General features: G+C 41.2%; 5 protein-coding genes across 7 annotated transcripts; 2 read left to right on the forward strand and 3 right to left on the reverse strand.

The window, feature by feature from the left end:
- Nucleotides 1-14,100: 14,100 nt before the first annotated feature.
- znfx1 (zinc finger, NFX1-type containing 1) lies at nt 14,101-28,497 on the reverse strand (the record flags this gene model as incomplete). The annotated part of the gene is made up of 17 exons (XM_058631184.1): nt 14,101-17,819; nt 17,966-18,061; nt 18,208-18,318; nt 20,215-20,382; nt 20,518-20,650; nt 21,036-21,175; nt 21,941-22,179; nt 22,742-22,859; nt 22,953-23,099; nt 23,293-23,441; nt 23,703-23,834; nt 23,955-24,193; nt 25,237-25,343; nt 26,297-26,476; nt 26,562-26,917; nt 27,038-27,272; nt 27,601-28,497. Coding segments are annotated over 17 exons (5,877 nt in total), but the record flags the coding sequence as incomplete, so codon positions are not given.
- A 3,165-nt stretch (nt 28,498-31,662) lies between these two features.
- On the forward strand, nt 31,663-39,873 carry tbc1d20 (TBC1 domain family, member 20). Of its 2 annotated transcripts, none has more exons than XM_058631573.1 (8): nt 31,663-32,079; nt 32,296-32,481; nt 33,562-33,642; nt 34,836-35,022; nt 35,201-35,302; nt 35,470-35,611; nt 37,258-37,361; nt 37,570-39,873. In XM_058631573.1, the coding sequence occupies exons 1-8, from the start codon at nt 32,028-32,030 to the stop codon at nt 37,832-37,834; spliced, it is 1,119 nt and encodes a 372-aa protein (XP_058487556.1). In that variant the 5' UTR covers nt 31,663-32,027; the 3' UTR covers nt 37,835-39,873. The 2 variants fall into 2 exon arrangements, with proteins under 2 accessions (XP_058487556.1, XP_058487555.1); XM_058631572.1 differs by having other exon boundaries at nt 31,667-32,079; nt 37,183-37,361.
- Nucleotides 39,874-40,480: 607 nt separating this feature from the next.
- rbck1 (RanBP-type and C3HC4-type zinc finger containing 1) lies at nt 40,481-48,378 on the reverse strand. The gene is made up of 13 exons (XM_058630550.1): nt 48,281-48,378; nt 47,966-48,013; nt 46,772-46,916; nt 46,413-46,509; nt 46,030-46,228; nt 45,788-45,924; nt 45,489-45,662; nt 44,750-44,910; nt 44,342-44,438; nt 44,044-44,223; nt 43,858-43,956; nt 41,850-41,993; nt 40,481-41,433 (listed from the first exon to the last, which is right to left on the reverse strand). Exons 2-13 carry the CDS (start codon nt 48,003-48,005, stop codon nt 41,353-41,355), a joined length of 1,554 nt encoding a protein of 517 aa, XP_058486533.1. The 5' UTR covers nt 48,006-48,013; nt 48,281-48,378; the 3' UTR covers nt 40,481-41,352.
- Nucleotides 48,379-49,786: 1,408 nt separating this feature from the next.
- necab3 (N-terminal EF-hand calcium binding protein 3) lies at nt 49,787-79,088 on the forward strand. 2 transcript variants are annotated; one of them, XM_058632825.1, is made up of 13 exons: nt 49,791-50,081; nt 54,347-54,371; nt 61,004-61,112; nt 62,205-62,230; nt 64,448-64,545; nt 66,218-66,354; nt 68,074-68,195; nt 70,157-70,236; nt 72,548-72,601; nt 73,029-73,141; nt 73,700-73,777; nt 74,707-74,798; nt 77,739-79,088. In XM_058632825.1, the coding sequence occupies exons 1-13, from the start codon at nt 49,953-49,955 to the stop codon at nt 77,765-77,767; spliced, it is 1,092 nt and encodes a 363-aa protein (XP_058488808.1). In that variant the 5' UTR covers nt 49,791-49,952; the 3' UTR covers nt 77,768-79,088. The 2 variants fall into 2 exon arrangements, with proteins under 2 accessions (XP_058488809.1, XP_058488808.1); XM_058632826.1 differs by lacking the exon at nt 73,700-73,777 and having other exon boundaries at nt 49,787-50,081.
- A 15,534-nt stretch (nt 79,089-94,622) lies between these two features.
- cbfa2t2 (CBFA2/RUNX1 partner transcriptional co-repressor 2) lies at nt 94,623-114,621 on the reverse strand. Its single transcript, XM_058632094.1, has 11 exons — nt 114,128-114,621; nt 103,351-103,512; nt 102,868-103,109; nt 102,635-102,724; nt 100,458-100,642; nt 100,111-100,364; nt 98,150-98,235; nt 97,701-97,893; nt 96,625-96,693; nt 96,214-96,404; nt 94,623-95,463 (listed from the first exon to the last, which is right to left on the reverse strand). Exons 2-11 carry the CDS (start codon nt 103,484-103,486, stop codon nt 95,101-95,103), a joined length of 1,809 nt encoding a protein of 602 aa, XP_058488077.1. The 5' UTR covers nt 103,487-103,512; nt 114,128-114,621; the 3' UTR covers nt 94,623-95,100.
- Nucleotides 114,622-134,981: the final 20,360 nt, after the last annotated feature.

Genomic DNA, 134,981 nt, shown 5'->3' on the forward strand with positions numbered 1-134,981 from the left:
TTCGTTCAGAAAACCTTAGATCAAATATCTAAGATATTAAGCCATACAACACAGTCACTGCGGACTACAAAGATCAGGACTCAGAAACAGAAACCCACACAAGAGAACAAGACTGGATGCCAAAACAGATTCTCACATGCCAGTTTTGGTTGTTCTGGCAGAGTTATCAAGGAGTGGGCAATAGATTGTAAAGGCAGGGTGTTACATCTGCACTCTGTGTTTACATGCCACATTCATCCATGATCCATTTCTGGCTGAAGAAAGGTGTTTTCATCAAACAGTATACTGTAAATCCAGTAATCTGTTTTCCATTATCTGTCAAACAAGAGAACGAAAACATCAACCTTGACCTTTCTGATTTTGCCAGCACCTTTTTGATGAATGTGTGCAACCTTTTGAAATAACCAAGGCTTTTTGAGAGACACACATGACTGGTCAAAAAAACTCATTGGTTATTTATTGTATACTGTACTTTGTACATTATTCATATCACTCTGTTATTGCAGGCATTTCCCAGATATATGAGATACTTTTGTGTCGGCCAGGCCGGAGCTGTGATTTCCAACACAAGCTCGTTGATCACACAACAGACTGTTTGTCCACAGGTGACAGTGAAGCGCTGCAGTGCACGGATTACGAATGTCTACATCATAGATGTTGTGTTTGACTGTGGGTGTGTTTTCTGCTCAGAATGATACACTCTTCTATTCAAAGTTAATATCAGTTGGCATTGAAGTCAGCCTTGAAAATAGTGACCAGTGTGCACTAAAAAGTAACATTTGTTTACATCACATGTTAACTTTTCAACCAAGGTGTTCAATTTGTTCTATTTCCATATTTTACGGCCGTATTTTTCAGCAAAGATGCTGAGCACAAGGGGTCGTGCAAAATGATCTGCTGTGGTGACCCCTAAAGGGAGAAGCCGAAAGAAGAAGGAGATTTTTCAACAAAGAAGCTACTGGGCCTGTTTATAAAAGCCATATTAATCCAAATGTCTTGCTGAAGAGTTACTGCGTTGAGGAAAAATATACTTTATGAGAATCTACCTCACCCCACCCTTTTTATACATTTAAATAATAAATGATCCCTCCGTCCTGAACCTCTCTCATGAGACAAGGGCTGATGTATGGGAGCCCAGGGGGGACATATAGGATGTATTAGCTTGGCTCATGTCTGCACAAATGGGAAGTGAGTGATGGTGCAGAATGTTGACATCATTTGACAACAAGGCATTGGCATTTCAGCCATCGTCATCTGCAGTTACAGTTTCTACAGGGGAGGAACATAGATGATAATACCCACTGTGAGATAATGTCTTGCTAAACTTTGAGCAGTAAGTGGACTGTTTTTGTAATCACTCATCAGCCCTCCTTGCTATTGAATTCCTGTTACACTTAGCCTGCTTTGCATAGTGCAGGGCAATTAATCCAACTTGGCTGCTTCTCCTTTGACTGCTAATGCGATTAATGGGATTGTGGCTAAAGCTAGTTGAATGTGGGTGACCATAGCCTTGCCAGAGAATAATAGACAGACATAAAGAAATGCTTATTTCAAAACCCAAAGAAATGAAGCCATTTTTAAAGCTACACTGACGAAACGTCTTTTTTTTGCAGTTGAAATCTCCACCTTTTTCATGTGATACCTTTCAACGGATTATTTCAACAGTAGCTGTTAAATTAAATATAATTATACTTCATTTAAACTATGAAAAATGTGTTGAGACATTTGCATAATTAGTTCCTCTACCTCTTTATTTCCTGTAATTTGAGTGCAAGTTCGTGAGTTGTTTGTAAAATGTGTTGAACACTGTTGAGCTCAAGGAACTTCATCCCATTTAAAACACAAGCCATTTTCGGGCATTAAAGGTTCATGAGTGACGAAAGCAGGTGGAGATTGTCTGTATTAGAGGCCTCCTGTTCCGGCAGGATTTCTCTCCCTCGGTCTCAAAGTTTCAATAAACGTGTCTGTGATGCTGGCATGAGAAGTTCCAAAACATGTAGGAGCATAATTCACATTGTGTCCTCACATACAGCCTCCCCGGTCAATTTTAGGAGATTGAACTTCATTGCGTGGCTGGAAGAAGCTAAGTAAGTGAACTTTTACAACAAACAAATGGAAAAGGGCCTGATTCTGTGTGGCCAGCAGAGCTTCAAAGCATAGCAGTCAGTAAACTCCATCCCACTGAGGCCACTGCCCTCAGAACTGCAAAGCAGCTCAAAGTGTTTGACAAATCCAGAGACAAAAGGCAAGCAAGAGTGAGCAATTTAGTGCTAACTGCTTTATGAAGGGCCTGCAGCCCACGCAGCACCATTGAGGGGACTAAAACACAGGCAAGGATTACGCTTATCAAGCATCAACTGTTTGGTCACACAGTCAAAGGCTTATTGCTTTGGGACAACATTAATGACCGGCGGTTGAATGCAAAGAGTGCCCCGTATAACAGAGGACGAGGGTGAGTTGGCACAAAGAGAGGGAGGACCACAGCCGCACAATCACATGACAAAGATTGAAGGGGCGTACAGTTGGGGTTTGTTGAGTGGTATTATCTCCTTTGAACACTATGAAAAGGAAGCGGCACATAAACTCTAGTGCTGTGTGAGTGTGTACGAGAGAGAGACACAGAGAGAGACAGAGAGGGAGAGAGGCCAAACAATGGCGACCCTTCATTGTCCACAGATCCATGTGAGCTTCTACGGCTAATAATAGCTTTAGATGAAAATCCCGCAGGAGGCTTGGTACAGACGGCTAAAAAACACTGTCAGTAACACACTGTCATAAAAGCTGGAGCAGGTCTTATCAAAATCATTCAAATTCTATTTCCTATATACAGTTTTGGTACCTACAGTTCAAAACATCGAAACAAACCCATTTATAAAAGAAGTCTGCAGGGGACAATGAGCTGGGTTGGGTGTGAAGCGACCTAGAAAGTCAGTGTTTGAATAGAGAGGCAGTAGATTTGTCGATTTATATCACAATATGTATAATTTCAATGCTTACACTAAATTGGAGATATGCACCTGGATCAGCAAATCATATTATTCGATTATAAACAGTGATTTTCACCAGAAAAATGTGGTTTAATTACATTTTAAAATCAAAATTTGTTTCTAAAGGATCATTACTGTGTGAAGGATGCATGCTTGTTTAAACACAAACCTTGTCCTAGAAGGCCTCAAGGCTTCCCCACAAAATTCAGGTTTAGTTTAGGTGTTGATGTCAATCAGAATGTGCTTTAAAAAAAAGGCCCGACAATATTCATGTCATACACTGTCAACTGTCATTTTCTGCCTGTGCGGCTTTCAGTCTACAACCTCTTTCAGGCCACTTTACTTTTGAAGTGGGAAAGGAAACCATGTTTCCGGTTCAGTGGATTCTCACTCACTCACTCACACACTCACTTTCTACCGCTTTATCCTCCACGTGAGGGTCGCTGGTGCCAATCCCAGCTGGCATCGGGTGAAAAGTGGGGTACACCCTGGACAGGTCATCAGTCCATCGCAGGGTTACATAGAGACAAACAACCATCCACTCTCACACTCACCCTTACGGTCAATTTAAAGTGTCCAATCCCCAAATCTGCATGTTTTTGGACTGTGGGAAGAAAACCCACACTCATGCAGGCCCTTGTTCTATGCTTTTAAATTGAAAGTACTTTTATCCTGGTCTCAACATTTTACAAATCTTTTCCCGTAAATCCATTTGAAAACTACAATATGAATCATGTTCTTTTTATTTATATAATCTTCAACACACTATCTCTCTTCTGTCCTTCTCCAAAGCTATTTTCTTGTTCCTTGTTTCCCACACCCTCACTCACCTCCTCATCATGCCCTTCTAATCCTAAAAATGGCTGTTCTCAGACCTACAGCTACTCAAGGACAATATGTAAACAGGAATAAGTGCTTTGGCATCTCTCACTGCAATATGTTTCCTTCCCACTTCTGCTCCTTTAGTGTGGCTTGTCTAATTAAAAGGCATACGAGACATTACGGGATGACTTTGGGACTTGCTTATCTTGTTGTTGATCTACAGAAAAGGGTCAATAAAATAATGCAGGGAAATCAAACCCACCTTTAGCTGCTTTGCACCATCTACGCTACTGCAGACTGCACACACACACACATGCAGAGAGTGATGTCATAAATTTCCGGCTGTTTTTTTCTTAGAAGGGCATGAATTGCTGAATTTGCTCTATTGTTGTAAAGCACAATTATTGTCAAAGAGGTGTGTCAGAATTAATCTTACGCGCTGACAAAATGACAGACTAACTAACCACACGGGGACAATGTATAATCACCCAATAGCTTACGGAACAACAAGATGTGTGATGTGTTTTAATTCTTTGCGACGACGTGCCACAAAACCGGAGCATCCTCTGCCGTCTCGAGAAAACCAGACCATAACTCTGCCTATTGATATTCCACGTGAGTTCGCATTCTACACCTTCCCGCATCTCAGTTCTTTGCACTGATGTGCCGATCTTTGCTTGCATAACAAAAAGATAGAACAACAGAGCACAACACAGCACTTCCATAAACATGCAGTCAAAGGGAAAGGAAGGATGTGCAGCCATTCACCATTTATGCTTGTTCTCAAAGCCTCAGACTTTCCGGTGGAGTCTGAAGCCGTTGAATACTAAAGAGAAAGCCAGGCTGTGATGTGGAGAAGGCACACAAGTCTCAATCACCTCCCCAGAGACACCAGGTGCCTCTGCGAACAAGGGGAGAAAAGGAAAATTGGACTTTATTCATTGATACCACCCACTGAGCTAAAGAGTTTCAAATGGGTGGAATTACAGGATCAATAGTGTGATTAGTGAAGGCCTTGTAACTATAGAGTGCTGTTGGCAATCCATTGCATTAAGCTAAACCCAGGGGAAAGGTGGGCTGCTTCTTCCAAGCACGCAGACAGAGGCATGAGTTCTAACCCAGGCCAGATATAAAAAGCCTTTAAATAGATAGGAGATTTTTCTTTTCTTTCATTTTTTACCAAGAACATGTCCTCATTCCACATCTCCATGGATGATTGTACACATTTGAAAGAAAGAAAGAGAACAACTGTTCATTTTAATCATTTATATGTGGCGCAGCTTGTATGTACATGACACTTAAATATTATCTCAATAAGGTCCAATTAAAATAAATGTTACTGCTCCTGCATATCAAACTGTTCTGTGAAACACTCACAGATTTTCCATTCAAGATTATTATGCCACAAGGGATTATTTGTGGATCACTGTATTTATCCAATAAGAAAAGGTTTTGTGTATGTAAATAACTAACAATTTAGAATGTTCCCATAAAAGGGAGACTCATTTTTCTACTCTTGCATTTTTGGACTTGTATTTCAAGACAACATAGCAGTACTTGGATGAACATGAGTGCCTTAATTCAGTAACTATGCTTGGAACATGCATACTGCCACTGCTGTGTATGTTCCTGTCATAACCAGCAGTTAAAGGACATTGATCCAATGCAAACATACACTATTTGAAGCTTCTCCAATAATTTCATTTCATTTTGATTAGACTTCCACCATCAGTATTCAGTTTGATTAGTGTTTCACCCTTGGCAGTTCCGACGTTTATCAAATTCCAAAAAGGATAAAAAGGAAAATGTTGCATATCTTTTGGGATAAAGCAAAGAAAATAATTACTGTGCCGCATAACCTCCAGCGACAAACGTGTCCTTTGAGTGGTTACAGTTTTTTTTGTGACTGCAAAAGAGAAATCCCTCACAGTTTTCACTAAAACACAAGTTCATGACATAGTATATTACAAAAAAAAAACATCCTTGCGTAGAAATACAAGTAGTTTTCCCTTTTAGGAGAATGTGAGCCTCTGTGAGGCACAATTTATTTCGAGAGGGTAACACGTGAATGTTAACCTCCAAGTGGTACACCACTAGAAACTCTACCCCCTGCCTTTGGTGCATGCTTCTACAGTACCAACAGTTTCCCCTGAGTTCAGACAGACCTTTATGCATTTTGAGCTGCTGGCTTTAACATGCTCACTGACTTTCATTACAGCATGCTATAACATGAGCTTGCTGATGGGCTGGCCTCAGGATAAGAGGGCCAATCAATACTTTAGTGTCTGCCCCCTCTAATCTCTGTCGCCTATGTTAGCCCTGCTATCTGTAATAGATCTTGTGGATTAGCAGGATACTCCTCAGGACACTTCTCTTTGCTGAGAACTGGTTGGCCATCAGGACCCATGAGGCCAGACCCAGTCATGCTGATCCGGTGTGAGCCACAGGAGGCGTGCCGGTGGTGGTGGTGGTGGCAAGAGCAATGCATCCACAAAAACAGAGGAGAAGCACAGGGAAACACAAATATGAGCTTGTGAGACAGAGAAAATGTGAAGGTGCCACAAGGGAGCAAGCCAAGGCAAGAAGGCAACAGAGCAGTTATGACATATGAGAGATTGATAGAGACGGGCAAAGAGAGGAAGGGACGGGGCGAAGGAGCAAAGATGGTGGGTAAATGGAGAGAGCGAGGGGAAGAAGGTAAGAAGGAGAGAGAGTGAGAGAGATAAGCAGAGAGGAGGATAAGCACCGGGCCAGGAAAGGCGAGAGCCCATGTAATTTCTCTAATCCTCCTGGCATTTATACTTTCGCCAGACAGATAATGAAAATGAAAAATAAAATGGAAAACTTCCCCACTCTCGGACGCCGCACAGGATTTTTTCTTTTTTAATCTGTTGCACTGCTCAACTTTTTTTTTTTTCTCTCTCTCTCTTACTCAGTGCCTCAGTGGGTGTGTGCTGAGTCGACAGAATTGCTTCTGTGTTATTACTTAATGTCATGGTAGATGATGTGATCCACTAAGGCTTTGTTCTTTGTCCACAAAGGACGCCGGACGCCAAAGAAGGGCATGATTAATGGGCAGGCGGACAGACAGACAGAGAGACAGATGGATAGACAGACAGACAGACAGACAGACATTGATGTCTCTCACTTGTGAGCAAGCTGGAGAGCAGGAGCCATGTCCAATTGTTTATTATGTGCATGGTATGAGAAAGCAGCGTCATTACACTTGTAAATCAGGACAGAGAGCAGTGAGCCAGTTAGAGAGACGTCATTGTCCATAGTCTATAAACCACGTTTGTGTTTCCTGTGCTTGTTGGGATGGTGGGACTGCGGCCAGTGAGCCGGCCATTCACTGTCATTCATTTAACAACATTTTTGGAACACTGGAAGTGTGTTGTTTACATTTCCAACGAATGGATAATCTTTACCTTTAAGTGTGCTGAGACTTTATCGTCATGAATACTACTCCTTATATTAAACACTCTTTTAAATGTTGTCAAAGTAGCAGGGAGCTGTACTATGAAATATACTTTTAGTGCTTTCTAAGTGCTTCACAAAGCACTTCCTTCTTGTTTGAAAAAAAAGAAAAAAGGATTTCTTATTTCTTTTTTACCACATCACAATTAACCTCTCAAGTACAGGCAGGTCAGAACAAAGTCATTTCAGTCATTTTCATTTATTTCTACAACTCTGTTGATGCCACTGCCCCAATTCAAGCAGAAAACTCACTCTGTGATTGGCCAATCCAAGAAACAGATTAATGCCTTTATAAAGCCCAAGGCAAGTGGGTGAAATTGCATAAAAGGCGGTGTACAAAAGCCAGCTGTGCTAACCGCCACTTCATCTCGGCACAATGATCCTTCCAAAGGGTGTGCGTGATCAAGAAAACTTTTGGTTGGTTGGCTGCAGCCTTGACGTGTGTTTGTTATAGTTTGTTATAAGTCCTTGAAAGTCCTTCAAGGCTTTAGTATCAGTGGTGCATGTTTATGGTAGTTTCAAAGGCAGTTTAATTAATTTTCGAAATAATAAACTGTTCAAAAAATTCCTGGCAAAAAACAACTTTGAATTTTGAAGTTTGCATGTTCTCCTCGTGTGTGTGGGTTCTCTATTGGCCCTTTTCCACTATGGTCCCAGCTCGCCTCGCCACGGCACGGTTTAGTTTGGTTTTCCACTACAAAAATAGTACCCTACTCAACGTGGGCGGAGTCCACACTGCACGGCTGCATGAAACTGCGGTGACTTCGTTTTACACGCGTCACACACAAATGAGTGACTTGTAAAGCATGAAATATTTGTTCAGTACTTCCTCCATGACCGGAGCACAGATTCCGTCTGACACAGTCACTGGACTGAAATACAGCGGCAGGGTTTGTGATGCCGCTCGTGATGAGCGGTGCTGTCGCTAAATACACCAGACTCCTTGGTTTAATATTGAAATTTTAGACATTTCCCTGATAACTGTTGGAGATGAACCCGTGTTTTTAGGATTGTTAAGTCTTTTTAACTGATCTACAGTTCGGCATTGTTCAGCTTGATTTTTGTGCCGGATGTCTCTTCCTGTGACGGCACTCTGACCAATCAGTGGCCCGGGAGTCTGGCGACGTCACACATTGTACCTCGCAAGAGCACGTACTAAAAAAAGTACCTTTGTACCAGGGTACTATGTTAGTGGCAACGCAACTTAAAGGTGACATCGAATGCTGGTATAGCACATATATGTTAGTTATGGAGATCTACTTACATATATTAACTTGTTTTCATGGTTAAAAACCTCCCAGTCGTTGCAAATGAGCCGATCAAAATATCTCCTCACTGACGCTCTCGTCAGCCGTGCTGTTTCAGACCAAAATCACACCCCCAGAACGTGGACTGTGTTGTGATTGGCCAGCCAACGAGAGCTTTCCCACTGTCCTGTGATTGGCCAGGTACCTGGAAGTGACGTAATTGGTAGGCCAGCTCTTTGATACACAGCTCCCCCTCTGGCACGGTGGAGGCTCTGCATCTCAGCAGCTACAACGAGAGTAGTTCTTCTTCTGCGGTTGAATGTACGCAACCGGATGGGCCCGGACTAGTGCCCGCACCAGGAGGCGCTACGGTGGTGAGAGGAGTGGTAAGGATTTCTGATGACATCATCAGCATAGGGAAGTGCCGATCCGCTTCGCAGAGCCCAGGAAAACAATAAAACCCTATTTTCTCAGCAGTGGCTGAACTGTTTGTTCTGAAACTTTAGGGTTTCATAAATGAGGTAATGACGCAGATACACACACAAACGCAGCGTTAATTGGAGCTTCTGATCTATGTCGCCTTTAATCGTGCCGTGCCAAAAGTATCCCTGTGATGGACTGGCGACCTGTCCAGGGCATACTCCGCCCTTCGCCCCAGTGACCCTCATGTGGACAAAGTGGGGGGTTCGAGTCAAAAATTGTCCCATGGTGGAGCTACACTCAAGCAAGCTATTGTCACTGGGCCTTGTCGAGGGTTTCCAACTAGGGTGCCATTACAGTCTCCACATAATTGCATTGCAGACTCCTAATCATAACATTTCAGAATTGCTGTTGCTGATTCAATGAGACATTTTTGGGTGTGTCCCTCTCAGCAATCTGCAGTAACTGCAGTAACTGTAGATTCCCTGTTGCAGTATCCCTGGTCATTAGCATGACGCTCCTGGAAGCAGCACTCCCTCATTCTGCGCCTCCACACAACAGTACCTCTGTGTCATATTTTGAACACATCACAGTGACATAATACCGCTGTGGTCTGTACAAGACTACCACTTGTTACGAGTTTTGTTGACCCCCACAAATGGCCCCCGTGAGGAGGAGAAAGCTAATGTTATTTACACCCCCCGCCGCCTTTTGCGCAGACATGATGTGAGACGAACAACGCTGAGAGTGGCAGAGCAGCTGATGACTGAACAGATGTTGAAACAACATATGTGCTAACAGTTGTGCACCGGGGAACCATTCATCACATTTATTGTGCCAACTGCACAATAAATTTGATACCCCGTTATTGTAGTGTTTTAAAACGTGCCCCTCGTCTCTTCTGTAAACATCAATTTAGCGAGACAGACTTTCATTCCTTTATTTTTTAGGAAGCGAGGAAAAATAACATTTTCATGACATCACATTTATACCATCAGTTAAGAATTGGAGTCTGGGAGAGCAGCACTTGGCACAAACAGGAGTAAACATCCAATCTTGGTTTAAAAAATGGAAGAAAAAACATCATTGTTTAAAAGTTGTGAACAAGTGCGAATGCAGGAAACCTAATGAGTGCATCTTTCATTTATTCATTATCTCTTTATCTGCTCATGTAATGGGTACTGGATGCTACCTAAGCATAATCAGATGGTGCTGCAGTGGTGATCAGGTGAGAGAGTGCTCTCTGCCAGCGACAGTGCGGTTCTGTCACTAAAGGGACTGACAGAGGGCTTTTGAATGGCTTTTCCCCCAGATCCTGTTTTGCTGTCTTGGCACAATGTAACTATCTGTGCCTTCCCAGCTGTCCAAATTCATTTTCTCTACTCACACAGTGCTTAAAGTGCAGAACATCTCCACTCGGTTAAGAAAATGATCATAGCAAGATGTTCAAATGTCGGTTGATGAAGTTCCACACTAGAACCATTGGCAGACAAGAATTGACTTTTGTATATTTTGTCTATTTAAATAAATATATTCTAGTCTTGATGACGTCTAAAACGCTAACTATAGTTTTGCCATTCACCATTTCATACACACACATTTATATGGGCACATGGTGCAACATTCTATCACATTTACATTACAGCACAGCAGGGGCTGCATGTTTGTTCAAACAGCTTGTTCACAGCATAACTGTCACCACGTTTTTCCTACTTCTATGCATGTTCAGTGTAAAAACGACGACCCAAACACACGCATGAAATGAAAATATTTATGGGGCTACATATAGAGTCAGGCTGTCTCAGCCAATGTGGCCCGACAATTTCTAAAATAATATGTTCGAAACCTAGTGCAACCTGGTGGATTCAAGTCTCGGAGACACATCCAGTGTCCTCCTAGTGCCCGTCCCAAGCAAACAAACCTCCAGGGTTTGTGTCAAGAAGGACATCTGTCGTAAAATATCTGCCAAATCAGGGAGGGAGAAGCTGAAAGGAAAACGTGTAAAAACCTTAAGGGTGTACTTAAACTTGAAAGTTTTAGACTTAGACAGCCATTCATCATTTCTCAACACTTCTTGTCTTCCCCGTGATAGAGTTGATCTAAGGTGCTGACCTTTTACTCGCACAATTTTATCAAATATCCCAGCTTACAAAACACGCCCGGTAAATAAAATAAGGGGAAAGGGCAAGGACAAGAGATAGGAGAACATTCTTAAAAACAACAAGAGCAAGTGCATCACGGAATAAAGTCCACAAACCTCTAAGAATGCTACATAAAACAGGAGGTCAAGGGCAAACGTTGCTTTCGCAGGAAGCCGTTCCACATGTGAGGAGCTGCATCTGCTTAAGGTAAAACATAAACAGAAAAATTCTCATTTTAGTTGGCATATAGGACATGCTGTGGCTTTAAACTGCTCTTTCCAGCCACACATATTGCATCACACTCTCTGCTTACTTCATAAACACTGCATTTAGAAGGACGGTGGTGGTGAGAAGTGACGATGCTGCCTCCATGTGACAGTTTAAGAAGATGGTTGAGTAAAAGCTGAAAAATGAGCAGGATGGAGATAGCATTTAATGTCTAATAATAATAATAGAAATATTAGTTATTTTAATACTAGTAATAAAATAAAAATTAGTAGGCATACGTAGTATGCTCATAGAGCAAAACAATTTAAAAATCAGCCATTTTGAACTTTGTGATCATTTTAAGTCTTGGTTTTGGGTTGGAGGATTTTTCCCACCAACTTCAAATTCTGCATTATTCATCACAAATGCAAAGTGGATTTAGCCAATTAATATGTAATATGTCTACTCGTGTGAAAAACACATATTCCTTCTCCCTATGTGTGTTGCAAAGTTGGAGCAAATGCATGTTTGACTGGGTGGCTGAGAAAAATGATGTATAATGAAGCTATTCAGTTAGCTTTTCCCTGTGTAATAGTTGTTGGTATTTATACTATACTAATTGTTCTTAACTTTCTTTTAGAAATTATTTATTATATTGTGTTTTGTATGCATTTATCTTACAATTTGCATGCAAAACCTTTTTTTTAATTATTAGAGCTGCAACTAACGATTATTTTCATAAGCGATGAATCTGTTGATTATTTTCATGATTCATCGAGTAATCAGTGTTTGTCAAACCTGGAAATGATGATGTTCTCGGATGTCTTGTTTTGTCCACAAACCAAACAGATTCAGTTTTTAATGATTCTTCTTAAAATGAATCAAAGAAACAAAGAAAATATTCACATTTAAGACGCTGAAACAATCCGAAATCTTGTTTTAATACTGAAAAAAAGCTTCAAACCGATTAATTGATTATCAAAACAGTTGACGATTAATTTAGTAATTCGATTAATTAAGTAATTGTTTCAGCTCTTATGTAAACACATGTAAAGTACGACATACGTAAATGCCTGAATATCTGATTTAAATAACTGATTTAAAAAAGTGCTGTATACAGTACATTAACATTGACTGACTGAAGTTTTTATTAGTAAGACATGGTGCATGTGACAACTCTATCATTTTAGATGATTATGATTTCATAAACAATGACTCTTTTAACACTTTACTCTACCTTCAATCCCTCTTGCAGTCTTTACCCCAGTCCGAGTGAAATCATCATCTTCTGCTGATTTACCAGCTTCAAAGGGCAGTGACAAATGTGTGCTCACCAAAAGTCTCTCTGTATTTGTTAAAAGGATTATTTGACGGTGCACAAATGATGCAGTAACGTGAGTTACGTGCACAATAAACACACACAGCGGCAAGGACAGCGTGTGTTCTGCTCTCTGCTAAAACAAATACCCACTCAACCCCTCGGGGCAGATTCAGGTGTGCTGCAGTGGCACCAGGGGGAGCTGCATCTTTGCCTAATGTTTTCATTCAATGGAGCACAAACGTAGTTTGTTTTAGACCTGTCATGGCCTGTTGGGGCTCTGCTTGATGGTGAGATGCCCTAATACATATTGATAATCATACACTGATGGTAATGGTAATAAACCACGTTTGTCACAGTGCACAGGCACGGGAGAGTAGAATGGATTAGCCCAGGTATTATATTCCCTTGCTTGGCCATATTTCAGTGCTGCTCTGTGAAACTCCAAGCTGAGCTCATTGCATATTCTGCAAAGCACATGGCATAAGGTGTTGTATTAAAAATTGCAGGTAAATCCAGAATTATGAAGCAGTTGAAGCAACACTTTGGGGCTCATTGCGGCAAAATAACTTAATGTCAGTCACCAATCTAGTTGCAGGTGTTCAGATGAGTAGAGCTCAATTAAACCAAATTGGCTTTCACACAGTTATTCAAATTAGTTTATAATCAAGCACTCACAAAGTAAATATGCTTACCTGGGCAGAATCGCTCCTTTTCCCTTCAATTCCCACCCTGCCCCTGTATCAAGACACTGTCAAGATGGGAGGAACTGAAATAAAATGAATTTACATTTAAATCAGCCTGGAAGCTGAACCAAAATGTGATCAGGGCCTGTGATTTTCCCCCTGCCTTAATCAAAGTTTTGATGTGATGACATGTACATGTCCTGTGAGCAGTTGGCTGGTATCTCATGAGAGGACCATGGTAATAACTTATCAATGCACTGCCCACACTGCAATTAGGCACCAATTAAAACCACAGGTTGTGTGGCTGACATATTACCCAACTCAGAACCTATTAAAAGTTACCGTGGCTCAGGCTCATGTATAATTGGAGTGGGCAAGGCTCCTACTGCCCCATCATATCTGCTCACTATATCCCAGAATTAATTTAAAAAAGAAACATATTTTAAATAGTGAATATTGAATCAAGATAAATCAGAATTGGTAAAACTGTCAGTTTCTTTGTGTGTGGCTTTCTGCTTTCTAGTTGGAACAGTTAAATCCAGTAGGATATGAAAATGATATTAACTGAGCCCAAATAATCAGTGACCAGGAAAAGAGGAGAGATGCCAACACAAGGTAGAAATGTGTCATATTTGAAAGTAGACAAGTCAGCGTGGCAGGTGAGATAAAAGAGAGAAGTGACATTCAATCAAAGTGTGATGGCAAACAATTAAAACTAAGTTTGTGTTAAAGTCTTATGCAGAGTTCAAAGATGACTCAGAAGTGGGTCAATAACACAACACAAAATCCGAATGAGACTGAATGGACTTCAAAATTATTATATTTTTATTAGGGGTAGATACACAATAAAGAGCAATTACATGGCACATCAAAATACTTTTTTTTCTCAGAGGTGTGCAGTGAAATGTCTGGATAATTACATCCCAGTATTTCTAAGACGCAGGAAATAGCTGGCATGCTGAAATATGTTGCAATTATGCTGTGCACTAGTAAAAGTTAAAAGCAAAATCTCCGTAGCACAACTATGTACACAAACAGATTAACTCTGAAACAAACCTTTAATTTATTATTTATCCAAGACACATGGTTTTCATTGAACGCGAGGAGGCTCAAAGGTAACACGTTAACTACCATAAATATTTTGGTTACTCTAAGCGGCAGGGTTATCTTGTGTTTATGACATTGCATCACACAGTTTCTGTATCTTAAGAGTATCCGGTGTTATGAAAAGAGGCTGGACCTAAACAAACTTTGCTGATGAAACACTTCCAAGAGAACATTAATAAGCAAGTTTCTGATCATTTCAAATCATTTTCCTTGCAGCCAACACAATACCAACATAAGACAAATGTAGAGACCTCTATAAGACACTAACTTTAAGACCAAATTACTATAGCATTTGGTTTATTCAACTCTACAAATGGAAGGTTTAAATTACACCTGGGCACACACGTTTCTCATTATGCTTACATTATTATTCAAAGTATCTGCAAAACTACTCAAGCCTTTATGTTTGACAGGTTTTGCACCCAATGGTGGGGATTGAAAAGATGGCAGCTTGGCCTGCAAAGCAAAACTATTGTGGCAGAGAGATGTCTCCTCTCTTGGTAATTAAGTCCGTCACCCCAGCTCTTTTCCACCAATTGCCACCAGAGGGCACATTGCCCTTGATCTCTCTCTCGCACTTGGATGACGCTCCTCCACTTCCTGCCTCTCTATTCCACTGGGGTCCTCCTGGTCTACAGGATTAGTGAGACGAGCACTGTGCTTCCATCAGAGGTGAACCAACAATGCCTGACGCAGGGGCTGCGCTAAGCTTGATTTGTTTATGATGAATAGATTTCCAGTTCCATTTTTGTTTATTTCCATAGCTTGTTTGGCACTTTATGGTTTGATTAGTTCCAACTTCTGTTTGGAACATACTTTGATTAGCAAATAAGTAAATTTTCTTTTTTGTTCGTGCACATGCATATATATTAGTCATTAGTCTTCATTATCCTGGAACCACGCTCTGTCCCAAGGTGGCATTGTTTCCTCCTTATTCTTGAGCTTTCTTTCTTTCAGAGGAAAGAACTTGTACTCTTTCAGAGTTCAAAATTAAGAAGGTTGTTGGCCTCAGACCAAGCAGGATGCAGTGCGCCATCCATTTCTGAAGCCACTTGGTTGCCATCTGCCAATCTATGACTGGCCCCACCAATAGTAGCATTACAATCAGGGCACTGTCGACTCTCCATAGCCCCTCCACACTCTGTTATAAGATAGACATGACCATTAGGGCATTTGTACCAGTGTCCAGCACGTACTTTCATGGCTGAGATGATCATCTTTCTCTCCTCATCACAAATTCCCAAGCCTGAGAGTGGAAGCTTCTTCTTCAGCTTTTTCATGGTTTCCTTCACTCTTCCTTCATCTTGCTCAGTGAATTGGCCAAGCTGTTGTAGAACTTTTCTCATTGTTTGCACCTCAAGCTGTATCGTTCTACCTTGTCCTCTCTTCTCTGCTTCATGACAACAGACGTTGAGTTCAGCAAGAAACGTGAGCCTCTGTAATTGTCTCTCCAAATCAAAGACCTGCTGTTCTGTAAAATGTTGGTTGTGGTAATACAGCCAGTTCACAAACTGTTCAGCATCCGTTGTAAAAAAGGAACTTTCGTTCTTTGACATGTTTTCCTTTTTCTCAATGAGCTCCGTAACTCTTGTTAAGAAAGCCATCTTATGTTCTAGCACCCACAGATCTTTTGCTGTGAGACGAGGCTTTTCCAACATGTCACTGATGTCCTTGTATTGCTGAAGACTTTTACAGGTGGCAAGTCTTTCCTCCCACTGTTCATTAAGAGCCTCCCTGTGCTTTTCAGTATCTTCAGCATTTCCATTTATCTTCATCTTTACCAACTCAATCTCAGCCAGACTGTGGTTGATGTAAGCTCCATATCGAAGGTTTTTGCGGACTGGAGTCCGACACTTGGGGCATTCCTTTAGTTTAATGGCCACCTCTTCCTCAGTAGCCAGCTTGTTGTCATCCATTCCCATGAACTTGTCCATGGCTGTGTATTCAAAGATGTGTCCACAGTCCTCTAGTTGAATAAAGTGAGCCTCAGGGTCATCCTCAGTCCCAAAGAGAATCTCTGTGACCTCATCATGGTTACAGATGCGGCATTTGCTGGGACATTTGTCTCCACACAGGCCTATGCATGGATGGCCACACTTCAGGGTTTTGCCACAGGGTTGGATGCAAGGTGGACGATCACATGGCTCACTGCATAGCCTACTGCATCTATGATGAGGGCAATGCCAGGAACAGGGCTCAGTGCATGGAGTACAGGACTGCCCACAACTCTTCTTACACTTACTGTGGACGCAACAATTCTCACATGGTCTCTGACAAGGGGAACCCTCTTGAAAGCAGGGCTGCTTGGAGTTGTGAGAGCACACCAGGAGACGCTCACACATGTGAAGACATGGAATATGGAAACGTCCCTGATAACACTTCACACAGCTACCGTGACAGAAATGGCCACATTTTAGCTGATGCTCACATCGGGTCCTACAGACAGGCTCCTCTATCAGTGTTTTGTAAAAACAAGCATCCTGCTGGCTGTGGCCACACTTGAGTACAAGGGAGACCTTTGCCATACACATACTAGTGCATGGCTCCCCACAGCTGGATTTACATGGATGTCCACAACTGAGCATTTTCTGACAAGGCTCCTTGCATTTAAATGTTTCTGGATCCTGGTGGCAAGGAACCATCTGAGGGTGTTGACACTGGGGTATGATCTTCTGAACCTTCACTGGACATTGCTTTGGGCATTCTTTGTAACACACAAGTGGGCACTTGTGACTGAGATCACATAAAGTCTTCTGACACTTTTTGGCACACTTGTACTTCTTGTGCTCAGGGTCATAGGGGTGGCAGACACTTGCACAAACATGGCCACAATCCAAACGGAATTGGCAAGGCTGAGTGCAGCCACCCTCTGGTGCTTGTTTGAAGTCCTCAACACAAGTAGCCTTTATCTGCCGATCTGGATGATTCTGACAGACCAGGGTCAGAGCCTCACCGATCTGGTTTTTCTCTCGCAAAGTATGAAAGATGTTGGTCCACAGTTTGACACGGGAAAGTGTTGCACTGTTACCAATACAGTAGAGACCTTTCTTGGCACGGGACAAGGCTACACAGACGCGATTAGGGATGCTCAAAAAGCCAACTTTACCATGGTGGTTGCTTCGGACCAGAGACAACAAGATAATATCATTCTCTTCCCCCTGGTACTTGTCTACTACATGCACTCTGACACCTAAGAACTGGTTAGCAGGCATAAGTTTGCGCAGACAGTGGAACTGGCTAGTATAGGTTGTAAGGATGGTAATTTGCTCTGGTTTGTAGTCTTGGAGGAGAAGATAGCGGCACAGAGCGACCACAAACATGGCCTCATGTTGGTTCTGGTGGCTTTTCCCATCTTTCATTTCTTCGAGATGGTTGTGCTCCACAAAGAATAGATTGGTATTAAGCCCCTGAAAGACAACATATTCTGGGTAACTCTGATAATTACAATATTTAATATTCTTATTTTTGTATACCGAGTCCAAGTTTTTTCTTTCCATGCAAGTAAACAGATATACACTATGAAAAACAGGCAAGTAGAAGATGAAATACACACCTTAATGTCATCATAGTCCAACACAGAGGAATGGTTTTCCAGTGTTGGGTAGATGTGGGGGGTCAGAAGACGAGCAATATCTGGCCTCATACGATGCTGTCAAACAAAATAAATGAAAAAAGAAAAACGGAATCTCATTATATACACGTACAGGTGTAATGAATTTAACTTGTCTTTAATTGCTTGTCAAGTGACAGATCTTGCAATAGATAATGGAACAATTTTTTAAACAGAACACATACCTGGTAGTTGAGCCTGACATAAGGAATTCCCATATTCACCATTCTTTCAAACATGGAGATTTCCAGGTTGAAGTTCTTAGCAAGATCATACACTGTTGCACTGGGGTGTAGCTAAAGGGAGAAATCACAGTTTTGTCACTTATTATTTTTGAGGAATATTTTGTGTGGTATAATGGAGGAGGTTTTGGAACTGGAAATATCTTTTTTATGATTAATATGGCAGTTTAGATAACGTTTAATTGAAAATTGAAATGATCCATTTCTGACCTGAAACAAGCTGATTTACTGCTTTTTGCCTTCTCCCACCCAGTGGTGATCAAATTAACCTTCTGAGTTTACTGAAGTGAATCTTGCTTGATTGTGTTAATGAATGAATAATGCATCACCATGTAAGAGAAGTAGTATTAAAGTGATGACTGTCATGGTCATGCGCTTAGAGTCATCACCCCAACTGCAGTTCTGCAAATGCTAGTGAACACCTACACAGAGGAAAGAACTTTTGATAGAGTAGCATGTCTAGACAGGATAAACAATATATTGCAATGTGTTTCTGTTTTGGGGTTATTGGATGGGAATAAAGAATGTATGCAAATGCACTCTAACTTTCTGTTGTTGTCCTGTTACGTTTTTGGCTGATTTGCGTGTGTGTGTGTGCAAGTGCATGTGTACAAGCCTGTCTGTGCTCAAGTGTGTGCGTGTCTGTGTGCATGTGTGTGTGTATACACACCTAATTTAGCCACAGGATAGAACAGTGTGATTGTGAGTGTATGTGGGAGGGGTGTGGGGGAGGAAAGGCAAATTATATTATTAATGAGGAGCATTGTGTTCTGCTCGTTTCAACACCAAACCTTGGATTAATGAACGGCACAAAATGCCAAAGCTTATTTTACTCAAAGTGTTATCAAACCACCTCCATTACATGTACATACTAAACTTGGGTTCCACAAGAACAAAGCTCTGAACGGGTGTTCATAACGTCTAAATAACTACTCAAATGGTTTGAAACTCATAATAAACAGAGTAATCCATAATTTTGTATTCAGAATAATTCATCTTGTTAAATACTCCAGAAGTTCAATAAATCAGAGATACCACAATATTGATTGCATTATTTTCCAGCTGTAGTCTTCATGTACTGGTACATTAAACTGGACCCACCTGAGGTAGTCATGAATAACTTTCATATTTATCTAATTTATCTGTATAACATGGCCATTGATTTCTAAGCCAAAGTTACAAAAAAGGCAATTTTCAAGTCAAACTCTATTTTATATTCCATTCTCAGTCGTGCTGAACCTTCAGGACGAATAAAGAAGTCAGATTTTGTTTTTATAGTCAAACACATGCATAAATCCATGAATAAACACAGTGCAATGAGTAAATATTAGGAGAAGAGCAGACATAAGTTATACAACCAGGAGAGACCAGGTCGGAATACTGAGATGTGTGATAGAACTGTGTGTAGTTGTGATTGCATCCTGCAGATTGCTAGACAGGCTGCCTGGCCATATGTCCTTGGCAGGCACTGACAAGTTCCTGTAATAGTCTACTGATTTCCAGCATACAACTCCTCACTGTTCTCTTATTATGTCTGGCGTGGGGTGTTTTATTTTACTTGTCCGGCATCTATTTCCCTCACAGCAACACACACAAACCTATAAAATACTGACATCACATGAATGTACAAAACCCTTTAACTCTTTATGACATGAAATTGACATCCATCCATCCATCTTCTAGTGCTGGGGGTGCTGTTCCAATCTCAGCTGAGATAAGGGCGATAGGCGGAGTACACCCTGGACAGATCGCCAGTCCATCACAGGGCCACATATAGAGACAAACAACCATTCACACTCACATTCACACCTACGGTGAATTTAGAATGTCCAATTTACCTAATCGCCATATTGGACTGACCAAATCCACTGGCATACACATGCTATACCTGCAACACAGTTTAATGACATTTCGTGGGACATTAAGCTATCTGACTGTGTAAGCTCTTACCTGCTGGTGGTCTCCAATGAGGATGAGATGTTGACACGCTTGGCTCAGTGTGGTGATAGTGTGGGCCTCGAAAACCTGTGCAGCCTCCTCTACAATGACCAGACGTGGACGCACTTGCTGTAGAACTGAACGATATTTGGCTGCCCCTGTTGTTGTCATGCCAATTACCTATGAACAAGAGGCAGTATATGTTTATCTTCCTCGCGTGAACCTGTTCTGAACATGAATTGACCTCATGTTTGGAGATAAAAGTGCTATATAAATAACTTATGTAGTATATCCATTCTTTCAATTATACAGTACCGTGGCTTTCCTGAGGAGAAAGAGGTCCTCATGTTGTCGTACTTCGGCCAGTCTTTCCACTGCATTCTGATAGGCCTCTTCAGTCTCTACCGCTTTGGTGTTAAGGTCTTTTCTGTAGCGTGCCACCCACAAACTGCAGACAAAATGTAAATAATAGTGAAACACTGTGAAACCTATCTCATTATGTGTCTGTGTCTGTGTATTTTCTAAATTTATCAAAAGTAATAGATAGATTTTTTGTGATAAAAATTCAGTTTTGGCTCTCTGAGGTCAGAAGATCCTCTGGGATACATTTTAATGATGATAAGTGGATGCAAATATACACACTGGGAATAGACTACTTATACCAGGCCAACGGTTGTTTGGGGGGGTGAGAAGAACAGAGCAAGAAAAATCCAAATGTTGACATGTAAAAAGCTATGTGATGGAAAGGTAATCCTGAAAAAAGGATCATATATAGTAGATAGAGAAAGAAGGAAAGAAAAGTGACACACAGAAAAACACAGAAACAAACCTACCGATAGAGTCTCCATCTGTCTGGCAGAGTAAGGGCCCAAACATCAAAGACCATATCTGCCTCCTTGTCAGTCATGGCTGAGCTTTGCTGTAGCTCTTTTTTGATTTTGCGCATCAGATTTTTCTTCTGTTTCCGTTGCATCTGCATAGATCAGGTTAATGCATTTAGTTATTTTGTTTGTTGCTCTACAATTGATTATGGATGGTCCAATCTCTTAGTGTATTCCAGGTCAAAAATAACATCATATGATAAGTAATCATTAAATTTGTAGTTTGAAGTGAGAGATGAGATGACAGGAAAAATAGTGTGTGTACCTATGACAGGGAGTCATGCGGTGCAAAGGGATTTATAGTGTAGAAGTGGTTTTAGTTTTTTGAAGAAATTCTCGGATTCACAAAGTATTCCAGAAACACAACAAACTGTACTTATATTATGATATTAGTAATACTTGTTGTAGTGCTATTAAATTAAGTTCCATGTTTGTCCTATTTTCAGCATACCTGGTGGTAGAGACATACAGGAATTAGGCATTATATGCATGTGCTTAAGGCCACTAATTAACTTATAGAGCTATGTGTTTTTGGATGAAGGCCCCACATGCTGAGTGGCGATATGAGACACAGTCCGGGCAATGGTTTTGGGCAAATCCCTCAACAGTTGGTGGCAATAACGTGTCGAGAAATGAACACACAAGACTTGGTTTTTCAGAATATTTGTGTGTGAGGACACATTTGTTACACCTCAGGGATACACAAAAAAATTAATATGTATCTGTAACCTATGAAGATCTGGTTGGTTCCCACTCCTCTCATACTTTAAAGTGTTCCAAATCGTTTTTTACTGCTGAAACATTAAACTCATGAAACTCTTTACATTCTCCACATGACATGATCTTTGTAATTTTACCTCCCATTCATCCTCACGCTGCTCAGTCTGTATTTCATCTTTCTCCAGGTTCATAGCCAGCATCAATTCTTCTACTTCTCTGACAGCTGACTTCATGTTTCCCTTCTTCCCATGATCTCTATCACCTCTGGGACTAATGTTGTCGTCAATTATCCGCTCTGATTGAATCAGATCTGCCTCCTCTGTGATTTCAATGAGTTCCCCTTTTTCCAGTTCCATCTCTTCCTCAGCTGCTGAATCTAATATGTAGCAAAAGACAGAGTTCATTCACTCAGACAGAATTATACTTATAGTAACTTGAGCTAGACTGGGGTCTGACTGTCATTATTTTCTTCCAAATAAAATCTAGCTACATATCCACATTTCTTTTAAATAAAGTATTATTAAAATACTTTATTTTAATAAAGTATTTTATTAAACTGATGCAATATTTTCTCTGTCTTTTACAGTATATCAGTATGTAATAGTGTTAAATGTCTGCTATTTTGAGTTCTCTCTCTCCTTTGATAATATAACACTTTAACCTGGTCATCTTCAAGTGCATCTCAGTTAGGGCGTAGTAAAACAACCCTAGATGTTCTATTATAATTGCTGTAGTATGAATATTTAAATCATCCTAAACCTACTTTCATTTGACTGTGGAGAAAAGTTTAAAGTTTAAAGTCAAAAAACTTTGTATTGATAAAAAGAAAGAAAGAAAGAAAAACATTTTAATGCAGATCAAATTTTCAAATGCTGTTCACACAATGAAAAGAAAGCAACTATGAGATCCTCCTTTAGTGGAGCGCTTCAAAGCCTTACCCTCATTTTCATTTGCATTCTCTGTCTCCCTCTGCAGGAAGACACTGGAGCCCACACCCAACCACTCCATGATCGGACTGAACCTCTGATTAATGGCCTCACAAACTTTTTGCGCCATCTAGTAAATTCATACACATAACATGATGAGTCAGTGCTATGTTCTCATTTTCTAGAACATACAAATGAAATGTTTTGAATCACTGTGACTCACATAATTTGGTCTATGCAGACCAGCCCAGTGTCTGTTTGACATGAATTCCTGTAGGACGTTTTCATGCAGGATGCCTTTCCAGGAACACTCCAGCTTTGCACAGTCATTCTCGATCTTCCACTCCTCTTCATGAAGCTGCTTAAAAATCTGTTGAACAGGTCATAGGTATTAATTGATTTGTGGGAGAAATGTGTGTTATATAAAATATGCAGTAATAGGCACAATTAATAGAGGCTGTTTAAGCTTTTTGTATCCTTCCATACATAATTAAGACTTTGCTATGCATGAGAAAAAGATGTGTCAATCAACTTGAATGAACTTGAATTCAGCATGAGTTCACCTCTTTAAATGCCATACGCAGGTGAGGCGGCAGTGAACGTTTGAAGATATCAGAGCGACTGATCTCCCTCAGATTGAATTGCTTCAGGATCTCACTGTTGCTCCGACCTCCTACTCTCACGATGCCCTTTTTCAGGAATTTGTGTATACCTTTTAGAGGCCGAGAACAAACAAATACTCATCATATCCCTTGAAATAGACAAATAGTCCTTTACACTACACAGAGCAAGACACATAACTAAAACATGAAAAAAAGGCTTCTGTGGCACAGTAAAACAAACCTGCCAAGAGTTATTTGTCTTGTGAACAGATGCACACCTTTTGGTGACAAGAGTCCTGGGTGACGTCATTTACCAAACCATTCAAACAAAATATACAATACGTCTGATATAAATGGACATCATTGCTTACCTTCAAGAAACTGATCCAGAGCATGGTTAGTATAACACACTACCAGTACTGTACTGTTTCCATTTTCATCCCTCCAAAGATCCTGATTGGTCAACAGAGCTTGAGCAATCTTAAGACCAACGTGTGTTTTTCCTGAGAAAATCAAGTAAGGACGTTTTAACATCACAAGACCTTGTATTTTGTCATTGTACAAATATGCATCATACATAGTTCATATATTAATTGAGGTTTTTCCAAGAATGGCTTTCTAACCAGTGCCAGGAGGTCCCTGAATGATGGCCAGTTCCTGTGTGAGGGCCAGCTTTAGAGCTTTCATCTGAGACTCATCAAGCCCCAACTTCTCCATTTCCGGCCAGTGTTCTGCCTTCAGGCTGTGAAAGGGCTGCATGCTTTTCTGATATTTAGGTTCAGCAATCGACGACAGGTCATACATATCTCTTCTTTGTAGATAAGCTGGGGGTCGCACATCGGTCCTGCACTCCACAATGTTCCTGAAGTTATGCAATAAAATTCATCAGTCAAAAACATTTTTCCCCCAAATTAAGTGTTCAGGTGATAAAGAGCTCGTGCTAACACCAATGGCAAGAAACATGCCATATGTTTATCATTTTATATGTCATAAAAATAATATATAATAAATAATATATAATACATAAATACAATCTATATAACCTCTGTCCGCTGTGCATAGAAAACAAGAAAATAAACGTACTGTATTGATGAAACGAGTGATAATGACAATAACACAGCAATATCTGTCCAGTTTTAGCTAATATTACTTAACATCATAAGCAACTGGTCATATAAAACCATGCAGGGCTTAAAGAGTAAAACCCCAGAGAATCAATTACCTGGAGCCGTTAAATTCATCGTCAAATACAGGAAAAGAAAAACCAGAACAATGACAAACGTTTTTTTAGGTGTTTATGTTATTCATTTAGGTAGATGTAATTGTTTGGGATGCAACAGTTAATTAATTATTCAATTATGATTACTGACTACTTAAGATATCAGCAATTATTTTACTCACTTTTTACTTGTCATGACATTTGAGGACTTCATTTTGAGGTGTTTTTTTTGTAAACACTAATCAATATTCTTTTCCATTTTCTAACTAAAAAAATGATTAGTTGATCAAAACATACCAACAGATTAACTAATCATGAAAATAATGATAAGAATTAGTTTGTCAACTAGTTGCTGTGAAGAAAACAATGTCTTGTGTTGTTTCCGTTTGTAAGTGACAAGAGTCTGATAGACATATTGAGCACTGCATTACTTTGTGATTTCTGTGAATACACATAATCACAGAAACATTAAACTCATCCATGCACAAAAGCTTTTTGAGAATACCATGGCGTCATAATTAATTTATGCCAATTAAAAGTGCAATTACTGAACTTGCTTTGTACAATGCCTCCTCCTGCTGCCCTTTCAAAAATCCATGTGAACTTGTTCTGTGGGTATACATCATCCCCTGTGGCCTTGACAGTGAAATCTTAAACTCCTCAACAGAACACAGGCATGCACATACCTCTGGAAAGGCAGCTCGTCCTCCCGCTGCTCCTGAAGGCCCTCCAAAACGTACCTATAGGCCTCAAAGTAGGCTGTGCTCTCGACCATAAGGAACACTTGATTGTCCTGTTAAACAGAGTTAGTTTAACTTTACTTATGTGTAATGTTACTGGTCCCTAAAGATAAAAACAAATCTAATTAAAAAAATAAATAAAAAGGTGTAGCTTGGCAGTTAGGAAGATTTCTCTGGTACCTCACAGTAAGAAAGTTCTTGCTTTGATCGGGACCCTACTATACAATTATGTGCATGTTTGCATGTTCTCCCTATGTCTGTGTGTTGTTTACGTTTGTATATACAGTATGTGGACTGCTGAAATGTACCCAGCATCAGCTGAAATTGGCTCCTGCTCCTGTGGTGGAAATTGCCTGATTGTCCGATGGAGAGGAGTAATAAAGAATCTCTGAAAAGAAGTTGTCTTTGTGTCATTTATTGCTGCAGCAAGGAGCCAGTTTAGCAGAGTCTATAGAGATGTCTGCAAAAGTAGCCCAAAGTAAGTGAGTTGTGTTGAGTTATATAGAGGATGAGGAGGAGTTAGAGAGGAAGTCAATGGTAAGGGAAATGAGGAAGATAATTAAGAGGAAAGGTAAGAGAGGAAGACGATGGTGAAAGTAATGAGGAAGACGGTAAGAGGAGCTAGCAAAGCTGTAGACCGAAGAGATAAGGAACAAAGGAAAAAAGGGAGTTGTGTGCAGCTGATGGTGTGCGTGTGTCCAAGAATCTGTGCATGTGGTTATCTTGTGAAGATGCGGGAGAAAATGAGTGTGGGAACAGGTGCTTCTTATGCAGACATTGCATAGGCATTGCATAGGCAAAGGGTACTAATATTAGTACCCTTTGCATAGGCATCAGGTTAATAGTCATTTTAAAGCTTGCAGGTTGTGCTGCTCCAGACTTGTGAGAAGTAACAATGATGGACAGCTATATTGTTTTGTCCACCCCATTAATACAAGTGAGAGAAGTACAAACTATCAATTTTTTCATTAAAAAAAACACTGTGGCACAAAATGTACTGCCCCACCTCGAGTCCAGCCAGCTGGAATCTGCTTCTTTCGGTAAAAGTAACCAGGACCCGTCCTTTTTGCAGTTGTTTGGGGTCACGCTCTGAAACTGTGGCAAACAGTAGACTCTGAAAGTTATCACAGGACAAGCAGATCAAGGAACCATAGATGAGCCTCTTGGAATTCTCCCAGCGCACAAACTGTACAAAAGATGAAAGAAATAAAATTAGAGTTATACGAGTACATAATATTGGGACAAGCATTTAAATCAATCCAGAGACTGACCTTAAGTGGCTTAATATCAAACTGGATCGTGTAGGCAAGGCCTGTGTGTGTGCATTTGCGCTCCAACAACTGTGCATTGAAGTATACAAGGATATCATCATGGCGCTTTGCTTTCAAAGCTTCATCAGTGTATCCTTGATCCGTTTTTAGCCAGACTAATTGCTGGACTGCATCTCTGAGTGGCTTAACAAAGTCCTCTCTCAGTAGCCGAAAGTGGGTGTCAAGGTAGATGTGGGTGTGTTTGTAGGACCGAGAGACGAAATTGGGTCTCAGGAAGGGCCTGAAGTCCTGCCGAAACTCTTCGGGATTTGGGTAGATGGGTATGGTGCGGAAATCTTGCTGCGTCTCTTCTTCATCTGAGTATGAAGAAAAAGTGTGTGTCAATTACTCATAATTACTCATCATAGTACTTGTTTTTGTTTTTCTTCACCTTGCTGACTTTAGGAAACAACAAACTGTTCAAAACAAATATTTACCTGCATTATCTTGACCATTACTTAGGAGGGAATAGGTGTCCCTGTCTGAACGGAGAGTTCCCTCCCTCGATTTCTCCTGGAGGTGAAGGACCAGACTCTGAAGATCCTTCACAGTTTCCTCTATTTGAGGCTGAATGTCCACTCCCGATGCACTCAGGTTGTTCATGGAGGCTTGGAGCAGCGTCAGTAGCAAACTCACTGCCCGAACTGAGCTGGAAGGGAAGGTGCTAAGTACCTAACAAACATATGTTCAATACAGTTAGTTTAAGTAATACTCTACTAATTACAGAAAGGTCAACAACTAGTTTATGAGTTGGTAATAGAAAGAGAATCAATATTTCTATTTATCTTAAGAAGCGGTTGGAAAAGCTTATTTCTGTATTTGTGTTTTGATCTTTAAAACACAAAGGATCAAGATTGTGGTCTTAGATTAGATAGAACACCAGTGGCATAGAAAAAGGTGATCACAAGGTGGTCACAAATTCTGAGAATTAAATATTTCATATTTGTCATGTTTTCCTTCATTAGTTATCTGGTTTCCATACATGCGTTCTTCATTTTACCTGATGGAGAAGAGTGAGGATGTTTTCTAGATGCTGAGGGTACTTTTCCCTGCGGAGAGGGTTGCACTCTGACACCATGCCAACCAGATAGTGGGGCAGAGTGGTGCGGAAGAACCCAGAATCCTTTATGAGGCTAGCCAGGTGCTGCAGGGTCCCTCTCTCTGCTCGTGATTTGAAGGCTTTGCTCATCACCAGGCAGAGGAGTTCGACAAGGTCCTGTCTCATTTCTGTTGCACACAGGTGATCTTGCAGAGCAGGGGATGATGAGAGAGTGATGGCCACCACAGATGGGTCTTCTCCAGAGAGTTCTTCTAGTGTTTTGTAGCCCAGATGACTGCCCCTTGGTGCCCTAACACCACTAGTAGATTGTGATCTCCCCCCATTACTTATCTGTCTATCTCTCGAACCAGTTCTTCTGTGACCTCCTCGTCCTCTTCTCCCATCCACACTCTGCCCTCTCTCTGCACCCCATGCTCCACCTCTCTGTTGCTCTGCACCACCCACTCCACCTCTCTGTCGCTCTGCACCACCCACTCCAACTCTCTGTCTCTCTGCACCACCCACTCCACCTCTCTCTCGCTCTGCACCACCCACTCCACCTCTCTGTCGCTCTGCACCACCCACTCCACCTCTCTGTCTCTCCGCACCACCCAATCCACCTCTATGTCGCTCTGCACCACCCACTCCACCTCTCCGTCTCTCTGCACCACCCACTCCACCTCTCTGTCGCTCTGCACCACCCACTCCACCTCTCTCTGCACCCCCCGCTCCACCTCTCTGTCTCTCTAGACCACCCACTCCACCTCTCTGTCGCTCTGCACCACCCACTCCACCTCTATGTCTCTCTGCACCCCCCACTCCATCTCTCTGTCGCTCTGCACCACCCACTCCACCTCTATGTCTCTCTGCACCACCCACTCCACCTCTCTGTTGCTCTGCACCACCCACTCCACCTCTCTGTCTCTCTGCACCACCCACTCCACCTCTCTGTCGCTCTGCACCCCCCGCTCCACCTACATTTGCTCCCCCCTTAATCGCTCCTCCTGCATACCTGTCTCCTCTTCTCCCGAATTCTAAACTTCCTCCTCTTCCCCTGTCTCCCCAAAATATTCCTTCACGCCCCTCCTCCATTCCTAGCCCTGCACTTCTTCTGCCCTCTTGCTCTCTGGCAGTGACTGCCCATGACTCCGTGAATTTTCTCATATATTTTGTTTTTACTTATATTATATTGTCACCAGTATTAGGTCCTCTTCTCTGGTTTGGGAAAGTCAGTTTTTCCACTGGCTTGCAATTTGGCAGTTGTTGAAAATTGGGCAAGTTTTCTGGTTTCTGCAAGTGGCAAGAAATTAGACAATGAAAGTGAAAATAGCACACAAGCACACACAGTTTGATTTATTCACTGTGTCCTATCAGTTGATTAGCAAGGTCACAGGAGTGTTGGAGTACGATAAAAAGGGATGACCTCAGTCATTACATTGAAGCTTCTGCAAAAATCAAAGAAATCACTCTGCTCACCTGAATTCTCGTCAACAGTAAAATGTTATTTCTTGTCAAATGTACTTTAGGGCCCATAGTGTTGGGTTCATTCTTCTTCAAAAGTGCAGTGTGTATAATTTAGGAATTTAGGATTTATTGGTGAAGTTGTATGTTTCATTTAAATATCCATCACCTCTCTCTTCCCTTCCAAGTGTGTTGGAGAAACTATGTAGCCTTCAGTTAGCATCACAAGTAAAAAACATGTTCAGTTTGTCAATTGTGGTAAAAACATGGTGGTCCAAAATTGCCAATTGTTTTGGTTGTGCTTATTTAGCTCATGGTAGACTGTTTCCACATCAGACGTGATCACAGGGGCATAATTAATGTGATTGGTAACATCTGCGTTTACCTGTGTTATTATTTCATGTTAAAATGGCTGCTGTGACAAGTACAGGAGCCATTTTGGCATGTTTTGGCAGGTGCTACTGATCACATTGCCAGTGACCCTGTTCCGTTCATATACTGTCAGTCAGGACACCCTTTCACGGCCAAAGCAAAGCTATACATGGATAAAAAAAAATGTGACTGCAATAAAGCAATTGAATATAGAATAAGCTAAGCCGTTTTGGCTTATAAGTACATATTTACAACTTACCACATACGTTCTCAGTTTCAAAGGGAACTTTCCACAATTAACTCTCACTGTTGGGTCTGTGACTTGATATTATTTCAGATGACCACATACTTTTTCGTCGTGGGACACTGATAATTGTTTATTGTAAACTATAAATTATCTATATAGTGAAACTATATAATGTAATGCTTCGCCACTGTCTGGTCATCAGTCTTTGGCTGAAAAACACACTAACTACTGTGTACTTATTACTGTCATGCTGAGGAAGTGCCACGGAAAACCGTTGATTTTGATCTCTTATCACTACTAATCAGAGAGGGCGCCTTCCCTCAAAAAACACGCCTCCATTTTATTATCTCAGTACTTTTTCAGACAGGCTCAATTACCATTGCCGATAAAAAAAAAACTGGTTCATTTTTGTACCCAAATGTTTAAATGCACTTAAGTCGCTTTGGATAAAAGCGTCTGCCAAATGACATGCAATGTAATGTAATGTAACTAGAAGCGTATTTCCAGGAATACACGAAACAAGTCGACTAATCAACTGGATCTTATTCAAACCACATTTCCACTTAAAGTATATAGTGTAATATCTTATCGATAAGTGATATGTCCTGTACAAGAAGTACATTTAGAATTTTAATCTCACTACGTGTTTACCTGAAACCTCAGATGTCCCAGCTTTTCGCCAGCACTTAAACGCAGCATGAGCTGGAAACAGAAACACAGCTCATCGAATCGCGTCCTGCGATTCGTGCACATACATTTGACTGTTAATAAATCCAACCTAATGCCACACGCAGTTAAGACCTTTATGTATACGTTTGTATATATTTTCGTGGAATTTAGTGCAAATTGTGCATATAAACGGATCAGATGTGAGCAAACATCTTGCCTGTTCAAAAATCCTTGTCATATTATAATATCAATATCAAATATATCATGAAGACATTTGTAACCATTTGAGTGTAATTCATCAACAGTACGCCCTCTACAGGAGACACACAGTACCTACAGAGTACTGTAGGTTTCTTTTCACTCGAAAGGACTTAGACCACAAAACGTCTTTTACCAGGAATATAACAACAACAATAATCATAATATGCACAATAATATGTATATTCTTGCAATGTATATATATGTATATATGTATATATATATATAGCATATTATATATCAATACATATATTACATATTATATATATGTGTATATATGTATATATATATATATATACATATATACATATATATATATACATATATATATATATATATATATATATAATATGCAATAAGCTTCCATGTCGTTTAATTCTCAGTGACAATCTTTTTTTTAAATCTAGGATATACATAATATTATCTTTATTGTTATACCAACACACACAATTGTACAGTGAAACAAGATGAGGTTGGACAAAGTAGATAAATAAATAAGAATTAAGATTTATTTATACACATACACACATATATACATACATATATAAGAAAATAAATAAATAAACGTTACCTGGACAGAATAGTTCCACTTGAAATCATTGATGCAGGAAGCAGATTTGCCAGCAGTGTGATGAGAGCTTGAGCTTCCATGCACTGACCGTCTAGAACAGGAAACGGCACTTTTAAAGGTCTCTTGTCAGTTTCGTTTTCGTTTCCGACCAAATACCTACCTGTCATCAGCAAGCATACACCCAATCCTGACTAAGAGATGCATGAGTCAACAACATGCATTCTTATTGAGTACTGCGTGGAATAACACATGCACGTGACACACAAAAAAAATACGTTTTATAAAAATGAAGGACTATAATTTAGTTTCATAATCTGAGTAGTTATTGGTTGTACTGTCCAGACACCTCCTGCTCTCCTCTTTGTGGCGGTGACCTCCCATCATCTTGACCTCCTGATGAGTCAGTCAGTGCAGGAAGGAAGAAGGAACACGTATACCTTTGGTCGCTTCCGCTAATCGTGTCCTAGTGTAAACATGTAGCTGCTTTGCCAGTTTGAGTCATGTTGCCTTCCTGTTCTGCTTTTTAGCGGTTTTTGTCAGTTTTGTCATAAATCTGCACGACCATGGCAGTATTGCAAATAATATTTGTATCGGGACCAGGGCAGCGTAGTAGCGTTAGCTTGGTGACTAGCTGTCCAGCTAACTAACGTTGTCCTGTTTGTACGAGGCTGGCCTTGCTAACTACAGGGCTAGCCTCAATCCGACTGCAGCAGTAGCAGCAGCAGCAGCAGCAGCGAAGGGCTTCACTAGACAACATATGACAAGAATGGACGTTATTTAAAAAGAACAACACACGAAGTGGACAGCAAAATGAAGACATGCAGAAGTGTTGGTGCCTCGTCCCAAATGAATGGGCAACACGGTAACGACAAGAACCATGTCGCTTTTAGTTGGTCCAGTTCATGTTGTCTTACTGTCTACTGGGGACAAGACGTAAAGCTATAGCTGTAGTCTCTAATTGTACTTCTTGTGAAGCACACACATGCAGCTAAGCTAATCTTGTCCCGCTATCAGTTAGCGTGCTAACAGGCTTACGCTAACGATGTAACCAGTGTGTGTGTGTGCGTGTGTGTCTTAGACTGGGACAGCAGGCGAAAGAGGAAAATAGCGGACATCACTCAGGCCCTCAGCGTGAGTCCGGTGGATGTGGCAGCACTAAGGAGAATGGCTATAAGTGAAGGAGGACTGCTGACTGATGAGATCCGCTGTCAAGTGTGGCCTCGCCTACTCAACGTCCCCTCTCAGGTCCTGGATCAGGAGCCAGGTCAGTGGCGGATCTAGAACATTTTACATGGGGTGGCAAAGGAGTGGCAACAGGTTTAGGCAGGGTGGCATAACAAAGAAATCGCTAAAAGTGAATCATCAAACAAGTTATTTTGAGAACATCATAATTTCCAGGTTTGACAAACACCGGACATTTTTAAGGTTTTCTGATATATTATGGACCAAACAATTAATCGATGGATTAAGTAAATAATCGACAGATTAATCAATTATGAAAATAATCGTTAGTTGCAGCTCTAATATCAAGGCTAACGTTAAACAAAAGTTTCTCAAAATAGGTACAGAAAACACTCAAATGACAGTGTATGACTTATAACTGTAATTGCAAGTATCGACATTTGGAAAAATCTCAGGGTTATAATCCTTATTACACAGTACCATAAGAAACCTATAACAATATTAAACCATAAAGTATTCATCACATGCACACAAGTCACACAACCAGTTATATTTAGACTACTCACCATTTGGTATTTTCTCAGTTTGACAGTAAGGATGTAACATGGTTTAATTGTGCGATTTGATCACACAGCACTGTCACTGAAACAGCAACCCTCTGGATTCAAACATTTGTTTTAACGCTAAATGCTTCATCATAAACTGCTCTTGTGTTTACTATTAACAGAACTAACTAAATAGGGAAATATGCTCCAATGAATCACACATGAGTGAGTCACTTTTGGCGTGCGGTTATTGAACTTATTGAAATTTGACCAATCATCGCCTTTAACATACATTTCATTCATTACAAATTTAATTTGATTTTAACTTTGTGTTAAAACGGCATCTAGGGAAACAAATTGTTTTCGGTGAATTCATCTTTTGTTTCAATGCTATTACAAGCTGTAGATAAGCCAGGTACTTATGTTAGCTACATGTTCACACAGAATATTGCAGGTTACATCTATCATGTGTAAGGTATATGTCCCAGCACTCATAACCTTTACTATTCCTAGTACATGATAGATATTAAATCATGCAGAGTGTTAGTAGGTGCATGCTCACTTCTCGCTGTTTATTTAAAATCAAAGCCGTGCTAATGGTGACATGTATTGTCTAGAGACGGTGGAGCGAGAGAATAACAAGGATTACAACCAGGTCCTGCTGGACGTCCAGCGTTCATTGCGGAGGTTTCCACCAGGTAAGCACTGACAAACCACACAATTCTATTCAATTCATGTGTATTGGTGTGTTGTCAGTTAGGAGTGATTCGCCTCAAGAGAAACATGCTTAACTTAGCTGTGCCCTGGAGTCCTGAGCATCACAGCTGGAGATTTTGACTTACAAACCTATTGTCAAATATACTATACCTGTTAGGCTCGCATTTTCTTTTACATAGAGTTTTCAGCTGGTAGTAACCTGCCTCCATAATAAATGTCTGTAGGTTTAGGGTTCATGACTTACGACTGTAACAGTGCAACAGTCTGGCACATGCTGGTGAAAACAGGAAATGGTTTTGTTTTCTCCGCTGTGGTTTGCATGGTATCAGAGAGTATTACAAACAGGAAACTACAATGGTGAACAGAACAGGGATTTGTTTTTCAGAAATTGAAAGTTAAGTGTTAGCCAAGTGTTTCACTCACAGCTTATAGTGTAGCTGCTGCTGATAAGACCCGATCGGTAATTAAATCCGGGCGTCTGCATCATCGTTTCCAAAGGTCTCTGCCTATCCCAGTCCATAAAACGCAACAAGTAGCTTTTTAATGTGTCCACTTTGGGGGCTCTAAAACGCCAGGATAGTGTGGATTGAATGTATTTTTGAAAGAAATCAGAGTGGTATGCATGTGTTCTTAAGTGTCTGGATTTGTAAATCCAAATACTACTACTGTGAGGATGATGGCTGTGCTACTTGACACACTTGTGGCAACACTGTCTACTCTTTCCTGGAATAATAACAATAGCTGCCAGTCCATCTCAGAATTGCAGATATAAGAAACAGTCAATTGTTACTTAGTCAATATAAATATATATATATATATATATATATATTTGAAGATGTCCTTTCATTGAAATCAATGTATGTATTTGGTATTACCCAGAAGTTTAGAACACATCAGTGTTTTTAACATAAGGTTTTACATTGACGTTATGAAATCACATCATAAATTCACTTACTTTTAATTCATTGATTCAGGGATTATTGACCTAGGTTAACCAGCAATGTGTGTTTCCATTTAAGCTTTTTAATTATTATTCAGATTATTCTTTATTGTGGTGTAAGACACAAAAAGTGTTATTCAACAGAACAAATTACAGTGGAATTGCATTGGAAAAACGTTAATATTGTTTTTGTTGGGTCCCACCTAAAGGTTGAGATAACTTTTTTCTGTACAGGTATGCCAGATGAACAAAGAGAGGGTCTCCAAGAAGAACTAATTGACATCATCCTCAGAGTTCTGAAACGTAATCCCCAGCTGCACTATTATCAGGGCTACCATGACATTGTTGTCACCTTCTTATTGGTCCTGGGAGAGCGTCTTGCAACTGCTCTAGTGGAAAAGCTCTCCACACATCACCTCAGGTACACAATTTTCATAGATCTTGATAAACATATTACTGTATGCATGTACATGTACAGTATGTTCCTGTAGCTGTCTTCTTTTTTCAGTCCTTGGTGTCTACATGTTGAGTTGAATATATCGTTTCTCTTTCCTTTTTTGTTTCACAATGGCCTCTCTCTCTTTCATCCCCTTGCTCAGGGACTTCATGGATCCCACAATGGACAACACAAAACATATTCTGAACTATTTGATGCCCATCATTGAGAGGGTTAACCCAGAGGTCCATGACTTCATGCAACAGTAAGGTTCTCTGTTATTTTTGTGACCAAAGGAAACAAAGGAGTTGCAAACTGTTAAAGGCCCAAGCTCTATTATTTTCAATGTAGGATCAATGTCTAGAGTATTAAAAAAGTAAGGATAAGAACAAGATTACACTAAGACAATCTTTGCCATTTTCTGACTCCTAGGGCTGAAGTGGGTACAGTCTTTGCTCTCAGTTGGCTGATCACCTGGTTTGGCCACGTCCTGTCAGACTTTCGCCACGTCGTCCGGTTGTATGACTTCTTCTTGGCCTGCCATCCTCTGATGCCTATCTACTTTGCTGCTGTGGTGAGTTTCCTGTTATCGCTGTAACGTTTAAGGCCACCTTAATCGAGCAAGGGCAATTATATGAGCTTTATTTATTGATTTACTGATGTAAGCCAGAGGCCATTTACTGTAAGCCTCTGCTCAACTTTTTTGTCACTGTACAGAGGCTTGTTAATTCAGGATAGTGATATACTGAATCATTTGTCAATTATGAGGGCTGCAGTTAGACGCTATTATATGTCTGTATATTTTGGTATTATTGAGCAATTATTCCATAATAACCTTTCAGAATAATGTAAGACAATTGATTTATACAGCCTAGAGGAAATATGACCCTTGATAAGAGATTTAATATGTTCACAGAGCTGTTCAATGAGAGGATAGGTTGCTCATCTAATGCTAATCCCTAAACAACCCTGGGATGACACCCAACAATCAATAATTTTTATTTTTAAAGCTTCCTATTCCAGCTTTAATGGCTAATAGTGATACGTGATGATAATTTCATTACTGTTATCATTCTTAAACAAGGGTGATGGGCAGAACTACAGTAACTACAGCAGTATACATTTGATCGGCCACACCATCATGAATATAGATAGGAAAGAGTTGTTGAAGCTTGGTTAAGTAAAGAAGTGAAGATCAGTGAGCAGCAGCAGTTTGGGTTCATGCCAAGAAAGAGTAGCACAGATATGCCGTTTGCTTTGAGGGTGCTGATGGAGAAGTATAGAGAAGGCCAGAAGGAGTTGCAGTGTCTTTGTGGATCTAGAGAAAGCTCATGATTGGGCGCCAAGAGAGGAACTGTACTGTATGAGGACGTTGGGAGTGCCAGAGAAGTATGTGAGGGTGGTGCAGGACATGTATGAGGACAATACAGTGGCGAGTGACCAGGATGGACAGGATTAGAAATTATGTTTGGAAGTGAGAGAATCTGTGCAGTGGAGGCAGAGTTATTATTATATCTAACAATTGATGTTGAAAATGGAGCTGCCAGGCAGGAAGAAAAAGGGAAGACTACAGAGACGGTTGATGGAAGTTGTGAAGGAGGACATGAGGACGGTTGGTGAACAGAAGAGGACACAAATGATAGAGAGATGGAGTCTTGACCCCTAAAATATTATCTGGTCTCTATCTCTCCTCTAGCTTCTCCTCTCTCAGATACTGATTCCTCTTTCCTTCTACCTCTCCTTCACTACCCCCCTCCTCTCTCTCCTCTGTCCTACGTCAAGCGGTCAAAGCTGTACAATTGGAGTCTTGGTTCTGCCAGAGATTTCTTATTGTTAAAAGGGATTTTTTTTCTTCCCTCTACTGTCGCCAAGCGCTTACTCATTGTGTGAACAGTTGACTCGCTCTATAATAATTGTAGAAGTCTTGACCTTACTATGTAAAGTGCCTTGAGATAATGTATGTTATGAATCCATTTTTATTTAATTCATCAATTTGTCAACCCCTGCTTAGCACACAGCAGCTGCATAAACCCCTAACATCAGATTAAGTTCATAAAGTGGCTATGTATCATTGATACAGTTGGACCGTTGTGGCCTTTTAAATGACAAATGTGCCCACGTGTGTTATTTGCACCTGTGTTGCAGATAGTGCTGTACAGAGAGGAGGAGGTGTTGGAGTGTGAATGCGACATGGCCATGGTTCATCATCTGCTCTCTCAGATTCCCCAGGACCTGCCGTACGAGACACTCATCAGCCGAGCAGGAGACCTTTTTGTTCAGTTTCCTCCCTCTGAACTAGCTAAAGAAGCCTCCTCGCATGAAAGGTAACCATCTGCTTACCTTCACAGAACATTGCTCACCTCAGTAGTGCGACTATTTTATTTCTCTGCTTCTACATTTACGCTCACTGACTGACACACTGTTATTATAAGCTGCAAAATACTTATTCGGAAAGACTCCACTTTACATTACTTCCATTAATAATTAAATGTTCTGTCTCTCCCCATGCATCTTTTATATTTTCCTTCGAAGCGTGGCGGCCTCTACATTTAAGGACTTTGATCTTGCATCCACGCAACAGCGCCCAGACTCAGTTCTCCGTCGCAGGCGTAAACAAAAACAGGCAGCGCTGGAGAGCTCCGCAGCCACCTCAGTTGTAGCAGTGGCTCGGCCTTCGGCAGCACGGAGGTTGGTTCGATTGGCTGTCATGGGTCTGACAGTGGCTTTAGGGGCAGCAGCTCTCGCCGTGGTCAACACTGCCCTGGAGTGGGCTCCTAAACTAGACCTGTTTCCCTGAACTGATCATTTTCACTCCTGCTCGACTTATCTGTCCCTGAGTGCTTTTAATCTACTTGGTGGGTCTGTCGTCAAGAACCCTTTAATGAACTAAACCACAGACCCTGCAGTTGGTAACAACATCTGGAGTGTACTCTCCAGGTAACGCTCCTCTTCCATCTACTAGGATGTGAGCATCTTACTCAGTGAAGAGAGACCTTTGTGTGGCTCCAGGTGTGCAGGAAGGAGTACAAGTTCTAACAGCTGCTGTCCTGTATTGAAGAATGCACCCTTTTGTAATGAGACACACTGTAACTCTTAAGAACTATTATTGATGGTGTCATTATTATAGTTAATTTATATTTGGTATTAGGATAGTCTGGTATTGAGTTATGCTCACATAGATTAATACTGAACGCTTGGTGGACTCACCGCACTTGTAACTGCTGCCAATTAAGAGAAGTGATATGCGTGTGTGCGTGTGGTTGCACCCTGTTTGTTATATATTTGATACCTGGATGAGACCAAATAGAGGATTGATGAAATCCTCTCTTTGTATAATTTACTGTTTATTAATGTGTAGGTATGTCACAAGCTGCATACACATGCTTCTTTGTCACACAGGCACTTTTTATTCACCATTTTATTGTTTTTAATTTAATTTGACACCCTTGACTACACTTTTTATTTTTCGCTGGGGTCAACTAATATAAGTAAAACTTAAATCTGCAGATTAGGTCCCAGATTGGAGTGAAGGGTTTACAGTCCTGGAACTAAAAAGATGGAAACTACAACACTCGAGTGGTTTACAAGAGCTTTCCCCTGTCACTCGAATTTCTTTGGGAGACGATGATGAAATCTTTCCTCATAACTCAGCAACACACTCACTAAATGTGGTGTAGCATTTGATCACAGCTGCAAAAAAGCCAGTAAAATAAGTTGGAATGGCAGAGTGGGTGACCCAGTTTTTGCTCACTGCTTTGATTTTGCAATATCACTTTAAAATTGGTTTGGCAGGCACTGTGCTCACTCCTACTGCAAAAGGGCACTCCTGTCAGGAAAAAAAGAATCCCTCTTTAAATTACTACTGTTCACCATATTTTGCTTTAAAATAGATTTCTGATTTGAGCTCATGCCATAAATCAAACTTGACTGTTTAGAGTGTAGAGTGGACAGCGTTAGCATTTCAGAGACGGTCCAGCCCATTTCAATGTTCAAGTCATTTTCATTTGATATTTTAATTTTAAATAATGCACGCCACTCGTCTGAATACAATGTCTGAACATAAGATATTAGTATATTATTGTGACCATTCATCATATAGTTCATCGTACTATAATTGAGGTGGTTCCTGAAGATTTTGTCTACTGTTTGAACCGACATGTTCAGGCTTAAAGGTCCAGTGTGTAAGATTTAGGCGAAATTATTTCCATATTTTGGGGGGGGGGGGTTGTGAGTGTAAAATTACCTGAATGTATTGTTGTCATTGCCACAGAATGAGCCTTTTATATTAACATCAGGAGTGGGCCACCATTTTTCGAATGGCCAAATGAAACCCCTTCTGAGTTCTAATGCTAACTGAAGGCTAATTCTCCTATTATGCTTGAAGAGCAGGGGTGTGCGGTGAGAGCTATTCAGCTGCAACATGCAACTTCACCAATAGATGGTGCTAAATCCTACACACTACCTTCAAATAAGATGTAGTCACCTGCACTGGATAGCACAAAAACCAGTCGACTGAAAACACACTAGACCTATGTAAGTCACATTTGGGGGCGGTCTTTTTTTTTTCATTTTATTGCGTTGTCGTGAACTGCTGAGTCAGTTGGTGAAAGCTCTACAAACTGACTGAAACGAAAGTGACCTGGAACATGACCGTAGATGCTCTGAGGTGCCTGATAAAACGGCTGCTCGGCAGTGTTGCAACATGGATCTTCACTCAGTGGTTTTCACACAATTTCATTGCACTAAATTATTTATCTACCTTTTATGGGTTTGTTTTTTTTTGTCATACAAATGTTAAGTTGTACAGCAGACTGCCAATAAACGTAAGTGACAGTGTCATTTGTGTGGTTATTAGGACAAATTTACACATCTAAACTGATTTATTTGTTATTAGCTTTTGTGTTTGTGCAGAAAAAAAAGCTTCAGTTTTCAACATCACATTTACACAAGTTTTACTGTTGTTACAGGACAATATTAGCTCATTTAAACCAATGAGAGAAAAATCATGGTCAGAAAAGAAACTTACCTCCTGGTCTTGCTTAAAACGCTGCACTGTAAAGGGCAAACGACCAAAACACGTGCGACTACTAAGAAAATATAATCTTACACTAAAACCTAAACCATCACAAGATTTCACACAACTGTTTTTTCCACATGTAGTTACCTGTCCTAATAAAGATAATACAATAAGTCAAAATAAATGTAAGATCTTTCAACCATTGTATGACATAAATGATGTTATGATTATGTGTATGTTGATCACTCTTGAAGTGAATTTAATGACAAGTTTAAGTTCACAAAATGCAATAAAACTGACAGATAAACAGCAGAAATAACCATTGTACAGTACCTTGGATTTTGTTGGAACTAAAAAGTATTTAAGGTGGTTTGTTGCATCTTGCTGCTCAGGCAGCAGAGACAATAAAACACACACTTCCAAACACAAAGTTTAATTCTTTATTTTAATCTGTAGACCCGACTGAAGACAAATTTAATAAAAAATACTTCAAAAAATCTTTCAAATAATGATGAAACCCAACAACTTCATTGTCTAGAATCGACACGCCGAGAAAAAAAAACCCATTCTGTTTAGTAAAGTACATAAATGAAAGTGCTTATGGACGACGGAGAGAGAACTGAATACCTAACAATGCTATAGCATTTTTATTTTTTACAACATGCCACATTTAAACATATTCCATAAGTCTTTAATTCACAGTTTTTCCGTGAACACGTTAATTTTGTGCAAACATGTAAAACATCCTTCACCGTAAAAGAAAGATTAAGTCGACTGAGTGAAAGCAATTGCTTAATATTTCCATCACAAAATCAATCACTTTGGTAGATTCTAAGTAGTGAGGAAAAAAAAGGTTTTAAATAAATGTATATTGGTGGTAGTTGTAGTGGGTAATAGTTTATTGTTTGTAGTTGTATGTAAAGAATGAGTAGATTCTTGTGCCTGATCAAACTATGAATTTTGAATTTACACACATACATATATATATATATATATATATACACAGTATTTATACATGTGTATATTTTAAACCTGGTAGTCATTTTGCATAGTTAATGCACACAGTGTTATCACGTGTGTAGACCACACCAGCCAAGAGCAGCAGACACTGCACGACATCCTGTTGTCGTGCAATCGTAAGAGTCAGAAAAAGACATCAAAAGAATACATGAATGCAGACCAAGCATCAGACGAGGTTTGCTTTTCTTGAGATGAGATAGTGTGCGTGTGTGTGTGTGTGTGCTTGCCAGATGTGCGCACACACACGCATAGTATTTGTTCTTTGGGTGTATTCGCCCTCAGTGGCAATTCTGGCAGTTTGGATGGCAAGGCTGATTGTTCACTCGACATTTGCAGCCACCTGATGTGTCACCGCGGCCCTGTGAAATCAAATTTGAAAACAAAAAAAAAAGAGGTCATTGATAGAGAGAGAGATAAAATGATAAAAGTACAGGTCAAACTGAATTTTAAAGCACATGTGAAATGAGTGATGGCCGAATTCAATTTAGCTTTCACTGGTAGGTCCATACAGGCAAACCCAGACAGCCATACAAAAACGTGGGCCAAATGAGAATGTGCCTGGAAAAACCTGGTTATTCCACTGGGTCATGACTCAAAAAGTCCCAGGGTTCTGATATGTTGGATGCCGACTCACTGTTATAGTTGCTCAGTTATTGAGACACTTGAACATAGTCATCGTTGCTGTTCCCTCAACATTGAATGTGTTTGTCAAGCTGCATGTGCTGTGTGTGTGTGTATGTGCTGTGTGTGTGTGTGTGTGTGTGTGTGCATTTACATTTGGTCCCCAGCGAGCTTGTTTGGTGACCCAGCAGATTTCCGTCTTGCACATCAAGCAGCAGATCCAGTCGCAGCCGTCCTTTTTCTGGACGATGACGTCACACCGTGGACATTTCATGGCCTCTCCATTCTGCACTAAAGCCTGAAGTGAAATACAGTGACACAATGTAGTCATGGAGTAGATAAGAGCATTACTGAATACCACTTGCAGTGTAACTACATCATTTCTCAAAGTAAACAAGAAGAACAATATCAAACGGCCACGGGTGCAACACACATGGATTTTTAAATTATCAGTACTTACTCAAAGTAAACAAAACAACTTACAGTTATCTCATTAAAGTTGCTATTCACAATAACAGATGTGTGTGTGTGAAACCTAAACTAAAGCAGGTAACTGGGGGGTCAGTTTCAGTTTCCATTTTCTTTTTCTGTTACTGTTTCCACTTTCTGTTTGCTTTCTCATTTTGTTTGCTTTCTATTTCTGCTGTCCGACGTGAACTGAAAGCAGAGTTCCCTCAGAGGGACTACATGTGTGAAAATGCCCACACAACACAAGTCACTCTGGAGATTCTCACAAAATTCTTCCGCTTGATCCCTAGTATAATCCCAGACACTCTATTTATCTATTTAAAGCTATCTATCACCAACGCCTGATCACGTTCCTGTTGTGTGAGAAGTACCAAAGACTCTGTTACGACCCCAGGGTCGTGACTGCTTTTTCCCTGTGTGTATGTGTCTGCATACAGATTGCAACTTGTGGGTTGTGACCTTTTGTTTTGTGGTAACTGCACTCCATGTTCGTTGAGTCACTTTTCAGTTGCAGCTTAGGTGTAAATTGGCAACATTAGTGTGTGGTCAGTGGTTGACTACAGTGACCATTTTTGTTACTGTTGTATTTATTGTGTGTGATTGTGATTTTTTTTTGAGTGGGATGTTGTCTCTCCACAGAGTTTTTTCTCTTTTAAGGGGGGAGGTGTCAGGGTCGTGACTGCTTTTTCCCTGTGTGTATGTGTCTGCATGTGAGTGTGAGATGGGTCGCAGGTGTGCATGTTTGAGTGAATGACGTGTGTGAGTGAGTCTAGGTGGATCCTGGGAGCTGATTGGTCCTGCACGGAAGGAATCTGAATAAGAGGCCTGAACATCCCAGCTGCAGGGGTTTTCCTCAAAACACTCACAGCCAAACTGCCAGCAGACATGTTGTACTTGATTTTAAATAAACCTTTAAAATGGTTTGTTTGACTTGTTGCTGGTGGTTTCTTGGGAGTTGAGAAGGAGAGTCTCATTGTTCATGTTGTGATCAGGTTTTCCCCTAGGCCTGGTCGTAACAGACTCACCGGTATCAAAAAAAGAAAACAAGGCAATACCTTGGTTTTGATTCAATGGAAGCACAGTTTTATCTATACACACTGTGAGAATAGGAACAAAAACCTCCAACTGCTGTTTATTTTTGCATATGAACCTTTTACTTTATTCTTTTTTGTGTGCGACGGGTTTGGGTTGGGGGGGCCTGGTTTGTCCTGGACACAAGCAAGGGAGGCTTCAAGGATAAAAGGTTGGGAACCACTGCTCTACGGGACTGTCCGGTCTGACTGAACAGATAAGTATGTTGTGTGTCAGTGTGTGCAAGTTCACGTATCAGCATTAGGATTAAGAAGTTGTGAGGAGCTGAGTGAATCAATAAAAAAAAGAGAACTTGTGTTTATCAGTGTCAATATTGTGGCAGTTGATAAAAAAAAAAGAAAATAGCGGTAAAAATACTTTCGGTTTACTGTGAAACTGCAGCGAGTCTGAAAATGTCAGCTGAGGAGGCAGTTTCTTGTTCACACAGCCAAAAGACTGTGATCACATCCGTCTTTTCATGACTGACAGATAGAATCTGGAGACGCATTTAAACGCATTGTGCGTGTCCAGACCAGTACTTGGTGTGGTTCACTTTCAGGATGTTAATAAGCTGAATAAGCAGATCTGAACACAGTCTATACAATCATTTAAAGTCGATGTACCTCTAGCATCAGCTTGGTTTGCTGAGCTGCCTGGTCGTTTTGTGCTCGGATGCGCAGGTCATCCTGGTAATCCTTGCAGTTCATGCCTGTATGGATGGCCTTAAAAAACATCACAAAATCCCTTGTGTTCAATACTGTTACTACTCATAGAAAAACTTGTTAACATAGAAAGTTAAACAAATCTACCTTGCAGAGGATACAGTTGGTCATTTGGCAAAGTTCACAGAGGAATTCATTGACTTCATCCTCGTAGACGCACCATCCTCGACAATTGGGAGTCTGACAGTGGAAGCTGTGATCCGTGCGGCTCTCTGCGATTATCAAGCGCAACTCCAGAAACCGCTGGTGCTCTTCCTCTGTGAGCAGCTGCATCCAGGATCATACAGTTAACAGAGAGACAGAGAAAGGGTGATATGTATGCACATTTTTCCCCCCGTCGGCTGTTTTTTTTTTTTTTTTTAAATACATCCAAAATGGTTCTTACCGCTTTGATTTCCCGATCTAGTAGCTTGCTATCACATGCATCAGGGCATGAAACCTCAGCATCATGACTGTTCACGATTGTCGAATGTAAACACTCCCTTAACAAGGACATACAGTTCACACAAACACAGATTGAAATGTGCAAAAGAAGAAATGCATATACAGTAAGATATACAGACAAAATACTATATATATATATATATATATATATATACATATATGTATATGTATATATGTATACGTGTATATATGTACTATATGTATATATGTATATGTATATGTGTATATATATATATATACGTATGTATATATGTATATATATGTGTGTATATATATACATATATATATATATATATATATATATATATATATATGTATATATAATGTATACTATACTATACTATCTGACCTGCAGAAGGTGTGTAGACACTCTCTGAGCACAATGCCTTCTTCTGGCCCCACAGTATTGAAGCAGATGGGACAGTCTATTTCCGTGGCGTTGGAGATAAGATTCTGTTCATCTGTTGCCAACAAGTACATGTAGTTCATCTCTCGTTCATCTTTCTGAGCCTTCATCGCAATGTAAGGGAGAGATTCATTAATTATTAACATATAATCATTACCAACATACAGTAAAAAAGAAGCAGCTAATGACTGTTGACTGTGGTATTTTTTTGCTGGGCTGCGTGGACATCCAAACGTCAAGTCCAATTTTCAAATCAATGAATTTTTTTCAACATATTTTTTCAATATACATGCACTGAGAGTTGACGTTATAGACCTGTCCCACAATACCGACAGTTTCTGTTGTTGTCGACGCATGCGATGATATATCAATGTGCGTGTGTGTGCTATTTGAGAGAGGAGTCGCGTTCACATTAAAGTCAGTTGCAAGACACTTGTAGTTATGAATGTAAACTATTAAATCTGATCTGTAATGACTCAGAATTTAGTCAGATTAGAACACTGTGTCTGGTCATTGTCATTTTTGGTTGTGTGGGTGTTGTCTATAAAATACTTCTTCTTCCTCTTCTCTACACGAGGAGAAAACTATTGGCCGGGGTTGGGTCAAATGTATACAGATACTGAGTTTATCAACGGGCTGAAAAAAGGTTTCATGAATCTTGGTTTATGGTTGCTTGTGTTACCTGTTCATACTGCAACATGGCCAACTTTTCCTGCTGAATTCGTAGAATTTCCTCCTGGTCCGGCTGATAGATCTCTGGCACCTTATAATTCTCAGGCCGTTCCCCTCCGCATATCTCACAACCAGGACGCGTTGGCTTGTTCATAAAAGTGCAACTAGTGCAGGCCCAGCCCAGCTACACACACACACACACACACAAATGAATATGGTATATATGGTTGTGCAGCGACTGGACACACACTACATAAACTTACAGTGCATCAGCAGACTTATGGGCTCAGGCAGAGGTTGTATTCTCACCTGAGGTTTAGGAAGCACAGCAGGTTTAGGAACAGTTGGGGGTTTAGCAGGAAGAGGAGGAGGAGCTGCCTTCTGTCCGCCACCTCCGCCCAGCCCTCTGGGAAAAAGGTGCATTGTCTCCATCGACTCCACAATGCCTAAGAAAATAAATGATTTTCCCATTAAAAAAATCTATTCAACCTGTAATGAACGATAACAGAAAAACGGTATTACTGAACAATGTGTATGTGTGTGTAACTGACCCTCAATGCGTTGCTGCTCTTGGTCTATATTATGCTGATGCCGGGTCAGATTAACAGTGTGGGCAGAGCGGATGAACAGGAAAGCCTGGTCGCCATTGTGACGTACACCGTGGTTGTACAGTGTCTCCTTGTCTCGAGCCAACCTCTTGCCGATCACCCAACGCTGCAGCAAAGGCGCGAACCCATAGTCATGGCTGATCTGTGGGGGAAGAATTTTGGAATATAATCATATTAATCTTTTTTCACTTGTAATCGTGACCAACAATAAAGTAACAGAAACGTTGGTTACACTGAAATGAAGCCACAAAAATCTTTATAAAATGTATTCGGTCAAACTGATAGATGTTAGGCTAATGTAATCAAAACTAATGTCACATCAATACCTTTTCTTTCAGCTGTGCAATTGTCATATCAAGAGAAACCTCAAGCGTCATTGGAATGCAGGTATCTGACTGAGCATCCTCTACTCCAACCTTCAACCTGTAGCACAGAAATCAACATTTTATTTCTGTATATCGCATAATATAACCAAATAGAAGCTACTAACCACACTCATGCATACACATACTTGACCTTCATTTCCGAAACTGTTACATAATTCCAATGTAAAACCAGAAAGATAAACACTTCTCTTCAAAGAAAAAAAAGGGAACTCCAAGTGCACGAAAGGTTTATGGATTTATGTTTCAGAAACATCTGGCAAGAGAGAGAGAACACGTGGCTACACACTGTTGAGTCCTACCTTATGGATTCCTGAGGGTAAGCCTGACTGTTGATATTGACAGAGACTGGTAGAGACAGTTGTGACAGCTCCTGGCACAGTTTAACTGCTTCTTCACTGTTCCCACTGCTGAGAGCTTCACTCAGAGAGAGAGCAAGTTCTTCCGCTGCAAAGGAAAATGAGGCAGGGGTTCACGTCATCATGTCAGTTTTTATCAACGTCACACTCACAGGACCAGTGTGAAGGACTGTGTGGCGTCTAGAGGTGATGTTGCAGACAGCAAACTCAATACCCTGCTCCTTACTTTCCCTTTTCTTGCAGAACTTAGAGGCCTTCATATACGATACAAAAACAAAAGACCGTCCCTAGAGCCAGTGTTTGGGCCTCTGTAGAAACAGTGGCAGTACAGGACCTGCCTATGTAGATTTACAGAAGCATATTAAGGGTTACGGTTTTCTGTATTCTATATAATGAATAATCAAAACATTTCAGTCATACTTTTTTATTTTTGCTTATGTTTGAGATGTATTAAATATGTTACATTGTCAAAGAAAACCAAATCTCACTTCACACTGAAGACAGACTGATCACAGCAACACCCATGATTCAATTATTGACCTTATTCTGAATAGACTGTCATAAGTAATATACACATGAATATATCATGCAAGTAGTATTTCTTGAAGCTGCACATTGTTTATGATGAATGTGTTTTCTTGAGCTTTACGTTACTTCACACTTTTCCTTTTTCCCATAAATGCTGTTTCCTTGCAATCTGTTTTGTTACATATTATGTGTGTAAAAGTTCTTCACTGCGACAACGATACACAGTTTCCTGTGTGTCTGTTAGAGCAGCATAACACAATTATGACTCATTCACATTATATCTACTACTGTGAAACCTCCAATAAAAGGACTGTAACTGTATTGTATTCTGACTAGTAAACATATTATGTGACTAAAATCAGAATACAGCACACGTTAATTAACCGATAATACGATTATTGCATGGCATTGTGTTATTCAGCCTCTTGACTTAATCGGGTTGAAATGTGAATATTGCTGCATGCAAACGTATTTAGTGACTTATAAAGTTGTTTTCATTGAGAAACAATTAAGAATGTGGCGACATCTGTCCTGTAATGACAGGGGTTGAGTAGAACTCGGGTCATATTGTTTGTAATCGGAAATCGAAACTTAAGTTGACGTGCTCACCTTCCTTCAGATTGACTTTGGGTGCAGTTTCAGAGGCCATGGTTACACCTGAAGCACCACACAAAACACACGTAAACAGACACGTACACACACAAACATGACACAGCAAGGATGTCTGTCTGACAGACAAACAAGTTCAGTTTATTTCGTTGCAGTCGTTGTCACGCGCGCGCGCGCACACACACACACACACACACACACATGTCTCTGTCTCTCTCTCTCTCATACACACACACACACACACACACTCACATACACACTCTTTCTCTGCTCTGTACGAAACAAAGCGTTTACGCGAAGTAAAATGACACTTGCCTGCTTGTCTGTGTAAGAGTTGAGGGCCGCCGACGACCAGGTAGAGGAGAAAATGAAACTAACTTAAGTTCAGGAAGAGATAGTTTAACCCCCCCGCCCCCTTCTCTGCTGCTCCGCCCCTCGTCGTTCTGCAAAAAAGGTTTCCTGTCTGGAGTTGAGACCTTTATTTTGAAGTAACATCAACTTGAAAACCATCCATGCTATAATTAAAGGGTCAACAAATAATATTAATCAAATCAAATACAACATTTTTACAAATCCATAGAGAAAAATAACAATGTAAGGCAAGACAGAATAAAAGATGTTGAAATGCAATAAAATAATATTAATAACAATAAAATACAACAGCAACGTAATAAGAAGAATAAGAATACAAAATAATAATAAGTTCCAGCAGATGGCAGCATTTGTCAATTTTATCTCTGCAACGGCTCAAGTTGATATTCCTGTTATACTAACGAAGTGAAACACAGTGAGACTTTACAGTCAGTTAAACAACAACAACAACAACAACAACAACAACAACAACAACACAAACCAAACCAAACTCTTAAAAGAACTTTGAGAAGAATTTTGTTTATACTGTTCACATTCATATTTAATTCGAAAAAATGGGCGTTTAGTCAGATGTCAAAATCACAGTTTAGTTTATGTGCCGACTTGTTTTGTTGATGTTACTTCCGGCGTTGGGTACGGAGTTTTTTTTAAACCTGTTTCACCAGCGGAAGTTCACCAAAGAGGGTGAGTTGGTTTTGGCTCCGTAATTTTTTGTTGACAGGCACGTCACGTCTTTATTATGCTTTATATGTATATAGTGTTCAACTTAACGACTAGACGTCTTCAAACTTTACTCAAACACGTCCAGTACTGCGGTCAAACTCTCTGACGCCGAATTTTAACGCACTATTAACAAAGGCTTTTACAGTAAAATGCCTGCGAACCATTGAATCACGCTAGTAAGGATATCGACATCCGGTTTTCAGAATAAAACAGCGAGAGCACTGTATGTCTTTGAACGAGTTTGAGCAACTGCATATAGAGAGCGCTTTATAAGTTATTAATAAGACTGATAAAGTTGTGTACTCAAGCACATATAATATCTACTAGCAAACTGGAAATCTGACATTTTTACTGTACAGTTTTAGAGAAATTTCAAAGTAAATGTCCCACATTCACATTTTTAGTGAAGATAGTCATCTTCATACAGAAGATGACTATGACCTGGATGTGAACATATCGTAAGGTAATATAGCTTTTGTTTTGTGTATTGTACACCTGGTTTCATACATCAACTACAGTGTGTCATGGTCCATTATAGCTACATAAAGTTGATAAACTCTTGACTGCAGGCTGACTTTAGTTTTACGCACACATTGTTTTACGCATTAAACACACCGTTTTCCTTGTGTTTCACCTTTATCGTCAGACAACCATCTGACCAGGTCAACACTTTGATCTAGACTCGCAGATAAACGAGCCAATCACAGCGGCTCCAGCGGGAGGGGCAAGACAGCTCCGCTCAAAGTTGCAGAGCATCTCTCTCTCTCTCCCTCTCTCTCCCTCTCTCCCTCTCGCACCAGCATTACCTTCACACCTTCACTGCACTTCACAGTCTGTGTGAACCTCATCTGTCTCTGCACGACTACAGGGAAACTGACCGACTGGGTGAAATATGTTGTCTTGTACGGAGATGATCACCATGTGCCTGCAGTCTGCCAAACAGAAGCATCTCCGGGCTCAGCAGCAGCTGCCGCCGCCGCCGATGCACAGCCATGGACAAGGGTTGACTCTCTTTCATGATGTGAGTCTATGCTCTCTCTCTATTTCTCTCTCTCTCTCTGTGTTGTTTATTCATTCATTTTGTGGGGACCTAAATCTGAAGTGAGAGTTAATCAGTTTGGGTTATTACATTTAACTCAGATTTAATAGATAAGCTTTATTTTCAGACTCAAGGTCCAGACAAAAAGTAAAAAAAAAAAAAAACAAGACACACAGTACAAAAGGAATAAGAATCACACAATAGAATAAAAATGCAGGACTGAAGTGAACAATTGGAGAAAATACTCAATTGCAATTTTTCTGACAGGTATTGCATTCAAATAAACGAAGGCTCAGTTCAATATTTACTGGATAATAGTTTTGAAATGTAATGTTTTATTTGCATAGAATAAAATTGACAATTTCAATGGGAGCCACTGCAATTTATTGTTGTGTTGTTTTTGAAAATGCAGTTTTCATTTGAAAATGATTAAAATGTTCAGGCCTAGATTATAGGCAATTGTTATGTTATTGGCTAAACCTCAATGTGTGTACTTGTTTGTATGTCTTTGTGAGGACCAAAGTAATGTATAAACCATAGGAAGCAAGGACATTTGGGGAAGTGAAGACATTTTGGCTGACCCTCACAACTTTAAATGGCATTTTGGGGGTTACAATTTGGTTAGAATTAGGTTAATGTTAGGGTTAGGTATGTATTTGTAATGGTTAAGGACCAGTACTGTACGTGTGTGTGTGTGTGTTTTCTCTACTACACTATAAAGAAATGTGTACCACTGCAATAATAAAGCACACCCAAAGGCCATTATCTCTAAAAAATGAATCTGCTTTACAACTTTTGCTTCAGGCTCAAAATATATTGATGCATATTTTTAGGCGACCAGTTGACTTAACTGTGTGGGTGCTGTGGGAAAATGCCATTGCAGCAAATAAGACAACTTCAACGTGCCTTCAATGCTAAATTAGAATTCGCAAGTCAAAATCTGTCAGTGTGAATAATTGGGCATCCTACAGGCGGGAATAAGATTTCCATTTTCTGCACGATGTTGCCCCGTTCACCAGACCAAAGTGGAAAGACAAAAATAAATAGTGACTGTGAAAGAAGACAAGTAATCAAAGTGAAGACAGCATGTCCTCATCTGCATGGCAGTTATGAGCATTTTCTTAATTTCCCAGTGTCATTATTTTCCTACACAGGCTGTTTTAGACATTCAGTAAATACAGTAATTACAATTGAGAGCAAGGAACGCAGACTATGGAAACATCAAGTAGAGTGTGGCTGTGAGTCTGCTTCAGTTGGAACAACACAAAAGATGAAATGCGGAGGCTTTCTGGTGCTGTACTCTTTTCAGGGACAGTGTGTGTGTTGTGCCAACACAATGTGAGTGTGTCTTTGTTTAGACGAGGCTGTCTGTGTTCTGTGTGTTAGTGACAGAGTACACAGCTAGCTGTCACTTAGTTAGAGCTCAAATGGACACATCATCAGCCTGTTAACCCAGGACAAGACAGTGTATGACACATGGATAATTACTCATATAACCTCCAGGGACATATAAGTGCGTATGTGTGTGAAAGAGATGATGATGAAGTCTGTCATCTTTTTTTGTTGTTGTTGATGAATCAGTAAGAAGGCATTCATAATGTTGCGGTGCTGCTGTACTTTGTTTATGTGCTATTCTATGGTTAAATCAATGACTTTTATTTCATGAAAATGGAGGACGGGCCACACGGTTGGTGTAGTGGTTAGCACTCTTGCCTTTGCAGCAAAACGACCGGGCTTTGTGACCTGAGAGTTTGCATGTTCTCCCCTTGTGTGCATGGGTTTTCTCCGAGTTATCCACTTTCCTCCCACAGTCCAAAAACATGCAGATTTTGAGATTAGGCAAATTGACCGTGAGAGTGAAGGGTTATTTGTCTCAATGTGGCCCTGTGATGGACCACCTTTTGTCCTATGTCAGCTGGGATTGGCACCAGCACCCCCCACGACACTCACGTGGAGGATAAAGTGCTAGAAGATGCCTAAGTGAGTGAAGTGACAAAAAAGTGCCTGAAAACAAACAAACAAAAACAGAACTTTGCCCCTTTAAAGACCAGGGGTAATTAATGTTTCTGGTAATCTTCATGGTGGTGTGATAAGGGTTGATTGCTCCACCGTCAGCTTGCTCTCTCTCTTTCTAATTGCCCACTCGCATCTCTGTCCACACTCCTCTCATCTTTTGCTGAAGCTGGAGATGGAAGGAAATAGAAAATAAACAAATAGAAAAAAACCTAAAATATAGAAACAAAATAGCAGGGTGCCGTAATTGGGCACAGCTTTTCTTTTTCACAGTGTGTGAGCACAGTCTGAGAGAACCCACTGTCCTAACACCTGCCACTGACATCAGAGGAGTAGCTCTCTGGGAAGCAGCTCTGACCTTTTCTGGGCTTGCAGTAAATTGTGCATTATCATTTGTTGACACTGGCGAGCTCAAAGACTCAGGCGAACAACAAACAAACAAACAAAGTTTAACAGTACTGCTTCCACTCTGCTGAATCAAACAGGAGAGATAATGTACTTGCCTAGATGGGTAAACAGTGGCACAGGGGAAAGCGAAAGACTGCTGATGAGTTTATGCAAAAGCTTAACAGAGAGATACAAAGTCATTTTCAGATTCATATAGTTGTCTGAATGCCCTGCCATCATAAATGAGCTTGTTATGTAATCCAAATATCCCAAACAGGAGTTTGCCTTTGAGTCTTGACAGAGGTGGAGCCACAGTTAGTGTTAAGTGGTTTTAAATTTACCTCAGTCAACTGGCAAATGTAGTGCCCTTTATCTGAGGGATATTTACTCGGTCATTTACAGCCAAGTGTTAAAAACACATCATTATGATGGTGTTAGAGCGACTGACAGGTAGTATTGTCAAGTAAGTGTCTGGTTGCAGGTGATGTCCAGAAACATGCAGATTTGGGGATTTGGCAAATTGGAAACTCTAAATAGGTGTGAGTGTGAGAGTGGATGGTTGTTTGTTGTTCGCCCTATGTCAGCTGCGATTGGCACCAGCGCCCCCCACGACCCTCATGTGGAGGATGAAGCGCTAGTAGATGAATGAATGAAAACCTGACGTGGTGCTGGTTGAACTGGACATCTTATGGCTTCTCGCTACATCCATTTTTATATACGCAGCCAATGCCACTGCAGAAAGGGTGGGCACACCCAGCCCGCACAGAGAGAGAATTAATCATTCACGTTCACATTCACAGATTCACAGTCCACCCCGACAGGGAATTTGTTCTCGGATGAACTTAAACCCAATGTGCTCTTCTTTGGACTGTGGGAGGAAGCAGGAGTGTCTAGAGAAAAGGAGGATGGAAGATTCGACCCAAGAAACTTTTTGCTGTACAAACCATACAAACTGTTCTGAATTCCAAAGTAACTTGACTTTCTACTGTCAAAAGTCAGTGTGGCATAAAATCAGTATATTAATGACTATAGTTTAAGTGTAGAGAAGATAAAACGTGTAGGTTCCTGAAGCACTGTGTCCCTGTGCAGTCAGTACAGTCTGCTACGGCCTGGACCTTCATTAAGATGTGCACGGTCGTAGGGGTCACAGAGTTGATTCACACTAATAACATTGTGAATGAGTCTTAACCAAGTTCATAACTGTCCACTAGACTTCAGTCTTCAAACCATACCACAAATGAAAAAGGACGGGACTGTGGAAGAGCCGAGCACTGATATCAGGAGTGAAGATGTAGTGACAGAGAGGTGGACAGGCAAAGGGCAGAAGTGCTTGTTAACCTATGGAAAAGTGAGACTCAGGTTCTGCTGTTATTTATAACCTGTAGGTCAAAAATGACGAGCATGTCAGTCCTGACCTATAAAGACCGTAGACTTGGGGGGGTTGGTGCGTGGAATGACATCGATAAATTAGAACAGATTGTTTTTCTTAACAGTGTATCTGTGAAATGTACGATAAGTTGGTTCGTTTCACTCATGCGAGCAATGCTGTCGCTAAATGTCCATCTACAAGGTTGATAACTTGTTCTGAAGAGAATGAAATATGGAAATAGATGCATAAAATATAGATTTAAAAGTATGAAAATGTGCATTAAAGAAATGTGGAACCATAATTGAAGCCCATCAAATAACCTAAACCTCATGTATTGCACGTGAAAACAAAGTTGGCTGACACCATATGATGCTCAAACTTCTCAATGTTCTTTTGACCAATGATACTTATACACTCAGTGATGCATAACTACTTTAATAACCATGTCTTCCCTTTTCTTTCTTTTTTTTCCCCAAAGATTTTCCGCCGAGCAGACAAAAACGGTGAGTAAACAGTTCGTAACGTGTTCAGTGATGACTAATGTGTCACATCGCATGCTTGTCCTCACATTACTCGGCTACAGTAGCTGTTACTCATATGAAAACTGTGAGAGACTGGCATACATTTCTCTAAAGTGATGCTCCTTTTATAAATATCTCAGCTCAGTGAAGACCGTTTATAAAAAGTGGACAGAATCTTCCAGTCTGCTCATTGAGGCCAACCTGAAATAAGTAAATCTTTCACTTAATTTCCAGTGTCAGTAAACATTTTCTCTAGTTCTATGTCCTCTTGACCTAATTGACCACACGATGTCAACTTTGTAAATGGTGTTCCTGTTTAAAGGAAACTAGATGAAGAAGCATAACACATATAAATGGACACCAGAGTGAATGACAGCAACCAATAGGAGCCTGGCTGCAGGTGACGTGTGTGCATTTCCAGTTACAAAACAAGTTCACATTCTTATGGGTTAAGATGCTGAATCATGGCCATGTTGTAAAGATTGTTTGACATAAAAGAAACTTATACAACTGGGGGTTGTGCTGTGATGAAGTTACTTTTCCAGTGCTCACTTTCCCTTTGGGCACACACGGTGGAGTAGTGGTTAGCACTCTCGCCTTGCAGTGAGAAGACCCGGGTTCGAGCCCCGGTTGGAACAAGGGCCTTTCTGCATGGAGTTTGCATGTTCTCCCCGTGTGTGCGTGGGTTCTCTCCGGGTTCTCCGGCTTCCTCCTACAGTCCAAAAACATGCAATGTGGGGATTAGGTAAATTGGGCACTCTAAATTGACCATAGGAGTGAGTGGGAGAGTGAATGGTTGTTTGTCTGTCTCTGTGTGTGGCCCTGCGATGGACTGGCGAACTGTCCAGGGTATATCCTGCCTATCGCCCGATGTAGCTGAGATTGGCACAGCACCCCCCGCGACCCTCTGGCAGAGGATAAAGCGGTAGATGATGACTGACTGACTGACTTTCCCTTCGTTCGGGCTCCGGGGCTTATTTTTATAGGAACACTTGTGGTAGAGACAGTGCTGCTGGTTCTGTCTGGTTTTGTTCACTTAGTTTAATTTCAAATCATACCATCATAATTCACTTAATGGAGAAAGCTGTCATCATAAATTAAAAAAAATTTTTTTTTACTAAAACAGACCAACTCTATCCTTTCCACTTATCTTTTCACTGTTACTTAATTTTCACATTTGACATATTGTACATGAAGTTTTAAATCTTCTTGCTGTTATCAAAACTACCTTGGTTCTGTGGCTATGGATGCTATGAGAAGTCTTATTTATTTCTAGGTTGAAATGAGTTGCCCGAACAAATCAGGAAGAAAGCTTCATCACCGGGGCATTGCTGCATTTACAGCGAGGGCTGTAATCAGCATGTGTCAAAACAGCAATTACTTCTCAGAAGCTCTTACTATTCATGATCAAGTGTGTTGCACAGTACGCGTTGAATTGTTCTTTGGATTCCAGCCCCATATATATTCACTGTGGTAGTTTTATTTTATTATAATGAGCTCAGCTGGGGGGGCTGTCATCGCTGCACTGGTCATGGAGAAGAAGTGTTTATATAAAAGAGGAATGCAAAGAAAATAGACTGCGCTACATCCACCGCACTTCATATCGCACACCATAGGGATTTGATCAGTCAACAAACTCGTGTTTATTTGTGGCGTGAGGGGCAGGATAAACCCCTGCACTTCTCAAATATATCTCCAAAAAACCTTTACCATAAAACATTTATTACACAGTGTTTTTGCATCTCTGTAAGAACTGAGCAAACACGCTCTTAATAGGAAGATAACATTGTGGAAAGCTCTGTTAAAAGGTAAAAAAAAAAGGTTTAGATAATTGAGAAAAAAAGTCTATTCAGGTTTAGTAGTGCTGGCATATTCTGCTTTTTTAATGGTCAAAGTCTCATCATTACCAGTGTGCATGAAAACCCAAGAATAATTAGACAGCTTACATAACTCAGACCGTAACTTAATTGGCAGAATGGTCACACACCAATACTCTCGTTTAAACTTCTCTCTGTATAAGCAGCAGCTTAAAGAGTAAGTATGAAAATGATAATATAATATTAAATTGCAACAACTCCATATTTTCCTGGAAAATGATTTGTCTTCCCTCAGATTCCGCTTCTGCATCAGGACACGTTCTTGAGTGAAAGCTGAAAGAGATGATTTCATCTCTAAGTGTTCTTCTTTAATGAACCGTCGTCTTACCTGACAACTTCCACCAAAACTGAGTAAGGAATACCTGCCAGTTTCAAACCATTAGTGAGCTGGAGAAAGGAGATGAAGTATGGCATGTGGTATAAAAGCAGCATGAAGCTTTAAATTAGCTTACAGTATATCACAGGCATCATCACAGCTGGCCCAGTGGAACACTTTCTAAGCAGTGCATTGATACTCACGGTACCAGAATTGTAAAAAGATTTGAGTATACGGTACTACACGGGATTTTATAGGCCGGACTCGCTAATAGTAGTCGCTTTTGATGCTGTGATGCATTTGTGGGAATTTATAAACCACTTACTGTAGGAGAAGCCGCAACGGGACAGACCTTTTGAGAGATAAGAGTGTGGCCTACTTTGTGCCCTATTTCCCCACTTGCTCATGTGGCTCTTGTTTACACTGATCAACGGAGCACACCCTGTTCAGACTGCCTTTTTTTTTGTTTTGGAAACTAAAACTAAAATGTCCGATTTGTCTGCCTCAGTGTTAGAAGAACATTTTAACTTAGCTGTTCAGTGGAGGATATTACATGGACTCTTTGTCTCTATGTAGTCTCAAAGTATTCATGTCTTTCTGTATTGTGTCACAAGCTATGTATAGTTTATGAAATGTATAATGAAATATGAAAAAATAGTAATAAGTCAGTTCAGTTTTTAGTCTTTTTAAAATTTTATTTTAAATATCGGTTACTCTTAAATCCAGTGAACAGCATTTGACTATGCATTTATTCACCAGGCTGCTCATTGTGGTCTCATCTTCCAGCAATGGCTGCTGTTATATCACATCCTGTCCTTCACAATAACATGAGAGTAACAGTGCTTCATAAGTTATGGATACAATATAGGTCTAAATGTGTACATTGGAGAATTTAATGGTTATGAGGAACTGTTTAAATTGTAACCAGCAGGTTTGGGTCTGGAAGCTGAGTGATGCAAACAAATCAGTGCAGAATAAATAAAGTGAACAAAAACAACAGTAACAAATGATCATTTGTCACTGAGGTTCTTAGACGTGTGCTGGACGTTCTTAAAATAGTGTAAATCTAAAAGGTACTTCGTCTTAATTTAGTCTTTGGTGCTTGGACATGGGGGGGAAATCAAAGCTGAGCGCTTCTGCTTTTAGAGCAGCAGCAGCAGTAGCATGAAAACAAGTCCAGACACTGGTGGAGATGGTGGTCGGTGACCTGGTGAGACTGATGAAGCTTGAAGAATGACGGTTCAGATGAGACTGCGAAGACTCGGTAGCTAAGGGGAGGGGGAGGATCCACATGACAGCAGATCCCCCACAGTAAATGATCTGCCAAGTCATCAAAAGTGAAAGAGAGGAAGGAAAGTGGAAATGAGAAGAAAACTGAAAAGCACAAGACTTGTAAGATAACAAACACATAATCCTCCCTTCTGATGCTTTCGATGCCATCTGTCATCGTCATCATCATCCCTTCAGGACATTTGAGTCTAAAAGCATGATTGATGTTTGACTTGATGTAAGACAAATGCACACAGTTCTGTTTGTTTTTTTTTTTTTTTTTTTACAAAATATACCTAGTGTCTTTTTAAACAAATTCATATGTGGAAACAAACCTAACTCTCGGCTAATATGGATTTAATCAAAGCACACAGCTTTATCCAGACCTTGATGTAACTAACAAAGAGCATAGTAGTGATAATGATGTTGTGACTTTATTTTAACTCACTGCAGATTCAGGGAGAAATGTACTATTTCAGTTTATTTAACACATGTAATGATTAATCAGTGGCTCACACAATCCCCAGAATGCAGAGTAAGAAAAATCAGCTCAGGCTTTTCTTTTCATCATAAATCACAGGGGCCACAACTGAGTCGCCATGATCATATTATACGATTGTACATATCTGCAAACAGCAGATGCGTGTATGTGTGTGTGTGTGTGTGTGTGTGTGTGTGTGAGAGAGAGCTAATTGTGGTTCGGTTTGGGAACAAAAGGCACCTGGTTAGGGCTCTGAAAAGGATGATTTTTCCTCAGATCGTCAGCCTCCTCTCCATAAAAACACAGACGTTTGGTCTTGAACTGTGGTCTGCTGCACAGTGGATGTGTTGCTATGTTACACGCTGCTGCTGCTGCTGCCACCAGCTCCTCTTCCTCTTGGTATGAATTATGATTTACTGATATGACACATATGAAATCATTTGACAAGATCACAGATTCATTTCTGTGTGCAATGTAATTGTTCCCATGGTTTGCATAATGATAGAATATAAAAATAGTTTTTCTTTCTCAGCCAAGCTGAGGGCTGTATTTTTGGAGGTCACTCTGTTTGCCTGATGTTTAACCCAGAAGTGTCAAAGTGGAGACTGCCAGTGCTCATCATCGGCCCAAATTGTCACCTCAGAGCATAAATGCTGCCTGTTTCACTTTGCTCCCAAAATATAGGAAGCTGTCCAAACACATTAATTCAATACAACACTGTGAAAAGAGACATAGATGTGTGGCGAGTGGTTTAGCGTTGCAAGTTAAATGTTACCGTTGCAGTGACAAGAATGCATAAATGTAGCTTTCTGAAAAATATCTCATATAAAACCTGTGCTAAAATGAAATGGCCTTCACTGTAGGAGGAGAATAATTCTCGCTTTGACGGCCTCTGCTGAAACATGCACATTTATTTAAACAAGAAAGTAAATAGTGAATAGTGAAGTTCTGTGCTTAGCCAAAGGATTTTATGTAGCTCTGCATACCAATGGGCCAACGAAATGTGTCAAAGAAAACGTATTTATTCATTTTTTTAATTTGCGTGTTTATTTCTGTGGCAGTACACTTTTTTATATTCACAATACCAAATAACAAGTGACAGGGGAAAGCAGATAGAGAGTGGCAGGAAGTTCAAAAGACTTCTAAAGTAGCGAGTGCTAGGAGTTGTCTATTGCATATTACACATGCAAAGAGTTATGTTGTGTAATATGCATATTGACAGCATATTATGCATTCAGGCCAGAGGTAATTACAAAGAGGCTCCAGCTGAACAGATGGTCTTCAAGCTCACCCTTGATTTTTCAGCCATGCTGAGTCAGCCGTCTAGATCTCTGTGGCATATTAAGCTGCTCTCAGTTTACCTCTCATTTTAGGGTCAGTCATTGGGCAGATGACTCTGTTGGTACATGGAGCCAAAAGACAAAGGATTTACAAGTCAGGGTTAAATGACAGAAGAGTGACAGCTCCTATATTGGTGGAAGGTGTAACTGTTGGAACTTCACAAGTAATCGAGTCCAGGACGGGCTCAACATGATGATGACTTGGACTCTTGATTCTGCCGCTGACTGCATTCGCATTCGGACAGTTAAATATGAGGACACTGACATTTTTGACAGATTTTTTCGTCTCAGGCCAGATTAATCTGGCACACAGTACTGAAATGTTGCTATATCACAGTAATACTGCAACAATGCTGCTACAGTAATGCTGTAACATTACCAGCATGTGCAAGTTATGTGAAACTGTCTGTGCAAAAGTGCAGAAGTGTGGCTACTATTCTATTCTCTATTCTCACGTTACCCCTAAACATCCATTGCATACACATATTTTAAACAGGAAATAAATCTCTGAAATTGAGGTAGTTGTGTCAATCATGTTTGACGTCAACCTTTTTCCTTAGTGTAATTATTCGTATATGTCCACCTGTCCATTTGTTCATTTTGATCTGTCAAACAGTCACTGAAAACCAACTCCGACCAACATGCGTGTGACTGCCTGAGTCTGTTATGACACACAGTGTTCTCCACATATATCAAATCTGTTGGTCTGGACTCTCGCTGGGGTTTAAAACAACTATCATCACTTTCTCTGTGGAAGAATAACTGCTGATCTCTCTGTGGAATTGCCAGCAGACAGATTGATAGTTGGCTCACAAAGAAGCACTTCTTCACTGAGGACAACCAAGCTGTTTATCTTCTGCCATTGATTTTTTTCTTTCTTTCTGAGTATTGTCTGTCATAACGAGCTGTACTTATTGCTAACCAGTGAAATATGACAGCCTGCTGACATTATGTGCTATCATCCATTTTTCTGCAGAATGTTTGCTGTGGATGAGGACATAACACATTTTTTGTCCTGATCTATGCAAAGTGTACATGCTTGAAAATAGACATAGTCACAGGATCTGCAGGTGAAGCCAGTGTGGCCATCAGGATGCACTTGTAAATCTGCTAGTAAAATAACCCCAATTCTTATTCTTATTTGATTTACTCCTAAGGAGTTTATGGTCTTAATCATGGTTTAAGGCCTTCATCAATACAGCACAATGTCCATTTTGTCAATTATTGTACAATTCAGAGTGAAATAGATGAAAGCCCCCAGCATGTTTTGGGGAGTGTAATTTGACGTAATCTTAGTAATCTTTTGAAATAACACTTCATCTGTGTTTCAGATGATGGCAAGCTGTCATTTGAAGAGTTCAATGCCTACTTTGCGGATGGAATCCTGACCACGGAGGAGCTGCAGGAGCTTTTCCACTCCATAGATGGCCGACAAAATAAGTAGGTCATTTTTTTTTTTTTTGCTTGAATTTGTCTCTTTTATTTATCACATTAGCATGTTTTTTTTCCTTCCAGTGCTGTAGTAAAACTACTTGGCAACAGTACTAAACCTGTGCCTTTTGTACTCACACCAGCATACAAAATACTGAACAGCAAGTGTTTTCAGCTTAAAGGCACAGGGAATGTGTTCCTTCAAAGTAGTAGTAATTTACAGGGTAAATGCTTCACAGCTGAAGGGAGTTCATCAGTAAAAAATAAGCCCTTCACCCCCCACTCAAGCAGGCTGAATTAATGTTTACCCGCTTTCTTTGGACATAAAGCACTGCTGACTACAGCAGCCACTTCAAAACTTACTCCTCGAAATTGCAAGTGAAGAAATCAGCCTCAGGGAAAAGCTGCTGAAATCACTGGTCTGTAGAGGACGTGTAACTCACAGCAGCCACAGAGGGTAAAAGAAATCTCCCTGAAGTTGTTTGTGAAATGTTTACAATTTTTACCTCTTTTCTTTCTTTTTTTTTTTAAAGCCAATTGTCTTATTATTTCTATTGTACACGTAAGTAAGACAGATCATAGAAACCACTATATAGGGTCATAAAATAGAGCTTACCAGCATAAATAAATCAATATAGACACAACTACAATATATATTTATGTTTATAATGTGTTGGTAGTTCTCTAATCAGACGGTGAAGAATAGCATAAACCGATGTGTCATCTCGTTAAAGTATTTTCTTGGAAAGTGTCCGTTGTGGAAGATGTGTGAGTCTATTTACCACTACTGTAAATAAATAAATATAAATATAAAATCAATGAATAAATAACACAACATAAAGCACATTTCAGCGTCCATCATTTTAATTTCTGCCACGACACAACAGAGTAGCAATTCCAATGTTTTTACAGCATTGACAGTATCGTGCAAATGTCCAGAAATATTGTAAGTGTTTTGGAAGAGTGCAGAGCAATCATTTTGTCTCAATGATTGTCTCCCTTGAGCAATTGCTAAAATATGCATCATGTCTTTGAATTTCTTTATTTTACATCATCAAGGCATTTTAGCCCCTTTATCTTCCCTTGTTCTCTTTCCTGCAGCAATCTGGACACTGGCAAGCTTTCAGGTTGGTGGGAGAGTTTTTTGTTTAATGATTTATATTAATGCGTCACAGTACCTTTTTTTTCCCTCTTCGGCTGCTCCCAATTTTTGATTTGGCATAGATGTTCCTATTCTAAGGCAACCTCTTTTCCACCAGAATACACAGTGGCAGGATATCAGGCAATATTGGGGTTAAGTGTGTCTTTCTCACACAGGGAGCTGAGGATCAATCCAATACCACTTTTTGGATCCATAATGTGTATCTTTAAGTTCTCATCCATGTCCATGGTAATGCTCGACCACATTTTAGATTCTATTACACAATGAATAATAAAACTGAACCTTGACTAAAAATATATAAATCGGGACATTAAAATGCATCAGAAAAAGAAAAAAAAGTAAAGTAAAATAGTCTGTTTATTTTCCAGTGAAGGGTTTTATCGTATCAGCGTTTTATCCACACAGAAACAGCATTGTTGGAGTGATGGAACGCTATTTTTGGAAAAATGGGTCTCAGGGTGGGAATTTTCAAAACACCACTTGTGTTTTCATGTCGTCAAACTAATATTTTGTCTTTCCCTTGTCCTCTGGTGTTTTTGTTCCTCTGTTTCTGTGATTGTACACATTGTAATGTATACTTATTCAAATTAGAGCTGAAACAATTACTTGATTAATCGATTACTAAATTAATCGTTGTCTATTTTGATAATCGATTCATCGGTTTGAAGCTTTTTTCATCATTAAAACAAGATTTCTGATTGTTTCAGTTTCTTAAATGTGAATAAAATACGTCATTTCTTTTCTCCATATAACAAAGAAATCATTGAATTGTGAAAAGTGACTCATTTTGGTTTGTGGACAAAACAAGACATTCGAGAACATCATCATTTCCACTGATCAAACTTTGTTTTAGCATTTTCTGACATTTTATGAACTAAATGATTACTCGATTAATCGTGAAAATAATCGACAGATTAATTGATTACGAAAATAATTTTTATTTGCAGCTCTAATTCAAAAAAGCTTTATGTGCATGTGCGTCTTCTTCTCTTGTTTTGGTGTGTTTCTATAGCAGCGCTACAGCGCCACATACGGGATGACTATTTGTATTACAGTGTTCCCAGTCATTTTGACTGGGAACTGGTCTAGTGTGGGTGAAGACGTTTCCTGAAACAGTACAGTGTTAAAAACGACAAAGAAAGAGATAGTTTACATTTGTTCTGTTTCTGTGTGGACAGGACCTTAGATATGCTGACAGATACAGATGATAGTGGTTATTGTGTGGCAGTGTTAGGCTGCTGTGTCCCCATCTTTGTGCTATAAGCGAACATGCTGCTCTGCAAGTGTTAGAGTGGCATTAGAGCAAACAACCAACACATTCTGTCCTGTATTCGTCATATTGTGTGGTAGTCTAAAGTCTGCAGCTTGCAGCTTTCAACCTTGTAATCTGTAAATATGACAAGAAAATCTGTCTACTGACCCATATTTTTTTATCATCTTTAAAAATGTACGTGTCTGTCAGATGACCTAAATAAAAGAGAGAAAGAGAAATAGGGCTGAGACCTGTAAATACCAGTCGTACCCAGAATAAAACTCATGCATCATTTATTTAAAGGGAATGGTAACTTTTCCATCTGCTGTCAAAACACGGCGACTGTTTTCCATGAAAGAAAGTTCCTCTTATCTCAGATTTTGTTGTCCGGGAACTTCAATCTCGGTAAAAGGAGTGGCAAAGATGCGCTGATCCATTAACCTTAAGTACAGCTGCTGCCTGTTTCAAACTTTTTAAATAACAAGTTTGAAGTCTTATAAATCCTGTTTTCCCAAGCTGTTTCTGTGATTAACTTTAACCTAAACAAATATATATATTTTTTTAAATTTTCCCACTTGGGCAGATGACTTAATTTACAACATAAATAAGTGTATCTGGGATTTTTTAATACTATTTATTTGTACTGGTATGTATCCTAACTGCATGCAGACACTAATGAGCTTCTGTTTTAACACTAGATTATTAAAATATAATTAAAATAACAGTGTTGTTTTAATGGCATGGTAGGCTTTGAATGTGATCAGCATTCAAGCATGTAAAAATCCTTAAAGCCACACTGTTTTTAGTTGTCACTGTCTGTCATAATAATTGTAATTGATCATCGCGTCATCAACAATTTTGTCTCAAACTCGAAAGTTTTAATTGTTGTAACATTTCAGTGACTCTGACTTGTTTCCTGTTCACTGTCAGATTATTTTGCTCAGCACCTGGGGGAGTATCTGAACGTGCTTTCAGCTCTGGAGAGTCTGAATGTTGCCATTTTAAAGGCAATGGATAAAACTAAAGAGGTAAGGGAAGTCACACACACACACACACACGCACAGGGCTGCAAGATGGCTGTAGAATTGTGCCAGAGATTTCTTTCCTCTCCACTGTTGCCAAATGCTAAGAACTGCCGGGCTTCTCTATCAATCTATAAAGGGAAAGGTTTCCACCTTATTATATGTGGAGTGCCTGGAGATAATGTATGTTGTGATCATCCCGCTAAACTTAACAATGAAAATGGATTTGGTACACAGTGTGAAAGAAAACATGGGGTGTGCGCAGATGGAGCCACTGCTACACCAAAGTCTCCTAAACCGATGAGCAAACAGAAGAACCAAAGCTAACGATAAAGAGGATAAGATAAGATGATAGGATTGACTTTATTACATCTGCCGAGGAGGTTATATTTTCTGCCGTCATGAAAAAGAAGATGCATTTGGGTGAAATATTTTGGCAATTATGGCCTGAAGGAAAAACTATTTTTTTTTGTATACAGTTGTTTAAATTGTGAGATAAGGAAGTGTATTGACACTGTGGGAATAACAGAATGTATACACGATTGCACAGACAGGCAGAAAACGATGCACGATAAAGGAAACATTTATGATGTATGATGTTGGTATCATTCATTTCCACACTCTCCTTTTTAGTGGACTAAAGTCAACACCGGTCACAGTTTGAAACATCATTAAATGTTATTTTTCTTTAATCTTCTGTGAACATAGTTGTCCTCTCTGCAGTCTCACGTTCATCTGCTATTCCTTGTGTTTATCATTATCCTCAAGGTTTCTTCTGCAAACATTTCCCACAATGCTTTATTTAACTAGTTGAAATAACAACCTTGAATGAGGGATTTGAATTTTAATAGAAGAGCAATGTTTTCCTCTTCTTTTTTTTCCCTTTTTTTAAACTTGAGAGAGATGTGTCCTGAATAATAATGCACCCTGTCTTAATTAGATCACCTTGCTCCTCTGCTCCGGCACTTCAAAGCTACCAGTGGGAAAACCATAAAGGATTGTACAGTCTCGAGTGGGCTGCTGTAGTTTGTCACAGAGTGATCTGGGCTGAGAATCCTGATGCATTCTCAGTGGAATCTTCTAATGCTCTAAACTTCTTTCCTCTTCGACGTATGCGTGACTGAATAATGTGGGTTCAGAGGGTTAATTAGCCGCACAGTTAGCCAGTAACTCTATTTGTTATAGCAAAGTGATCGAGTTATCTCTAATCTCTTTGGGCGCCTGGACGTGGCCTTAGATGCATCTGCTTCTGCTTTTTATTTGGACAGCCTAAAGAAAACCGTGTCCCTAACTTTAACCTGACTACAACTCAACTCTTGGCCCTAAACTCTATGCCTCATTAGGACCAGGTTTACTGGCCCTGACAAGGTCAGCGTTAATGTCAGAAAAGAAGTACACGCACACAAAAGCTGTTTGCCAGTGTCAAGGGCAAGACATCAAGCCCTTTATGAGGTTAACTGTGTGTATTTGTGTGTGTGGATATTTGATCGCGTAAGCAGCAGAGAGTTCATAAGCACTGGTGTGTATCTGGCCCTGCACTAAGTGTCTTAACCTTTCTTCTGGACACTTGATCTTGTGTTTGTTTACCATTGACTGTTCTCTCTCTCTCTCTCTCTCTCTCTCTCTCTCTCTCTCTCTCTCTCTCTCTCTCTCTCTCCCCCATCTCTCTCTCCCTCAGGAGTACCAGGGTTCCAGTGTGTTGGGCCAGTTCGTCACCAGGTTCATGCTCAGAGAGACGTCCAGTCAGCTCCACTCTCTGCAGCGGTCACTGCAGTGTGCCATGGAGGCTGTAGAAGAGCAGAGCAGCCCTGAACAGTTAGTATCGTCAGTTAGTACAGACAGTATATCACACTGTCTGTACTGTGAGTGACTTTATACATAACAATCACAACAACAGCAAAATGGATGAGTAGTAATATTAATAATAATAATTGAAAAACACTAAAACATCACATGAGGGCAAGTCTGTATAAATGGTTTTAAAGAAGTGATTTAAAAGAGTCCACTTCATCTTACTATCGTCTGATGATCTTTCCAGAACCTTAATCACAAGCTTTTATATCTTCATTACATATTACAACACATATTACAAACACTTACTGTATATATGCAGTAGTGTTTTAGTTGCTTTATCTTGAAAATAAGTAGGTTTGAGATGATGTTAATCATTATCCTTTGTCATCATTGTGATTTTCCATTTGATTCTGTGAAGAAGATACAAGCTCATTTCAGGAGATGTGAGGTTGTAAGACTGATGGACTGAGTTGCCACCTGGCGACATCTCCTTTAAACCTGAAATAGTCAAAATCATCAAAGCACAAACTAAATATACTATACTCTATGTTATTCATTCAAAGTGGTACAGTAGAACATTGAACCTTATCAACAATCTATGCATTGAAATCATCTCAAACACTTCTACATTGGATCAGCTAATCTGGTCTGATCAGTTTGTTACTGTTTGTTGACTTGCAGCTGGTTTGCCTGTTACACTGTGTGTGTGTGTGTATCAGAGCTCAGCGGCGCTCACCTTGTTCTCCTCGCTCCCCCCCCCCCCCCCCCCAGTGCCACTCTGGCATTATTGAAAATAATGGAGCGATTATAGTCAAGGTGAATTATTGAAAGGGGACTGGGGAAGGAGCAAAGATGATAAGGTTGTCACTGAAATACAGAACGAATGAGTCACAGAGAAAGGAAGAAAGCAAAGAAAGATGATGGCGCAGGAACGTCTATACGGCGGTGAATAACAATAACAGCAATAATAATAGATTGTTCAAACCTGCAGCGACTGGAAGGAGGAAGGAGGAAGGAGGAGTGCGTGAGACTTGGGTGGAGTAGAAATAGACGTATATTGAGTTTGCATCAAATAGCTACCGTACTTCTCTGGGCTTTGCCTCCCTGCAGTGGATTTGTGGCTGTTGCAGTGGCCTTTGGGTTCCAGGCTGTTCTCAGCGTGAGAACCTCCCAGCAATGCGCTCCCTGTGCAGTAACAGTGTGATGCCGCACACACACACACACACACACACAGAGAGACACAGGCAAACACATCTCAGTTATACAAACATAGACAGAACAAGTATTTGCCAGTGTGAAGGGCAGGACATCAAGTGTGTGTGTGTGAATATTTGAGTGTGTAAGCAGAGCGTTAATAAGCACTGGTGTGTATGAGGCCCTTGACGAAGTGTTTTCACCTTCCTTCTGGACACTGTGTTTATTTCTAGGTCCTCTCTCTCTCTCACGTCTTCTCGTTTTCTCTCTCGCTGTCTCTCTCGCATCAGACATTAACCTATCTCAGTTTCTCATGTGAATCAATTATTAATGCATCCGTCCTATCTTCACTCCCAGCACTCTGTTGCCGCTCCCACCTTAGATTAATCCACGTCCTTCTTCTCCATTCCCCCGTGTGACTCCCTGTATGTGTCAAATCTTCTCTCCATATTTCTTTCCTTCCCTTTCCCCCCCTGACGTCTTTGACAGTTGCTGTCTTTCTCTCTAACGTTTGTCTCCCCTGGGTATTAAACGCTGTCATGGCAGGAGAGAGGTAAAGGCACCCGAGTTGACAGCAGTACAGAGGAACGGCAGACGATGTGGTCGGAGGATCCATAACAATCTGTGCATGTCCCCATCAGATCCCCGTTCTGGCATTTTGACCACAAGTAAGTGAAGTTATTATATTAACGCATATTAACGCTTTTAATTTGAATTTAAAAAAGCTGCAGATGAAGGAATATCTATATATATTCTTTATGGACGCTTCAGAGATTGTCCTCCTGTACAAAAAAGAAGCTTTTATATGACACAGTTAGTGTTGAGGCTCATCTATGTTGCCTTTATGGAAAGAGATACTGTACGTGCATTTTCACTAGAGGGCAGTGCACAGGCGACATGGCAGTGGGTGCCATGTTGAGTGTAAGAAGACCCGTGTTTGAGCCCCGGTTGGAGCAAGGGCCTTTCTGCATGTTCTCCCCGTGTGTGCGTGGGTTTTTTACCAGGTTCTCCAGTTTCCTCCCACATTAGGTGAATTGGACACTCGAAATTGACAAATTGGGTGCTCAAAATATAACAATAGGACCATTTACAACTACTACTCTTGCAATTAACACAACACTTAGTTCACGTCATGGCTCTTCAGATCTGGACCACATCTGAACAAAGTGTGCTTTGGTGCCATCCACCATCCTCATTGTGTTCTGTGTTCATTTTGCCTGGACTATTGGCTATAAAGATTTCCCCAGAATGACTACAGTTCAGAAATAGTGTGTGAATAATGTCTTTTATTGCAGGGGTCTCAAAGTGGCGGCCCCGGGGGCCACATGTGGCCCTGCAATCGATTTCATGTGGCCCTCCAAAGAATATCAAGTTGTAACGAGTCATTTCTATCTGTTTTTATTTTTAAATGAATAGATTCATTTTGCATCATAAATATGTTTTTTTTTATTGTTGCATATTAAAACAACCACTTATATTTTGAAATGAGCCAATCCAATCCAACTTTATTTGTAAAGCACTTCAAAACAAACACAGTGGACCAAAGTGCTGTACAGAATAATGGATAAAAGAAAAAAAAGAAAAGCCCACACGAGGCAATAGAGTGCATATAAGAAAATATAAGTTTTTTTTTTTTTTACTTGACTGGCCCCCGACTGACCAGACGAGAACGTCAGTGGCCCACAGGTCATTTGAGTTTGAGACCCCTGTTTTAGTGGCTTTCATGTTTATGAGAAGAGCAAAAGAGTGATGAAGTCATTAAGGACAAGGTTAAAGTGGATGGATGGAAGACAGAACAGAGATAAATAGTAAGCATTGTGACCTCTACAGGTGAAATGATTGTTGTTGAAGTGGTTGTTTGTAGACTGGGGGAGTAAGATAGTCACAGCGAGGTAAAATATACCTTAAATAGTACATAGTTCTGCTCATAATCTACAGTCACGTTTGTAAAAGCACTACCAGGTAAATGTAATAGTCGCACAATAAAGTTGCAGATGATTTGAAACATAAATATGTAAGCAAAGGCTTTGTCTGAGAGTGTGTGTATGAAATAAAACAAATGGGTTTGTATTCACGCCAAAGCATTTACATGTGAGTAATGAGAAAACATCAGACATTTGGGCAATTGTTCAACACACCAGTGATTCTCATCACTCTCACTTGTGTTGTGCGCATAATTGCAGCATGCAGATGGCAAACATTCCCTAAAGGCTTTTCACAGCTACAAAGATCCTATTGACATGTTTCTAATGAAGTGTATTTCATGTGGAGTTTCAGTTTTTCCATCACCAGTATTGATAAACTAAACTTCTCAAAGTGAGCTTTCTTTAAAAGATTTAAAAGAAGAACTTTCAACATTCAGCTATTTGTCGAATGTGGTTATAATGAGAAACCCATTTGTAATCAAGATTCTCTGTCACCGGAGGCTTTTTCTTTTCTGAAATTTTCAAACTTTTGATTTTTCACAGAATAGAATTTGTACCTTTTTTACAGAGAATAAAACACCGCATCAGCCTGCGTATGCTTTTTTCTTGCCCTAGAAAACATGAAATGATGAAACACAAAGCTGAAACTCTCGGCTGTGATCTAACTCGTGTATTTCCAGTAATTTTGTGTTGTGTTATCTCAGGCGCTGGCGTGGAAGATGGAGACAAGTGGTGTTCCCAAATCAACAGGCTGCAGCAACTTCTGGATAAACTGGAGTGTCAGGTATGAAATGATTCTTGGATGGATAATTGTGGACAGCAATGTATGCCTGCAATTTATGCCTGTACATAGTTTTCATATTTTTGGACTATCATGTTTTTGGACTTTGAGACAAAAACACAAACAAGTTTTATGTATAATGTGTTTTACACTGTTCACATTTCAAATTTAACACACAAAAGTCCAGTGTTCATGTACAACTACATTGTTTTTGTTTTTCTTCCTTTTAAAATGTTAATTCACTATTTTAACATTAAAAACATTATAAATAACTTCCAGATATTGAACGTTATTCTGCAAAAATGGGCAAAAGCACTTACTCACAGACCTTTTATGATTAAAATAAGCAAAAAAATGTGTTAAGTATGTATACAAATAACCCGGATACTTAAAAAAACAGACTAGTATAAAATAGGTGTAAAATAAGTGTCTCATGTCTGACACTGAACGATAATTTTAAGTTCTTATAGTTTTAACATCGTGAATTAATTTTGCAAGTGCACTTTAAGTCTCAAGACAAAAAAGTAGCTTAGCAACACATTGGCTCCTGGGGGCGCTTTCGATCGATTCGGGTCGTGTCCTTCTGTTTGTGTTTTCCCAATTATTTTATAGTTGTACCGTTGGCATTTAACTTTAATTTCGACAGATGCACTAATCAATAGTTCCACATTTTCAAATGAAGCTGAGTTCTTGAAAAAGAAACTTCCAAACGTCTCCACAGAGCTTTAACATTGAGACACACACACACACACACACACACACTACAAAGTTCTATGAATATGAATCAACTGAAAAGTAATTGACTTAATCTAATAAGGGGGCAGCTAAATTGATTGGGCATTTTCATGTTTTAAAAACATTTTAGATGTTAAATGGCTCACGACAAATTATGCAGAGGGTAGAAGAAATATGTGTCATTTGTTTTTGGGGAAATGGGATGAAGAGTAATGAGGGGAACGTGAGTGGGCTGCACAAACAGCTCTGCAGACAAGAAAAAACCCTGGAAACTGGGGCTACTTTCATACAATCACTGGTGTCGTCTTTTTTAATGTATAAAGTGGTCTGGAACTAGTGGTCAGCGTCATGCTATAAGGATTAATGTCATCCTCTAGGGTCAAACTCAAATGACCTGGGGGTCAATGAAGTAAAAAAAAGTAGCGAGTGGGCAATATGAGCTCACACCTATAACCCAATATCTTATCATGATATCACAATAAAAGCATTTGTGATGATATTTCCTGTTCCCAGAATATTTTCACAGTAAAAATTCTTGTTTTGATATGGAATGATGTACGCTTCAGAATAAAATACACAGTAATGATGCAAAATAAGTCTATCTCTAATTATTAAAAAATGGATCTAATCTAAAATGAAGTCAATAATGACGTGGACAACTGTCATTAAAACACCAAACAAGTTGGTCACCAACACAAAAGGAGGTCGCTCTAGGGCATTTTACAATCAGCTGTGCTTAATATGACACGTTTTACATATTTAATCATTTAGATTTTGGTTGTATTTGCGTCATGTAAATAAGATATACTATATAAACTATAAGAATGACTCCATGCTGACTTGCATGTCTCGACGCCTCATTCACACTCTGCTGCCACATCATATTCTTTCCCCCCCTGTTCATTCTGAGATTCTCATCGTTTGACATTTAGTCTCTCTCCTACTTTCCCTCCCATTCTTAACATTGGTCTATCAACGCGATTCATAACCAGCAGGATTTCCACAGCACACCATCCATCCACCACACCACCGCTGCACTCGTGCGCTCTTACACACTCATACACTCCTCGCGCCTTTCTCTGCTTTCTCAAATCCAACAGAATGAGTTTTCTGCCGCAAAGGTTATGTTGACTTTGTATACACACACACGCACACACACACACACACACACCTGAAGGCAGAAAGCTCCTTCTGTGTTATTACATTTTCTGCTTTTCTCTCTTCGTAACGTTGTACCGTCATAGGTTATTCACACCCCGGGGAAAAGGTTGCAAATTTCTGGGTTACATGTTTTCTAGTTGTTATCTTTAAAAGTGCATTTGTAACCTATACTACCTTGTGACTAACTAAATCACATCATTCTGTCATGCTCCTGTTTTTGCATGAATGGGTCTCCCTGTTATTATGTGCGAGCTGTGCTGTGCACTGGCCTTTGAAATAGATTAAATCCACACGATCGAATCACACGACGGCAGGGAAAAAACATTACAATTAAAACATTTTCATGTTGTATACTGACTAGGCAGACTATTTTGTTCTTTCATGTCCAGAGAGTGTAAAGCGTGTCTTCTTATTTTAGAGTCCCAAGTTGGAGCCACTGAAGGAGGACACACTGACCAGCACATACAAGTCTGTAAGTCCCCACGGATTTCACGATTTCATCACCAGGCTCACAGTCTCAGTCCAACATTTTGCAGCAATAATAAAGTCAGTGTCTGTTTATAAAAAAAGTGAGTTGAAACAGAAGGATTTACATAAAAAAACAGTTTACCTCCCTCTCAATTTCTTTGAGCGTTTTTGAACGAGCTTACCAAAATAGAACCTTCAGAAAAAAAGACGTAATCCCCAAGAGAGAAGGAGCTGAGTGTTCTGATATACTCTGAAGACCTTGATTAGGACAACACAATTATTATGATGTAAATGTAGTGTTAATATTCTTTAGTCATTTCCTTATTTATATCATGAATTTTGAATAAGAAAAAAAAGGTTCCCAAATACACGCAGATTCATGTCTCCTCTGATCTCTTTCCTCTCTCTGTCTCTTGTTTTGCCACCAAAAGAACATCCTGCTGGTTCAGAGGCAGATGTCTGTGACGGATGACGATGCGGACAAGTTCCCCAAAGTTCTGAAAAGCTACGTCGATGCCACTTCAGTCCACTCTGACAACCTGCAGTGAGTGCTTGATTTCAGACACAGCCATAGTGTAACTCATCGTCACTGTGCCAGGCTCTGCTGCTGAGGCAGCTCCTTGAGTCGTGAGGCAACAGTGAAGCACTAAATGAATGAATGGGGAAATTAGTGTTTTCTCATCAACGTTCACGTGATATTGTATCAGATTTATACAGTATGTATGGAAGAGTATTAGGGCCACATGTAAAAAAAAATGAAATAAAGAAAAGAAAAAATTTGATTTTCTCAGAAAATCTGACTTTAATCTCAGAATTCTGACTTCAATCTCAAAAGGTTTTTTTTCCTCATAATTAAAGTCTGAGAGTCTTAATTCTGACTTTGATCTCAGAATTCATGCTGTTTTATATATTTTTTTTCTTTCTTTCTCCTGATACTTGATGAGTCCACTTTATTAATTCTTGGTGGTGCTGTTGGTCTACGTTCAAACTTACATCTTTGTGTCTCTCAAAAGAGTCAAACTTTTCCTGAGCGCAGACTCTCTTTGTCTTTGTCTTTCCTCTTCTTGCCCCGCTCTGCTTGTCTTCTCCGTCCTGCTGTCAGCGTGTCCGTTCAGAAGCTCCTGGGAAAGTCGTGTTACATAATGTATGAGTTCTGGCAAGACCACATCTCCTGGATGAGGTCAGTATGGCGTGTGTGTGTGTGTGTGTGTGTGTATGTGTGTGAGAGACAGAGACAGAGACAGATGGGCCATCTGCTAATCTTTACCAGTGGGAAATATTTCCATCAAAAAGTAAAGCAGCGCCAAACAGTCAGTGCCAATATGTGACACATATACAAACACACACATATACAAACATGCTTGTGTCTTTTTATAGTTGTGAAGACTGTCAAAGACATAAAGCCCCTCTCCCAAGCTGTATTTCATGTTTGTTTTTTGTCTCTCTCTCTCTATGTCCTGAGCTCCTCCTGTCCGCACAGACAGATACATGCATTCATTCATTGTCTACCACTTTATCCTCCACATGAGGGGCACGGAGCCAATAATAATGAGCCAATCCCAGTTGACATAGAGTGAAGGGTGGCGTTACACCCTGGACAGGTCGCCAGTCCATCTCAGGGCAAACACACAGAGACAAACAACCATTCACACCTATGGAGTGTCCAATTCTCTGCATGTTTTTGGTCTGTAGGAGGGAAACCGGAGTACGGACAGATGCACTTCTTAGATTGTATGAGACCAAATGCAAGCTTCACTCTGCCCATATCAACTATTTAACTTTTATGACCTCATTTCCTTTTCTAGCTCTTACCCTAAAGTGTTAACTTGGCCATTCACACACAGATAAGATAAGAGGAGACGGGTTGAATGAGCCACTCTACCCCCCCGATGCACAGCCACCCTCACAGTGTAGCCCACTCTGAATGTAAAAATATATGAATTGACCTTTTGTCATGTTTTGCACACAGATAAATGTGACATTAGCTGTCATTTCTAAATTCAGAATATGTCCCAACTATAAACAATATTATATTCATGTACTGGTGGGGTGGATACAAACCTTTAACTTCCTCTTCCCACTCCTCACCTTTGTTTTCTGTCTTCACAGCTACCTGCAGTCCAACAGCAGTAAAGATTTCCAGCGCTGTGTCATTGACATGTTAGAGGAAGCTGAGGTGGTGTCCACGATGTTGCTCCCAGGTTCGTATTTGTGTGTATCACTGAGTAAATTCATATAACAGTTAAATATTACAACTAATATATGCCTAAAGCCTCACAGGTCATTTTCAAAGTTTAAAGTAAATGTTAGTGTCTTGTCATGTTGACACGTTTCCTTTCGATGTGAAATTCTGTAGAAAATGTCACCGTTTTTCACAGCAGTGAGGATTCTGGCATTTTTGATTTTGTCCTTGGTGTGTTTTGCATGTGACTCATGAGTCACTCATGATAGTGGACAGATGGACGGTAGTCTTAGTGATAGTGTGGTATTGAAAACACTACAGAGGAGTTGCACAATCTGTATATTACAATTAAAATTAAATGTCTTTTATTTACCTAAGGATCTGGTCATATCTGTTTTTGTAGGGATGCAATAATTACAGTTAGGCCACAGTTCAATAAGTACCTTGGTTGTTTTGGTCATGGTTTTCGGTTCGGTTCGGTTTGGTTTTAACTGTCCAGGACATTTTCATTTTTAATCATTTTAGGTTAATTTCACAGGAATAATATGGGGTTAAGGACCCAAAAAGGACAGCATACTGAAAGGGTCAATATTATTCCAACAATTGTAGCATCCCTTTATCCATCCATTCATATTCTAACGCATAATCCAAAGGGCGAAAGGCAGAGGGTGCACACTGGACACAGGTCGCCAGTCCTTGCAGGGTCAACACACAGAGACAAACAACCATTCGCTCTCAGAGTCACACCTCCAGTCCATTTAGAGCAGGGGTGTCAAACTCAAATGACCTGGGGGCCAATGAGCATCTAGGCTGGTCAAGCGGGGGCCGACATAGAGGAAAAAAAGTGGAAAAAACAACTATTTAGTAGCCGGTGGGCAATATAAGATCTTCATTATGATATTAGACAGAATTGTAAAGTTAAAGTGCTTGTTTTGATATAAAATGATTCAAATGAAAACATATTTATGATGCAAAAAAACGGAGAATTAAATTGAAAATTTAGCAAACAATGACGAGGATAATTGTGATTAAAACAATACATTGAATGTAATACATTTAATAAAGCAATGATTACAACTGAATGTCTTTTTTACTATTATAAATTGGCAAATTGGTTGTGTTTCCATTACAATATAGTACCTCCTCAACGTGGGCGGAGTCATGAAACTGCTGTGACTTTGTTTTACACGCGACACACACACACACAAACGAGTGACTAGTGACTTGTAAAGCAGCTGTTTTCATTAGAATCAGTTAATTCCAAATATGTGTTCAGTACTTCCTGCATGACCAGAGCACAGACACAGACAGGTACTGAAAAAGGAAAAAGGAAACGGGGCTAAAGGAAACGGGGCCAGTGCTATGTGGCCAAGCATCCCTACATATCTATGTCATTGATGGAGTGTTCTATATGTACATGCTACAAACATATGTGTCACCTTAAACTGCAGACTTTGATGTGTGGTCATTTATGTTCACACATCATCCTAACACTCAGGGCAGTGTCCATAGTTGAATGTTGAATGTTGAAACATACTAAAGATAGACATTCACTGTGCTGCTGCAAGTGTTTTGTTTCTGCAGAAATAAAAGTGAGGATACTTTTCTCTGAACACTCTGGGTTACAGTGTGTCAACACAAAATTAAGAAAAATTTGCCAGTGCTGGCACACGTTAGATGTGTTTATTAGGTTATATCCCACACACACACACACACAGAAAGGAGCTGCTTGTTCTTGGCAGAATATGCGACATCTGACGCACATAAGTTTGTTTACATCATCAGCTCATTGACCCCCCCCCCCCAGCAGGAGGAGTGTCATGAATCACTGCCACTGCAGCCCAGGCAACAATCACGACTTTATTCTCCCATTTTGATATTTGATTAATTTGCTGCGGATCTCCAAATGTGACTCAGAAAGCAGTAGGCTAGCATTAATTATTATTTCAGCCTCTTTTGCGTACATTGCAGATGGAGTCTCAGCTGTGTGGGCGGCGTGATTTGTAACTGTTGCTAGGTTACCGTACATGGGTGTTTACTTCCGCGTCTGTGACTCACATGTACAGTGTGTACGTACGTCGACTATTTCAGAGTTTAGGCTGCGAGTACAGGGGTCGGGCATGAGAAAAGCAGGTATATTACCATGTAGCACAGACAGGGGTCCACTCAGGAGATCGGCTAATTGTCGACGCCCCCAAAATCTCTGAAAACACTCCTTAGTACGGACAATTCCATGTTGGGAAAACAGAGTTTGGCAGAAAAACAACAAAACAAAAATAAAGTAAAAGAATGATGAAAGGGATTCATTGTGTGTGTGTGTGTGTGTGTGTGTGTGTGTGTGTGTGTTTAAGATCCAGTAGTGCTGTGCCTCAAAGCCCAGTCCTAATGAGGCCAATTGTCATTTTTCAAGCATAGTGTGACTTTCCACAGTGAATGGGGGACAGTGCGGTTTCCTAGTAAGGACATTTACAGTATCTAATATAACATTTTGTCAATAGATCAGTTTATTAGTTGTGCAAATCTTTGAACTGTGGGAGGAAGCACACATGGGGAGAACATGCAAACTCCATGCAGAAAGGTCCTTTTTCCGACCGGGTCGTGAACCCGGGTCTTCTTGCTGCAAAAGCAAAGAGTGCTAACCACTACACACGTGGCCCTCATGTTAGAAAAATAATAGAAAAATAAACGGGCACTAACTGTCCCTGACAACTGCCTCCATTTATTTCTTTTTCTTGGTGAAGCTTTGCACCAACTGAAATGTGTTTCACGGTTCGTTCATTTCCTCCTAGATGTGATTATAACCATACTCCATGATTCTCTGTCTCTGGTTAAAAGTATTGCAAAATAGGTGCAAACAGGTGCTCGATATAATCTAAATAGTGACTTTATTTGTTTGCACGTTCAGTTTTTTGTGAGGTTTCCTAACAATTTCTCTGTGTACGTTTGTTTTTCCCCTCAGCTTCTTGGTGGATCATGACCAACAACTAATGACCAGGATGTCACATCCCTACTGCCTACACTGTCACATGGACAAAGGCACACTGGCACTGCGACTCACCCACCCCCACACAAACACACACACACACACACACATATATCAACACACATGCACGCATTCACAGAGTAGAATTCAAAAGACATCCACGTTTGTTTGAAACCAACCGGAGACAGAGAGAGAGAGTGGCGTCACCCAGCTTTTTTCTCCCCAGCAGCATCTGTTATTATTCCTCTGTCTTCTGTCACTGCTCATTACTGTGCCGCTTATATCGAGTGACTGATGCTCTGAATGCTAGTTGTTTATTATTATCATTATTATTATTATTAGTATGATTATTATGATTGTTTTAACCCTTTAACACCAAGCGCACTTTGCTTTACTGTAATTACGTGACAGTTTGCATCTTTCTTACAAGAGAGGAGAGAAAATAAGTTTCCATTTATTGGCCTGTTTTTGCACATTGAGACAAAGTCTCAAACAAATGTTACTTTAAAGATGTTTTACATTGTTCAAATTTCAAATTTAAACACACAAAATCTGGTGTTTTCGTGTACAACTACGGTGTTTTTTGTCAATGCAACTTTTAGTTTAGTGTTAATACACAATTTTAACATGCAGTAATTTGTAAATAGTTATTCTGGAAAAATGGGCAAAAGCACGTAGTGACAGGACATTTTCTGGCCCTTTAATGGTTAAGATCAGCAAAACATTTGAGGCTGAGGTGTTAAAGGGTCGAGTTGTTACTTCTCACTTGCGCTTTGTCCAATTTTTCACTTCCCCTCTTGTTTGTGTCCAAAAAGACACTCGTATAAGCTGTGATTGGGGGACCGGCACAAGTACAAAGCATTCCTTAGAATAAAAGCTGTATATAAAATGTAAAATACTGTATTGATTGTTTTTCCTTACCCTCATGTGCACATGAATGCCAAAAAAAAGAGCTGTTATTATAAAAGCAACAACAATGCTCTGCGGCGTCTCTCTACAGCATCGCTAGACACAGTGTAGTGGTCATTTATTCAGTCACCTCTCCTCATTCTTCAGCATGAGACGAATTCGTCTTTGTCTCAGATGTAACAGTATCTCTTAATTAAAGCGAGGGCGGGGATATATAAATGTATCACTACCGTTATAAAGCTATTATGTCATGTATTCGTTTTGATCACAGTAGATCAAACCTTCTGTCTGTACGTAGTTGGGACTCGGATGTATTTATATGATGTTGTGTTTTGGTAATGAGCAACTGTAAACCAGACAGAAGAGCAACTATTAAACGTCAATAAAGCTACGGATGGTTAGTTTTGACAAGTGAAACGTGCCTTTGGATTCTTTCTTTCTTTCTTTCTTTCTTTCTTCCTTTCTTGACACAACACTGTTTATTATTGTTGTTTCCATGGTCTCATGTTGTGCACGTGTGTATATAGTCACAATGACGGAGTGATAAATAATGCAATAACAATATAGATCACAATATAACAAAGGGTCAGCGTACAGTCGTGTGCAAAGGTTTAGGGGTGAACAGAAAGAATGCTTTCACCAACATAAATTCAATTTTTATCAATTTAGTGAGCTGTAGAAAGTATCTAGTAAGTATACTTGCATACAGTTTTTGAAGGAACACCTCGGAGAACATAGTTCTGCGTGGCATTGGCTGTATGTTTGGGTTTGTTGTCCTGCTGCAGAACAAATGTGGGTCCAGGCAGATGGAGCACAGGACTACTTGGATCCTGATGGATAATGATCTATCTTGTATTTCCCAGGATTAAGGACATCAGTAATCCTAAAGGAACCTCCCTCCATGTGTCACTGTTGCCTGCAGACAATCATCATCACTGGTGAACAAACTGCCTTCTGCTCCAGCCAAATCTTTTCAACATTTTGACTCACGGTTCCAGAGCACCTGCTGCTATTTCTCTGCACCCCAGTTGGTATTTTTCCGCGTGTATAGTTGAGTCGCTTGGCCTTGATTCGGGAAGTACAGCTTTATGGCTGCAATTCCTTCCACGGAGACCACTTCTAGCCAGAATTCTTTGGACCATAGATGGGTGTACCTGGCTCCCGTAGGTTTCTGCCAGTTCTGAGCCGATGACACTTGACGGCGTCTTTCATCTGCCACATTTAGTTTCCTTGGCTGACCGTCTGCATCGTTTCTTTGTGCTTTTTCAAAGTCCAATCTGCTTTGGAATCTTTGCTGATGTAGTGTAACTGCCGCGTGTCTTGCTGCTGTACTCAGTCTTGCAGTCAGTGTATGACCTGTGACATAAAACTGTCAGTTGACATGACAGTTCTCCCAGCGTTGTTTTCAAACCACAACAAACAGCTATAGCTCTCTAAAACCTTCTCTAAAATATTATTTTTTCGTCTTCTTGAGTGTTGTTGAGTCAAAGTTATGATTCATTTTATATCGCATTTTTAGTAGCGATATAAAATACTGTATATAAGACACTATGTTGCACGTATGTCATATAGCCTCTGTATATACTGTACGTTTAAACATAGTAATGCTCTGTGCTCTAAGGGTTATTAACTCATTAACCGTTGACTCTAGATAAGGTAATGCACACTTTGTTGTGCTCTCCCTTTACTTGTGTGTGTGTCTTTCTCTGCTTGTGTGTGTGAGTGTGTGATAGGTTGCAGGTGTGCATGCTTGATTGATTGTGTGTGTGTCTAGATGGATCCTGGGAGCTGATTGGTCCTGCACAGAAGGTCCCAGCATAAGAGGCCTGATCATCCCACCTGCAGTGGACTTGTCCGTCAGTCTGACGCTGCGTTCTTGGTTTTATTTAGTTTCTTACGTGGTTACGTTCATGTGTTGCTGGTGGTTTCTTGGGAGTTGTGTAGCACGTGTCTTTAAGTCTAACTTTAATGTTTTTGTGACATTACATTACATTACATGTCATTTAGCAGACGCTTTTATCCAAAGCGACTTACAATGAAATTGAGTACAAGCAGCCAGGGGTGGAGTCAAACTTGCAACCATTGCGACCATGATGTCTTTTGCACATAGGGTACTGGTCTTAACCACTGAGCCACTCCACCCCATCATGATCCCAAATGTAGACATCCATCCAGCCAACACCTGGATGCCAGTTCAATATTCCTTGTAATTTACCGCTTGTAAACGGGAAACATTCCTGGATGTGTTGACATTTGACTTTCTTAATCAGTAAATTCCAAACTTGTCTCTCTGCCATTTGATGATCCACAGCACACACACACACACACACACACATTCCTTTTTGTGAGATGAATCCAAGCAACTGCTGTTCACTCATTTTCTGTGCTGCAGTTTTAAGTCTACCAAAATATCATGATGCTGTTACCTCTGTGCAACATCACGCTTAATCTGCGATTGTTTGAAGATATGCCACAGTTTATCACCACGGGGGGGGGGGGGGGTGAGGTGAACGTGGGCGTGTTACTGTGGTCCCGTGATGGACGTCACATGCCACCAAACTCCAGCTGTCTTTTCACATCTTTGCGAGTCTCTCCCTGCAGACACGTCGCTTTCTGTCTCTCACATCAACAGCGTGTCATTGTGAGCTTTTTAATATTCATGGTCACTGATTTTTGGGACATAATTTGGTGCTCAACTGCTGCAGGGCACGACTTTAAATGTAGCTGCTACTTAAAAGGAAACACAAGGAAAAGCAGATGATCTGCTGTGGCGACTCAGAGAGAGGGAGAAGCCAAAAGAAATAAAAATGTAGAAACTATTGGAACACTATTAGCTTTGGCTAATAAAGTGCACAGTTGGATGGAAAGTCGTTGTGAGGATGACAATGAATGACTCCTTATGAAAATGTTGCTGTCCACACAATTACATTTCAGGGTGAAAGGAAATGGAGAAAATCCTTATTGTGTCTTTAATTATCCTTTATTTACTCTTGAGTTAATGGGATGGTGGGGTTTAATATCCCAGTGTTGATTTAGTTTCTCAGGCCTCAGCCGCCTTGTGTGTGTGTGTGTGTGTGTGTGTGTGTGAGCTGCCTTCTGCACAGCACAGAAACCAAGGCACAGGAAATGACAATATGGAGGAGAAAAGACCGAGGCAACAGATGCTGTTCGGTCACCTTCGCCCTTGTGTTTGTTTCTGTGAAGTGACGGGTGTATTTGCACACGTCAGAGCCAAGGGCACCTGTCTGAAAGAGACACAAACCCCCAGCCTGTGGTAAAGGAGAGCTGCACACCGCGGTGTGATTCAGAGAGCTGTGTGCTGCTTTGAAATAACTGAACAAGGTCTGAACCCTGACTTTTGTCTAGAGAAATATACAGATGAAGTCGATTGAAGATAAGTATTTTCTCACTCTGAATTCTCTTTCTTCAAAAATGAATGTGGATGCATTCATTCCTTGATGTATCCATCAGAACACAGTTAACCACGTTCAGCTGCTACAACAAAATCTAAATGTAGATGTATTTTCGTTGTTGTCGAGACAATTTAAACGTTGTTCTGGTTGAACGTGTACAGCTGTGACTGCACTGCAACGGCTAATGACAAACTGGTGTGCAGTCCAAGGGTTGAAATTTTACCAAATGCTCTTTCAAAAACGAATTTTTGATGGCGTTTTGAAGCCTTGAGTTTTGAGACTCGGCCATTTAACCCTTAGAACACAGAGCATTTTGGGTACTTTTTAGTGCCTGCTGCTTCTAGTCAGAACTCCCTAGAGTTCTGACTAGACTGCATTGCAGCGCAAGTATCTCTTGTAATCCTACGCGTTTATTCTTCTCGATGATATTATTCCTCTTCCGCCAATGTTTGCTCCGCTCAAAGTTTTGAGAAAACCCCCACACATGTCATATCAAAACGTGCGGCTTGACTTTGAATCTTGTGCTATGACTTTTATAAGCATTTCGAGTAACCCTGGCAAAAAACTAATAATTTCCACATACACATGAATGGGAAACAGCCGAAAGAAGGAGAAAAACCAAGGCCACTTTGGAGCATCACAGTGTCGTCATACTTTAACGTACAAACGTGATTGTAGCTTTAAACGGGTCACAAGACTTGTGACTTTTCTGAGTCAAAGTCAATCGCAGTTTACATTTTGCACTTTTTTTTTAGGTATTCTGATTTTACAATGAGTGTGTATTGCGTCTGTGGGCGTGGCGCTAGAGTGACACACTGAGCTGAGATCTAGAAAAATAATCACAAAAATCTCTAAACAACTCTTCTCCTCTTCAACCTACACAGACAATGTTTACATCAAAATGTTGCTATGGTTGTTGTCTAACCCCGTGTGTTGTTTTCATTTTTATATGACTTGTAGTTTTTCTTAAAATCACACACATTTTGGTGTCATTTAGGACATTCGCCTGTAGGGTGTGGTTTCATGGTGGTGCAGTGCTTGTGCAGTGATTCTTGTATGATCTCCCTGTCGCTCCTATGTCTTACTAAAACAGATTTTGTTTTTAAACACATGACATGTTTCACACACCAAAATGTTATAGTAAAGTACAACATGAAAGAACAGTGTTTACTACAGTATGCTCCACACAGAAATAACCCCAAGCTGGGATTGAACACAGCACATTCTTACAACAGTAACATAGTTAAGATCAACTAACCACTACACCACCATGCCATTCAGGTCTTACAAAATGTAAAAAAATGTATGTTGTCCAAAATTTGACAAAAATGTCATAGTTTAGTATGTCGTCCAAAATCTGACAAAAATGTCATAGTTTAGTATGTCTTCCAAAATTTGACAAAAATGTCATAGTATAGTTAGTCGTCCAATATGAGACAAAAGAGTCATAGTATAGTATGTCGTCCAAATTTTGATAAAAAAGTCATAGTATAGTAGGTCGTCCAAAATCGGTCAAAAAAGTCATAGTATAGTATGTCGTCCAACTTTTTGACCGAAAATCATAGTATAGTATGTTGTACAAAATCGGTCAAAAAAGTCATAATATACTATGTCTACCAAATCTTGACAAAAAAGTCATAGTATAGTATGTCGTCCGAATTTTGACAAAAAAGTCATAGTAAAGTATGTCGTCCAAGACACACTAAAATGGCGTCTAGAGCTGGAACTGAACGCATAGTAAATTATGTCGTCCAAAATCTGACAAAAATGTCATAGTTTAGTATGTCGTCCAAAATGTGACAAACATGTCATAGTTAAGTATGTCCTCCAAAATTTGACAAAAATGTCATAGTTTAGTATGTCGTCCAAAATTTGACAAAAAAGTCATAGTATAGTATGTCGTCCAAAATGAGAAAAAAAAGTCATAGTATAGTATGCCGTCCATATTTGGACAAAAAAGTCATAGTATAGTATGTCGTCCGAAATGAGAAAAAAAAGTCATAGTATAGTATGTTGTCAAAATTTTGCCAAAAAAGTCATAGTATAGTATGTCGTCCAAATTTTGCCAAAAAAGTCATAGTATAGTATGTCGTCCAAATTTTGCCAAAAAAGTCATAGTATAGTATGTCGTCCAAATCGGTCAAAAAAGTCATAGTATAGTAAGTCATCCAAAATGAGACAAAAAAGTCATAGTATAGCATGTCGTCCAATATCAGTCAAAAAAGTCATAGTATAGTAAGTCGTCCAAAATGAGACAAAAAAGTCATAGTATAGTATGTCGTCCAAATTTTGGCAAAAAAGTCATAGTATAGTATGTCGTCCAAAATTAGACAAAAAAGTCATAGTAAAGTATGTCGTCCAAAATGAGACAAAAAAGTCATAGTATAGTATGTCGTCCAAATTTTGACAAAAAAGTCATAGTATAGTATGTCGTCCAAAATTGTTCGAAAAAGGCATAGTATAGTATGTTGTCCAAATTTTGACAAAAAAGTCATAGTATAGTATGTCGTTCAAAATCGGTCAAAAAAGTCATAGTATAGTATGTCGTCCAAATTTTGACAAAAAAGTCATAGTATAGTATGTCGTCCAAAATTGTTCAAAAAAGTCTTGGTAGAGTATGTCGTCCAAATTTTGACAAAAAAGTCATAGTATAGTATGTCGTCCTAAATCGGTCAAAAAAGTCATAGTATAGTATGTCGTCCAAAATGAGACAAAAAAGTCATAGTATAGTATGTCGTTCAAAATCAGTCAAAAAAGTCATAGTATAGTATGTCGTTCAAAAAAGTCATAGTATAGTCAGTCATCATCTACCGCTTTATCCTCCGCCAGAGGGTCGCGGGGGGTGCTGTGCCAATCTCAGCTACATCGGGCGATAGGCGGGGTACACCCTGGACAGTTCGCCAGTCCATCGCAGGGCCACATACAGATAGAGACAAACAACCATTCACTCTCACACTCACTCCTATGGTCAATTTAGAGTGTCCAATTTACCTATCCCCACATTGCATGTTTTTGGACTGTGGGAGGAAGCCGGAGAACCCGGAGAGAACCCACGCACACACGGGGAGAACATGCAAACTCCATGCAGAAAGGCCCTTGTTCCAACCGGGGCTCGAACCCGGGTCTTCTCGCTGCAAGGCGAGAGTGCTAACCACTACACCACCGTGTGGCCCTCATAGTATAGTATGTCGTCCAAATTTTGACAAAAAAGTCATAGTATAGTAAGTCGTCCAAAATGAGACAAAAAAGTCATAGTATAGTATGTCGTCCAAATTTTGACAAAAAAGTCATAGTATAGTATGTTGTCCAAGATACACTAAAATGGCGTCTAGAGCTGGAACTGAGCCCATCACAATGTTGCAACTGCAAGAGAGTTAAATGTTTCTAACCACTACGCCACCATGGCCCCTGAGAAAAACACTCAACTGCCATAGTATAGTATAATGTCAAAATTCGGTCAAAAAAGTCATAGTAAAGTATGTCGTCCAAAATGAGACAAAAAAGTCATAGTATAGTATGTCGTCCAAATTTTGACAAAAAAGTCATAGTATAGCATGTCGTCCAAAATCAGTCAAAAAAGTCATAGTATAGTAAGTCGTCCAAAATGAGACAAAAAAGTCATAGTATAGTATGTCGTCCAAATTTTGGCAAAAAAGTCATAGTATAGTATGTCGTCCAAAATTGTTCGAAAAAGGCATGGTATAGTATGTCGTCCAAATTTTGAAAAAAAGTCATAGTATAGTATGTCGTTCAAAATCAGTCAAAAAAGTCATAGTATAGTATGTCGTCCAAATTTTGACAAAAAAGTCATAGTATAGTATGTCGTCCAAATTTTGACAAAAAAGTCATAGTATAGCATGTTGTCCAAAATCAGTCAAAAAAGTCATAGTATAGTAAGTTGTCCAAAATGAGACAAAAAAGTCATAGTATAGTATGTCGTCCAAAATGAGACAAAAAAGTCATAGTATAGTATGTTGTCCAAAATTGGTCAAAAAAGTCATAATATACTATGTCTACCAAATCTTGACAAAAAAGTCATAGTAAAGTATGTCGTCCCAAAATTAGACAAAAAAGTCATAGTAAAGTATGTCGTCCAAAATGAGACAAAAAAGTCATAGTATAGTATGTCGTCCAAATTTTGACAAAAAAGTCATAGTATAGTATGTCGTCCAAAATGAGACAAAAAAGTCATAGTATAGTATGTTGTCCAAAATTGGTCAAAAAAGTCATAATGTACTATGTCTACCAAATCTTGACAAAAAAGTCATAGTATAGTATGTCGTCCAAAATCGGTCGAAAAAGGCATAGTATAGTATGTCGTCCAAATTTTGACAAAAAAGTCAAAGTAAAGTATGTCGTCCAAAATGAGACAAAAAAGTCATAGTATAGTATGTCGTCCAAAATCTGACAAAAATGTCATAGTTATCATAGTATGTTGTCCAAAATTTGAGAAAAAAATCTTAGTTAGATGACATACCAAACTATGACATTTTGGTCTCATTTAGGATGTTCGCCTGTAGGATGTGGTTGCATGGTGGTGCAGTGGTTAGTGGAGTCCACCAGTGTTGCTGTTGTAAGGAAGTGCTGGATTCAATACCAGATCTGGCATCTCGTGCAGTGATGATCTCCCTGTTGCTCCTATGTCTTATTAAAACAGATTTTGGTTTTAAACATGTGAAATGTTTCACACAACAAAATGTTATAGAAAAGTACAACATGAAAGAACAGTGTTTACTAATGCATGGGAGACATACTCCACACAGAAATAACCCCAACACAGAATTGAACACAGCACATTCTTGCAACAGTAACATGGTTAAGATCTACTAACCACTACGCCACCATGCCGTTCAGGTCTTACAAAATGTCATAGTTTAGTATGTTGTCCAAAAATGAGAGAAAAATGTCATAGTTTAGTATGTCGTCCAAATTTTTGACCAAAAATCATAGTATAGTATGTCGTCCAAAATCACTCAGAAAAGTCATGGTATAGTATGTCGTCCATATTTTGACAAAAAAGTCATAGTATAGTATGTCGTCCAAAATGAGAAAAAAAAGTCATAGTATAGTATGTCGTCCAAATTGTGACAAAAAAGTCATAGTATAGTATGTTGTCAAAATTTTGCCAAAAAAGTCATAGTATAGTATGTCGTCCAAATTTTGCCAAAAAAGTCATAGTATAGTATGTCTTCCAAAATGAGACAAAAAAGTCATAGTATAGTATGTCGTCCAAATTTTGACAAAAAAGTCAGAGTATAGTATGTCGTCCAAAATGAGACAAAAAAGTCATAGTATAGTATGTCGTTCAAAATCAGTCAAAAAAGTCATAGTATAGTATGTCGTTCAAAATCGGTCAAAAAAGTCATAGTATAGTATGTCGTCCAAATTTTGACAAAAAAGTCATAGTATAGTAAGTCGTCAAAAATGAGACAAAAGAGTCATAGTATAGTATGTCGTCCAAATTTTGACAAAAAAGTCATAGTATAGTATGTTGTCCAAGATACACTAAAATGGCGTCTAGAGCTGGAACTGAACCCATCACAATGTTGCAACTGCAAGAGAGTTAAATGTTTCTAACCACTACGCCACCATGGTCCCTGAGAAACACACTCAACTGCCATAGTATAGTATAATGTCAAAATTCGGTCAAAAAAGTCATAGTAAAGTATGTCGTCCAAAATGAGACAAAAAAGTCATAGTAGAGTATGTCGTCCAAATTTTGACAAAAAAGTCATAGTATAGTATGTCGTCCAAAATCGGTCAAAAAAGTCATAGTATAGTATGTCTTCCAAAATCGGTCAAAAAAGTCATAGTATAGTATGTCGTCCAAATTTTGACAAAAAAGTCATAGTATAGCATGTCGTCCAAAATCAGTCAAAAAAAGTCTTAGTATAGTAAGTCGTCCAAAATGAGACAAAAAAGTCATAGTATAGTATGTCGTCCAAATTTTGGTAAAAAAGTCATAGTATAGTATGTCGTCCAAAATTGTTCGAAAAAGGCATAGTATAGTATGTCGTCCAAATTTTGACAAAAAAGTCATAGTATAGTAAGTCGTCCAAAATCGGTCAAAAAAGTCAGTATAGTATGTCGTCCAAAATGAGACAAAAAAGTCATAGTATAGTATGTCGTCCAAAATCGGTCGAAAAAGGCATAGTATAGTATGTCGTCCAAAATGAGACAAAAAAGTCATAGTATAGTATGTTGTCCAAAATTGGTCAAAAAAGTCATAATATACTATGTCTACCAAATCTTGACAAAAAAGTCATAGTATAGTATGTCGTCCAAAATCAGTCAAAAAAGTCATAGTATAGTAAGTCGTCCAAAATCGGTCAAAAAGTCAGTATAGTATGTCGTCCAAATTTTGACAAAAAAGTCATAGTATAGTAAGTCGTCCAAAATCGGTCAAAAAGTCAGTATAGTATGTCGTCCAAATTTTGACAAAAAAGTCATAGTATAGTATGTCGTCCAAAATAAGACAAAAAAGTCATAGTATAGTATGTCGTTCAAAATCAGTGAAAAAAGTCATAGTATAGTATGTCGTCCAAAATCGGTCGAAAAAGGCATAGTATAGTATGTCTTCCAAATTTTGACAAAAAGTCATAGTAAAGTATGTCGTCCAAAATGAGACAAAAAAGTCATAGTATAGTATGTCGTCCAAAATGAGACAAAAAAGTCATAGTATAGTATGTCGTTCAAAATCAGTCAAAAAAGTCATAGTATAGTATGTCGTCCAAAATGAGACAAAAAAGTCATAGTATAGTATGTCGTCCAAAATGAGACAAAAAAGTCATAGTATAGTATGTCGTCCAAAATCGGTCGAAAAAGGCATAGTATAGTATGTCGTCCAAAATACTCATAGAAAAGTATGTCGTCCAAGATACACTAACACAGCATCTGCAGCAGGAACCAAACCCATCACAATGTTGTGCAACAGAGTTAACTGCTTCTAACCAGTACGCCACCATGTCCCGTGGGTGTTACTGTCAAATGCCATAGTATAGGATGTCATCAAAATTCGGTCAAAAAAGTCATAGTACAGTCTTCTTCTTTTCATTTCGGCTGCTCCCTTCAGGAGTTGCCACAGCGAATCAACCTCCTTCATCTAACCCTGTTCTCTGTATCCCCCTCTCTCACACCAACTAACTTTATCCGGGCTTGGGACCGGCTCAAAAAGACACTGGCTTGTGACCTCCTAAGGCTCCATTAAATAAAAAAAAAACACACACATCAAGTTTTAAAAGTTCAACCCACCCAAATGTTACTCCTTTACCAGCACAAGTCCTTTTTTTTAGTTTACTATACATTTACTGTACATTAGAAAATGGAAATCCTCCTGATCATGGCACGACCGACAATAAAAACATTCCAACATACGGAGTTGTGACATTCACACATACACACCTCAGCTTTTAGAAGGACGGACGAGGAACTGGACGTATGTGCCTACACATCCTTAACAGTCTCATCTACATGACTCCCCTAATGACCACTACATATTCACGCTGTGGTGGCGACACACAGACGGTGAGCCCGGAGGATAAAGATGAGAAGGCTTCAACTTGATTACATCATATGTGCAGTGAAATAATACAGCCCCAGTAATCAGTGCAATGTGTGTGTGTGTGTGTGCATGAATATTTTTGGCAATTCCAGCACTTGTGCTATTAGGAAGAATTTATTATTATTCTTTAGAGCTCGTAACTCTTTCACTTAAACAATCCTCAATGCAAATGTGTTCAACCCTATGAGTAGCATCAGGTCTTGTCACAAGAAGACCTGGGATCATGTTCTTCTTTCGATTTCTTGATCATCTGCCTCCATCTTGTCCTCTCCCTCGTGTCCTCTTCAATGACACCGACTGTCCTCGTGTCCTCCTTCACAACATCCATGATCCCTCTCTGTGCACGGCTGCATGCAAATTAGAAAGCAGATACATAATAAGACACATCCAGCATGTAGCCTCTAATTTGTATGCAGCTGTGCACACTGCTCTTACCTTTGTGCTACAAGCCTCCTGCTGGAGTATTAGAGAGACAAAAGCTTTCATTTGCATGATTTGTGTGACGCGGTGGCTCCCAACCTGGAGTTAAAAAGTGGAACAGGATCAGACGGTGGGGCCACGAGGCGGTGTCGTGGCTATAGCGCTGTTGCCATGCAGCAAAAAGACCAAACAAGGGCATTCAGTTTCCATCCACAGTCCAAAAACATGCAGAGGTTAATTGGACACTTAATTGACCTCAGTAAATGGTTGTTTGTCTCTGTCTTGGTTCTGAGATGGACTGGACTTGGACCTGTCCAGGGTTTACTGTAGGATTGACACCAGCTGCCTTGCAATGGAAGTATTGCGATAATTACCCGAAAATGCCCTTATTCTGGTAATGAGAAACCCAACATATGACAGACATACACAAGTTTTCTTTCCATTCACCATCATCAAATTCCATCATAATCATAATTTTTGAGTGTTCTGGTGGAGCACTGGCTAAAGCAATGTCTGAGGGATGTCTTCATGAAGTTTTCCCTGTTTTTATTCCTTCCTGTTAAAACCCCTCAGAGCTGTATGACTGCAGTACAGGATGTATTATTAGCATGTAATCCACTGGGTACCACTGTGCAGCTCCTACATAGTTCTGCACTGATTCCAGTTCACGTTGATGTAGTAGTGTAACCTGTTCACCTGTGACTCATTGAGAAGCTTTGTTTAGCGAGTGCGTGTGACCCACAACAATGTGGTGTGTCTTCTGTCCAGGTCAAAGTCTGTGGCAACAGCCGGTTTAATCTGCATTTTAATCTGCAAGGACTATGTCTCTAGGTCTTTTTTTTTATTAAAGGCGACACAAAGTCTGTCTCCACAAAATTCACAAATACGTATGTAACACTGTTCTTTTACATTTTGTCTTGTGACATAGTTCATATGTAATAAGAACTCCAGCAGCAGCAGCAGCCGTTTAGTTGAACTGAAAAATGGGGAAGTTACTTTGTGCAGACAAAACCAATTACAGGTTATCACATACAAGCTGCACTCGACAAACGGCCAAACTGTGTGATGAGGAGGAGGAGGAGTAGGAAAAAGGGTATTTTTATTTCCTACAAGAGTTTTGGAAACAAGAGTAGAATTCTTTTAAATTGGCCCGTACAACCTCTGCAGAAATAAGTTGTTGCTTGGTTGAGTCCTCTCTCGTTAGTCGTGTCTCAGTCCTCAGACCTTAGTGGTAAACTTAAACAGTTCCTCAGAAATGAGAGTCTGCCTCATTAGAACCAGGTTTTGGTCCCCATAAAGGCTTACTGGTCCTGACAAGTTCAGTGCATATGCCAGAAAAGATCACACAGAGACATTAAATTAGTTTCGACAACAGATGAGTCAGTCATCATTTATTTTTAGATCTAATAACCTATTGTCATTGCAGAGATGTTGCCCATGTTGTGTTTTGTAGGTCGGGCTTTTAAGGTCAGCAAAAACACAACTGTGTTGTGTTTGTCATGGTGAGGGAGTGTCCTCCTCTCTGTTTGTCTTGTGTGTTTGTGTGTCTGCTTGGTGGGCGTGGCCAACCCAGATCCTGAAGTCCCTCCTCCTGAAGACTCCTCCCCTGTAGATCATCTCTCTGCACCAGTCTCTGGCCAGATTGTTCCTCTACACAGTGTGGCACACATCTAGCCAGCTCTAGTCATTGTTGAATTTGGTCTGGGTTTTCTTTTCCACTTGTTCCACAATTGTTTGGTCCAGTTCTGCTGAGGTCCTGTTATGTTTACCTGCCTGCAGAGTGCTTGCACAGGTCTTGAGAGTCTTAAAGTCTGGAATTTTGCAGTCTGCACATGTTTGTGTGAAGTTGGTGCACTTTTGTGATTTTTCAGTTTATTACTGTGAATTCTGCATTCATTCATTCATTCATTCATTCAGAAAGTAGGCATGCATGTATACAACTACATAAAGTCAAGGTCTTGGAATAACATGAAAAAAATCTGGATTTTTTTTTTTATTAGGGAATAGGAAAAGCACCTGTCTCTTCACTGCCTCTGCTCAGCCAACAATTGAATTATTTCTGTTAAATAAACCCTTTTAAGACCTGACCAGTCAGCCTGTCTTTGTTCTGTTAAACTTAAACTTTATTGCCCTGTAAAATTATTAGCGTACACCCCTGTACCTCCTGTAAATGTGAGGTTTTTTGTTCTTTCTTTGGTTATCATTTGGAGGGAAATATGCATATATGTTTTCATTTACTGGATTAAAGTTACCATTTACTTTGCACATGCAGATTATTTTCAAACAAAACAAGATAATGACTTAATTAAAAACAAAAATGATGTTAGACTTCATATCATTTGGGATAGATTCACTGGGGAGATTACATGGATACAACACCGGAGCTCAAAATGGAAGAAAGCACTGACACCACTTCTCAAAATGTATCATACACTGCCACCTAGTGGATGTACACTGTATAACACCTGGCCTGGCTTTTGATTGGACTCACATTTTTGCCTCTTTGATGCAAAAACACAGTTGTTATCAAAGCCACCGACGAGGTCCCTCATCTCCATCCGCGCTGTTCTTTTATGAAAGACCTTCGCTGTGGACTCACAGTGACGATGAGTCAGCGTCAGAGCAGGAACACATTGCTCTGTTACGCAGAAATTCTGAATGATTTGAAAATCTGGCCAAGAGCTTCCTCATTATCTGCTGCCTGAAATACATTTCGCCAGGAGTCACTGACTGATTGACGACATCAAAGAGACAGTGAGGATGCACACATGCAACATGCTCACACGTTTAAAAAGGACTTAATGGTCCGTGTGGCCAAACGGTGGCCATGTCTGAGATTTTTGAGGAAGAAAAAATACACATCTAATGAGGTCGTGTCCACAGCATGGTTTTCTGTCATGCTATTTTCAAATACTCCAACAAATAAGATTATGTTTTTATGTTTTTGACTGCATGTGAGCAGCGTCCAAGCACCCAAGAAGTAACAGATTTTTGATCAAACTTTCTGGGTATGATGAGCCAAATCCAGATTGAATCATTTTTGTTTGTTTTCCCTGAAACAATTGTTAAGTTGCTGTTGTGTGTTGACATGGGCACATGTTTGTGCTCTCTGACTGCTTTAAAATAAAGACCTCATGAGCCAAGCTTAACCCTTAGAACACTAAGCATGTCGGCTGCTTTTTTCCCATTACTATGTTAAAACAGAGGATATAAGGATGTGCAATATAGAGAGTCTTAAAACCATTTTTTCCCAGCACAACTGAAAAAGCAATAAATAATCACCAACTACATAAACACACGTTAGCAAAAAGTACGTCACAGTTCAAAGTTCGCTTGGCTCGTATTTATGAACAAAAATAGAAAGAAAAAAACAGTCTATTTTGTGACTATAAGGAGTTGTGTCTTTTTTCGACTGCAACCTACCAAAGGGTGCAGCACCTGTGGCACAGCAGTGCTGTGTGAGCATTAAGGGTTAACTTAAGGGTTAATTTAAGACAGCCTTAGAGGACTAATCCATCTTTCCAGCTACTGCTACACTCCGTCTGTCCGTCTTCCATCATTGAATCATATCTTGCATCACAGAACAGAACAGAAAGAGAACACTGTGGATAATGTGTTTTTCTTTATTTCATACTTCTTGACTGATCTTTTTCTTAATATGAAGTTGTTATGCCTCATAACAAAAGAACTTGTTTGAAGAATGAAGGGGGTGGGGGGGGGGGGGGGGGGGAATTGTGGCTCACAAAATAAAGACAATCTCTCATAATATTCTTTACAAATTCTTCTTACAACAAAAAAAACCATGAACAATGCCTCTGTTGTGACAGTAGAATACAACACAAAAATAAAGTTCTTGCACTCAACATTTGACTTTAATCTAACGGAGACCAAAGGAAACAAAAGAAAAAAGGAACAGAACGTCCTGTACTCGCAAATAAACGTTAGCTCCTGAGATTCTCCGTGGACAGAGTCACTGTTCTGAAGCTGCAACTACGGCAACGGTGACACTGTGACATCGCAGTGGCGCAAAGATAGCGACAAACCTCTGAAACCTCTGAAGCCTCTGACCTTGCCGTACAGGAGTGATGACAAGGACGAGTGCCGACGAAACGAGACCGAAAACCTCCACTGACAACGTCACCTTTACCTCTTCTTCTTCTGTCTGATGATCGGAAATGAAAAAAAAAAAAGAGAAATGGACACAAAGAGAAGATTGAACATGTGTATAATTATCTCGCGTTCACACAAAGGCATTTACAGGCAATGACGACGACGTTAGTGACGGGGGGGGGGACGACTTTGGTGACGCAGAAACCGCTTGTGATACCTGACATTTTAATATTGCTTTGATAGAAAAGTATTAACAAATAATCACCGACTGTGCGACCGTTAGATTCACGCGCGGAAAAAAGAAAAGAAAAACCTGTGGAGGAGTTGGCGAGCACATATTTATGTATACAGAGAAAATCTTGCGTGGTCTACTGTAGATGTTTTGTTTCAGGATGAGGACAGATGCTTATGGCTGGTACTATTACACTGTTTACATTTAACACCATCACCCCCCCCCCCCCCCCCCCCCATATTAAATTTATACAAAGTGAAGTCAAGGGGAGGCATTCGCTGTTTTTTTTATAATCTCCATCATCATTCCTTCGTCTCATAACTTCTTCTCCGTGGCCGAAGATAAAAGTTCAACAGTTTTTTTTTCTTCTTCTTTCACTCCTCGTAGCAGATGCAAGATTTGGTGGTTTTTGGACTTTGAGACAAACACGTTTCCATCTGTTAGGTAGATCTGTTTTCCAATGGATGTCTTTTCTGTTCTTTGCCAAAGTCAACGTCCCAGTTGACATATCACTCAAAACAGTCCCTCCATAATCTGTCCTTTTGTTTTTAACTGCCAAAGAATATGATGAGAAATCTGTTATTCGGACAAACCCACGTACATTTCCCGCATTGTGCCGATTCAGTTTTTTTCCCCCAAGTTAAGGGACGGGATTGGTGACAAGTGAACCACTGAGTGACATCTTTTCACTGCCTAGTGTCCGTTGGCCTCAGAGGCCGAGGCAGGGGTGGAGGGGGTGGAAGAGCGGGACACGACCGAGGCCTTCTCTCCGCCAGGACTGGACACTGAAGGCACAATGTCGGGGGCCTTGACCCCGGCCAGACCGACAGGAGACACGCCGGCTGCTGCCGCTGCTGCTGCTGCTGCTGCGGAGGCCACTGCAGCCGCCCTGCTCGCAGTGATGGCAGACAATGGTTTGGGTTGAGCTTGCAGTCCTGGGCTGCAGATAAGGTGATGCCTCTCCCAGTCTTTGTGCTGACAGAACGAGCCACAGTAGCGAGCCGCGTTACAACCGCTGCACGTCTCGCTGGCTTTGCGCCCGCAGTTCCAGCAGCACTGAGGAGGAGGAGGAAAGGAGAGACACGCGTGTCAAGGTTTTTTTCCGTTGCATTAAATGAGCCATTTTAACACTTAAAGAGCAGCGTGCAACTTTGAAATATTTAACTACAAACAAAATCTGTCAGATGAGTTCACACAACACTGATTAAGTCTGTCAGCTCCATATGGGCCTTTTTGTGTTTCTCAGTATTGCTGTGTTTGGATGCCATATTGCCTTTGCTGCACGCAGGAAGTGATTAGTTTTACGCCAAGACAGATGGAGGCAACATAAATGCTGTGGTAGTAAAGTGACAGGGCTGCAAACAGGTATGAGTCTTACTAAAAACACACAAAAAATAACACAACATAAAAAGTTCTTAAAAATCCAGTTTTTCAACACTCTCGCCCCCACCACAATGTAGTCTGATAGTATTGCTTGACAAGACACAGCATACAAATAATGTCACAAAATCACTATAACTATAACCTTTGAGGTTCATACTGCAAACAGTTATTGACTCATGCGGTAGATATGTAGCAACATTAGCGTTCAGCATGAGCCAGTTACGGTCTGCACATGTGGAGAAGCTTTAGCGATAGTGGTCTACAGTTTGAAAAAAGAAAAAAACAAATGCAACCAATACATCCTGCCCTCTTCCCGTCAGCCCTCTTATCACAGCCTGGGAATGTTGGCTGCACGTTCTCTGAGGATTTCCTGCAGGACAACATAAATGCAGTACCAGCTTCATAACCTCCGTCTCCGCTCACCTCACTGGAATCCTCCTGTTCGTTGACGACCAGGATGGCGTCTTCTTGAGCCTTCCTCTTTGCATCAGCCAGAGTCTTTTCCATCTTAGCCCTCTCGGTGGCGATCATCTCGAAAGCCTTCTGCTCGGCCTCCGCCACCGCTTTCTGCACCTCATCCATGGCCTGACGCTTCACTTCGTTCACCGCTTCTTCTGCACAACAGGGAAAGTATTTCATGGTAAGCTCGGTTAAAGAGAGCGCTGGCACGGAGGTGCAGTTTTTTATTTTGTGTGTGTGTGCGTGTTCCATCTCTAAAATAGTCATGTTATTTTCTCAGTAACCTTAAATTACTGCGTCTGTAGGTATTCATTACGATGATCCTTGTGTTTAACAACAGACAACCGTCATTATTTTATTATGTGGTGTTCTCACCAGCTTTCCTCCAGATCTCATCTGGAACATATGCCGAGCCTGGCCGCGAAGCAAAGTCGCGCTTGGAGTCTGCGGGAAAAACAAGAGACAGAAGCGAGACATCAAGCACCTGTCGAGGCTCACAGAGATATTAAGAGGATTCACTGTTGAGAGGAAAGTTCAGCTCGACAAAAGGTCACAGTGGTGAAATCTTTTACTTTGTTGTTCACGTAAACATATATCTGCATATCCAGGCCGTAGAACATCAAAAAAAAAAAAAGTTGATTATCAAGAGTCTTGGGGCTGATCTGAAATCTGAAAACTTCAGAAAGGAATTTGTTTGGCTTGGAGGGAATGGCAGACTAACAGGCTGTGTCAACATTCTGTCTGTTCCCTCCAATATCTCTCCCTGCAGATCAGCTCATCTCCTCCTAACTTATATCATCCATCTCACCCACATTTCCACCCCCCCCCTCCTTAATTTACATCCTCATTTTTCCCCCCACAACAACAACCTGCAGACACCCTCCCCACTGTCATCTCCACCCCCACCACACTCTCTCCCCGCTCGTGCCCAGGCAGGCAGGCAGGCAGGCAGGCTTCCCGGCTGGGGGCCCAGATGGTGCTCTGGCGAGTCAGCCAGTTCTGAGTCTCGGGAAGCCTGCAGAACGGCAGGACGGCCCTTCTGTGGCCGATATGGCCGAAGCCAATCCTGGCACTTCTCTGTGACTATGGACCAGCAGGGGGAAGGCGAGGCTGGCAGTGTGGAGAGAACAGTGCCAGTATACAGCAGACTGCGGAACAAACTGTGGAAGGCACTCGGCAACACACGGACATGTGACTTTGCTGCACTACTATCTTTTGGCCACTAGATAGTGTAAGGAGCATCACATAAGATTTTAGGCTGTGCTGGTTTGTGCTCAGACCTAAAAAACCCCATCATCAGAGTGAGCTGGACCCTAAGTGGTGAGCAACTAACCGCTGATTTCCATTGAACCCAGTGGTTTGCTTCATCTGGCGTCACAGAGCGACTGCTCTGGTAAATAACAGTCATGATGATTCATGTGGCAGTGTAGAAAAAAAACAGTGTAACCCACCTGACTCTGCGGAGTGGGGGCTGTGTGTCTTGGAGAAGGGGGTGGAGCCCGAACCTCCTTTGCGTGGGTCCTCCTGCTCGCTTGAGCGCCGTCGCCAGTAGTTGAGCTCCTCGCGATCGGACTCCTGGCACCGTCTGAGCACGCTCACTGACCTCCGGGTCTTTTCCACCATGTCCACAATGCAGTTCAACACCTGACGAAAGACAAAGTAATTGATGACTTTTGAAACATGGAAGAATCACATTGGATTGTGTTCATTGTAGCTAAAAGGTTGTAGTAAAAAAAAAAATAACACTTTAATGCTATCATGTAACAAAATAAACAAGAATCTGAGGCTCGTGAGAAAGTAAAACACTGCTTTGCAGAGGAATGCAGTGAAAGAAATGACATTTTAAATTCTTTCTCTATCATAAACCCATTAGCAGCCGTGTAGTCGTGTGCAGACTTACGTGGTCCAGATGCCTCCATTCATCAGCCCACTCTCTGTCTGTCAGCCTGTGGTCCACCGGCTCCTCACGGTAACCCCCATTAGTTCCTTAATAAAACACACACAAGATAAACCACAGGCCAGTGTGATTAACATTCATCTATAATAGAAGACAAGCCACAAGTGACAGTGAGTGAGTGAAAGGCTCATGTCTGTAACCTTGTATCGCTGACTTTGTTAGGATGACAAAAAAAACAAACCCAAAACAAGATAAGATAGCCTTTTTTTCATTTTTGGCACAAAATCAAAAGTGACAGGAAGGCGGCGCCGTCTTCCATTAATAATGACAGGAATTGGGTTAAAGTTAATGAGGAACAAAGAATAAAAGACAAAAAGATGTGAGACGGGCCAAGGGAATATAACAGAGAAAGGTGGGGTTTAAAGAGAAAACGAGAAGCCTGTGATGCAAAACAGACCTTTGGCTCCCAGAGCCTGCACACATCTGGAAGTCAGCTGTCAACCACACACACATGCACACACACACACACTCCCCATACTTCTCCCTTAGCACCTCCCCTCCTGGAGCTCACAGCATTCCAGTAGGGAGACACTCAGGCTGAGTGGAGTGGCTCCACTTCTAAACACAACCAGCCGCTCTGACACTCACTGTGGACAATTACAACCGCTAACCACATGCATGCACACACACACACACACACACACACACATGCACATGCACGGCACACTGATGCACAAATGATTCCAGTTGTTATTACACAATGCTATGACTTAAGCAATATTTAATGATACATTCGACAATAATAACAGTTTGCATACAAAGCTTGTGCGGAGCATCCAAACATGTCCATGCACAGACGCTGTATTCACCCTCACACAAAAACCACAATCCTTTAAGACCGAGAAAGAAACGACCAACAAGAGGCCACATGCACACTAGGCTTGTTGACAAGAATAATGATTCCCACACACAAACACGCACATACACGCACACGCGCACACACACGCGCCTTCCCCTTAACCTCTCCTCCACTCCTGGTTCTCATCAGTGTTCAGCGTTCATCAGTTCAAAGCCATGTGGACTGTGTGTGTGTGTGTGTACGCGTGTTCCTGTGAGTCAAGTGGCGGCAGGCGGGCGGGAGACTGTCAGGGACTAAGACCTCATAAACACTGCACCCTCTACCTTGAACATATCGAGGTATGTGTCTTTATGTGTGCGCGCCTGTGTCTGTGAGCTACTGCTGTTTCCACTGTGTGCTGACACGTCCCAAACGGAGGGCAGATATACACCAGAGGAGATCCAACCCTCGCTGCCTGGATAGTATGGCACTGTTTATACACGCGTGGACACCAGAGACATATGTGGGGGTGGCTGTCCAAACACGGAGACCACCCGTTATCGCGCACTGATTATGCCGTGTGTGTAGGTGTGTGTTCGTTTCATTTCAATGTGACTATTTATTCAATAAATGCCTTTACCAGACTCTGCCGTGCAGATCCGGACTAAGGTATATGCTGCTAGTGTTTGCGGTGACATGATCTCCACCTCCAGCAAATGTGTTAACACGATCTGGCAGCCGTACAGTATGTACGGAAAGGATGTGCGACAGCCCTACCTACCACACATAACTGCTACATCAGCGTATTTCCCTGTGATATCATATCAGTATGCAGTTCTAAGTTATCCTGTATTAGTCACAGAGCCAGACTGACATCTGTGGATAAAAAGGAAAGAGGGACAGATGGGGCAGATGCCGTGCTACACGTCACGCCTGTTTCTGGAAAGCTGATAATCTATCTAAAAAAAATCAAAAAATAAATAAATAACCACGCAAGCACAATGGTGACATTTGTTACGGCTCGGTCGAAATATAAAAATGCTCAACTTGTCATCACGTTGTCACCGATAATGTGAAAAGAAAGTGGCCAAGGAAATAAAAAGATCGACGGGCTGCATTTGCATACCAGGAAGTCTGGGTCTGTCTTTGAGCTCGCGGATCTCCAGCATGCGTTGGCTGTGCTCTCGGTGCAGGATGTGTGGCGTTGCGATGTCGTCCAGGGCATAGTGCTGCAAGGGTGGAGGAGTTGGGTGAAGCTGGGTGTTGAGCGGCAGCGGGTGGGCGGGGCTGTGTCGCGGCGCGGGGCTGATGGTGCAGATGCGTTTGGCAGCAGGCTCCATGGCTGCAGGTGGGCGTTCGTGGAAACCGTTCTCTTTAGCTCTGGAAAACACAAAAACCGCTGCATTTTTAATTTTCTAATGACGTGTTAGAGTGTAGATCTGAACGGACGCAGTTGTGGAGCTTTCATTTCACCTGTTCGGGCTGTGTCTCTTGGTCCCAGCGTCAGAAGGCTCCATCAGCAGCTCCGAAGAGTCTGGAGAGGAAGCCAGTGTGGTGCTCAGGAGGAGGTGCTCGTGCTGGGACAGGTACTGGGCTGGAGTTTGCTTGGCTGCCCGTGCACAGTGGAGCAACTCCCTCTGCAGCAGAGGTAGGTTTGCCTGGCGAGAGAGAAAGAAACGCTCACTTGAAATTTGCTAAATGGTCAAAAGGACAAGCCAGCGTGTATGAAACTCATCCAGCAAAGACAGAATACTCATTACAGAAGAAGACGTCGATCCGGAGAAAACAGACCAGACCAGAATTATTCTACACGGACGACTAAAAGAGAGTAAATCTGCCTTGGCTGGGACAGGGTTTAAAGAGGGGGGGTACTGACTCCTTGAGGTCTGGCTGTAGGGCTCAGTATGAGTCTGGGTGTTGTTCTGCGGCTGCCTCCATGGTGGCTGTGGTTTACCTCGTTCAAATAAAAAAAAAAAGGCTCCATTTTCTAAACTGCTGCTGAAGCTGGTTACAAACCGCTGGCATGCAGCTAAATGCAGTACAGCAAAGTCATTCAGGATGGTAGAGAAGTTTACAAACTGAAAAAAAAAAACCATTTCAAAACAGGCTCTGCTTACTTCCCCCCTCATTCCTCACCCTTTTTCTTTTTCTTGGTAATATCTATCAGTGAGCGTCTCGGTCGTATCTTTGCATCTCACTGTTCCTTGCATTTCCCTAATTAGGAACAGAATCGGGTGTGTTTGCAATTACGCCACTTCCTCACTCCCTCCTCTCGAAAAAACCAGCTAAATAACCAAACCATTCTACTTGAGTGAGTCTGGCGTCTTCTTCTCACGTAGCACACTCAATCATTATCTTGTCGATTCTGTAAAGCTGGACCTCTCTCTCATCTCATCTGAAGCGTTTCCCTTCATTCGTCCGTCTGTACAACATTTCTCTGACGTCAACCTATGGATGGTGATACTTCTGCGGTACGGTCTGTCTATAAGGTCCATGTGCTCTTTTTTTTTTTTTTTTTTTTTCTCCCACACTCCTCTTCCTCCCTTCTTTCCCTGGGGCCCCAGCCCGCGGACACATGTGCTGTGTGTCAGTTCAGCGGGCCTGCTCTCTGGGGTTCAGTGGGAGCGAACGCTAGATCGGAGGCGCCTTGGCAGCTGAATGCTCTTTTAACGGGACAGCAGCTCCATATGGCACACTGCACTGGAACCCATAAAAAAAAAAGGGAAGGGAACACTTTATAGGCATGTTTCACACTTCCCTCTCTCCTCTTTACCCACCTCTCTCTCTCTCTCTCTCTCTGTCTTTTCCACCTCACCCCCTTGACTTTGTCTCGCTCTCCATTCTCTCAGGAGTTGGCATTAAGTCGTGGGGACCCCACCCCCTCATAATAAATTGGTAGAAGGAGGGGAACAGAGGTTTCTTGTCTAAGCACTCACAGACAGACAGCTGGAGGGGTTCCAAAGGTGAGTAAGAGGTAAGTGTGGAAAAGGGGCAGATTTTGACTGCTCTAAGTTATAGCAGTACAACGGACGGAAGATTTATGGGCTGCTTTACTGAAGGGGGCTCCTAAAAAGTATACACTTGCAGACTTCCCCGGTTACAAAGGGGGCTCGAGAGGCTGTTTAACACACACACACACACACACTCTCATCTGTTGCATGTCAAGTCAACAGGCAAACCTGCGATAGCTGTGTTGCACCGCTGAAAAGCAGTTTATTCAATTAGGAAAGTGACACAGAGGCCTATTTATAGACCTCTGCTTTGTATCCTGGAGACATAAATAAAGTGTAATGAATCTATTACTTTTCCATCGCCATGACTCACAGGCCATAATGCGATTTCTGAAGAAATTGTTCAGATCATCCTGAGCGAGGGGAACGCTGATGTCAAGGACCTTCTCTTTATCTCTGGTAATCGCGCAGCACGGCCGACGCAGCCGAGATATGCGAGGTCTGACGGGGAGGTGATATTTTCAGCGTGGCTAAACGATGCCGACATGTCGCGGGCAACAACAACCATCGGCCATGTGCCGTTTACTGAGAGGAGGGGGGGAATGAAAAACACGCTGCTGCCAAGAAAAAGGAAGTCATTCCACAAAATAATGCCAAGCAAACACTGAAAGACAGAAAAGAGGATGGTACTGTGTTTACCTTGAGAAAGGGAATAACAAAAGGGCGTAAGGGGAAGTTGGTCGCCTCCTGAAGCCGTGAGTGAAACTCCTCAATGGTAACTGTTGAATTCTAGGAGACAAGGGAAAGTGAAGTGTGTGATATTTAGATATAAATATATAAGATATAAAAGGGGACTTTTTTTTTTTTTTTTACAACATACTTCGAGATTTGTTCATTTTCACTGAAAAAATTAGATTAGAAACTAATCTTACCACGAGGGCCAGGACAAGGCTTCGAACACTGTCTCCAATCTCAGGAGAAATGTCATTGCCAAACTGCTGCAGCGTGGTCAGGAAACGCTTCAGTTTGCTCAGCTGGCGAGCTCCACAGGTGGCCGGCAGCTGCTGGTTTGCTAGCGATGAGGACGAGGAAGAGGAAGGTCCATTGCTGTAGCGCTGTGGTGGAGACGGCACTGCGTTCAAGGTGGGTGGGGAATGATGATTCCCATTCGTCACTGGGTTTAAGGGGAGAGATGAAGACGGGGGGATTAGGATGATTGATGCTTAAAGTGCACAAATATTTTGTTTATTATTAACAATTCTCGACAAGGATTCAATTTAGAAACAGTTTTCCCTGAATGTGAATGAACTCTTTAGGTGGGAGCAACATAACACTGTTAATCAGATGCTTAAAGGGGAACAAATCAGACAAACTCGAGACAAAATAAAAAAACAGAGTTTACATGTGACCCTTACATGCTGTGGTGGAAAAAGAGGCGGGGCGAGGGCCGCTGGGGTTGACGGAAGGCAGGGGTGGCATCGTGGAGCTGGTGCTGCTGCTGCTGGGGGCTGATCTGGAATGAGTCTTAGCATCCACAGGAGAACCGGGCATGGCAGGGCTCTTCTTCTCTCTACTGTCTGCAAGGAGGAGAGAGGAGAGGTCAAAAAAAAAGAAGGATTGACTTTTGCACATTTGTTTTACTGCGCAATGACGTGAGTAAACACAAACTGTCCACAACAACTCACACCACCTTTTTCTTAATAATCTTCACACACATACAAAAGAAATAAAAGGAATTTAAAGCCAAGGACGTATTTGCTGCCTCAAAACAAGAACAAAGAACCTATTTTAATGACATTGGGAGGCAGCGTGGGATCATGTGTGTTGTCATGTTGTTTGGTTCCCCCTGTGCGTTTCACACCGGAAGAGCTGCACAAATATGAATAAACCGGTGAGTAGTTGTTATCTATTAGTGACACAGACACACAATAAAATGAAGAAACAAAAAGACAACACGCTGGCTAACTAGTAGTACCAAATATTTTCTTTCCTCACTCCAACCAAACTGAAATGGTCTGTTACCCTGCCGAGAAATATTTATATGGAGATTAAAGAGTGTTGGAAACATTATGGCTAATGTACTACATCTGTCTCGTTGTTTTTAGATACTGGAATGCAGGAAGTGTTCCGTGTTATATCATTAACTCACAAACCACCACTTTAACTTTATCATCTCAGTGGTTTATAAATCAATGTAAAAGCTACAGGTCCACAGTCACACAAAAGACGCGCCCGCCCCTCAAAAGCCACTTCACATCATACAACACATACTAAACCCCCCCCCAACCCCCACCCCCCACCCTCACCCCCACAATCCACCCCCGTCAATGAGCCAGATGTCTAAAGTTTAGCCCCTCATTCCCCAACTATTCAGATCAATAACAGAAGAAATGCTGAAGAAGGGCTATTGTGAAGGAGAAGAATGCCCCCTCTTTGAGCTCCACACAAAATGCAGGCGGGGACACAGAGAGAAAGGGACAGGGCTATTTCACGCTTTACTAACAAGGTCGGCAAGGCTTTTGAATGTTAAACGCAACTTCTTAATATGCTATTGCCGCTGAATGAGACCACCAGATAAGGGGCTGGAGAGGAGTGTGATGGGGGAATCAGAAGCCACCTTTGTCTGCTTGAGATCCATGAAGGCTGGGTCCCGTCTCCATTTAGAGTGGATCAGACTCTTCTGAGAATAAACGATTAATAGACGAGCGCGATCTCACAGGTCACAGGGTTAACAGAGAGCAGCTTTTTAAATGTGGTTTCATGGCTTTAAGGCTTTGGCTTCAATGGCTCTCTGTATATCTTTTTTCACAGCTATGAACTCTGCGTGGCCTTGAGCCACAGGAACTCCGTTTATAAAGACTTCAGTCGGAGGGTTTAAGCCGTCAGCAGGTTACTTGGGAGAACTCGAGAGGAAGCGCGCGCATTTGGCGACTGTAAATAATTGCAGCGCAAATTGGGTGCAGAAACACGGAAATTCATGGACTAAAAATCTGGGAAAAGTTAAATTCTTTAATAAATAAATAAAATAAACGCTTAGTTACACATTCTGCTGCATCCACTTAGCCCTGTTTGCCTTTCCTAAAGGCTGTTTATGCAATTCATCTGCTATGCATGTGACTCAAACAGTCTTACTGTTCATCCCCCCCAACACACACACACATTCTTTCTCAGCCCTGTGGCCTTCCTGCCATCGCTCCACCTGTTCACCGACACAGGGGGCAGGAAAGTTGGATCCACGCAGACATTTGGACCGTCATACCCAACACACACACAATGTGCCAGTGCACCACAGGAAGCAGCACACACACACACACACACACACACACACACACACACTGGTTCCAAACACACTCTATCCGTATGGCCAGAAATTAGAATGACATCTCAATAACAGGATCGACAGAGCATATGGCTTCAATATCAACACTGCAAACGTATAAACTACTTTACGTATACAACATATCTGATATAAAGTAGTGTTGCAGGTAAATGTATTCATAAGGACACAACAGTTTTTCCTCCAAATTTGACCTGTATCCTCATTACAGCTTTAAAATGCCACACTCCCAAGACAACTTCATGGTGCATGCAACCTTAAGATGTGCATGGGTCTGTCTTGAGCCTTGTCTGAGGTAACAGGATGTAACAAGAGACATCAGGTGTGTGTGTGTGTGTGTGTGTGTGGATACGGTGCAGACGGCCCACAGAGAATTGCCTCTGCTTGTCAATTAGACAGCGTACGTACATAGTCGGATGACTTCATCTGGCTTGCGAGCACCTGAGTGCACTGTATATAGTCACAGGACTGTCAGGGGAGGCAGCTGTCACCACAGCCAAACAACACACACACACACACACACACACACACAAGCAAAGTATACAAAATGGTCTAATGTCAACTCAGGTGAATATTGGCTTAAAAGGAGGATGTGTTTGTCTGGTCTAAATGCCACCTGTCATCTTTGCTCTAATGAAACACAGGGAGGTCATATAAAGTGTCTGACAGTAAAAAAAAAACAGACCAATAGATAATGACACTTCTAGCTGATGAAATCAACAATATTCATGAATTCTTCTTAAACCATTCCGGGTTGCTGTTTTTGCCCTTGTCTTACCTTATCATGTGTATGCATGCATGTACTCTGTGTGTGAATAATATAGAGTTCTTTGGTTTCCTACAACAGTCGGTATTGCAGGGATGGAAAGGGAATGTGCCTCTGTGTGGCGACGGCTGTTGTTGCTAGCCAGGTGTTCCCTATTTGTTCAGCTTCAGGTGACGCTCGTCTGCATTTAAACATGCAGTCGGCTTTAATTGCCCCTGCCTCGGCAGGTGATGCAGAATGAGGCAAGGAAGAGACACAGGGAGGGGGAGAGAGCAGCGGTGTTCCCACCACTGCTACTGAAAGCAATTCAGCACTAAAATAATGACATCAGAAACGACAAGGCAATTATTAAATGCAGAGGTCGTTCACTTAACTCGATATGTAGAGTGTGAACGTATAATGGACTCGGAGTCGGCGCAAATAAATCACACTTGACGTAAATGTGTGTTTGTTAGCCATGTGGTTTAAACTCTCTGTGAAAGGCTGAACGTTGTGAGTCATGAGAGTGTGTGTGTGATTGCATGTATCCTCGTCCTGGGCTGCTATCATTGACCTGATATTGCAGATGAAGTGACAGAGGATGTAACACAGACTGGACTAATTTGTTGTTGGGCAAAAAGATAATTCATGCAGCATGTGCAGTGCTGCGAGCGCGTGACTTCCAAACACAGACATGTTAATGTACACAGATAAACGGCATCACAGCGAACTGAATCAATCCTGTTGTTATTTAAAATGCATGCTTTTTTAATCAATTTATTTTTTTACATAGGAACATGCAATCAGGGTGAAGCATGCAGGAGGAAAATCACCGGGAATTGACACAGATTTTGTCTAACACTTATATGGGCTCACTTGAATATTTTATGGAAATCTAACTACAGAGCTGGCATAAAATATTCCAGGAATTAAATTAGTATTTTCACATCCAAAAGTAGGTCTATATACACACCCAACGACGACAACAGAGAAACGGCTCAAACGTCTTAGACTCTGTAGAACGACAAACAGATGTAGGCTGTTGACCGAAATGTTTCCTTTAAATGCACAGGCATTATCCCCGCTGCAATCAATAACACATCTCAACAAGCGGCGATCTCACATTTCCAACAACCACCAAAAACATGTGAAAGCAACATGTCAACACAAGACGGTTGTAAGCAGTTGAAAGGAAAACGAAATAGTGTGAAAACATTATAGGTGAAGTAGCAACGGTGTAAAATGTGTTGTTTTGAAGCTGAGGTCAAAAAAAAGAAAGAAAGAAAGAAAAAAGACAGGCTAACGGACCTCTTAGCACCATGTTACTGATGGGCACATATACTCCTCCCCCTCCTCCTCCCCCTCCTCCTCCTCCTGTACCATATGGATCTAATCGGCCAAGAGCTGGCCAGCTGGGACCTCCAACACTCACCTGTGAGAGAGGAGGGGGGGGGGGGGGGCAGAAGGGACGGCTGGAGCCTCTTCCACTAAGCCACTGCCACCCCCTCCCTCCTACATATATACACACACACACACACACACACAGTTCTATTCTGCCCTCCCTCCCTCCAATGAGAGGGGGAAGGAGGGGGGAGGTGAGGAGAGTGGGGCAGGGAGGCACGAGGCGACTGAATGCAAGCGAGTGGACTTAAATGCCGGGGAGACAAAGGCTGCACCTGGTCCCTGTCGGTCCACACACACCACCATAATACAGCACACATCTGTTCCTCCATCCTGCACTTTGTGACCTCCCCCCCACCCCCACACCCCCCCACACACACACCCCCACTGCACTGACTCAAACACAACCACATCTACTAATAAAACAGATAATTCAGCCGTGTTTGGCCTCCCCGACTCTGTCAATATCGTTACAAACATTGGAGCTGCACAACAGGTTTCAAGGATTAAAAGTGTTCAAGATTGTGTCAAATTTCCAAAAATCTGGACACACACACAGACACACACACACACACACGTGTCCTCTCTGCTCTTTTCAATCAGCTTAATTTGTGTTATTGCTCTCTTGGGGCTGGAGCCTCATCAACAATTGCCACGTCACCGTTGCCTTGTTCTCTTCCATGTAAGTAATGACACAGTACATTTACAACGGAAATGTAAACCACGTTTGGTATTATTGACATTTTAAACTTGTTTTAAAATCGTTTTATTTGTCACTCCTGCATAATCGCAATAACACAAGTACTGTTTAACAAGCACCGACAGGGATTAAGAAATAATTCTGCAAATTGGAGGCTCCAGAGTTATAGAAGGAGGGATGCAGAGGAGTGTGGAGCATGGGAGGGAAGGAATAACAAGGATATATACTGTTTTCATTTGGTTTCATCAGGAAGACAAGGCTGGTTGTCAGACTTGGAGCCAGGCTGTTTTTCTTGGCTCTCATTACCACCTTCCAGCCCAGAAGACTATTTGGACAAATCCCAACATCAATACGGGGAGGTGGCAAGGTTGACAGCAAGGAAGGAGGCAAGAGAAAGATGTAAACACTGAGACGCCAGCAATGGTGGGGAGAGGAGGAGACAAGGATGAAGGAAAACATGTATGTGACTTCCATTCACACACGTGAAGAAGCACAGATGTGTTGGCAAGACTGAACTCCTCGCATTTCGCCAGCATGGAGTGATGATGAGAGAAGCCCTCGCATAACTCATCACTCAGTGAGATAATTACAAAAACACTGCTCTAATCTGGCATGCCACATTTAAAATAAAAAAAAAAAAAAAGTTAAGAGACTAAGGATGGAAATGTACTTAGTGGCAGAAAGAGAGAGAGAAAACTAAGAGGGGACGACAAGGCAGACAGACGTTGTCCATAAAAAAGGAAGAATGAGCCGTAAAAAGAGGCACAGTGATTTGATGCTAGAAGCAGAGGAGGTTGGACAGTGAGCATGAACAGTGTCCACGTGTACATGAGGTCAAACCCAAAGGAGAATGCAGGAGAGAGAAGTCGCCCTTCAGTCTGACCTCAAACCATTTCACTGGATTTTAAGTATGTGAAACACAGAAATATTACTATAGAATATTACAGTTTTAGCATCAGGAAACTTATCTCTGTATCAGCAAGAACTGAATGTTAAATTTCATTTTAATTCAACTTTTCTTGCCTTGAAGCAAACTGATGGACCTTTCTTGGAGCACTGCTTGTCTGTGACCTCTGTCATGTTTTTTTTTTTCATGTTTTGAATTCCTCTTCCTGATTTCCACCCTAAGCTTTTACCATGTCCTGGCCTCTGACTGGCTGGATTTGGCTGTAGTTATCACCTACTTTGACTCCATTTCTAGCAGCTGGATATTTGATTCAGAGACTTTTGTTGGTAAGTTGCCAGAAAAGTGGAAAATCTTGCCAAAGGTCCTGAGTTGAGTAGTTCTAGATCGTGTTTATGTCAAAACCCACTTACATACTGTTAATCCCAGACATTTCTAAGCATACAAAGGAGGCGTGCGGTTGGGCACTTGGTCGCTGGAGTGGAACGGTTTCATGTATTTCACACATGTACTCAAATTCCGTGTCTGTTACAGGCTCCACTGTCATTGGTCAAATGATTTGTGTGTTATTCAGAGTGGCACAAACTTGAAACGCAGACACTTGCCTGCGTCACACACAGCTGGGCCACGGGGAAAGGAGCTGGAAGTGGATGTGTGTCATCATGTGTGAGTGTGTATGTTGGCCCCGTTTGCCAGGTGCTGAGTTTGTCATCAGCTGAGCGGAGACAGGACAGTTATTCCTGAAGTAACACACACTCACACACCTGTGAAATGGCCCGCCTGAGGCCCATGTGCACAGCGCACCCACCCACGCAAATAACAACTGTGACATAACCGGTTAAAATTGGGATCTGTCCATCAAGGCTTTCATCCACGAAAGCTGTGACGCTGACACGCTTTTACGCAGACTCTCACACACCCGCTCCCCTTCTCGGAGGCCAGTAGATTATCTGCCTATCTGGTTACAACCCTTCTCACCTCCCCGTGACTAATTGGTTAGCGTGCCCATCAATCAACGTGAGCCTCATAATTCTTTAAAGCCAAGAAATGCCAAATGAAAAACAATCCACTGTAGCATTTAAAGATGTATGACCATGAAAATTAAGTAAGGTTGTCTTCATTCTCTTTTTCCCATGCACATTTCTTCATGATGTCAGAAGTGAATTATACAGCTCCCCCGACTAACATCGAAGATGTATATCATCGCGTCTGTCTGGAAGATTAGGACCGGGTGGTTATAAACCAAGACAATCGACTTAACCTGCAGCCAGGAAAAAATACTGCTTTTCCCGTTGGAGTCGTACATACACGGACTCTCGCTCTGAACTAGAAAGATACAGTAGTCCATAAAACAAAATACGACCTCTTGACACACGAAAACAAAGTGAACACTAAAACACTTGCTTCAGACCAGGTGTCAGAGGCCTCAACAGCCAAGTGGCCAGGGATCTGGTCCAACCAGATGTTGCAATCACCACGAGCCATGCAGAAGACATTTACACTTGACTCAGGCCTTTTTAACGATGACTCTGGTCGGCTTTTGTGTTTGTTCTTATCGCCATTTTTACATGTACTCATCCAGCAGCTTACATGTGTAACTCATAGCCAGGTTAAAGTGAGTTGATGTACAAAACCTGCTCTGGAAATCCCTTCTTAACGCTGGCATAGCAACATCAGTCGACTCAATTTATGGCACAAAAGACCTGCGTTATCCCGTACTTGAAAAAAAAGCTGGAAAAACAATATACATGTATGTATTTAGTTTTTCATGCAGTCGTCTCCACTCTTTTTTCACTTTGCCATTCTGCCATGTAGCACTCATCCTGTACCAGGCTGTGCAATGTTTGTAAAATATGTCGCGGAGCAAGCTGTAAATCTGTCTGATCTCACAAGCAAAGCTCTAGAAAAACGTGTGTACCGTATATATATATATATATATATATATATATATATATATATATATATATATATATATATATATGCATTGTGGTGTATTGCACCAAAAGAAAGATATTGCATTTTCTCACAGCAAATAAACGGTTACCCGGAGGTTTTTGTCGACACGGTGAGTTAAAGCTGAGAACTGGTCACAGGCTTAACCGTGACGTATGAAAGACCAGAGCTCAAAAGCTGTTGAGGGAGACAGATAAGTAAAACAAAGGGGCCAGCTGTGCTCAAAACAATAAGGCAGAGATAGTGCGTGGTTTTGAAAAAGTGTGGGCAGCAGAAGTGTGTTTTCATTCCGATATTTGCCGACGGAGAGAAGGGGAATGTTGGAGAGAAAATAATGAGTTCCCAGACGGGCACCACCACCCATTTCTTGTTCACCCAACACATCTAACAAACCCAAGCACATATTTAATTATTTTTTTGTTGCTCTTACAAGTTCTCCTTAGAATCAGCTTCTACCTTAATGGGTTTTGCATTGGAAATATTTACATTTCAGAGAGCACACAATGCCAATGTTTTGTTTCTGTTATCTCTGCTATCAAATATAAAATGCTGATAAATGTGTGTGTCTTCCACGTAGGCAATGTTTTGCTTAATTGCCAGCAGCAGTGTTTTTGTGATAAAAAAATAAAATAACATTTCGTTTAAAGGACCCAATTAAACTCAATGTCATTTTTAATCACATTGAACCTGTGGCCCTCGTTGCTATATTTCAAATGCCAAGTAGTCTTTTCAATTTATTATATCTAACACTTACACGGGCAATTAATTTGGATTGATTCATTAGAGAGAATTGAGTTGTGGCCATTTTACGGTCTTTTAAGCACGTGCTGGCGATACTCCACCCTCTCAGAAAACACAAGCCCAGTAAATAAAGGCTTTGTCTTGGGTCAGTGAGTGGGTCTCTTGGGGCAGCGGAGGGTCAGTGGACCTCTCACTCAGGCAATTGGCAGGCACAAGGAGAGCGGCTCCCACACAGTGTCAGCCATGGAGGGTGTGTGCAGGTGGTGATCCCCATTGATACAGATCTATGTCTGCACACTCACCAACTCACACATGCACAGAGCTATTTGCATAGTCGGCAGACGTTCCCCATGATGAAACAATCTTTCAGTGGGCTACTTGTAGAGATTGAGCCGTTTCTGTGGAGTCAAAGACCTAACCCTTTAATGTCCACACACACACACACACATATGAGAGCGCACACATTCAAACACTGCACCACTCACAGAACCCCTGGGGCCAGATATCACAGTCCTCACAACTGGAACTAATAGAGCACTTCCTGTATCAAACCATTGAAGCAGCTGCTCAATGCTGTGTCAATGTGTGCGTGTGTGTTGAAAAGGGGGGGGTCTTCTGTGGACAAATTCTTCTGATAAAGGCAAGTGAGCAAGGGGTCACGGTGGTCTCTTTCTCTATCTATTACCGCACTTTCAGTCGAGACATTCACAGCTGGGATTGAGGTCGGAAAGAAAATAAGCTGCAGAAAGTTATTAAAGACAAGCAACCTTGTACTTCTGCAGACATAATGTCTACAAGACACCTGGTACACACATGCACACACACACACTTCCCCAGACACAACCATGCACTTACCACATATGTGATTTAAAACCTCAAAGAATCCAAGACTAAAACAGTCACTGGCTCAAGTGAAAAAGGAGAGTTGAACAGTAAACCTTCCAAATGAAGATAGTAGTTTGAAACAACGCATAATAATAGCAATAAGTGCAGTCATTTTGATTGATCCGGGTTATTTGACATAAATGTTTGAAATACAATATTTATAGTACAGTAACACATATTTTAGATAGTATCTTGTGTGGTAATGATCAGAAAAATGCAGTTACACATTTCACTGAAATCGTCAGTCCTTTTGGAAACGAATGGAAGTACTTCTATTGAATAAACTAAAATGTATCTCCGCACATACACATACAGTATACATACACAGAGACACAGGATACTGCCTGCTGTCAGGAGTGTGACAGTGTCCAGCAGAGCAGACGGGGTCGCAGCCGACAGCAGGACTCTCCTATCTCCCTGATGGAGCGGCCCTGGCCTGACGTGACACTAGCCAGGTCTCTGTTGCCTGCGTCGACGACTCACAACCTCCTCCCTTCACATCCTCCCCACTCACTGTATTACTGCTCCAGTCACTTGTGTCACAATATTACACCAATGTGGCATTTGCCCTTTGCCGGGATCCAGATTCCCACTGATGTCAGGGCTGTGCAACATGAAGGCTCAGCATGAAAGGCAGACACAGCAGTTTCTCTCTTCTTCACATTTGTCAGAAATACTGTACAGCAGACGCACACGTCTTCTGACATGTGGAGGAAAAAAACAGCGATTTTACTATAATCTTAAATGTATTTGTCTGGTTATTGTAGTTTTTAAACACGGGTTTCTTTACTGGGGGAAAGATGGAAAACATAAACACGCCAAGAAAATAGGATGGAACTTCTATCTCCCACAAGTGGAAGCAATTTGGAAGTCATGCAGCGATAAGCTGGAATATAACACGAGGGTCCGATTATTTTTTTTTTTATCATTTTACAACCTGACATTAGGTTGTTAAATTTGAAAACCTAACCTTGTCGATAGTAAAAGACAGACAACTTGCCCCATGAGAACTGACATCAACCGTTCAACGCAAAATCAACACAAATCATGAAGTTTCTTTAACAGGCAACGCTCAGTCCATGTGGCAATATAGAGCAGTATCATGGGCACAGATTTATCCCTCCTTCGTCATGGGATGAAAAGATGAAGAGATAAAGAGGAGAGGATGATGCACCATCTGTACAGTACTGAGCAGCTCCAGGAATTAGGCTGGAACACACACACACACACACACACACAAAGGTTTGTCCAACTCTAGTTGTTGGAACACTTCAATGGTTTCCACTCAGTAGTTCAGCAACCAGCTGACTGGATAGCTATCTTTAATCTAACATTTAATCCTAATTTAAAACAGAGTTATCTATGAGGAAATGGATAACTCACGTCACTGTTTGTATCTTCAAGCACACACACACAGTATATGTACGTAAATGCACTGTATGCATACATGGACACACTTACTCTCATTTAGAATAAATGGTGTTCACCAGAAAAAAGAAAAAAACAACACAAAATAGCAGACCTACCTCCTCTCTAGTAGAGTCCGTGGAGAAAGTCAGCTGCAGTGGCGAGGCTCTGCTTTCTTATCCTTTCCTTTCTCTCTCTCTCTGTGTCTCTCTCTCTGTGTGTCTCTCTCTCTGTGTGTCTCTCTCTCTCTGTGACTCCACACCTTCATATGTCAGGCATGTGTTTGCATTCCCACATATGTGAGCTGCAGTGTGGCTTAGGCCAGAGCCAGAGACACAGATGGCAGCCAGATGGAGACAGATAACCGAGGAAGACCAGTGCGACGCTGCACACAACACAACAACAACAAGGCGCTCTTACTTTCTCGGTCTGAGTGTTGGCTTCTCTTTCTTTCTCTCTCTCTGTGTGTCTCTCTCTCCTTCTCTCTCGCTCTGTGTGTGTCTGCCTCGTGTAATCTCCTTCACTCCGTCTGCCTTTTCTCTTTTATTCGATTCCTCTCTCGCTGACTGTGACTCCTCTCTCTTCCGCGCTCTCTCAAGCTCTGAATCCGTCTCGCTCTCTCGCTCGCTCGCTCTCTCTCGCGGCTGAAGCCCCTCCCCCCTTTTCCCACACAAACTGTCCTCCCTCTGTTGTCATGGGCCGGGCGCTCCAGTGACGTCACAACCCCCCTCCAAGCACCCCCCCCCCCCCCCCCTCCAACTCTCTATATGGATCCTGGCCAATCATCCACTGCTGACTGGCTCCATTCAACCTGCATTCACAGAGAAGGACCTTGCAATTAACATAACTAATTGCTTTGGCACCTAAAGGCTAAACAAGAGACGGTGCCAAGGGCGACAAAAGTCTATGTTTGTGTGTGTGCATCTGTATGAGTGTCCGTGTGTGTGTGTGTGTGTCCCGTACCCTTCTCCCGCTGCCCCTTCAACACAAGTGGGGATCCCCCCCCCCCCCTTTAAAATGTTTTTATACTCACACCCCTCCTTCCTGCTTCCCAGGCCTTTTTTCAGCGATGCCCTCCATTGTCTCAGCTCCTTAATGCGGCCGCCACAGACCTGCATCTCCATATCCAGCCCACTCAAGGAGCATGAATGAGTTATTCATCACTCCTCTCTTATCCACTGTGCTCCTCTTCACTGAGTTAAACTTAAATCACTGTCTGATTTATGCTTGGCCCTGCGTTCGAGTGTTGCCGTAGGGACAATGCAGGTTAAGATAATGGAGCTGGGCTAAGATTGGCCCGGCCTCTATGCTTTATTCACTCCACTTTATTATTCCCTCCTCTAGTTTGCTCCTCAAGAGCGCGAGGGACGTTGCAAAAGTTCATTCCAAGTGTGTGGTAAATAAATGTGTAATCGCTTACTTATGACGGCTGACTATTGAAAGAACAGGATCAGCGTGTAAGACCTGGCCATGAGAGCAAATGTTGGATAAACACAGAGAGTTCATTAGGGGAAGGTGCCAACTGTCACACACACGTAGTACAAGTTAAAAGTAATACACTGCATGTATTAAACACAAAGGTTTAAAATTAGATATCATATTCCATGGCTTCTCAAAACGAAATATGAATGTACAACCACCATAATAACCTCCATCTCCCCTCCTCTCTCCTCATAGGCCGGCTCTATACAGGGTGCATCTGGTCAGCCAGCAGGCTCAGAGGCAGGGCCAGGTGGCTGTGAGAGAGGGAGGAGGGAGGAGGGAGGGGGTGCAAAGATGCAGAAATGAGGAGGGACGACGACCATCTGAAGCTACACATATAATGTCATCTACATGCTCCGTTAGGATATATTCATGTGACACTCCCGATGGACGAAGGCTAGAAGGGGAATAGATTTAAACGGTATGTCTAGGTCTCAATGTGACTTTTGAGTAAAATAAAGGTTCAATTAAATGAAAAACCCAGGTGTATGAGAACAATACAAAAACATTTTACACCATCATTTCCAATGACTGTATGCCATCCCATTGGTGGTGAATAGCCGAATAATCCTTGGCTGGAAACATTCGTTTGAATGATTAGTCTAACGCATTTGAAAAAGAAATATGGCAAATATCCAACACAATGTTCTGGTGCCAAAGGATCAAACCAACACGTGTTTAGGCTACAGTGACATTTAAAAGAAAAAAAAAGAGCAAGATAAAATAATTGAGAAGATGTAATGGATGACAGATTGTCACTAATTTGTTTTCTGTTGAGTGACACAGCATGAGAAAATGTCACACAACGTGAAGGCACTGCTTTTTACAGCAGTTAATGAAAACAACAACATAATGATTGTTGTATTTCTGTTATAAAGCAATGGATGCTTCAAGAAATAAAAATGTTAGCCTGCAAAAGAACTCATCACCCTCAAATCTATGCATCTACGCAGGGAAACAGAAAATAAGTCTTGCAATGGAAAGTCAGCATGTTGTATGTGAGACTTCCTTTTACTGTACTTGCTTTGGCCTCATGCAGCTGTTTGCCATTGTGTGCAGAGGGAGAGAGAGAGAGAGAGGGAGAGAGGGAGAGAGAAACAAGGGTATGCAGCATCTGTTTCTGTTCACATGCTCCCTCACCGAACTTCCACTTTTAGAAAACGTAAACAGCCTTTTTTTTCTCCTTTCTTTTTTTAAGAGCAGACAGAAAAAAAACAAGAAGGCGAGGGAAGAGGGGATTTTAAGATCTGATGATTGAGTCGGACTAAGCGATACAACAGCAGCCCCTAAGATCAGAACATTCTATTTATGTGCATCGTGTTTAAAACCCGCACAAACTGTAAAGCTACATCATAAATGCTCCTCAGTTTAGACATCAAAGTGTTTTTCCGACGTCATTCATTGTTTTCGTAAGAATTTCATGTAAGGATTTCACTGGAAGACTCGCTGTGAAATGAGTGTGAAATGATTTTAATAAGCTGGAAAAAAGTCAATCTTTTATATTCTGTCCCCCGCCATCAATAGTCCGATGCTTTTTCCCATTTCATAGTGTATTGAGTTTCTGAGATTTGACGCCGCTGTTGTGGCTGCACATGCTGCCATGTAAATATGGACTTCTCAGTTATCAAGCCATCACACAGTGTAATTACGGCGCCACAGCAGCTTGATCTCTGCATCGACTCCCACCCGTACACACATGGCTCTTGACACAACAAAAGCTACTATAAATAAAAGGAGACATGTTGACATCTCACATATATATATATTTAATGTTATACCCTGAACGTAGCAGAAAGACAGGAGAAGGCCAGACGACTGCCAAGTAATAAGTCACAAACAGTAGATAAATAACACAATAACTACAGTACTTTGCTTTATTTTGTCATGATTTGGATTGGCTCCATAAATTTCACTTTCACAAAAGGTTTCATTCATGAACCCTAGCAATTGGGGGGAAATTTGGATCTTCACAAATCTTCAGGGGAATTTCCAGAACGTTCAGATGAGGTGTGTCACCTGGGAAGACACTTGTCCACTCGCGTGCTCTAGTTTTCCTACTGTCTGCTCACGCGGGCTTACTTACTCAGATTTCTGCTGGAAATACAGTGAGGGGTCTGGCAGGAGAATTTCAAGCAGCCCCTTTGGACAATTTCAGAAATATTTGGTAATTCCATCTGCCACTGGGTAAGAATGTTTCTGGAGGAATAAAGGCACATTTAATTGGCCCGCTTTGTTTTCTCCCTGTAGCAATGGGCAGCTTTTCCCCCCAGTGAAAACGGTCCGAAAGAGCATTCAAAGCTGATATTTAGTACGTATTATTTCTAATAGATCAGTAACAGAACATGTGTTTTAATCAATACCCTCTGACGTAATCACAAGCACTGAGAGCAGGGTGTAATTTAGTGACTTTTGTGACAATCATACAGTAGCCAACATGGCTGACAGTGATAGCCATGTTGCTAATGCTAGGAGCTTGTGTATTTACTTGTGAAGCACATGTTATTATTGACTGTTGTCTTCCTAAAATGAGCAGTGGCCATCGAGGAGGTCAAAGTGTTATGTTCCTCTTGGAAACACTGGAGGAGTAATTGTCGATTGCATCATTAAAAGTCCTTACTGCAATTATTATTTTCATTACTATTTGTTGTAGATTACTCTTGGCATTGTCAGCCTGCCATATTTAACTTGTGTTGTCACCACAGTGACAACCAGGCCACAGGGCCGCCAATAACAGTTGATTTAAGTCACTGAGCAGCAACAACAATTATCACACTCAATAAATGCTGAGTCTATAAAATGTAGTTTTTATTAATTATCCGTATTGTTAAGAAGACCCAGGTTCATGACTCAGTTGAAACAAGGGCCTTTCTGCATGGAGTTTGCACGTTCTCCCTGTGTGTGTGTGTGTGAGGGGGGGTGGGTTCTCTGGGCTTCCTTGGGGATTAGGCAAATTGGACACTCTAAATTGACCGTAGGTGTGAATATAAGAGTGGATGGTTGGCCTGTGATGGACTGACAATCAGTCCAGGGTGTGTGCCGCCTTTCGCCCTATGTCAGCTGGGTTTGGCACCCCGCGCGACCCTCATGTGGAGGATACAGTGGTAGAAAATGAGTATCCATATTGTTGCTATTTTGTTTTTTAAACCATCCAACCTCTTTATTTCTGCCATCCCTCTCTATTACCATTTTACCAGCATAGTCCCCCTCCCTCTCCCTCGCCGCTTCCCCTCCATCTCATCAGTGTTCCGACTCGTTGTTGGCTAATCTGATGCAGCCACAGATTTCCCTGTCTGATCTCGCATCGCCACATTTTCCATTACATCTTCTACAGCGCATTTATCTAATATGGACACGTCATTTTTCCAGGTCCATGTCCGCCTGGAGAACGGATTACTGTAAGGAAAAAAAAAAAAAGTTTTGGATCAAATCAAATGCTTGTTCCCGGTAATCAAGGTTAACGTGATGTTCTCTCGCTCAGCGTGGTCAGATAAATGGTCGGTCGTATATGCACAAAAGCAGATTTGTGTGTACGGTCGAGTATAAGACAGCAGAATTTAAAGACAACATCACAGTAAAGAAAAACATATATCCTTTTCCCTCCACTTTTACTACCACAAAGGGTTCTGACGAAATGTAGCTACTGGCTAAACTATTTAACAAAGATGTCTGATAAACTTGCTGCTAAACTGTTTATGTCTTAACTTAGTTTGTAAGCATAGGTGCTGAACTGAACTTTTTCCCTCTGTAGTCAAATGTTGCACAACATGGAATAGCAACCGTTTACGATGCTCAATTAAACCACTTTTTATTGCCTTGAACTAATCTGATGTTAAACACAGATGTGGGTGGCTTCACACCACCAGTATTTACGAAGCATCGTGTTTAGTCTTGAGGAAATAAATACACTTCCTACAGAAGGATCAGTACCCATTTGGACTCGGAAAGATATGCCATCGGCCTCCATTCCTGTCATCAAATACCCAGCACCAACATGTGGCTTTTGTCTGGGTGCAGAGACGATATTCAATCCCAAGATAAATGACACTTCAGTAGACACAGGTTTTTTATCAGCTATGACTGACAGCGAAGGAAACATGACACCCAGGGGAACCCATTTCCTTTTCCTAGTTCTACTTAATTTTTTGTGTCCATACACTGACTCGTGATGTGATCTAAAAAGAATTTAGTCGCCTTAATCTAGAGGGACTTTGGTCAAAGTTAAGTTGTTAGGGGTCTCCATGACACTTTCTTCTGTTGTGTGTTGTGTTTCCCAGGCATTGTTTACCTGCACATTCATGGCATCAAGCATGACTCAGAACACAAGCTTCAACCACATCTAAAAACCCAGTGTTTACCCGCTAACTTTTGGTGTAACAGAGGCAGACTCTCTTTTACCCCAAAATATCTTTTTATGGCTCTCTGAAACACTAACATTCACCCGAATGCTCTAAATCGTCCTCCTTCCTCCTTGTGTGTGTGTGTGTGTTGACCAGAGTACGGGACAAAACAAAAACTTTTATCAAAGTCAAATTTGATTGCATGCAAACCACGTTAACACGTTACATTTTTACGGTTTTTGTCGACTTTACAGCTTTACAGTCACAGTCAGCTCCAAAAGCATCGATTCTCTGAAGGCTCATTCACAACTCATCCCAAAGACATTAAAAACAAGTGGCTGGTCAGAGGAGTCCCATAGTGCTTTGACACAAAGCACCCACTGGCTGGTACTTTACCCCCTCCTGACATCCCACTAGCCTGAACACGCCTCCCCCCCTCCCCTCTCTTGCCCCCACTGTCCTTCCATTCCACGACTATTGTGCCCTCCCTTTTAGCCATCCTCATATCACCCATAACAAATGGGTCCCGTATTTCCCTGTCTAACCCCTTTCTCCCCCTCCTTTCCCTTAGTTTCTCCCTCTCTCTCTCTCTCTCTCTTTCTGTCTTTCACTCGGGTGCCGATGAAAGGCAGGCATTGAGCCGGCAGTGGCATTCCAAAACCTCAGGCCTCGGCTCCAGTGTGTCTGGCTATTCAACACTGCTGGGAGCCATTAGTTTAAGTAAGGCCTGACCCGCCTACTCACCCACGGAAAACCCTCAGATCTCCTATTACACTCAGCACACAGAGGGGAGACACACGGCTGCTCTTTGGGTGCAATGAATATGTTTATGAGAGTAAATAAAAGACAGACACAGAGATGAGTGAATGAAGTAAGTGCGGAATGGAGGGAGAGAAACCGGCGTACGAGTGTGAGTTCATGAGTGAGGGGGAAAGTAAGTGAGGGTGTGCGTATGAGACAGACAGGATGAGAGTGGCAGCGTGTATACGCTTGAAATTTATGAGCGACGGTCACATGCTCGCTTGGCTGCATCGTCCTGAAGTTTCCACGCCGTGAGGCTAAGTTTGTAGTCGGACGCCAAACGCCTCTCACCAACAACTGCACTTAAACGATATTCAATAACCACACACTTCTCTAAATCCCCACAGTGGCTTTCTTGTTTAACTTGTGTACCAGATAGACTGTTAAAGGCGATCCATTTATGGAGCTCGCTGCTAAATCCACAAACGCACCAATTGTGATAATTAGTCAATGAAAACCACGGATCAAGCATCGCTTCTGGTTCCCTGCAGTACCTCAAACAGTTCTCAGACACAAGAGAGAATAAAGTCCCAAAGACATCCATAAGCCCACACACAGACATAACATACAATGAGTAATAGCACACTGGACATTTCAGTCAGTACAACAGGCTTTATTTCGGAAACAGCGCGGGATATTGTTCACAGCTGTCCAGTAAAACATTTGAGACCTGCCATATTCTTTTGTCCTCGAGAAAAGGGAAAATCATCAATCTGAAAATAATAATTTGTGTCGTTTATAGGTTAAGACTACGGCCATGCCAGGGTGTGTCTTCAATTTAATATGACCTATTGAAATGCCTCCATACAGAAAATACACATCATGCGACCGATTAATGGACACAGGCTGTGTGTGTATGTGCAACCAAGCGGTCGCAGGGGCGGACGCTGGGAAACCAAACTTTATCAATAACGAGGTGAGCAAGGCTTGAAGTATGAATATGAAGACACTGGATTCAGCACTGGTCCTCAAAGCTGATGTTTTCCTTTTGGTAACAAGTGAGGGAAAGATATGTCGCTGTCTGCCGTCTCGTGGTTTCCCTCTGCATCTTTAAAACAAAACATGCTATCGATGTACCGTTGACGACAACGTCGAAACATGTTTACGGTTGTATCATGCTTCACTTTTGCCTGATGTGTGTGTAGCTTCCTGTTTGCAGCAGTTGATAATCTCCCCTCGGCTCGCTCCCTGAGGCTGCAGGAGCAGCTGTGTTATGCTCTTCCCTGTTGATGGCCACACCTGTGATCTGCAGGTGGTTCCTCTGGCAGCAATGCCAGGAACACCTGGCCAGGCAGAGATACGGCCTCCAGGTGTTTCTCCCTCCCTCTCCCTCTCCCTCTCTCTCTTTCTCTATGCATGTGTGTGTGTGTGTGTGTGTGTGTGTGCCTGTGCATACACTTTTTTTTTTGGATTCCTGAAGGGTTCAATTAAAGCAGAGGGAGGATAACGGCTGACTTTGCCCTATGACTACTACTACTAAACACACTTGTGTTGGCATTTCCCAAGGTTAAGCCGCAGGAATGTTTGTCAGATACAGTGTAGGGACTTATATGAGGGAAGGGCTGTGAAAAGGAAAACACACTTACTGCTTTATTTGTTCATTAACACATTCAATTCAACATCCTCCTGCCTTCCCGGTGGATCCTGCTTGGTATTATACGCCGCACTGTGCAAATATCACCAAACAAAACACAGAGGGGCCAGTGGCAGCACCTGCTTTGTTGTTGTTTTGCAAATCCACCATGGCTATGGCATCTCGCTACAGTGCTCTCTTAGGACAGACAAGCAAAGACAACAAGCAGAGACACCAGCTGAGGACAAGACACACAAACAACAGCACCCAGCACAGAACAACACATTCCACCCTGGGAGCAAGAGCAGACACAGAGCAGTGCAAATGTGTGTGTGTGTGTGTGTGTGTTTGTGTTTAGCAGACGTGCAGCAGGCCCTGTTCTTTGACAATACGAGGCCCAGCAGGAGTGAAATCAGAGATGGTACAGAAGAGGTGAACTTGACAAGAGTCATAAAACTCAAATCTGACGTGTGGGGAGACAAGCTGGTGAGAAACATCGACTACAACTGAGCTCATGTGTCACAGTCGCTGCATGACGCGAGCGTGTGTTTGTGTATCCGATGAAGTGAGATTGAACAAAAGGTTGCATGTTATACAATTCTTGTACAGTGCGTGTGTTTTTTTTTATGAGCATGACACTGATCGTGACATTGCTGAAAGAGATATACTAAAATAAGGAAAAATGACGAGGGAAAATAGGACATAAATGGATTTTTAAGAGTGGGATATTGCCTTGTCTCAAGCGTTCACTGAGAACTACGCAGCGAGACGTCAGCTTTTCTGTGGGTCATGACAGGCCAGCTGCAGTTGAGCTCGGCATGCAGTGGACGGAGAGAGAGAGAGAGAGGGAGGGAGGGAGGGAGGGAAGGAAGATGAGAGAACAAAGGGGGGTGGAAGACGGGAGGCCAGGAGAAACAGGAGGTGAGAAAGGAGTGCTGGAGTAACCCTGGAAGGCATGGAGAAAAGGGGTAACCAATGCTAACTCCTCTTTGTCTGAGCCAAGTGGGAAATGATTGGGGGGGGGGGGGGGCTAGGCAGGAGGAGTGGGAACAGAGAAACAGGGGCATTAAAAAGCGTTAATGTGCTGATAAGTTCTCTTCATTTGCTTTTTTCTTCTCTGTGACTGGGCCCTTTTGTTCACATAATGTCCCCCCTGCTTAAAGCAGAGGAGAGTGAGTAAATGCCTGCACACAATCACGGGGCCTGCATCCCGCCACCCCGATAAAGGATACATGCTTTTTTTTTCTTTCTTTCCACAACGATTTAAATGAAACAGTTTAAACCTGAGATGACACAAAAGAAGCATTGAAAGCCCTTTGGTTGAACGTCTCAAAAGCCATATGACAAATATGCAAAACCACTCGAAAAACCTGCGAGCCGCCATTGTGGAATAGTCAGATGTGTCAGAGTGATGTTTACGCTGCCTGATGACACCTGAATACAGAGGTCATTGTGACAAAATAACAGCGTTAACATCGCTCGGAAGCTGCGATCAACATCGAGAAGCAAAGGGCTGGGTTATCAGAGGAGAGGTGAGGTTTTATCAGCAGTTAGCACGGACACCCCGACTGTCCTTGTCTCCTTTACGGCTGGTTATTCCAGAGGATTGTTATTGACGGGTGATCCTTGGCGCAAGAGCACATCTGGATCCTGTCCTTGCAGCCGCTCCACGCAGGGCTGCACAGCAACAAGAAACAGCTGTGCAAAACTGGCTTCAATTAGCTGCACATTCTCCCTGACAGTTAATCCCTCTCAACTCTCCGTCTATTGCTGTTTTTCCCCCTTCAACTCTTTGGTCACTCCTCTCTGTCTCTGTTTTGAAGGCTTGATTCAGGTTGCCACACTGCATGAAATAATAGACGGGGAAACTGTGCTGAATTAGAAACAGAAAATGGGACAGAAAGCTTAGAGGTCTCACGAAATGGGACATGACAAATCTGTTTGAAAAGACTGATGATGCTGTTTGTGGAGGTTTGGAATTGGACAAAAGGGAACAGAGCCGCAGAGGATATCATTTTAGTTTTAGTCACGAGGTAGTAAACACCCATTTAAATCTTGAACTCCAAATTGAACTTTGTACTTCTATGAGACTTTCAGTGAAAGGCTGTTGAAACTGTGAGTCGATCACATATTATCACTCAATAAGAAGAGGCAGCGTTCTGTGCGGAGCGCCGCGTGACATAAATCCAGCCTTTAAACATCAAATCTCCCAGTGAAACCACACTTAGCAAATGCTTAAGTATGATCCAGCAACACAGAACACTGAATAAAATGTTGTCGCTCAAGAGTCATTAATCAAACTCCGCTCAATTCAAACCAGTTCAACTGCTCACCATCTTGACTCAGCTCGACTGAGCCGGGGAATCCAGCCCAGATTGGTCCTCTGATAGGAAATAGGATCCAGATTTGAGGTGAGGGGGCCGATCTGATGGGCCTGATGAGCAAATCTGGAAGGCTCTGTAGTCATTGTAGCCCTGAGGCCCTTAGTAAAGCACTAACAGGTGGTGCTGGTGGAAAAGACCCACGCAGAGACCAGAGGGAGCGAGAAGGATACTGGGCCCACAGCCTGACGCACACAAACAAACACTGAGGCAAACGCATTTCTACAAAAACACAGCAAACTGCATGCATGATACATAACAACACAAAGGAACACACTTGCGGCGCACAGGAAAACAGACCCATTGCATGGGACGACTACGACATGAGGTGTTGACGTATGCAGCGTGCACGCCACATGCATTCACTACGTCCTCACAGGACACGGTGAGACAGGAAAACTGTGTCGCAGCGACTCGGATGAAGATCTGCAGGCACCTCGCTCTATACCTCCAGCACACGCAAACTCTCCCGCATGGCAAAACACAAAGGGCTCACGTCTGGCAACACTATCAGCCCATTTAAGCCAACACCAATTAGGTCTCTAATGCAAACCTGCAGGGCCCCTTTGTCATTTATTTCCCCCTTTTAATGTCAGAGGATCGGAATCTGACTCCACAACCCACCCCAAAGAAAAGAAGGCGAAAGGCAAAAAGAGAAAATGATCAGGGTTCCAAATTATCCACATGTTTTCAAGTAGCACTAATTGAATCGGGGGAGAATGGAAATTATTGACTAGTGTGAGCGATGCTGAGGATACATGATCTTTAACACATTTTCTCCAAGTGTACACACAGCACACTGGTTCCCACAGGACTATTTAGCTTTTCGCAAAACATCAAATTACACCAACTAAACAACAATTATGGTAACACAGAAGAATACTATTTTTTAAGGCTCTTTTTGGGGGTATGCAGCCTGCACCAAATTTTTCCAAAAATGGGAATTGCTTTCTAACCCAGCTTCCATTATGATTAAAGTTTCATGTTACAGTAGACACACTGCTGCTCCCTGGTGGTCACTGTAGCTCCATCGTTGTTACCGTCACCACCACCAAAACATCCCCATTCAGTCATTAAAGCAATAGTTTGTTGTTCTGTGAGCAAAAGATCAAGCCCTCACACTTCACTGACCCGTACTTGTATGCAGGACTGTAAGACTGACCTCTGAAGTGACAGCAGATGAAACCACAAATAAAAAAAGGGGGGGGGGGGGAGATACCTTCTGGCATTAAGCAGCAGCTCCAGCCTGGTTTTAAACTGCCTGGTGTTTTTGTCTTGAAAGCAGAAAACCCACAGATGGCGGATAAACAGAAAGAAGAAGAAAAAACTTCTTTGCCGGGTGGATTAAGGACTCGAAAATCCTCCAGTGAAAAGACACATAGACCAAAAGCTGCCATTGAACTAAACAGGACCATAAAAGCGGTCTTGTGCGGGCTATATGAGGGATAATGCCTTGAATTAAGTGTGTGCCATGCATAGTTTATTCTCACACCTAAATGGATCCTAATGAGCGTAAGATCTGAGCAGACAAAGAGATAACCGCGTTTTTGTTGGGTCATTATGATGACCCGACATGATCCGAAGCAGCGCGCTCTGCAGACTTAGCCCACTCTGTGGGAGAAGCTTCTCAGATGAATGGAGTGGATAAGTTGTGCGATATTTTCATGACCAAGCAAAGACAACCTTTGAGCTCCTTAATTATGTAAAACACAAAGATGAGAACATTTGGCCCATTTTATTACCAACACAGCATATAGTGCATCGTTGGGTGTGCAGGTGCAGCAAGTATAAACTATAGTGAACTCGTTTTAATTACTGTTTTTAAATCTGGATATGACAGATAAATAGACCACGTAAAATTGTATTCAGCATGTAAAGGAAGTGGCGTCATTTAATACACACAATATTCTACTCTTTTTTTTCCATGGCGTACAGAATCAGCTTTTCACTCTCTCCCCCCTCTGCTTTCTTTCTTCTGAATCAGAACACTTTCAAAAGACAAATTCATTTAAGAGCGTCAAAGACCGTGTGCAGCGGACAACACTGATCCCATTCAGCAGCACGGTGAGCATTATTTATGTAGGTGGTACCAACTATAAGCTTTTAATCAAAGCGACAATAATGGAAGAGGATAGTATTTTAAGCTGTGCAACTAAAGTAATATTAGAAATCAAGACTTTTTATTATCTACATATCAATATAGATGTGTCATTTTCTATTAAACATAAGTGCATCACTTAAAACATCATTTTTGCAAATTTCATTTGGGATTTAATGGCTCACACTGAAATATTGAGTGGTATAACTTGTTTTTATCCTTTCACAAAAGCCATAATCATAATAATAATGATTAAAACCAAATGTTTGTGAGTCTGCTTTGTTTTTCAGTGTTTGTGTATAATTGTGTATACTTAGCCACACGGTGATCCGAGATGGAAAATCCAAAGAAAATTGCAAAACTCTTTACTCCTGTGGGTTTTGTTTTTTTTTGTTCAGCTTGTTTTAAAGCAAATAATATAAGTGCTTTCTAAACTCTGTGCTCCCGTACTTACATGACATCACATCGGAAACTTGGACATGTTTGTTTCTGCAGCGTGAGCAGTCTTAGAGGACGTGGTGGCTAATTTGGATTTAGTCATGTTTTTACCCATACTGCATCTGTGGCAAACCCCTACATATTTACGAAGAAAAAGAAAAACAAAAAAGCAACCAGTAGTCACTCTGTGTGGCCTGGACCAGAAGACGCTGCGCCGAAATCAGTTGGAGCCAAGAGGAATCAGGGGGAGTTGCTGCCCACAGCACGGACGGCCAGTGGCAGATGGGTGAAAGTGGTCTGTTAACAACCCCGGTGTCCTCTTTTGGCTGCTGGCAACACAATATGGCAAGACTGTTTGTTTGTTTCCTTATACCTCATTCCTTCACCTTCCCGACTGCCAAATACCACTTACTCACACAAAGTCGTGCCTGTCGATGGAGCGCTACAACCTTGTCGCTTGTAAATTTACATCCACTCGTAAATATTCATGCGTGTTTCCATATATTTATTTTTTATTTGATTGCCTAAACTTAGTTGGCAGCTGGTGTGGCATGGCATTTTCATAGTGGTGGCAGCTGCCACTTCACGCCACACAAGTAGTTCTGCCACTGCTTATTTCGCATAATCCTCACAACAGACACACTTGTACAGCTTTGAGCAACGCTGTTATTCCCTGTCATTAAATGTCAATGTGTAATTGAAACTAACCCCGCAAATCATGGATCACACAATTATAATACCTGACTAGAAGGAGCTAATTCAAGCAGAAATTTAAAAGTATTGACCGACATGACTTGGCCTTAAAGGTCCAGTGTCTAAGCACGGATCAGCGCCGCAGGTGCACCCTTGGTAAATTGCAGTGGGAATAATACACAACTCTTACATGGACATCCTAGGGCGTGTGTTTTTATGGGTCACATCTGCAGGCTTTAGATCATTTATTTTTTCGGTTTACGTGTTGTTGAGTCAAAATTGTAATTCATTTTATATCACATATATTTTTTTTTGTTTTTTTTTTTAAAAGTGGTAGTCAAGATTATTGTGCGGAAGTCTCAAAATAGACAATTTTTCTTCAATTTGTGTTCATAAAAACAAGCCAAGCAGACTTATTTCCAAATGTCTTTTATTGCTCAGGTGTGTTTATATAGTTAAAAATCATGTCATCAGATTGCCGATAGGATGTGCTGAAAAAAAAGGATATAAGACACTCTATAGAGCACATTCTGATAGTATATATATATATATATATTTCCTTACAAGCATAATATTTGAATGATTGCTGAGATGGCTGCGGTTTATACCACACACACACAAACACACAGAGACACAAACACACACATGAACACACTATTATCTTGCTTCCCTCTCCCCCCCCCAACCAACCACATATGCCACCCCCTCCGCTCCCCCGCTCCCCCATTCCCCCACCCCCTCCCACCTTTTCTCCACTCCTGCCAGGCTGCCACCTGCTCTCTGCAGCATGCTGCACAGCTGCTTTGCTACAATAACAAATTAAGGTCCACAGTGGCAGATAGGAGTCATTACCTAATGCTCCCGCTGCTGAAGAGCCAAGGAGGCATCAGCCACCACCTCTGTGTGTGGGGACCACAGGTTTCCACCTTTACAGTTATGTGTAAACAGTAATGTGCAGCTCGTCGGGCCAAAGGCCACTAATTATTCTGATGTCGAGCAGAGGACCGGCGGGGTGCGACAGTTTGGGGGGGGGGGGGGCAGACGTGAAGAGTCACCGCTTGCTTGTGTCAGAGTTTTGGAGGCAGTCACGTGCTGCCAACTGCTTTCACCGACTAACACGGAGGACAGACAACATCCACAACAAAGCAATAAAACTACCTATTCATCATTTACAATAATCTGTGACTGTGAGAGGAAGCTTGTATAGATATAGACTTACTGGATATTTATAAAGAACAAATCACTTCATTCCTCATTGGAAGGCAACAATAAGCATTTTGAGTTTCATTCATATATATTATATTATTATACGGTAAAAACTATGTTTATATTGCCTTTAATGACATCGTAGCTGTATATGATTCAACAGTGTATGGGATATGTGGCCTTTATGCATTCTGTATGCACACATTATTCCAGTAATGATATGTATATGCTTGTATATATTTCTAATTAAAGTTTCACATTTTATTTCAACTTGTAAATCCCATCCGCATAATCTGACTCGTAGACGTGTTCAGCGAGTGAATCAATCCAGACTAAACCTTTGATGGTGACAGCAAAGTCTCGTCTAACTCATCAGCTCTGACAGGTGAACAAAAAGATGACTGGTCAGTTAGCAGAATTCAGAGAAGAAACAGAGCTCAGGGGGTGGTGGGACTTTCTGTGGCCATTATGTTCCCTCTGTGTGACAGCTGGCCATTGCCACCCCCCACATCCACCCCATCACATTTCAGATTCTTTGTTAGAGTGCCTTTAATCGCACCAGCAGGACTGTTACACAACAAATCAGCTGACCCGACCCGATGTCTGACTGAATGGTCCGAGGTATAGTCTGAATGTGGAGCCTACTGAGCTGCGGCAAAGTTCTTAAGACATGTAACCGTCTCCAATTAACCCAGGGAGACAGCTGACCGTGCAAAACTAATGCATGAACAAAAATGTCCAGTGTATTTTCTGACGTTTTCATGTGGAGATCAACTTTGATGGGCTACAGCGCTCACATCTCTGCTTTGCTGATGAATAGAAATAAAAAAAAAAAAGAAAAATGTCTTGACAATGCTGACTTGTCATGAAATAATCAGCACAGGTGCAAAAGGAGTGTCGCTGTATTATTAGCTGAGGCACACAACCTGCAATTAGACTGTTAATCCTTTTCGCCATGCCACCTGTTTTCAGAGAATTCATTCATTCATTTACTCATTGTCTGCCACTTTGTCCTCCACATGAGGGTCGCTGTTCTGCATCGAGCCCGATCGCAGGTGACACAGGGTCAGGTTCGCCAGTCACATGGCAACCACTCACTCTCACATTCACTCCTACACGGTCAACTGAGTGTCCAGTTGACCTCAGCATGTTTTTGGGACTGTGGGAGGAAACTGAACCTGGTCGCGAGGCAACAGGATTCAGAATAAGCACAGATCAACTGTGTCCTATCAAAAACAGCTGAACAGCTAAAGGTGATTTATTGTCATAAAGACGCAATAGTAACAAGATGCCAGTGAAGACAAAGATACTTCTCCTCTGCAGCGTCTCAGGTCCTGGAGCTCTCACCAGCATTTGCATCTCTCTGCATCAGCGTGAGACTGTTTTTCTCTCTCGGAGGGGCCGAGGGTTGTTTTTGTCACTCTGACTCTGCTTCAGGCAGACACATAAACACTTCCAGTGTCATTATTATCCGATTATTGCGTTGTGTTTCTCCATTTGGAGTCTGTGTATTCCTCTTATGCCACGCTGTGGAGAGAACTTCTCCTCTCAGCTGAATAATCACTACCCTGGAGTGATTTCACTGTTGCAACAGCTCTGTGAAAAGATGGCGCGTGTTTAATCCCACACATTTACCCCTGCCACTGTTCAGTGGTTTGGGAGAATGTTCTTTCTCTCTCTCTTTCACTTCCCTGTACTGAGTGAAGTCTGGGCAGGACATTAGCTGGAACCATTTACCCTACTATCTCAGCAGCTGTGCACACTGCAAGAGCTCGGTCGGTCGCATAACGCCTGGTAGATATGACACCTCCACAAAACATGTTCCTTTTTATCTACTCCCTCCTGTATGTTGCTGCCTTATTATTCTCTTCTATTTCACAAGGTACTAATCATCATTTTATACATCTCTGTTCTCTCTCTCCGCTCTCATTTTCCTGAACAACTGTCAGGCAAGACGTTGCCTGGTGGTGACCCATGCTGACCCACGCTATTCCAAGCCAGACCACTTGTCCATGTGGAAGCGAGAGAGCCAGGGCCAAGGCCAGGGTTTCTGGGGGGGGAGGAAGGGAGGGAGGGAGAGAGAGAGAGGGGGAGGGCACTGAAGCCATCAAGATGGCCCTAGTCATCATAATCATTCATTGCCTGCTGGTCCTTCTGTCCTCGCCCTCCTCCCACTCCTCCTGCTTTTGTATCCTCCTCATGTCAGGGCCACACGACACGTGTATCAGCTGAGTCTAGGACGGTCGGAGTCAGCAGGGTCAGGTGGCAGACGCCTGGTTAATTCTCCTGGGGCTGCAGAGTGCTTGCGTCAGTCCGCCTCCGTACGGAAATGCACACGCCGTGTCGAACGCGCCGACTTAAACTTTGAGCTCCGTATTTGTTGTCGTCTCCTGTATACTCACACAATCTCACACAAGCCTTTGCATGAAGGCTAAATGTTATGATAAGAGACAAATTGTTGATGGACTGTCAGACAAACAAACAGATCAGCAGCATCAAGAGGGAGGAGGGGAAGATTATAGACACATGACCAGATGGAGAGGGAAATAGTCCTATTGTGTAGATCCTTCCATCCCTCTGCCCCGTCTCCTCTCCTCTGCTCAGAAGCCTCATGCATATATATCTTTACATTATTCAGTAGGTTATAATGAGAGTAACTGAATGTTGTGGGGGGGGGGGTTAACAGAAATGGTTACTGGGCGGTTTAGATGGCAGAAGGTGGGCCACAGGTGTACAAGCCTGACACTTATTCTTCTGTTTGACCTCTCATTATCACCCCCAAGTTCTCATTCATTATGATACCCCGTGTCCTTAGGGGCAGTGTGTGGTGTGTCTGTCCACAGTCTGTTCACTGAACAGATCGTCAATTATATTTTCGGAATAAATTATTTCATATTTTTCAATCTATTGTTGTCGGATCATCTGCTTATCTCCTTGCGGTCTGTATGTCTGTGTTTTAGGGCAGGTGCCTATATCCAACTCGACACGATTTAAAACTCATTATCACTTATCTGATGATTTTTCACTGAAATCTTTTTAAAACCCAACAGTTTTCTCTCAATTTATTCATCTGTTTTTTCTATGAACACTTCATCTGTGTCTATATAGTGGAGAGGAGAAGAGAGGTCTGTTGTTATAGAAGAACAGGTGGGGCAGAGGCCTGACACACACACACACACACACACACACACACATGCACACACACACTTATTCTTACCTTACCCAACAGTGGATTGTTTTTTGTGTTTTTAAAACAACAATTTTTCACAGTAACATCACACAAATTACTCATTGCAAATACAGTTATGATTACAAATACAATCTGGCTGTAGATAAAGAGGGAAGTCATTGGACTGAAAGAAAATAAAAACAGATAAGACAAACACAAGCAAGACAACATGCACTGTCACTAGGTAAAGGAAAACAAAACAAAAATACACAAACTGCTTATGTATATATATATATATATATATATATATATATATATATATATATATATATATATATATATATAAACTAAACCAAATGCATTCCCAAGTAGTTTACGTATACCTTTCTGTACTGCAATAATAATTATGTTATATTTAAAGTAAAAACTAACCTCTGTCATGAGATTAAAGATGCAGTGAATGTGCTTAAGAGTGAATGAATACAGAGGGCAAATTACTTTATAAAACAGTCCTCAAATCACAGTGGTCCTCACAAAGAAGCCACACAAACACACACAGGCTGCAGGGAGGCAGACAGTCAGCCACTCACACACTGGTCTATGTCGTGGACCTCTGGAGCTGTTGCCCTTAACAGAAAAGGGGAGAGAGGGAGGATGGAGGAGGATGCAGCAGAGGGAGGAGGGGAAACGACTGAAATTAATCAGCCGGCCACCCCAACTGTCCACTGTCTTTGGAGAGTTGAGACATGCAATTACGTGGCAGATTGACCCAGGGGTGTGGGGATGACGTGTGAGTGTGTGTGTGTGTGTGTGTTTGTATAGTTCTACACTTATTTATCAGAAACACAAACATTTTTTTTAGATTTATTACAAACACACATGGGCAACATTTACAATGACAACTAATTTACATCTTGTCACATGTTTGAAAAGGAGTGGGCAGAAGACCTATTGTGCTCAACTCAATTTACGACTTCTATGTCCCATCAACAAATATTTACATATTTACAATATTTTATACAATTCTCAGCACAGTTATATTTGAACAAATACAGTTATTTATAAAATGGTCAAATGAAAGCAACCAAAATGCATTCTTAAATGTTGTTACTGCTGATTTTAACACAAAGAAAACACAATCGGTCCCACTTTATAATTAGGTTTTGCACCAAATAGACACACATCCAAACTCCCATAAATATAAAAAATAAACATTGCTTGATCTGAAGTGTAACTGCTGTAGCAGAGCTAAAACAATAATAAATGTGTCACTGTTCAATGCCACTGTATGTATGTTTCCATAAGACAAAGCAACTACGAATGTGTGGTCTATGAGAAGACATTCATTCTTTTGTGTGTCGGCGATCATTACCAATCCTTTTGTTACTGATTGCTGCTTTAAAAAAAAGGCCTGGTACTGTGACAGATAGACTGGCCACCTGCCGCTCACATCACAAAGAAATAGGCTGACAGATGTATAGACAGGAGGTCAGATGGTCAAATACTTAGTCATAATGCTAAGTACACTTAGGTTAAGCACTGCTGCTGGAGGTTTCCATGGATTTGTTGTTGATCAATGTGGATTTCAGTACACACATTAGAGTTTTGTACATCTTCAACTATTCTATTGCTTTCAAAATTTACATTTCTTAACTAAAGGACTATGTAAATTTGTTGTCTCAAACAATTCACGTTTTCTCCTTTAATTCAGTTTATTTAATAGGGACAATGCACATGACTCAACATTTCAATTTAAACTTATAATGTAAATGTGCCAGAGTAAGCAAAATAACACATTTTCACCTGTAGTCAAAATAACATACACTACAGTACACAAATTATAAATTTTCAAAGCGTACAGCATAATCTGGGAGAAGTATAACAGATATGGTTGGCTAGCTATTTGTGATTACAAGTTTAGTTCATTTTAATCCATCTATTAAGTTTGGTTATAAGAATTATTGGGTAGCTGGGGCTCTCTCTTGTCCAAAACTACTGTGTCGTCTATGCTGTACAACACAGTCTGCTCTGGAGGTTGCCCTAGTTCCCCTACCACTGCTATTTACGATAGACATATGGTTGGATGAATTAACTGCTGTACATTTAATCCTTGGACAGGCTGTGGTGGCATAATGTAAGAAACACACTGAAATTGTATTGTTTATTCTGCTCATACGAGTGCATGATGTTAAGCCAGAAACATATGGAAGCGCATTGCATTCATTTGAAGAAAAAAAAAAACTAATTAAGTTTTTCTGTCCATGTTGTTATAAATCGAATGTTTATTGCATTTATTGTTTCAAATGTGCTCTAAACTAGCACAAAAAACAGAAAAAATATTACTCACAGAAAAACCAACCATGAAAAGAATTACTCTGAAAGACAGGAAAAAAAATAAAAAATACTCAGTCTGATCTTATTTTAGGGGAAAGAGATGCAAAGTCAGAAACTATTTGTTTTAAAATAACACTGGTAACAAAGAATAATATATAATGTATAATGTATAATCCCTTCATTCCTTTCAACAGAAGTTCTACCATACAGCTATGTCATAATCACTCACATCATATGTGTATATATAGATATATCTTCTTTTAAGTAATGAATACATTTAACCACTAGGGGGAGACAAAATATTAAGAACCAGTTTAGACAAACTTTGTGACGAGGAGAGTGTTCAATTTGAATTCTGTGCATAATATAAAACTCAGTTTAAGGAAATAAACCAATAGTTCAACAAACATAATGTAAACATTAACCAACATTAACCAATTATGACCTAATGCAGCAATTAC

This window comes from Solea solea, chromosome 6, assembly GCF_958295425.1.
Source record: "Solea solea chromosome 6, fSolSol10.1, whole genome shotgun sequence".
NCBI lineage: Eukaryota > Metazoa > Chordata > Actinopteri > Pleuronectiformes > Soleidae > Solea > Solea solea.

Excerpts from the sequence above, each read along its gene's own strand:
- tbc1d20 (XM_058631572.1), top strand. The coding sequence starts at position 32,028 with ATGAAGACATGCAGAAGTGTTGGTGCCTCGTCCCAAATGAATGGGCAA. Across the intron at positions 32,482-33,561 it reads GGTCCTGGATCAGGAGCCAG|AGACGGTGGAGCGAGAGAAT; the intron begins GTCAGTGGCGGA and ends TGTATTGTCTAG. Across the intron at positions 35,612-37,182 it reads CTATCTACTTTGCTGCTGTG|ATAGTGCTGTACAGAGAGGA; the intron begins GTGAGTTTCCTG and ends CCTGTGTTGCAG.
- rbck1 (XM_058630550.1), bottom strand. The coding sequence starts at position 48,005 with ATGGCCTCTGAAACTGCACCCAAAGTCAATCTGAAGGAAG. Across the intron at positions 46,510-46,771 it reads TACCCTCAGGAATCCATAAG|GTTGAAGGTTGGAGTAGAGG; the intron begins GTAGGACTCAAC and ends TCTGTGCTACAG. Across the intron at positions 44,911-45,488 it reads CCATGTTGCAGTATGAACAG|GCTCAGAAAGATGAACGAGA; the intron begins GTAACACAAGCA and ends ATTGCGATGAAG.
- necab3 (XM_058632825.1), top strand. The coding sequence starts at position 49,953 with ATGTTGTCTTGTACGGAGATGATCACCATGTGCCTGCAGTCTGCCAAA. Across the intron at positions 54,372-61,003 it reads CCGCCGAGCAGACAAAAACG|ATGATGGCAAGCTGTCATTT; the intron begins GTGAGTAAACAG and ends TCTGTGTTTCAG. Across the intron at positions 64,546-66,217 it reads CAATGGATAAAACTAAAGAG|GAGTACCAGGGTTCCAGTGT; the intron begins GTAAGGGAAGTC and ends TCTCTCCCTCAG.
- cbfa2t2 (XM_058632094.1), bottom strand. The coding sequence starts at position 103,486 with ATGCCCGGTTCTCCTGTGGATGCTAAGACTCATTCCAGATCAGCCCCC. Across the intron at positions 103,110-103,350 it reads CTCTTTTTCCACCACAGCAT|TGACGAATGGGAATCATCAT; the intron begins GTAAGGGTCACA and ends CCTTAAACCCAG. Across the intron at positions 96,405-96,624 it reads TGAGATCTGGAGGAAAGCTG|AAGAAGCGGTGAACGAAGTG; the intron begins GTGAGAACACCA and ends CCTGTTGTGCAG.